General features: G+C 40.0%; 2 protein-coding genes, 1 non-coding gene and 1 pseudogene across 8 annotated transcripts; all 4 read right to left on the reverse strand.

Annotated features, from left to right (window-relative positions):
- Positions 1–19,363: 19,363 nt before the first annotated feature.
- On the reverse strand, positions 19,364–49,021 carry VNN1 (vanin 1). 6 transcript variants are annotated; one of them, XM_041743868.1, is made up of 9 exons: positions 48,883–49,021; positions 48,410–48,464; positions 41,328–41,576; positions 39,733–39,863; positions 29,897–30,089; positions 28,923–29,214; positions 28,126–28,487; positions 22,062–22,232; positions 19,364–21,167 (listed from the first exon to the last, which is right to left on the reverse strand). In XM_041743868.1, exons 2-9 carry the CDS (start codon positions 48,443–48,445, stop codon positions 20,985–20,987), a joined length of 1,617 nt encoding a protein of 538 aa, XP_041599802.1. In that variant the 5' UTR covers positions 48,446–48,464; positions 48,883–49,021; the 3' UTR covers positions 19,364–20,984. The 6 variants fall into 6 exon arrangements, with proteins under 6 accessions (XP_041599802.1, XP_041599807.1, XP_041599805.1 ...); XM_041743873.1 differs by having other exon boundaries at positions 41,328–41,455; positions 48,883–48,964; XM_041743871.1 differs by lacking the exon at positions 48,410–48,464 and having other exon boundaries at positions 48,883–49,020.
- On the reverse strand, positions 37,348–37,451 carry LOC121485909. Its single transcript, XR_005986413.1, has one exon. It is a non-coding gene; the product is annotated as a U6 spliceosomal RNA (small nuclear RNA).
- Positions 46,207–81,894, reverse strand: VNN3 (vanin 3). The gene is given in 6 exon segments (XM_041732204.1): positions 46,207–46,238; positions 48,410–48,464; positions 48,883–49,025; positions 73,167–73,513; positions 81,552–81,806; positions 81,808–81,894. Coding segments are annotated over 3 exon segments (435 nt in total). The 5' UTR covers positions 81,880–81,894; the 3' UTR covers positions 46,207–46,238; positions 48,410–48,464; positions 48,883–49,025; positions 73,167–73,405.
- Positions 81,895–83,111: 1,217 nt separating this feature from the next.
- On the reverse strand, positions 83,112–99,531 carry LOC121477723 (annotated as a pseudogene).
- Positions 99,532–116,508: the final 16,977 nt, after the last annotated feature.

Genomic DNA, 116,508 nt, shown 5'->3' on the forward strand with positions numbered 1-116,508 from the left:
TTAAATTCTCAACTATCTCAGTGACCCCCAATTGTTATCAGGTTGATGAGGGGCTAGCAAGTTAAACTTCTTGACAAGATAACAGGATACATAGCTAATCATTTATTTTGGCAACTTTTCTAGCAGTATTTTTTAAAGTTTTAAATGCCCATGTTGTTCAACCCAGCAGTAATTTTTGTAACAGCAACAGAAGTAAAAACTAAAATAGTCTGAACTTCTATAAGACATATACACTTCAGCAGATATGACATATATTAAATAAGATGTTAAATTAAATGAATTGGTTCTTTTTAATGTCCAACTCCATCGGAATGAAATAAGACACATCTTCACAGCTTTTGACAGGCACAATTGTGGGTATTTAGCTTTGGAAGATTTCAAGAAAGCATTTAGGCTGGTAGTTCCCAACTTATCAGAAAGGACTGTTCTGGATGTATTCAGGACCTATGTGGATTTTTGACAAAGGTCCTCATGATCTCTGAAAGCCCAGAATTATTATGAGCTGGGTGTAGAACTGAGTTGTCCATCAAGAGACCTGGTGTTCTATCCTGGTTTTGTTGCCAGTTGGATACGTAACTTTAGGGAAGCAGATCAAGACTCAGATGGTCTTGTTAGCTTTAAAGACTTTGAATATGCCATGAATCATGGACAAAATGAAGCCTAACTATTGTAAACTGGTTCTGGCAACTTCTGGGGAGACAAGTAGATTGTAATATATATTTAGATGTCAAATTCTGTTCTGCTAGTTATGTAATAACGCTGCATATTTGTGATTAAACTCTCCGTCATGGTTTATTTTTTTTTTAATTTTTTATTTATTTAGGATAGTCACACAGAGAGAGAGAGAAGCAGAGACACAGGCAGAGGGAGAACCAGGCTCCATGCACCGGGAGCCGGAGGTGGGATTTGATCCCGGGTCTCCAGGATCGCGCCCTGGGCCAAAGGCAGACGCCAAACCGCTGCGCCACCCAGGGATCCCTCCGTCATGGTTTAAAAAAAAAATGTGGAGACATAGAAAAATTGTCGTGCCCAAGATTGCAAATCTGGGAAACCACCGAGGAGCCAACACCTATGCAAGTACACGAGGATTTATTAACAAGGTCGAGTTTGGGTCCAAGTTTACCTGACACAGTGGAGCAGGGACATGGACCCCAAAGTGGATTCCAACTTAGTTTTATGGGCTGGTCTAGGGGACCTCCAGAAGAGGTGGAGGAATTTCTCAAGTTCTGTTTACATTCTGATATGGGGCTTTTAAAGGCATTAAACTCTGTTCTTATTCTGATACGGGACTTTCTGCCATGGGCCTTGAGCTCTGTTCTCATTCTAATATGGGACTTTCTAGGGCATTAAGCTGTCCCCCGTCCTCCCCCCACACGGTAACTGAAGTAAGGTAAAGTTCAGCTCTTAGAAAGGAAGACAGAACATAAAGACTTCTAACTCTGGGAAATGAACTAGGGGTGGTGGTGTATGGGTGACGGGCACTGAGGGGGACACTTGACGGGATGAGCACTGGGTGTTATTCTGTATGTTGGTAAATTGAACACCAATAAAAAATTAATTTATTAAAAAAAAAAAGTTCAGCTCTTATTCACAGGGGCCTGAGATGGCTGTACTTATGCTAATGCTGAACTTAAGGTGGAATGGCCTTAATTTTCTTGGCCTCCACAAAAATGTCAAGCACATGTTGTCAAGTAAAGAAAAAACATTTATACAGAGTTTTAAACTACCATATATAGGGACACACATACTAACACACACAAATGCACACAGCCACACACACATATTTGTATAAGCATGGAAAATAGGTATGGAATGGTATACTCCAAATGCTCAACATCATTTATTCAGAGATGTTGAGATTGAAACTAAAAAAAAAATTAAAATTAAACAACAACATAAAAGAAAAGTAATATCAAATTTTAGCAAAAAGTTTTCCTGGCTGATAAAATAACAGGTGAGTTTTACTTTCTTCTCTATTATTTCTACATATTCCAAGTTTTCTACTATGAGAATGTCTCACTTTCATAACTAGAAAAATATTATTTAATAAAATTAAATGAATTGCTCCAAATGAAAGTTTAGTGAAACACAAAAAAAACAGTGATGAATAATTATTTACAAATGATACAATCTGTGCTCTTTGCACTTGCATAATTTTGAGTTATTCATCCATTTTAGCATCATCTTAAAATTAAATTTTTTGCTAAATTTCTGAACTAAACCCATATCCTGTTTTTGTCCAATACAAATTTAGAAATAGAGTTAGAAATAAACTTGATAATAATTGTATTTCAAAAATATGTTTACAGCTGTGTAGTTTATCTTATTAAAATGCTAAAAGTATTTTTGAAAAATACTTATTTTAAAGGAGAGAAAATGTCAAGGGTCAGGCGAAACAATATTTTCAAAAATTTAAGTCCTGAGTCTCAGTGGGGGGACATCACTGGAAGCAATCTGTTTCCATCTTAAAGAAACAGGAAGCCTGGCAAATTCCATTTGTTTGCCTATCCATCAACATGGACTGACAGGAGAAAAAACAATCTCCAGCAATATCATGATAGGTAAATAGACTATACCTGAAAGTTTTTCTGCTGTGTAGACCTGCATAAGATAATATGTGTCAGCTTTAGGTCATCATAACTAAAAGATTTTTAAGTTAGTCTAATATACGGCATATGGATACACACACACACACACATAAAACACAGCCCACGCACTCAGGAGTAGTCACTCGACAATACGCCAGGAGTGTTTAACTTCAAAACCTGTAAAAATCTCCATGAGTATTTTCATAATGTTAAAACCAGTTAACATACACAGAATGAATTTTCTTTTTCATTTACAAGAAAAGAAGATAAAAAATTGTGTTTCAACTTTTCAAGTTTCCTAGGTTTTCATAGGTGAATTTTTAATAAAAGCGAAACATTTTAAAAGCACATGTAAAGCAAGCGATTTAAAAATATGTAACTACTAGTTGACCTCTCTTACTAACACAGGATTTAAGTAACTAAATTACAGAAACTTTGTTACTTTTCTATTAAATAATTGTAAATTTTAATGTAGGAGTAAGTACTAAACCATTGATAACTTTTATGGTCTTCAGCATTCTCTCAATAAAAGATTCCCTAAAGCCCCAGACTAATCGCTGCTTTTTTTTTTTAATCCCTGCTTTTTGATGTGGCTATTGAGTGCCCTCAGACCTACCTTCTTAGGTAAGAGTGAACAGAATGGATGAGCTGGGAACAGAAACACAGCCTTTGGGCGGAAGTCCACTGCACTGTGTCCTGCAGGGCTACTCCTGGCTATAGCCACTGCTGCGCTGTGGTAGGCCACAGTTCACATAGACAAATGACACAGATATTAAAATCTGGAAAAGATAAGCTGATAATCTTTCTGAAGCAAAGTAACAATATATTATTGATACATATAACTGGGAGAGGTATTTATTCCAGCATCAGGAAGCTAGCAGTGAGCAAGCTAAAAAGAGAAGGTAAATAATACCATTACTTTCAAAATAATCTCAAACATGGGCCACCAGTCATGGGTGTTAGCAGCATATATATATAAAAACACATGTCTGTTAAAACTGCCTTAATTGCTGATTGATTTGAAAGAAAAGAACTATTAGACATCATTACAAAGGAAATAACTAGCACTAAAAAACACTTCAGTTTTGAAACAGGTAACTTATACCTGCCAAAGGACTATTTTGAAAAATTAGAATATACTTAAACCCAATAACATCCTATAGATGGAAAATAAGTTAAAATAATGGCTTTCTCAAACTTTGTTTTAACCACAATAGGAAGAAATATATTTTATATCATGACTCAATATACATGTAGGTAAGCATCCATAACAGAAGCAAATGTTTTCACTAAAAAATATGCTTACTTCATTCAACCCATTCTGATATTTTCTATTTTCTTTTTTTAATTACTGGGATTTATATTACAATAATGTTACTAATCACAATTATAGAAGCACTGCTTTAGAGCTTAAATGGTCACATATATGTAGTCCACCAATGTTTTTAATTGTGTAAATGTAAAAGTAAATAAAATGTAAATAATGTAAATAAAATATTATGTAAATAAATTTTCCAAAATAACATTCTTCCACAGGGATCCAGATCCTTCTGACAAAATGACTAGCTTAACAAGTGCAATTTCTCGTCTATGTCTATTTGCTATTCTGCCACAGAAATCATAAGATCATTATGATAGACTATTACTGGTCCTAATTCTTCACTCTCCTAGCATCTACACTTGTGTCTTGTCTTCATTGAGAATGGAAGGTTCTTCCCTATCCTTCAAACTTCAGCTTTCTTTGCCACTTTACTTTTTTGGCCAAAAGAATATAGACAGAAATAAAAGTGTGCCAAGTTCTAAGCCTTGTCATAGGAGGACTTTCATATTCTGAATGCCTTCCATGCCCTTCCACAAGGAGACAATTCCCCAGTGAAGCCCACTGGTCCAAAAAGGATGACATGTGGACCAGATTGGAGTGTAGAGATATGCAGTATAGGGCAGAACAAGCCACCCTAGCTGATTCCACAGATTCATGAACATGTTACTATTATCTTAAGCTGTTGAGTTTTGGGGTGGTTTGTTATACAGCATTTTCATGGCAACAAATTACTGGGTTAATTGTGTTCCTGAAAGAAGCCACTGAGATCTATAACCCCATCCTCCTGCCTTGCAGAAACACTGACAACACATGTTGGGTCACCTGTGATCTATATAGCCATTAACAAAAGCTGCCTTTGCAAAAACAAAACAAAACAAAGCATAAAATGTAGATTACCCTTTACTAAGTGAAGTTGGCATTTTACGGGTTAATATAACTCCTTTTTCAGAAATTTCCAGATATTAAAGGTTGGTTCAAGGAATAACATACAAGTTCACTTTTTATAACAGTAAATAAAAAATTTCATTCATCTATCCAAACAGGAGTTCAGTGTTTGTCTGAATCATACACACATCTGTCATTTTGTGAGTTTCTTTGTAAGCAAGCACAAGGCCTCACCTAGTGGAGATCTCTTGGAAATCAGAGATCTCATCTGCTTTGTTCATTACTGTTTCCCCAGTTACCTGAAACTGTGCCTGCAAATCATTTGCTTAATAAATATTTGTTGCTTGAATGGTAATAAATTATAATTAAGTCAATTATTCATTTTAAAGGTTTTTCAATTAAAGTATTAAGTGAATATGGAATTCTCATAATTTCACTTGTGTTAAATATAAAACTGCTCTGCAAGTTTTCTTTTCATTTTATGTCACATTCTTTATTTTAACCTGAACACTTATTTAGTTGACTGGGTGGTAAGCTTGTGGGATAAAATATAATTATGATTCTTCCTTCCAGGAATATGTAGCTAATGGTGAGTTAGATGGGCAAACGGACACAGTGTGATAGACAAAGTGCTGACTGGAAATAGAAAGGCTGAGTTATGGGAGCACATAAGAGAGATTTGGAAACCACACATGGTAGCTGGGAAAGATTGCCCATGGGAGATCACATAAAAGCTGAATCTGGAAAGGTCTCAGAGAATTTCACAAACAGGCTAAATTTAGAATAGAGAAATATAACAAAAATCTATTATTTAATTTTAATAATATAATCTCATAGTGGACAATTAAAATATTTTAATTGGTAAGAATCATATTTTACATTTTTATTATCTTATTCTAGCATCATTTTTATCAACAAGTGTTTTGACTATGTGCCTTAGGCATTCAAGTTAGTTTCTTTTTCCTTCTTGTTACATACACACACACACACACACACACACACACACACACACACACTTAAAAAAATAGAAACTAAGGACGCCTGGGTAGTGCTGTGGTTGAGTGTCTGCCTTTGGCTCAGGTAGTGATCCTGGAGTTCTGGGATGGAGTCCCACGTCGGGCTCCCTGCATGGAGTTTGCTTCTCCCTCTGCCTGCATCTCTGCCTCTCTCTCTCTCTCTCTCTCTCTCTCTCTCTCTCTGTCTCTCATGAATTAATAAATAAAATCTTAAAAAAAAAAAAGAAACTAGTAAATGGCTTAATTTCCACTATCTAAGCCCAATGAATTACAAATTAATTATTAGCTTTATCTCTCTATCATATTTGCAAAGAACAAAATTGAGGTATCTTTGTATTTGGAATAGCAATATCATTTTTACAAATGGCATGTTTCTGTGGGTACACTGATGTTTTCAAAATACATAGGAATATTTTTAAGGGGATCCCTGAGTGGCGCAGCGGTTTGGCGCCTGCCTTTGGCCCAGGGCACAATCCTGGAGACCCGGGATCGAATCCCATGTCGGGCTCCCGGTGCATGGAGCCTGCTTCTCCCTCTGCCTATGTCTCTGCCTCTCTCTCTCTCTCTCTCTCTCTCTCTGTGTGTGTGTGACTATCATAAAAAAAAAAAAGAAAAGAAATATTTTTAAGGATTTTAAAGTTTATTTTAGAGAGAGAGCATGAGCAGGAGGGGCAGGGAGAGAGTCTCAAGCAAGCAGACTCCAAGCTGAGCATGGAGCTCTACATGAGGCAATTTCATGACCCTGAGATCCTGACCTGAGCCAAAAACAAGAGTTGGACATTTAACTGACTGTACCACCCAAGCAACTCTCAAAATATATTTTTAAAGTTATTTCTACTATATATGAATAATACTAATTGAGAACTAATTATGAATAGAATTAAGTGCTAAAGTAGTATTTTCACTTAATCCTCACAATAACCAGATGGAATAGATATCATTACTCCCACTTTACAGGTTATGATGAGTTTGGGAGAATTTAAGTTGCTTTTCCAATGTCATATTACCAGCAAACAGCAAAGTCAGAAATCAAGTTAATATTTCTTAAACACCTGACCCCATTCTCTTAAGGAAGATTCTACACTGCCTCCAGAGACCACTTTTGTAATATGTATAGCAGTTCATTATTGAAGAAAATATCACACTCTCCTAAAGGATGAAAAATTTTAATGAAACAGACCATGCAAAGACAGGAAAGAGTAAATAGAATATTACTGCTTTCTTTTTATTCACATTTTCTTAGAAATGAAAAAAGATCTTTGAGAGAAATGAAAGTCTCACCACTGACACAGGCTAGAGCATTGGTTCTCAAAGGTGGTAAGATGCCCCCCAGGGAATATTAGGCAATATCCCGAGACATTTTTGATCATCACAACTGGAGGATGTAGAACTGGGAGGGTGCTATGGTCATCTAGCAAGTAGAGGCCCGGGATGCTGCTAAACATCTTATAATGCATGGGGCAGTCCTCACAACAATTATCCAGCCCCAAATGACAATGGTACCAAGGTCAAGACATCCTGGTTTATTTATTTTTTTTATAATAAATTTATTTTTTATTGGTGTTCAATTTGCCAACATACAGAATAACACCCAGTGCTCATCCCATCAAGTGCCCCCCTCAGTGCCCGTCACCCAGTCACCCCCACCCCCCACCCTCCTCCCCTTCCACCACCCCTAGTTCATTTCCCAGAGTTAGGAGTCTTTATGTTCTGTCTCCCTTTCTGATATTTCCTACCCATTTCTTCTCCCTTCCCTTCTATTCCCTTTCACTATTATTTATATTCCCCAAATGAATGAGACCATATAATGTTTGTCCTTCTCCGATTGACTTATTTCACTCAGCATAATACCCTCCAGTTCCATCCACGTCGAAGCAAATGGTGGGTATTTGTCGTTTCTAATGGCTGAGGAATATTCCATTGTATACATAAACCACATCTTCTTTATCCATCATCTTTCGATGGACACCAAGGCTCCTTCCACAGTTTGGCTATTGTGGCCATTGCTGATAGAAACATCGGGGTGCAGGTGTCCTGGTGTTTCATTGCATCTGTATCTTTGGGGTAAATCCCCAACAGTGCAATTGCTGGGTCGTAGGGCAGGTCTTTTTTTAACTCTTTGAGGAACCTGCACACAGTTTTCCAGAGTGGCTGCACCAGTTCACATTCCCACCAACAGTGCAAGAGGGTTCCAGTTCCCGTTTCTCTGCATCCTTTCCAACAATTGTTTCCCGTCTTGTTAATTTTCCCCATTCTCACTGGTGTGAGGTGGTATCTCATTGTGGTTTTGATTTGTATTTCCCTGATGGCAAGTGATGCAGAGCATTTTCTCATGTGCATGTTGGCCATGTCCATGTCTTCCTCTGTGAGATTTCTCTTCATGTCTTTTGCCCATATCATGATTGGATTGTTTGTTTCTTTGGTGTTGAGTTTAATAAGTTCTTTATAGATCTTGGAAACTAGCCCTTTATCTGATACGTCATTTGCAAATATCTTCTCCTATTCCGTAGGTTGTCTTTTAGTTTTGTTGACTGTATCCTTTGCTGTGCAAAAGCTTCTTATCTTGATGAAGTCCCAATAATAAATTTTTGCTTTTGTTTCTTTTGCCTTCGAGGATGTATCTTGCAAGAAGTTACTGTGGCTGAGTTCAAAAAGGGTGTTGCCTGTGTTCTCCTCTAGGATTTTGATGGAATCTTGTCTCACATTTAGATCTTTCATCCATTTTGAGTTTATCTTTGTGTATGGTGAAAGAGAGTGGTCTAGGTTCATTCTTCTGCATGTGGATGTGCAATTTCCCCAGCACCATTTATTGAAGAGACTGTCTTTCTTCCAGTGGATAGTCTTTCCTCCTTTATTGAATATTAGTTGACCATAAAGTTGAGGGTCTACTTCTGGGTTCTCTATTCTGTTCCATCGATCTATGAAGGCATCCTGGTTTAAATGATATTCTCAGTCATTAAAAGAACGAAGACTCTCCTAACTAATTTTTGCAGGAAAAACAATTTAAAATTACACTCTTTGGGAAAAAGGGGGACTTCAGGAAAGCAAAAAGGCACTGCCTGAAAGAATGGGCATATGCTAGGACTAGAAATAAAAGAACAATTATCCACTTCTCAGTTTTACTGAAAACTCTATACATGGGCATGTTGCCAAACTTCTGTGAACAAGAGTTTCCCAATTATAAAAAGAAGGGTTGGTTGTTTATCTGTTCCATCACTGAATGATTTTTGATGATGGCATAATCCATGTCACTGGATATGCTTCCAGTTTGCCTGTTGACCTGGAACTGGAGTGGGACACTCCTGTGGATGTCGTGAATTCGATGAAGACAGAGACCAGATAGGCTTTGTTCACTGCTGTGTTCCCAGGACCTGGCACATAGTATGTGCTCAATAATGACTGGTCAATTGACTCCCTGAAATTTCTAGCAGATTCACTGAATATTTAGGTCTATAGCACAAGAGGAGTCAGAATCTGTGGTGTGATTCAGAAAGCATCATTCTTATGGTAACAATTGAAGCTGTCTGTATTAGAAGACTAAAAAAATCCCAGAGAGAGAGAGAGAAAGAGAGTGAAAGATGGAACTGTGTGAAAGATATTTCTTAAGGGTGGAGAAGAAAAAATAGACCATTATAGTCAAGGGGGAAAGAAGAATGCTCCAGATGGAGTCATAGTGTAAAATACTACAAAGTGACAAAGTAAGGACATGGACCAAGAATAAGCTCAGAGGATAAAGAAATTGTCATTAATGATTTTAGAGCAATGTCAATGCAGCAATATGGGCCATGGAGAGGGGTGAGAAAAAAGCTAGATTCATGAGATAAGGAAGATAATGTGTAGCGAGAAAATAGTGGTAGCCAGATTGAAATTAATTTTTTGAGACATGCGACAGTGAAAGAAAGGTGGAAAATGGAATATTAGTTTGAAGGAATGGGAGGTTCAGAGAAGGACAAATATAAATTAAAAATCAAATACTTAATTCTCCTTGTTGAAAATAAGAGACTCCCCACCGCAACCTGCCCACTCCCTCTTCTTAAAGCATTTACTTTAGAAGACTTGCAAGGTTTTTCCCAGTCTCTTTGAAATGTATGTAAATGTTTTTAAAAGCTTAGTAATCCTCTTGCCAATTTTATGACCCAGGAGTGTCTTGCTCAAGAACCAGAGAATGTCTCTTTGAAACGTAATCATTAAGGAAGATATCTTTATTTCCCAGTTTCTGTGGGATGCGACTTACCTCAGTAGACACCTCTGCAAGACTGCCTCTTATCATAAACGGCTTGTTTTCCCTTTGCTTTAAGTAAAATAGTTAACACAGATGGTCACCTCAACTACCAAGTGAATTTAAGATGAAGTATGTGGGACAAACAATACTGTCAGCACTTTCACTTGAGGACTAGTGATTTTTTATCTTGAGAACATGCATTAGTCAGCGTTCTCCAGAGAAAGAACCAATAGATTGTATATATACATAGAAGAGACTTATTATAGGAAACTGGCTTATGCAATTATGAAGGCTGACCAGGCTCAGGATCTGCAAGGGGATCCAGGCAGTTGGAGACCCAGGAGAGTCAATAGTGTGGTTTCAATCTGAAGGATAGCAGGCTCACGATCCAGAAAAATCCAATGTTTCAGTCTGAGTCCAAGGCAGAAAAAAGCCAATGTCCTGATTCAAAGGCAATCAGGCAAAGAGAACCTTCTCTTCCTCAGGGAGGGTCTGCCTTTTTGTTCTGTTGAGTCCCGCAACAGACTGGATGGAGCCCATCCACATTAGAGAGGACAATATGCTTTACTCAATCTATCGATTTCAAAATTAATCTCATCCAAAAATATCCTTACAGAAACACACAGAATAATGTTTTACCAAATACCTGGGCACCTCATGGCATAGCCAAGGTGACACATAAAATTGGCTGTCACAATGTATGGAATGGGGTCTCTGCTTGACTCTATAAAAGAGTGAGATTTTGTTCTCTTTGCAATTTTGTAGCAGATTGCCCTTGGTGTGCATCACATTCTGGTTCAATGCTTATTCACTAACAAGATGATTTTCTTTCTCTTCTACCTTTGTGGTGTGTTTTTTTGGGTTGAGAGAAGATGGTGTTTTTATCTATATTTCCCCAGCAGTAGCATTCATTAGTTTTATTAGAATATGCATGAAAGAATTTGTCAGCTTCTAGGACAGACCAGAGAAAAAGAAAGAGTAAACACCAAAGGGGAGGAATATGAGGCTCAGGGAGATGGTTGTGATGGGGTCAGAAATATGAGAAATGATGAGCATTAAAAATAAAAGGAACATGTAAAAAAAAAATAAAATAAAATAAAAAAATAAAAAAATAAAAGGAACTCTCCCATCTTGCTCTTTCTCCTCTTTCTAGTAGAATTAGTTTGCTAATTCTTCCATAACAAATATCACAGACTGAGTTCCAACAACAGACATTTGTGTTCTCATAATTTTGAAACTGGAAGTTAAAGGTTACAGTGTAAGTAGGTGTGGTGTCTCCTCTGGCCCATCTCCAGGGCTTACAGTAGACTGCCTTCTCACTGTGTCCTCACAAGGTCTTGCACATCACTGGTGTCTGTGTGTCCAAATTCTTCTTCTTACAAAGACACTGGTTAGATCACATTGGGGCCCACCCTATCAGCATCACTGTAACTTTATCATCATTTTAAAAGCTCTGTTTCCAAATGCAGTCAAATGAGGCTTTGTGTGGGCTAGAGCTTCAACCTAAGAATCTGGAAGGAACACTGTTCAGCCCATAACACCAATGTGTCACATTTTACTCATCTTCCAAAACCCAATTCACGTGTTCTTCTCCCCTTCTCATCCAAATTAATTTCCCTCATCCCTTTTCTTCCTTAGCATTTTATCTTTTATTAATATAACTGCCTTGTAATAGTTATTATTTATATTTGTTAGAGATTTATTTTAAATAGATTAAATAATGCTGTACTGCAAACATTTTCTTACATAAATTATACAAATAAAATTAACTGATTTAATGGTTGTGTGTGTAGAATTGATACCTGATCATGTTGACTTTCCCTGACCTTGGAATTTTTTTTTTTTTAACAATGATTACCTACTATTCAGCTGAACAATCTATTTTTTATTTTTATTTATTTATGATAGTCACAGAGAGAGAGAGAGAGAGAGGCAGAGACACAGGCGGAGGGAGAAGCAGGCTCCATGCACCAGGAGCCCGATGTGGGATTCGATCCCGGGTCTCCAGGATCGCGCCCTGGGCCAAAGGCAGGCACCAAACCGCTGCGCCACCCAGGGATCCCCCTGACCTTGGAATTTTTATCTTTCAGTCCTTGCTCAAAATACTGCCTCTCGGGATCCCTGGGTGGCGCAGCGGTTTGGCGCCTGCCTTTGGCCCAGGGCGCGATCCTGGAGACCCAGGATCGAATCCCACATCAGGCTCCCGATGCATGGAGCCTGCTTCTCCCTCTGCCTATGTCTGCCCCTCTCTCTCTCTCTCTCTGTGACTATCATAAAAAAAAAAAAAAAAAACTAAAGGTAACATTACTAATTATCAACAGGGTGAGGCCTAGAACCCACTTACTGACTCTCAGTTCAATAGAACCTTCCTGACAAATTCTTAATCAAGTTCTCTCTTTCTTAAAAAAAAAAAGAAAAAAAAAAATACTGCCTCTCATCAAACAGCATATCTGGGACTTAGAATTTTTTTTTTTTTTTTTTTTTTTGGGACTTAGAATTTTTATCTGTAAAGTGAACAGATTGACATAGATAATCTTGAAAATAGGGCTCTTTCTTTCTTTCTTTCTTTCTTCTTTCTTTCTTTCTTCTTTTCTTTCTTTCTTTCTTTTCTTTCTTTCTTTCATTTTCTTTCTTTTCTTTCTTCTTCCTTTTTGTTTAGTGAGAGAGAGCACATGCATGTGTGACCAGGTGGAAGGGTAAAGGGACAGAGAAAGAGAATCAAGTAGGCTGCATGCTGAATGCACATAGAGCCCAATGTCATGACCCTGATATCATGACCTGAGTCTATAGCAAAAACTGAGTCAGTTAATTAATGCCCCATACATAGACAATCTTTCAATTTCTTTAATCCCTGATTTTCCATACATTCATTCATTTATTTATTCCTCCACTCAGTAGGAAGCATCCTCTACTCCTACATGGCAGACACAGAGTTCAGTATTTATAATGTAACGAATAAGACCGAGTTCTTACCCTCAAGGTAAAAGAGTTTACATTCTAATCCTGAACTGTCATCAAACCTATTGGTTTGTCTTGATACTCTTGTTTCTCAGCTTCTACATCTATGACTCATTTTGCAAAATCATGCTTCAGTGAGTCTTTTCAGACTACCTTCTCCTATTATAAGTGTGGTCAATTCTCTTTAGTTTTCAGGCTAGATATTCTATAGTCCTCTGGCTTCAACACATCACATAAGGGGTGCCTGGGTGGCTCAGTGGTTGACCATCTGCCTTAGGCTCAGGGCATGATCCCGGTTTGGGGATTGAGTCCCGCATCCGGCTTCCTGCAGGGAGCCTGCTTCTCCTTCTGCCTGTGTCTCCACCTCTTTCTCTATGTTTCTTGTGAATAAATAAATAAAATCTTAAAAAAAAAAAAAACCACATCAAATGAATATAACTATATTACAGCTAAACAATTAGATAGAATGATGGGATATAATTTGAATGCCATAAACCTAATAATCTGCCTAAGCCATCTTGCCCAGTAATGAGCAAGTGTACCTCTCTATAGAAGCTTCTTTGGATTAAGGTGTTCTCTCTGGAAGTTTTGAAACGTAAGTATTATAGTATTTGAAATGTAAGTATTATAGTATTATATTTTCTGTTGTACTTTATTATAATAATTGATTGGAATTGTATCCTTTAATTCACATTTCCCACACTGCCTTTATGTAAACAATGAATGAAATACAGTTCTCAGAAGATTATATCCACTAACATTAATAGACATTCAACACAAATTAGCTTATGAGAACAGTATGGGAAGAAGGGTTTCTGCATAACAGAGAAGGGTTCAGGATAGGTTTGAGGACAGTTCTCACAGGGGGAATCAGGGTATCAACGCTGATAAATTTAAATGCTCTGAACTGGGGCACCTGTGTGACTCAGTCGGTTAAGCATTTGCCTTTGGCTCAGGTCATGATCTTGGGGTCCTGGGATCCAGCTCCCTGCTTAGTGCAGTCTGCCTCTACCTCTGCCTTTCTCTCCCACTCATTGAACTGGAAAGTAGCCCTAGATGTTACATAAATGAATGGGTGTGGTTGTGTCCAGTAAAACTTTATTTGCAAGACACAGTTTACTGACTCCTGATCTAGATTATAGAAGAGATACTATGGGGTTTCATATCACCAACCAAAGCAAAATGATGAGGATTCAAAACCATTTTACTGGTAAGATCCTCCCTTCCATTCTGCTACACAGAAGATACCAAAGGTTTATAAATGTCACGTTCAGTGGGAAAAAAATAAGTTGGTTGAGGCAAAAATAAGGAATAGCAAAGTCTCAACAATTCCACTTGAATTTTACATTTGCAGCTGTTGCCTACTGACATAAAATGAAAGCAACGTTGTCAGAGCAAGAAATCATATAAATAAAACTCTCTGTAGGGTTATCATAGGCATAACTGGTTGTTACTTGGAAACTATTCCAGAGATGTCTTAGACTTAAGGAGAATTCTCTGATATGGAGGGCCTTCTCCTTTCTTTGATTTTTTTTTACTGTAAATACAGCAAAGATTTTATCTGAGGTCTTTCCACTTTTCATTATTCTCTGATGCCCTAATGCTTCTTTCCATTGTAGAGCTCATCTTTTCAGTGAATGGTCATCAATGAGCCCAAGTTTTCAACAGCTAAGCAAATATGGCCATGCCCAGAGATACTTGCCATTGAAAGGACTCAAACAAACCAGATCTTCAATGCATAAAAGAATGTCTCAACTTAAGGAATTTTTAGCAGACAGGAAAAAGGCATTGGTTTAAAGAATGTGACTTCAGGTCCCTGAAATCACAGCATAGCCTAGGCATTGTCTGGGACTAAGCCTTTCCTGCATAGGCCATGCATATGGTCAGTTGGGCAGCACCATTTCTATTGTGAAGAAAACTGATTCAGCAAACTATCATGGCCTCCTGAAAAGTATTCCACAAGAAGATAAATGTCCTTTATTATCATTTTTTAAAGAAATTATTTTATTCATTTTAGAGAGACAGAGGGTGTGTACACACATGGGCATTGGGAAGGAGCAGAGGGAGAGAATCCCCAAGCAGACTCCCAGTGAGCACAGAGCCCAACTCAGGGCTCCATCTCACAACCCATGAGACCATGACCTTAGCAGAAAACCACGAGTCAGTTGCTCAACTGATTGAGTCATTCAGGTGCCCATACTATCATTTTAAAATGATTTTTAGCAAGCAGAGCTATGTGTATTACAAGATTCAACTGTAATGTCAACTGCTGACCCTCCATAGAGTTGAAAATCTATGTATAACTTTTGACTTTCCAGAAACTTAACTATTAATATCCTACCGTTTGACTGGAAGTCTTACCATTAACACAGTCATATAACACATATTTTGCATGTTATATGTATTATATATCATGTTATTACAATAAATAAGCTAGAGAAAAGAAAATGTTATCATGAAAATCATAAAGAAGAAAGATTATCTGCAGTGTATTCATCCAAAATGTGAGTGTAAGCAAACCCACACAGTTCAAACCCATGTTGTTCAGAGGTCAAATGTATTCGGGCTTCCAGGAAGACTTTGTGCTGTGAAAGGTGCTGTTCTGAAATGAGTATCCAACTGGCTGAGTAATAAGCAATCAATCACTTATGGAGTGCCTCCTGTATGCCAGACACTGTGCTATCCTGTCACCTTTGAAAAGATTGATTATCAAGGCAGGTAAGGAATTTGGTCTCAGCAAATGACAAAGCCAGGAATCAAAGGCAGTCTAACTCTAAAGTTGCATTTCTCTCCGCTACCATTTTATTTCTCTCATTATGCAGAGAACTAGAAACACTCTGATTTATAAAACGTCTTTGGTGGAATTTAATTAAAGTGGCTCAATTTCCCAGAGTGGCGCTGAGACATTTCTGGTAGCATTGAGACAACTGAGTGTAGAGCTTGCAGTATAGAGAACCAGACAGGGAACAGAACTCTCTCCCCATCAAAAAAAAAAAAAAAAAAAAAAAAAAAAAAACCCTTTATACAATTTGTCGATTTCTTGGCTGTATTAGCAGACAGGGTATAAGTAGTGGATATGACAACAATGCCTTTTACTAGCCTTGAAAAAGACATGCAGCAATCCTTGGGTGTGGAATCTAGAAGCAAGTCAAGTGACTCTATAGAAATCTTCATACAGTTCTCTACAACAGTGCTAAATATTATATCTCAGGCCACTTATATCTAAGTATCAGCTGAAGCATTTATATTTTATGAGCCTAGCATAGCCCCTGGAATTAAGAAACCCAGTAAATAATAGTTACAGAAACTAATATTGTATGGAGCCCAAAAAGCCAAGTGATACTTCAAAAATTGTGTTCAGTTCAAAGTCCTGAGAACAGACCAAACGCTAGCAGGTCTCATAAATCTCTTAAAACTTTTTTCAGAAAATAGGTTGACTGATAAATAAAATCATCCTGATGACACCAACCCTGAATATTTTCATAACTATTACAGGGAGGAGTTTTAGAGGATTGTCTGTATATCTCTTCTTTGGCCACGACAAATAGAAGAATGGAATAAAGGGGAATTCAGCTTCTACATTTCAGGAAGGATAGTCTTTTTGAACCTATCCTAAGACACTTCACTTTGAATGCTAATTTCTTATTGAACTGGAATCTCTGACCCAGGTTTTGCACGCACTTGGAGCTATAGGGGGCAGCCTTTGGGTATTTATACTCGATTTCTTACTGCCTGCCCCCTCTGCCCAAGGTCCCAGAACAGAGGATGACCCAGTACATCTCTTTTTGTTTGTTTGTTTTCCCATTGGGAGGGGAGAAGAGGGATAAACTAGGGCAACAATTTACAATAGTGAATTTCCCACAGTGTGCTGATTTTCTAGATAATTTTTTCCATATTCATCTTGATATTCAGAACATTTCAATTATTTCAATTTTTTCCACTTCCACTATATTTTTTTATAGATTATTAGAAAAAAAATCCTTGCTGATTAAAAAAAAAAAAAACAGTTAAATATGCTGATGTTCTTAAGACCCTTTTCCCAAGTAGTGTCATTTCATGAATTAATGATCCTGGAATTTATGCCATTTATACTATTTTACTTTTCAGTGTATATTCATTCTCTTATAAAGTAGGATTCTAAGAAGTGAATATAAAAGTGACAGGTATATATCTGGAGAAGATGGTATTGCCACAAATGAGTTAATCCAATCAATTTGAGCATCAGAAGCAGAAATCAATAAATTATTTAATCTTTATTATAGAAAGTAATTGTAGAAAGTTCTTTACCCAATACCTTTCATATATAAATATTAGGAGTATATTTGATCCTTGCCTCTTGATATTCTCACCTTTGTGTGATTCACTCCCACATCATACCACTGTTGGTCTGTGTGACTAATAGCATATGACAGAAATGATATCACTTCCACAGTTAAGCTATAAAAGACTGAAATTTCCATCCTTTCATCTCTGTTTTTCTCTCTCTTTCTACTTCTATTCTGCCTATCTCATCACTCACTCTAGGAGATGCTGGTTGCATTGTTGTGAAAACTTTCAGGCAGCCCACGCATAAGGAACAAAGGCATCAGCCAACTTCCAGCAAGAAACTGAGGCCCAGAGTCTTCAGCTCCAACAGAATTTGAGATGACTGCACCACACTGGGCAGGTTGATGACAACTTTAAGAGAGACCTTAAACTAGAACATCCTGACTCGTAGAAACTGTAAGATAATAAATGTTGTTTTAAGCTGTTACATTGACAGTAATTATCCATGCTACAATGGATAGCTAATATAATTGTCAAAATTGAACAGAAAAAAGCATGCAAAGTTTTTGAAGCTTTACTACTTTGAACTTATCACCACTACAACAATTTTCTTCTTTAAACTGAACTTGTATGATGGTATTAGTGCTTGCCATGATGATTGCTGTTTCTAAATTCCCAGGGGTTTATTTTCTACTAGGTCTTTTTTTGGAAGTCAGTTAATGTCACCCAAAAATCACCAGATGAATTTTACTCATATTTATTGTAGTATTTTTTTAAGAAAAACACCTGCCACAAAAATGTTTATTTCAAAATGCTGTATTGCTGGTATGGATCCCGCTCTCTTTTCCAGAAGGGCATGTTTTGTACAGCAGTGGGCAATTTCAGGGCTATGTGGATTGTCTACCAGTTGAGAGATGCTTTGAATTAAAAAGTGTTCTTCATTTCACTAAATTGTATAATGTCAACAGATTCTGCCCTTACTGAAAAAGAACACTTAAGGTCAGATTAATTACATGATTTCATCAATGTGATTTTCTGATTTCCAAACTGCAGAAGATTTTCAATGTCTGATGGTTTCACTATCAGTTCATCACCAGTGCTTCTCTAAGAGGATCTAGTTGAGTCTTGGGGAACCTGGCTAGCTGGATATCCTTAGCCAGGTAACCATTTTGTATAAGATTCAATTTGTGGTGGAAATACAAAAGAAGGGGTTCGGAATTTGTATTCGTTTGCTAGGGCTGCCATAATAAAGTACCATGGATTAGCTTAAACAACAAAAATTTATTGCTTCAAGATTCTGGAGGCTAGAAATATAAATCAAATTGGTATCAGTGGGTTGATTCTTCTGAGGGCCTCTACCCTTGCCTTGTAGATGTCCATCTTCCTTTGTGTCTTCATATAGTTTCCACTCTGTGCATGTCTATGTCCTAGTCCTCTCTTCTTACAAGAACACCAGTGATATTGGTTTAGGGTCCACCCTAATGCTGTCATTTTACCTCTTTAAAGACCCTATCTTCAGAACTGTCACAGTCTGAGGTATGAAGTTCAACTTCAATATATGAATTTGAGAGGGCACAAAATTCAGTCTATGAGACTTGTTTAGATAAACTAAAAGAGCAAATAAGTAAAATCATTGGAAGACTTAAAGCAGAGCTGAATAAGAGATATGTTACAGTACAAGTGGGAATGGATTCAAATTTATTATTAATATTATCCATTATTATTATAATGGATTCAAATTTATTATTATATATATATGACAATGCTCAGAAATTGTATAAGAAATAATACAAGAATCAGGGGCACCCAGGTGGCTCAGTCAGTTAACTGTCCAATTCTTGATTTCGGCTCAGATCATGATCTCAGGGTCATGAAATTAAGCCCCACATCGGATTCTGCACCAGGTGAGGAGAATGCTTAAGATTCTCTCCCTCTGCCCCTCCCTCCCACTCATGTGCTCTCTCTCAGAAAGAAAGAGAAAGAGAGAGAGAGAGAGAAGGAGAGAGGGGAAGGGAGAAGGGAAAGAGGGAGGGAGGGAGGGAGGGAGGGAGGAAGAAAGGAAGGAAAGAAGGAAAGAAGGATTCAAGAATCAATAGCAACAAAACAGTTAATCATGGAGAATTTCCATGATTCCATGTGTGTATTAAAAGAGCATCATGAATTATGCAGAGGAAATAAAAATTACAGTTAAAAAGCATATCAAAACTATCATAAAATACATACATATGGCTTAAAGAAATCCAGAATGAACAAGTAATCAGAGCTGGGTACAGATGTAGTAAATACCATTTTGAAAAAAATAGATTCACTACTTGTAACATTTAACTTTAAGAAAAATCACTTTAAAACAGGCTAGTAAGTTTGCCACAGGGGAAAATATCAGATAGTATGTTCATATCAGTAGTTCTCAGTTGATTTCCAGGAAAAAATTTGAAAATAAAAACTAATATGCATTCTCTCAGAATTTTAGAACATATTAAATGCAAAAAAAACAAAGACTTTTATGTATCTTATAGTAAATAAATATCAATCATGTTCAAAAATTATCTTCACTTATTTGGGGCATTAATCTACTTAGCACATTTGGTTGTAAGTTAATCAGGGTAATCTTTTGTGTGTATGTGTATCTGTGATGGCATATCATACAAAGCAAATAAAACTATCTTATTCCTCCTTTTATGAAAGAATTACAAGAAAGACACTTAAAGGCAATTTGCCCACTGAGATGTTTTAAAGGTTTTCAATACTAAACTCCATTGTTATTTAACACTTCAGAGCAGGAGTCAACAAACTGTTTCTATTAAAGGCCAGGCAGTAAATATTTGCAGCTTTTCTGGCCATAGGGTCTGTGTCATAACAACCCAACTTCAGCACCATAGCATAGGAACAGCCATCAACAATGCTTAAAGAATGTGGTGTGTTCAATCAAACTTTAGGTATGGAGACTGAAACTTGAATTTCAGATCATTTTCATGTGTCACAAAATATTATTCTTCATTTTGCTCTTCTTTGGTTTTCAACCACTTAGAAACTTTCTTAGCTCACAGGCTTCACAAAATCAAATTCAGTAAGTGCCTGGTTTAGAACCACCCTATTAATATGCTTGTAGGCTGATAAAATAGGCAAAACACTACAGAGACACTGAAAAATGTGCAAAAATGTGAAGACACGCTAATAGATTCCTAGGTGCAAGCCTAGTTGCCTTCTAGAGTACATTATTGCTAGGTATGGAGCCAAAACCAATTAGCTAAGGTTGAGTTCACTGATTTTCTAACTGAAATATGCATGGTGGCTAAGCCATGAGAAAATGTTTACACTTTAGACAATCAGAAGTAATATAACTTTAGCAATAAATATATCACACATGCTTTTATTGTGATAGTCACACAGTTATAATAGCTAGCACACATACCAGACCCAGAAACTTGCCTAAGGACTTTAAATGTATTCAATTATTTAATTCTCACCCCCAAGAAATCCTGTAAAATATGGGTAAAACTGTTACTCTCATTTTTCAGATTTTACTTTCAAAATTATGTCACAGTTTATCTGGCATCTATTATCTGGGGTGGGGGTGTGTGTGTGTGTCTAAAAAACAGTGAACTATATATGTAAATATACTTGTATTTGTTTGTACAAGAGACCATGACCACTGTTATGGTCTTCATTCTTTTCTCATCCATCATTTTTTAAATTACACAAAATAAAAGAGAACGAATGAAAATATTCTACCAACTTAATGAGCACACAATCGGTATTATGACTAAGAGCATTACTCCTGGTACTTGTGACCTGGGATCTGATGAAGCCTTTAATGTCTGGTCCTTCTCATATATTCTCCCAAACAGAGTCACGGTCAAGAGGGGTCCAGAGAGTGGCTTCATGCTAAACAACCGCCCGTCGCTTGACACCTAATTAAAACACAGAGGAGTTGACTGAGTCTCCCTGTAAGTTATACCACCCCACAACAGCTTCTAAAATTCAGTACAACTAGGTGAAGAAACAATAAAAATAATGTTGAAATGGTATAGAGTATAAGAAGAATCAGAGCCATGGAATCAGCACTGATTCATTTATTATTGAAATGACTATAATCAATATCTTACCATTTACTTATTTGAAGAAGTATTCCATGAGTCGACAAGCCTAAAGCAATGGGTTTGGGAGTATCTAAGAGAAATCTGGTCTAGTCCTCTCAGACATAATAGGCTCCTCCAAGTGGACAGAGGGGATTGATTGAGGGGATTTGAGCTGAGCCTCTGTCATCTCTGCCACTCACTCACCACAGTCTCCCAACCTGTTCATTGTCCCTACTGCCCCACAGTACCTGTTCCTACAAGGAAGGGGGAATAAAAGCAGAACCCACAGGAATGTCAAGGGAAGAATATGGCTGGGCAGAGCTTTTATGTTAAGGAAATATTTCTGGACTTTCAAAAAAGTGATAGCTTTCTTGCCTATTTCAGCCATTGTCAGATTATCTCTCCTCAGCTGTTCCTTCTTTCTTTTTCACTCATGAATCACAGAAGGCCTTCCCCGCACAATGAGAGGAATTCTCTTTAACTTTGCTAAGCTATCACTGCCCAAAAGCTGAAGAGTTTCCCTCTGGTGGGGCCAATCCTGAAACCCTGCTTGAATCTTCTTCCTATTCAACAGATCCCAAACAGCTCAGCCTCTTTCCAATAGTCTCCACAATAATATATATATATATATATTGTGATATTTGTAAACACTTAAGAAGGTTTTGTACTCAAGAAGTGTTTCCTCTTACATAAAATGAATTGTCAATATTAAGCAAAAGTTCTTACCTGAAATTCTCCGGGTGCAAGCTGAGTTTCACTTAGCAACACCTCAGGGAAAACATACTGGGTTCCAAAAGTACCACTGAGGGAAAACATTTCAAACCTGGTAGAAGCAGTTTCAACTGCGCCACCACAAGTATGTACATGTGCTGTTTTACACTTCAGCAGAGTACAAATCTAGGAAAGTAAATGCAAACCAGTAAGTCTTAAGCATATACCCTCCAGAACTAGAAATCATATCTATGCCCCTTTGTTTGATAAAATACTTTTTTTCCATTACATTAATCCAGTTCATTGATACATAGCTACTTCAGCTAGTAATAAAAATAAAGGACTTCAGACCCTACCTAGTGCTTTCTGCAACTCACAGTCAAACAGATTAAATTTCTTAAAGAAACGATCAGACACCTCATCTTTAGCCGTGAACAGCTATACCCTCATCATTCTCAAGCTAGCAATGCTTTTATAATCAAATATTCTATTTTTTTAAAGGATACATCTAGACACTATAATCTCTACATTTTTGCCTATTTGACACAATAAGAGAACTTTAAAGTTGTAATGAACCCTAGAGTTGATCTAGAGGCAATCCCTGTGAATTGGAAAAGTCATAGACTTTATATCTAAGCAAGAACTGACACAGTTCTCACTGTACTACATAGTTAAACTAACTACACTGGCCTGCTACATACTTATTGAATGTAAACTTTAAGTATATGAGTCATCTCTCTGTGCAGATGCAAAGTCCTCAAAAGGAAGATCCTATTTATTTAACTCTATCTTGCTGCATCTTCCAAGTCTTATTTCAAACCACCTTCACCTCCTGCCTGACTAAAGCAATAATCTCTAACTGGTCCCCCTGCTTCTACTTTTGAAGTTGGAGAATAAATGCTTTAGAGCAAATGTGTTAAGATGGGATACAATTAGATTTCAGGTTAAGGTAAAATGAATATATGCTCTTATTTTATTTTCTTGACATCTTACTGAAACCAACATTAGGTTTTTGTTTGTTTGCTTGTTTTTTTAAGACATAAACTCACAAGGACAGAATGGGAGGATAGATCATGGTACAATGTTGGAAGCTGGGGTGGTTGATGCAGAAGTAGCAAATGATTTAGCAGACCTAATTGCCAAGTCCTAAACTGGCAATGGGAGAGCCAAGAATCAACCCTATCTACACTGCAGAATACTCAGAAGATTCCATTTCTGGAAGCACTAAGTGCCTCAGGAGCCAGTAAAGTACTGGCTAAAGTAAGGAAAATTTGTAGGAAGTTAAGGATGCCTCAGATACTGAGTCCCCCATCATGGATGTGCAGCTGTCCTTACCTTCTTCCCATAAAAGGTGGAGCATTTATTTCCAGAAAGGGTAAAGCAGATTATGTTTAGTGGAGGTTTTAAATAACCTAGTTGAAGGGGATTTCATGAATGAAACCTAGTAAATGTTGTGACCATCTCCTTCCCCCAGGGCCACATCTGGCAAGGTCATTGCTCCCACCTGGCTCTCTAAATGCTGCCAGCAAATAATTAACCCTTTAGAAATAAAATTGCCAGGGCAGCTCCGGTGGCACAGCGGTTTAGTGCCACCTGCGGCCCAGGGCATGATCCTGGAGACCCGGGATCGAGTCCCACGTCGGGCTCTCTGCATGGAGCCTGCTTCTCCCTCTGCCTGTGTCTCTGCCTCTCTCTCTCTCTCTCTGCATCTCTATGAATAAATAAATAAAGTCTTAAAAATATATTTATAAAAAAAGAAATAAAATTGCCAGATAAATACAGGAAAGGAGTCTTGTTAAATTTGAAGTTTAGATAAACTAAAAATACCAAAAATAGTTTTCAGTTTAAGTATGTCCCAAATATTGCATGGAACATACTTGTATCTTTTAAAATATTTGTTGTTTACCCAAACTTTGAATTTACCAAGCCATCTTGTATTTTAGTTTGCAAAATTAAGCAACACTATTAAGGAAGGGAATTAGAAGAATTTTAAAACCTGAGTAACCTGACCCATCTCAAGAGGAAGTCTCCAAATATACTTAACTCAGGGATTTCTTTAACAAAAGGCCTGGATAGTTATTCTCCAGTGAAGCTTAAAATTGGCAAGTATCACTCCTATGCTCAACTTTTCAGTAAGTTTTTGGTAATGTTAAAGGGTAACCCTATATATGAGGAAAGCTTCTAACATGAAAGGGAGAGCAAAACAAGTAGATAAAGGAAATTTGAGGGGAAAAGAAAGCATTTAAGGGGAAGAAACTCCAAGGAAAAAAAGATTTCCTTAATAGCCTCAGAGAGTTAAATACTGTATCCAGAAAACATCAGCAAAAAAATACAAACAAAAACTCATAAAGCAAAAAAGTAATTCTTCAAAAATAAAAACATGTCAGCAAAAATAAAAGACTCAATGCAAGCCTTGGAAGATCAAGAGGAGAAAAACTCTCAGAAAGCAAATGGAGAAAATGAAAAGAAATAGCAAAGAAAAGTTTAAAAAATTAGAAGACCAATCCAAAAGACACATGTCCCCGATAACAGGAGTTCCAAAAGAAGAAATGGAGGGGAGGAAATTCTAAAAGATTTCTGAGAAACCAGGAGGAATAGGGATACATATACAAAGGATCAGGAATCAAAATAACTCAAGAATTCTCATTGTAGCAATACAATGACCTTGATTTCCATACCTAGGGATATACTCCATTAAATATGAAAAGAAAGGCATTTTCAGTCTTTTAAGTTGAAAACATTTCATCACCCACTCACTCTCTTCCCAGAACTTAGAACAAAGGAAGTGTGTGGTATTGTGATTTATAGTAAGAAATATATATTCGGTCTTTTTCTAGTTCCTGACATAGAAGGCCCTAAAATCCTTGGAATTTCCTTAGTGATAAGAGGGGAGATGTGAAAGGAGGCACTTTTTTTATTCATAATGAGCCTCTTTCCACCACACCTGAGTTCATGTTAATGATGAGATTTTTGGAAAGCCTTTAATAATCACAGAATGGAAATGGTTACCATCTGGTAAGAGAGTTGGAAATGTAAGCCTCATCATTCACACCCCCATCTCTGGGGAGGAGACAGGAGCTGGAGGTTAAATTAATCACCAATGGTCAATGATTGAATCAATTGTGTCCATGAAATTAAGCCTCCATAGGAACTACTAAAGTATGGGGTTTAGAGAGATTTCAGGCTGGCAAACAAGAATGCCATATTTACATGCCAGGAAGGTAGCACAAGCCAAAAACTCCATGGGGACAGAAACTCCTATGCTTGGGACACTTCCAGATCTTGCACTATGTATCATGTCCTCGATTGTTCATATGTATTCTTTAAAATGTCCTCTGTAATAAATTGTTAGTAGTACATAAAGCACTTTCCTGGGTTCTATGAGCCATTCCAGAACATTAGCAAATCCAAGGCAGGGATATGGGAACCCCTGATTTACAGTCAGGTCAGAAAGCACCTAGACTTGCCACTAGTCTCAAGCGGAGAGGGGACCAGACTTGTAAGACCAAGTCCTTACTGTGTGGACTCTGCACTGGCTCCAGGTAGATGGTGTCAGATGTAGGCTGCTCCTTCTCCCACTCTCCCATAACAACTGCTGTAAATCTTTATCCAATATTTTACCATCTTCTACTCTAAAAAATGCTACAAGCACCTTCTTTACCCACGTCCTTAAAATTCACTCTAGAATACTTGGGAAATCTCTGTGGCAAGATGTGGAGTTATTGTATCCTTATTTCCTTTAATTTCTCTTCTCTCAGTTAAGAAATAGATTTTGGTGTTAGAGATTTTTCTAGCATTAATTATCATCACAGTTAGACTATAAAAGATTATGAATATAATACCAAAATCCCTCATCCTCAATCCCAAGATCAGACTTCTCTAAAAATAAAGGCTTTGTAGCCTTCGACATTGTGACCTAATTTGAACTAATATAAGGCTATTATGTTTTTATTTAAGCTATTTAGGGTAAATAGTCCCATGTTTTCCATCAGTCATATTAACATGTTTGATTTGGGGTGCTGCCCCAGATTCTGCTGGTGATATTGGGTACCATGGTTCCAGGTGAATGTTCCAAAAATACTTCAAAACCAACATCCAAAATGATCTGAGCATCTCCCCACTGCCACTCAATCTGCTCCCACTCTAGCATTCTGGTCTGTCAGAGCATTATATTCACCCAGCTACTCTTGCCAGAAACCTGGCACACTCCAGTTGCCTCATTCTGCTTTCCTATTCTGTATCAAATTAACTACTAAGTTAAGTTTTCTAAATATTGCTTGACTCCAAACCCTGCTCTTATTCCAACATAATCTTGGTACAGGTCCTGATAGGACTATTCTAGTAATCTAAGTAGCCTTTTTGCCCTAGTTTCATCATGCCACAGTGATCTACTCAACAGCAGATCTGATAACATCATTCCCTTGCTGAACACCTTCCAACAGAAGACTGTCACCCAGAAAATAAAGTCCAAACTTTAGGAATGACTGGTAAGATTCTGTCAAATGTGATCCTGCCTCTAGGTTCATCTTCCACCAACCCTTGTTTCTTACATTATGCCTTAATAACAATGACCTGCATACCCTACTTCTTGACACATCCACACACTTGCTCAAATTCCATTCTGTCTAGAATTTCTTTCCACTCTTTTCATTTGGATAAAAGCATAAGTCTATATATCATGTCTCTGGAAACTTCCCTGAATCTCCAGATTAGGCCAGGTAGAGCTTGTTAGTATTCCTACAACAAAATGTGGATTCTAAGTTCTATCACATGCCACCTGTATTGACCTTATTTATTCATATGTCTATCCCTGCTACTAAATTCTTCAAGAGAAGGGCCTTTACTTATTCATCTTCATATCCAGTAGCACTGAATATATACCTACTATGCAGTAGGCACTAAAATAAATGTCCAAATGAGCAAGCATTGGTAAAGTGTTTGTCATATAGCAAACAGAATATTGTACAATGGGTTTAGGTCCAGCACTCAATAGTTTTCAGTCTTAAATGAGTATGTGGATAATTTCACATAATTTGTCCCTGATAAAGCTGAGCATAGGATGTCTGAAGTACCTAGACCAGGGAGGGAGGTGGGAATGGTACTACAGAAAGTGCCAGGGCAGCCTTCTTGGTGAAGACAATACTTGAAAAGCACTGTGAATGGTGAATAGTTGGGGCCATCATAGATAAAGGAAACCACCTGTGCACACATGCATAGGGTCTGCAGATGCCCACACAATGGGGAAGAGGAAAGGTCTCAATATGAGAGAAGCCCAGGGCACATGTGAGAGAAGTGAGAGAAGACAATGGAGACTAGGAAATGGCACATGTCAAGAATTTATGAGTATGTTTTGTTAAGGAATTTGATTTGCCCACTAGAAGACAGTGAGGGATTTTAAGCAAGAGAATAAAATAATCAGAAATGGCTTTTAGCAATTTTTGTAACTAGAGTGCAGGAAATGGATTGGATGGGGCTGAAATGTCAACAGGAAGCCTTGAAATAGGATGGGAGCCAGTTTAGGGAAGAGGAGAACAGAATGAGAGGAATATGAAAGTTGTTTGCTCATAGGGGTCACACCTCACCAGGCTATAATAGTTCCCCCTTTAATGTTGAGGGAAGTGAACTATCTACTACATATCTCAGAGGTCAACTGTATATGTCTCCAGGACATACTTAGTGTCAAGCTCTTAATGAAACATGCAATGATAAGCTTTAGTGGACATATCAAAAAAATGGATAAATTTATTCAGGAAGGAAATATGAGAGGTTAACAACCATTAAAGTCATCTGTAACTTAATTATTATATCATTTTAAATACAGATACTGTAAATAAATCTTCTGCCTTTTCTCTAGCCAGTTTCAAATCAGACTGACAACTAGGATTTCAAGTTTTAGCACATAAAAATTCAAGATGCCCAACTAAACTCAAATTTCAAATAAAATTTTTAGTGTACATGTATCCAAAAAATTGAGGCATACTTATAATAAAAATAATTCATTGTTTATCTGCAATTCAAATTCAACTGGGGGTCCTGTATTATATCTGGTTAACTTCCCTGCGACCAAAACAATCATTACCTGTAAATAATACCTCCCTTCGACAACATGTAGTCCATCAAACGCCCCTAGGGCATAAACTTCATCTGTTCTCTTTTCAGACATCTTGTAGCTTAGATGACAGCAGAGTTTTTTCTGACAAACTGTGTAATTTCCTGTGACTCTTGTGAGCTCCAAGAAGGTGAATTCATCAAAAAAAGCAGTACCTGTAAATTCCTGATTTTCTGTTGGGAATGCTTTTATACTACTGGCATAAGAAGTCCAATTCACCATGATACGGTGATGTGTATAAGAATCCAGTTGTGAGAGGAGAAGTTTTCCCTCTTTTGTCTTCATATCATAATGAAATGCTCTTGGAGAATCGGGTGCGTAGATGCCACTTCCTGAAAGTGATGTTGGAAATAGCATTTAAAATAGAAAAGTGAAATGGAATTGCATAGTTGTTATTGTTATTTTAAACTCACATTACCATTTACTCTAAGTTATATACATCATTAATTATAGTAAAATATATTGAAAAGGACAACAAGTGAGAAGAAATCAAACTATGATACTAAGAGGCCAATAAGAGAAACTTTCATGTAAGAAGTGGTGAATTTTTGAAGGGGAAAAAAAAGTATACATATAAATGGAAAAAAAAACTGAATAAATCTACAAAACAATTTGGATTGAGACTGATTCTACAGTATGTCACCAGCTAGATATGCAAAAATTAAGAAAATATTATATTAAGGAGTATACATGTTAGCTAGAAAAAATATTTTTTCTTGTACTTTTTTGATTACAAAAGTTTGTAAATTTTAGAGCTTACACATTACCTGTCATTCTTTTTGAGGGGTGATGTATATTGGATGCAAGGAAGTTGACTCCCATGCCCATTGCCCAAGCTGAGTGGAATTGAATAGCTGATAAATGTGGCAAAACATTCATCCATGCTGTCGGGAAGACTATGGTATCCACATGGAAATCTTTCACCAGAGTAACAGCAGGATCATAGAAGAGTATATCAAAGCATGTGAAAATGCCAAATCTTCCAAAGTTGGTGTCAAAAGTCACAACTTCAGGTTTCTTGGGTACATCGAATTGATTTTCACCCATGAAAAGGTTGTGCTGTAAGAAGCGGAAGATGAAGTGGGTAAAAGTCTCTTTTCAGAAGTTGGCCTGGGTGTTACTGTGCCTGAAAAGGTGCAAGCCAACATCTCTTAGTGCCAATTTAATCCATGACCACTGTCTTCACAGGGAAAAAGTGTGAGAGAATCAGAGATTACTACAACTGATAGGAGCCTTTGGTTCAATATCCACATTTTATAGATATGTAGAAGGAAATCCTTAATTATTGAGGCCCTCTTGAATCTTAGAAAGACATAGGAGTGAAATAGATAACTTCTATTTGCCAAGAACACTTAACTCTTTTCTGTGGAGAAAGAACTTTCTTTGCTTCTTTCTCTTCAAAACCAAGTCTATCTGGTAGGTAGTTTTTCCTTCTAGTCTTGACCCAATGCCAAGGCATGTCTTTAAAAGGACAAAGTCTAAAAGGCAACATTATATGTCAATGCAGGTACCTCCTGCTGATTTTCATACACTTCCACAGATATATTCCTGTGTTCCTAAATGCATAGGAAGCCTCCTGAGCCTCTTCATAGGAGCTTACCACACCTAATCATTACTTACTATGCTTTGTCTCTAGTCCGCTTCTGAAGTATACTTTTTACCAACACTAATTATTTTTCTTTCTTGTCCACTTTATTTTGTTAAATACTTAGTAACTGAACTGTTTGCAAATTAATTTTACCTTATGGTAGCGTGCCACCAGTTTTCCCTGAGAATCAAACACCACATCAGTGTTGTATTGATAACGACCATCGAGGGGACACTGAGAGTCACTGGCATTGCATGGCTTCTTATCTCCAATATTAGCTACAATGTAGATAGAGTTGTCCTTGGCCAGGCAGCTGAGTCTTTCTTGCATTGGGGTGTAGCCAAACCTGATATGTGTTTATTGGAAAAAGAAAACAAAAATGAAGCTTTTCTTTTAATAAAATTCAGAATTATGTTGTCTAAACCTATTATGTTATATACGTGAAAATAAATTCTAAATAAAATCATAGAAGGGAAGGATTAAAACAAGAATAGATTTCAGAGGAAGTACATGCTTGTGAGAATTTGGTTGTAGGAAACTCTTCTAGGACAAGATTATAGGCCAGGTATTTTTTTCATCAGAGCATTTGTCATCATATATAATAATCATGTATTCTTTATGTGTTTGTCTTAAGATGTGTGTCACATCTCATGGATATTTGGGAGCAATGATACACATCTTCTGTTCACTAACCCTGGCAGAAAAGAGGAATAAAAAAATATTTCAAGTGAAAGAATGAAAACTTAGAATTACAATTCCAGATGGCAGAGTAGGAAGGACCAGGAATACATCCCTCCACCTAGATAATATTTGTATCGGCAGAATCTAACCTATGCAACTATTTTGAAATTCTGAAGTCTATCCCAAGGCTTGTAAATTCCAAGGGAAGGCTTGGAAGGCAAATTGTAGTCAATTGCAGTCAATTTCAGCTCTTAGCTCAGCAAGGGCTACCCATGCTTTACCCCACATCCATGCAGGTGCCTGGAGCACCATGCAGGCAGCTTATTGGGACCAGGTTGGACAATAAAAACCCTGTCCTCCAAATATCAGGGATCTGTGTTCTGATCACTGATAAGTGCTTCTGATCATAGAGGTGCAGACACAAGGGTAGGCAGCCATTTTTGTACCCCATTACCACCACAACTACCATATTATTGCAAGTCCTTCCCCTACTAGCTGAAGTAATTTCTAGAGGATTTAAAGAGTCATGGTTGTCTTCTCTCTCCCTTCCTTAATTTTCTCCATTTTCTCTTTTGGGAGTCAGACATTTAAAGACTAGGACATAAAAAAGCAATAATATACATAGGAGAATTTAGAAAGTCAACACATGTGGTCAGGGAAAGACACAGGCTAAGAAAAGCCCTCAAAAGATCTTAATTTTAAGATCTTAATTAAGATCTTAAGATCTTAATTTTTCCTCAAGCTTATGCCTAGAACAGAAACAGCCTACAGGAATCAAAACAACCAAACAAACAAAAGGCACTAAACCCTGAGGAAGGGGAAGAATTTGATTTCCAGAATGATCACATTTAAGATTCAAATATCAATTTATCAACAAAAAAATCACAGGCATGCAAATAAACAACAAAGTATGGCTCATTCAAAGGAAAAAAAAAAAAAGAATAAACTAATAAACCTACAGAAATCATCCTACGGAAAGACCACATGGCAAACCTCCTGGACAAAGACTAAAACAACTGTCTTAAAGATGCTCAAGAATTAAAAGCAAGTGTAGAAAAAGTCAAGAAGATAACATATTAACAAAATGGAAATATAAGTAGGGAGATGGAAAACCTAAGAGGAACCAAAAAGAAATTCTGGAGCTGAAAATTACAATGACTAAAATAAAAAATTTACAAATGGTATTCAAAGATGAATTTTAGCTGAAAGAATCAATAAATTTAAAGGTAAGCCAACTGAAATAATCAAGTCAAAATAATGGAAAAACAAAAAGATTGAAGTGAACAAGGCCTAAGGGAGCTGTGGGACACCACAAAGTGGACTAATACACAGATTATATGAGTCCAAGAAGAGTGAGATAAAGAGACAGAGAGATTATTTGAAGAAATCATATCTAAGAACTTCCCAAATTTAATTAAAGACATGAATATAAATAACCAAGAAGTTCAATGATCTCCAGGAGGAATGAACTCAAAGACACCCATACCAAGACATGTTGTAATCAATTGTCAGAAGCCAAACACAAAATAAGGATTTTGAAAGCCACAAGAGATAAGTGATTCATAACATACAAGGAATCCCCAATGAAATTATCAGCAGTTTTTGATCAGACACTTTAGAGACCAGAAAGCAGTGGGCCAATATATTTAAAGTGCTGGAAGAAAAAAAATATCAACTAAGAATCTGGTATCCAGCAATACTGTTCTAATGTGAGGGAAAAATTAAGACACTCTATGCTAGTATCTTGCAAAATAGATTTTAAATTAAAAAAAAGATTACAAGAGACAAAGAAGGACAATTTATATTAATATTCACAATACAAGAGAACTCTTAAAATTCAACAACAATCTGATTTAAAAATGGGCAAAAGACTTGAATAGTCTTTTCTTAAAAAAACAAAAACAAAAACAAACAAAAAAGAACCAGCCATGCAAATGGCCTATAAGCATGTGAAAAGATGCTCAACCTCACTAATCACTAGGAAAATGCAAATCAAAACCACAATGAAATGTCACCTCACACCCTTTAGAATGTCTACTATTTAGAAAAAAAAAAAGGAAAATAACAAGGGTTTCTGAGGATGTGGAGAAATTGGAACACAAAGGCGCTGTTGGTGAAAATGTAAAAATGACATGATTAGGAAAAGAACTGCCAGGAAACCAGTTTGGTAGTCCCTCAAAAAATTAAAAATGGAACCAGCATATGATTTAGCAGTTACACTTCAGGATATATTTCCAAAAAATTGAGAGCAGGGTCTTTTTTTTTTTTTTTTTTTTTTTTTTATTTATTTATGATAGTCACAGAGAGAGAGAGAGAGAGGCAGAGACATAGGCAGAGGGAGAAGCAGGCTCCATGCACCGGGAGCCTGATGTGGGATTCGATCCTGGGTCTCCAGGATCGCGCCCTGGGCCAAAGGCAGGCGCCAAACCGCTGCACCACCCAGGGATCCCGAGAGCAGGGTCTTGAAGATACATCTGTATACTTATGTTCATGGCAACATTATTCACAATACCTAAAGGTGGAAGTAACTCAAGTGTCCATCAATGGATGAAAGGTAGTAAAATGTGGTATACATACACAGAATATTATTCAGCCTAAAAAGGAAGGAAATTTTGACACATGCTATAACATGAATGAACTTTGAAAACATTGTGCTAAGTGAAATAAGTCAGTCACAAAAAGGTAATATATAGGTAGCTAGCATAGTCAAGAGTAGCCAAATTCATCAATATAGAAAGTAAAGTGATGACTGCCAGGGGCTACAGAGATGGGGAAATAGGGAGTTATTGTGTTCTTTCTCCAGCTTTACTGAAATACAGTTGATATTTAACATTGTGTGAGATCAAAATATAAAATGTGATTTGATACATGTATATATTAATGTTTACCACAATTAGGTTAACACATTCTTTAGTATAATTACTGTTTTATTGTTAATACGGTGAGAGCATTTAATATTCACTCCCATTGCAACTTTCAAGCAAACAATAGAGTATTGTTAACTATAGTCACCATGATATACATTAGATCTCTGGAACTTACTCCCTCTTATAACTAGAAGTTTGTATCCTTTGCCTAACTTTTGTCTCATTTCCCCCACCAACTATTATTCTCTCTGCTTCTATAAGTTTGGCATTTTTAGACTCTACTTATAAGGGAGATCATGCAGTTTTTGTCCTCTGCCTGGCTTAGTTCACTTAGCATAATGTTCTCAGGGTTCGTCCATGTTGTTGCAAATGGCAATATTGCTTTTTCATGGATGAATAATATTCCATTGAATATATGTATATAACACATTTCTTTATCCATTCATCTGTTAAAGGTCACTTCATTGTTTCTATGTCTTGGCTATTGTAGAAAATGCTGCAATAAACATAGAGGTGCAGATATCTTTTGGAAATAATGATTTCACTTCCTTGTGGATCATACGGTAGTTCTATCTTGAGGAAACTCCATACTGTTTTCGACAGTGACTGCACCCCTTTATATCCCCACCAACAGTAGAAAGGGTTTTCTTTGTATTCTCTTCAGCATTTGTTATCCCTTATCTTTTTGATAATTCCAGGAGATTTCCAGTGGGCGTGAGATATCATACAGTGGGTTTGATTTGCTTTTTCTTGCATTTACTTGATTAGTGATGTTTGGGGAAATGTCTATTTAGATCCATCGTCCCTTTCTCTCCCTTTTTAACTATTGAGTTGTGTGAATTCCTTACATATCTTTGGATATTAAGCCCTTATCAGATATAAGATTTGCAAATATTTTCTTCATTCTATAGGTTGCCCTTTCATTTTGTTTCCTTGGCTGTGCTGAGCTTTTTACCTTGAGGTAGTTCTACTTGTTGATCTTTGCTTTTTTTGTTTATGCTTCTGGTGTCATATCTAAAAAGTCCTTACCAACTCCAATGTCAAGATATTTCCCCGTTTTCTTCGACCGTTTTACAGCTTCAGGTCTTATGTTTAAATCTTTAATACATTTGAGTTAATTTTTGTGAATGGTGTAAGATAAAGGTTCAATTTTGCTCTTTTGCATATGAATATACAGTTTTCCCAACACCAGTTATTGAGGAGACTATCCTCTTTCCACTGAGTATTCAAGGCTGCTTTGTCAAATATTAGTTGACTATATACACATGATTTATTACTGGGCTTTGGAGTCTGTTCTACTGGTCTATGTGTTTGTTTTTATGCCAATAAAATAGCACAGTAAGTTTTGATTACTATAGCTTTCTAATATAGTGTGAAATCCGGAAGTGTGATGCTTCTGGCTTTGTTCTTTCTCAAGATTGCTTTGGCTATTTGGAATCTTCAGTAGCTCCATACAAATTTTAGGATCTATTTTTTTCTATTTCTATGAAGATACAATTTTAATTTTGATAAGCATAGCACTGAATCTGTAGATGGTTTTGGGTAGTATGAATATTTCAACTCTATTAACTCTTCCAATCCAAGAACACAGGATCTTTTCATTTATTTATGTTTTCTTCAATTTCTTCCCTTAATGTCTTATTATTTTTGGTGTACAGATCTTTCCCTTCCCTACTTTTATTAAATTTATTCCTAAGTATTTTATTATTTTTGGTACTTTGTAAATGAGATTATTTTTTAAATCATCATTAGTATACAGAAATAGAACTGACTTTTATATATTGATTTTGTATCCTGCAACTTTACTGAATTCACTTTTTTTTTCCAATTTTTATTTGAATTCTAATTAATTGGCTCCAGGTGTAGATTTAGTGATTTATCATTTACAATAATATCTACTGCCCATCATAGTAAGTGCTGTCATTAATATTCATTATTCATCTAGCCCATTTCCCCACCCATCTCCCTCCATCAATCTTTGTTCTATAGAGAACTCTAGCTATAGAGTTAAGAGTCTCTTATGGTTTGCCTCCCTCTTTTTTTTTCCTTCCCATATATTCATCTGTTTTGTTTCTTAAATTCCACATATGACTGAAATCATATGGTATTTGTCTTTCTCTGACTTATTTCACTTAGCATAATATACTCTAGCTCCATCCATGTTGTTGCACATGGCAAGAGCTCATCCTTTTTGATAGCTGAGTAACATTCCGTGTGTGTGTATGTGTGTACACTACATCTTCTTTAAAAATTTATTTGTCAGAAGAGAGAGAGCATGAGTAGGGAGGGGGGAAGGACAGAGAAAGAGGGAGAGGGAGAAGCAGACTTCCCACTGAGCAGAGAGCCCAATGTGGAGCTCAATCCCAGGACCTCAAAATCATGACCTGAGCTGAAGGCAGATGCTTAACCAACTGAGCCACCCAAGTATCCCTATACTACACCTTTATCAATTAGTGAATGGACATTTAAGCTCTTTGCATAGCTTAGCTATTGTTGATAATGCTGTTATAAATATCGGGATGGATGTGCCCTTTCAAATCTGTATTTTTGTATCCTGTGGGTAAGTACCTACTAGTATACATCCTGAGTTATAAGGTAGTTTTATTTTTAGCTTTTTGAGGAATTTCCATACCGTTTTCTAGAGTGGCTATACCAGTTTGCATTCTTACCAACTGTGTAAGAGGGTTCCCCTGTCTCCACATCCTCACCAACATCTGTTGCTTCCTGTGTTATTTTTAGCCATTCTGACAGGTGTGAGGTGGTGGTATCTCACCATGATTTTGATTTGTATTTCCCTGATGATGAGTGATGTTGAGCATTTTTTCATGTGTCTGTTAGCCATCTGAATGTCTTCTGTGGAGTAATGTCTATTCATATCTTCTGCCCATTTCTTAACTGGGTTATTTAGCTTTGGGTTTCATAGTTTTTTGGTGAAGTCCTTAGGATTTTCTTTATACAAGACACAGCAGCAGCAGCAAATGGAAACAATTTTAGTTCTTCCTTTCCAATTTGGATGCCATTTATTTCTTTGCTTGACTAATTGCTCTGGCTAAGACTTCTAGTAGTACATTGAATAGGAGTATGGAGAGTGGACACCCTTGTCTTTTCCCTGATCTTAGAGGGATTCTTCAAATTTCTATCAGTATGCTTTTAGCTGCAGGCTTGCCATATATGGCCTTCATTATGTTGAGATATGTCCCTTTTATATTGACTTTATTCATAGTTTCTATAATGAAAGTATGTGGAATTTTGTCAAATGCTTTTTCTGCATCTATTGAAGTGATTTTATGATTTTCATATTTCATTCTATTAATATGGTGTATCACATTTTTGTATTACTTATGTTGAAAAATTCTTGCATGCCAGGGCAAATTCCATTTAATCATGGTCTCTTATCCTTTTAATATGCTATTGAATTTGGTTTGCTAGTATTTTGTTAAGAACTTCTATGTCTGTATTCATCAGGGATATTGGCCTGTAGTGGTTGTTTTTTTCCCTTGTGGTATCCTTATTTAACTAGCATCAAGGTAACCCTAGCTCCATTAAATGAATTTGGGAATGTTCCCTCCTCTTAAATATTTTGGATGAGTTTAAGAGGGATTGGCATTGGGATCCCTGGGTGGCGCAGCAGTTTGGCACCTGCCTTTGGCCCAGGGCGCGATCCTGGAGACCCGGGATCGAATCCCACGTCGGGCTCCCGGTGTATGGAGCCTGCTTCTCCCTCTGCCTATGTCTCTGCCTCTCTCTCTCTCTCTCTGTGTGACTATCATAAATACATTTAAAAAAAAAAAAAAAGAGGGATTGGCATTAACTCTTCCTTAAATATTTGTAGAATTTATCTGTAATTCATCTGGTTCAAGCTTTCCTTTGCTGGGAATTTTTTGATTACTGATCCAATCTCCTTAATCATTATTGGTCTTGGTAGGTTCCCTATTTCTAGAAATCCATGGATTTATCTTACGTTGTCCAATTTGTTGTCATATACTTATTCATAGTAGCCTCTCATAATCTTTTGTATTTCTGTGGTATCACTATAATGTCTCCTCTTTCTTTTCTAAAAATATGGAGTGCTTCAGGAATTTGCATGTCATCCTTGTGCAAGAGCCATGCTAATATTCTCTGTATTGCTCCAATTTTAGTATAGGTGCTGCCAAAATGACCGCAAGCAAAATTATTGTTTAATGGGTGTAGAGTTTGAGTTTTGCTAGATAAAAAGGGTTCTGGAGGTGGGTGATAGTGATGGTGGAATAACAATATGAATATACTTAATACTACTGACTGTACATTTTAAATGGTTAAGATAGTAAACCTTATGTTCTATATATTTTACCATAATAAAAAAAATTAGGAAAAAAGAGACCCTTGGAGGTTAAGAAAAGGGAAATCTTGTTCAGGGAACTAGTCAATCTGGTTGGAGCAGAGGCATCATTAGGGACAGAAAAGGGAAAGGGGAATTTTAAAAGATGCATTTGGGATCATAAAAGAGCTCAGCACAAAAAGCTAAAAACTTACTTCAAATTTAATAGGCAAAAGGTTTTGAGGACAGAAGTCACATGATCTGAATTTTCCTTAAGATAATAGGCCATTAGGGTATAGAATGTACTAGAATGATAAGAGACTAAATACAGGGAATCATTAGAAAGCTGTTGCAATAGCTCAGATTAAAGGAAACAAGGATTGGCCTAGGGCACTACCAGACAGTATGGAAAAATGGAAATACTGGAATGCTTGTTAATGTTTTCTTTATTCTTTTTTTTTTTTTTTTAAGATTTCATTTACTCATTTGAGAGAGAAACAGAGAGAGAGAGAGAACACACACGAGCAGGGTGGAGAGGAATAGGGAGAAGCAGACACCCCTATGAGCAGGGAGCTTGGGGCTCGATTCCAAGACTCTGGGATCATGACCTGAGTGGAAGGCAGACAGATGTTTAAGCATCTGAGCCACCCAGGTGCCCCTGATTTCTTTATTTTTTATCAGGTTACCAGTAGTTGTCCCAGTAAGTAATTTAAAAGGCAATCTTCAAAAGTGAGACCCTACTACATGTAACATGTAGCCATATTTATTCTCTCTTGGCACAATCTTTAAATAATAGATGGTTAATAGGAGGTAGGTTATTGAAGAAGAGCTGAGAAGTGTAAAATAACAGTTTAATGAATGGAAATTTAGTGCTATCTGCTGGCAATAGTAATAAAGGCTTTCTTTGAGTATCAAACCGAGACCATTAGATAGATCTACAAATTGGTACAATTAATATAAGCAAAACCATACCAATTATCAACAAAAACATATCCTTGAAAAAGACCAAGAAGGATGAGAAACCACATCTAAAAAATTATTTTAATGCATTATATATAAAGAATAAGTATTTGACAATTCTTCTCTATCATTTGCTTCCATTAATGTCTGAAATACCTAGGTATTAAACACAATACATCACATCACTTGAAACATTTAGCCCAAGTCTTTTCAGATCACCACAACTGGTAGAAGAAGTACATTAAATAGAATTCTGGTGTTTGGGATTTTTTAAACAGTCCTGATAACATATTTCCCTTCTGTCTCTATTAATCTTGAAAGTCCATCATATATCCAAATATATGCACATTTAAACTATATCTTTCAGACCGTTTGCTATATCCAATAAAGACTACAAAATGCTTTGTTAGAACACACACCCTAAAATCTTAAAAAAAAAGGAACACCTGGGTGGCTCAGGTTTAGCGCCTGCCTTCAGCCCAGGGTGTGATCCCAGGATCCTGGGATCAAGTCCCACATCGGACTCCCTGCGTGGAGCCTGCTTCTCCCTCTGCCTGTGTCTCTGCCTCTCTCTCTGTGTCTCTCATTAATAAATAAATACGATCTTAAAAATAAAGTCTAGACCTGGCTTAAACCACTTCCGCAGTTCTGCTACATCAACAATCACTTTAAGCTCTTAGGACTTCATACACATTAACCTCATTTAGCTATCTTATTGACGTAAAAAGGAAAATTTTAAATCCTAAACTAACACGTGGCTCTATTTTGCGATTTTCTCACACAGTTTCCAAATTATGGAAACACGGGACAACAATTTTCTGTTCACTGGTAAGAAGTCAGAAAACTAAAGTTTGATTGTTTAGTCACCTTTAGTCATCTTTGACTCACCACTACCCTTGTATCCCTAAGCAAGTTATGCTATTCTCTCTCCAGGTTCCTTTTCCCAGTGGAAATATATTCACATTGAATTTGATGATTTCTGTGTTACCTTCCTGGACTGATTTCTGTGATTTCACAACTCATATTCACTTTCCTAATAAATGTATCCACAGGAGATGAAAAATAATAAAATGGTCTTGAACTTAGAGTTGACAGTGGATCTTACACAGTGATCTTCTACAAAGTCCTTCCAGATAAAGTAAGTTCATGTTCATGATTGAATTGTCCACCACCTATTTCCTTACCTTTTAGGATTATTACAAGGGATCCAGTTTACTCCAGGGTCTGGGATATCCTCCAAGTATGGGTAGATAGTTTCCCTGCTAAAGTTCCAGCCATAAATACCATCTTCTGGAGTCACAATAATATGTGCACCCTGTTAAAAATGTAGCTCAATTAAAATATTTCTCAGGTAAGAAAACAATCCAAGAGAGGGTCTGAGAAACTGAATGGATTAGCAACAGCCATCTAGGCCTTTTCTTTCTTTCAATCTTAATGTTTTGTGTTCTGTATTTTTATATATTTTTTTCACAATTGCATAGTCTAATCCCACCACCACCTTTTCTCTATAACATTTTCATTCTTTCATAAACATCAATAGCTTATTGAAAGGTTTGTTATCCACTGCGGCTGTTAAGCATAAAACCAATTCTCAAAATCGCTCCCCCCTTCCCCCACCCCACTTCAGTCAAGTGTTGTATTACAGGATTGATTTATACTCAAATTCTCCATTTTACTTCCTCCTCTGCTCCAACCTTCCCTGCTCTCCAAATCACTCTGTAAAAGTGATTCTGGCTTCTCAGGAGAGCACTCAGACACGGATTCCCAAAAGAGTGCCAAGCCCAGAGGTACACCATGAGCTCACTGGGGCCCCTTCAGATGGGAGAGTCACCCTGAAAGCTGCTGCAGCTTTTAAGAAAATAGTTGGACTAAGGATGAAAAAGGACCTCAGAATTCTTCATAGTATTTAAAATGTTTGTATTATATAAGAATGTATATTGGTAGATAGGAGTTATATGTATGTATTCATGACTCATCACACTTCATATAATCTTCCTCTATACCTGACCTACAAATACCTTGTTTAAATCATATCCATTCAGGGACGCCTGGGTGGCTCAGTGGTTGAGCATCTGCCTTCAGCTCAGGGCGTGATCCTGGGATCTGGGATTGAGTACCCCATCGGGGTCCCTGCATGGAGCCTGCTTCTCCCTCTACCTGTCTCTCTCTCTCTCTCTCTCTGTCTCTCATGATTAAATAAATCTTTAAAAAAAAAATCATATCCATTCAAACCAGACCTTTATACTTAACCCTTCATTCAACCCAAGAACTCACTACACATTAACATATATAGTTTATCTTGTAATTAGAATGAAATATGAAGTACATAATACATATTGTTAAGTAATTTGCAACTTAACTTTATTTTGGTGTTATGAACTAATCCAAAAACCCACACAAGGCTAAGAGCACAAACGTATACCAAGGCTACTAATACTCACTGCACAGTACCTGGTCCTGATCCTCTTATCCTCCACTCTCTACGTATAGTGAAAGAGAGCAGCAGAGCTGTTGAGCGTATAGCAAGTTCCTCAAAGATCTCCTGCCCCTTAATGATGATGAAGCTATTATTTTCTTAATTTTATCTCACAATTAGGGAAGTAGAACAGTATCCTTGCTGTAACAATTTTGAGAAGGAGGTAAGAGGTAGGAGTACAACAAAGTTGTTGGCTACCTAACATACATGTTTTCCAAAAGTATAATTGAACTTGACAGGGACCCTGTCTCCTAAGACCCCATCTTTCTCTTGGTGGAATCCAGAGTGCTTGAGAGAAGGTACCTGGTTTGCTGCTGAAGTGATTGCTGCCTCCAACAGGTCCAGATTTTGGTTCATTAATGCCAATGCTTCTTCATGGGACACTGGTACTAGGGTGGCATTAGGCAATTTCACTGCATGTTCATAAACAGCTGCAATAAATGTATCCCGGGAGCTGACTTTTAAGACACAGAGAACCAAAACTGCCACATAAACCAGTAACTGAGAGGTAATCATGCTGAAGTCAGATGACTGCTGATAAAGATAGCAAGTCTTGATATGTAGAGAGAGAAAACACAATTAATCATGTGATTCCCAAGAGTTAGTACCTTAAAATAAATTATTAAATCTACTCAAAGCAAGCCTTATAGTTTTGCACTATAGACATAGATGTAAACAAATCTTATATAACAAAGGACCCTTATTGCAGGGATTTATGAGGATCTAAAAAGGAAATGTATGTTTTAGTTTGCTAGGGTTGTCATCCCAAAGTACCCCAAACTGGGCAGTTTAAACAACAGAAATTTATTATCTCACAGTTCTCGAGGCAAGAAGTTTCAGAGGAAAGTGTCGGCAAAGTCGTTCCTCCTGAGGGACTGCAAGGGAAGGATCTTTTCAAGCCCCCTCTCTCTGCATAGATCTCTGTCTTCTCCCTGTGTCTGCAAATGGTGTTCTCACTGTGTGCATATCTGAGTCCAAATTCCCCCTTCTTACAAGGACACCAGTCATTGGATTTACTGCCTATCTTCCTCCAGAATGACCTCATTTTAACTTCTATCTGAAACAATCTTATTTCCAAGTGAGGTCACATTCTAAAGGTACAGGTGTGGTTGGAACCAGAATAGGTATGATCATATTAACTGTCATTAACTAATTGCCAAGACACTCTGTGTGGACAAGCTTAAGAGTTAAAATCTTAGGGAGGTCCTAGTGTCAGAGAGGCCCTCAGACTTTTGTGAGATTTCCCTCTAGGAACCCTACCAGATCCTCTGGGAGAACAATGGAGACAAAAATCCCTCTGCCTCATACTTCCTACAGTGGGAAGAAAAATATTCCCAACTTTGAAATAAGCCCAGAGCATTTTGTTCTCCTCAACCAAAGGCTGTCCTCAAGGGAACCCATTTACCAAAGCATAATTAGCCTGGGCAAAGGGAAAACTGCAACTGTAGCCCTCCAAGCCTTCCTGTTTCAACTTAGGGGAAAAGAAAAAAGTTGAGAAACCCTAGCAAAGGTTACAGCACAGGGGCCCAGGCTCAAGACAAGATAGAAACTTAATCACTGGACTTTATAACCCTTCTCCTGTCCTCACATGTTACCATCTCATCAGTCTGTAATTGTGGCCTACTTAGCATGTACTAGTCAAGAGAAGGTCTTCAGATGAACACCTGCAAGATTTGAGGTAGAATGCCATTGGTTGAAACTGCGACTGGACGGGGACCAACAGCTTCCACTCTGGTGCCTGAGCAGCGTCCTCTGATCACTACTGTCACTACATTAGCTTTGCTAAGCCACCAACTGAGTGCCAAGCTACCCAAATGTAGCCTTTCTGCTCATACAAAGGAGAAAACATGGGGAAATTGTCTCTGGGGGAAGAAACAATTTACTTCTACCCTTTCAACATCTTCCGGCTGGTATGGAGATTAAATTGACATGAGACATACTAACAGGAGAAAAAAATAAACTTTTATTGAGTGTGCACGGAAGCCCAAAAATGAAATTGAGACCTAAAGAAACAACCAAGGCAGGCATTTTCAGACAACAACAAGGTTCAGACTACTTTTTAGGTAAAGAGACAATAAATCTGGGATGAATTGACAAGACAAATGGACAGGGCCATCCAGGTGCCCCAGCTTATGTATTTTCAAAGTTAAGCCTATGGTTCAATTAATCATGCAATAAATAAGAGGTATTTTTATGAAAACAAAAGAAAAGCAATGGTTAAGATTAGATAAATTATAAAACTGGTTTCTGAGTTCTGAGAGTAGCTAGTTTAGAAGATTTTTAGTTATCAGGCTAAAAGCATCTTCAAATAGGGTGAGGGCAGGCAGTGGCAATCCGGCAGACTCTTTTGGTTTGTAGGTCAAGTCTGTCTGGTGACCTGAGTGACAACAGGCATGAGGATGATCTATATATGAGTTGTTACGGTGATTTCTCTCAAGTTTACATAAAGCTGTGTATATTTAGTTTGCAGAGCTCCAAGAAAAGAGGAATTTTTACTTATGAAGTGATTCCATGTCAAAATTACAGGAAAAAATTAGAAATGTTAATTAGGAGTTGTGACCAGACATTGAAGGAAACTAGAAAAAAACAGGATCTAGTCTCATCAGATCTAGAATCTGATATCCATAAAGGTACATAAAGGTATGTTACTTAAATATAATTTTTCTCTTTATAAACACTCTCACTTTATTACCAAAGGTAGCCAAATTAAGACTGATTCATTTATAAAATAAATATGGCGGGGGTGGGGGGAGCAACCTTGGCCTGATTATATATAGAAGTTCAGCAAGAATAGCAATTGATCATTTTAGACTCTTAAATCTGCTTTGTTGGAACTTTTTATAAGGAATCTCTACATTGAACTTTTAACAGCCTCTTGAGGCCAGAAGCCAAGCCAAATATTTGCCACCAGACTGCATGTAATACTTATATATTTGGGTTAGTTCCTCTCTTGTTGAGGTCTGCAAAACATTCTGAGTTTCCCACACCTGCCAAGAAGTGGCATTCTTTACCTGGAATGTTTAGTATTACTTATTTGACAATACTTCCCATGTAACAAGTCCAATTAGTTTAATGTCTCTGTTTTATGATGAGAAACAAAATCATTGAAATGTTAGACTATAGTCAAAAGATGTTATTTTAGAATTTTATTTTGGGGGGCACTTGGCTGGCTCTGTCAGACTGACTCTTGATCTTGAGGTGATGAATTCAAGCCCCGTGTTGGGTATAGAGATTACTTAAACATAAAATCTTAAAATAATAATAATAATTTGATTTTGGGAAATTTGTCAAAAAATATCAAAAGCTTCAAGCATTTAATTAAAGAAGGATCACAGATCATTATAAAACTATGTAATGATTTAGAGAAAGTGACAATAAAAGATTTTAAAGGTAAGTAGAGAAGGTTACATAATTGTAAACAAATCTTAGCTCTTTTAATATTAAGGAATATCTTCTTGAATGAGCAAAGATTTGATGAAAACAGAGCATAAAATCTTTTTCTAGGCAGATTACATAAGAAAATTTTGTTTATGATTTCTAATAAAAAGCAAACCAATCATCTAAGAAAGCTTTTTTAACAGAGAAAAATCAAATTCTAATTTTCCAACAATATTCTTTTGATACTAAAACTAACTCTTCAATATACTTATCCTAACCTTAGCTAAATATAAAATTTTTTTCGAAGGAGTTTTTTTTCATAAATCATGTTGTAATATTTATTTTTTATTTTTTACACTTGGTTTTTAAGTTTTCCCTTTCTAAATAACTAGATTCACTTCAGGAAGAATTATTTTTGCCCTCAACAAAAATGTATTGCCATTCGTCATACTGTTTCTTACCAAAAACATATACCTCACAGGGTTGTTTCCCTTATAATTTTTAGCAGCTTTAGTCAAATATGTTAATTATAACTTTTAATCCTTAGAAACTTTAATTTCTAGTGAAAACTAAGTAGTAAGCAACAGTGAATTGTCTGTTTTCCCAGCATTTTTTAGATTGGCAAATTTATGACTATATTTCATAATTTCTAGAAACAGGTGTTTCTTCATAGTACAATCTTTTATTAAAAAAGAACAGAACATCTTTACTAGCAGACCCAAATTTTTAGTTTCTCTAGAGTAATAAGGAAACCACAAGTAGATAAATGTATGTTCAGCATTTAATGTTTATTATTTCATGTTATTTGAAAATGACCTAGATATTCAGTGAACTTAACCTTATCACTTATCACTTAGCAAACCTTCAAGGTTTCAAGTTGCCAAAAAGATTTGGGGAAACTATTTTAAACGTTTACCTAAAAATCTTTTTAAAATTATATCTATTCAATTTACTTCTTAACAATTAGGCTTAGATTACCAAAAACTATATGAGACAGCAAAGGCAGTTATCCTCCCAAGCTAATTATATATTTTTTAAAAACAGAGATAGTATCAGCTTGACTTTTAAAGATGTGCCTATTTTAATGAAACCAACCACCTTAAATTCACTTAAACACTGAGTATTTTCCCAGATCATGGGAACTTGAAAATAAGCGCTCGCTTTTAAACCAAGTAAACATAAACAGGGCTCTTTTACAAATTAATTTTAGTAATACCATCCAGATGTATAAAAATATCTCACACTTACAACATGTATATTGTTAAAGAAGAAAACCACAGGCCCAATATGGCATTACTTTGGTTAAGACTCCAAGCCAATAAACCAAGACTTAGTACCTAAACTAACTGCTGTTTCAACTCCCCAAGAATGTAACCTTTAGTCTGGCAACACAAAAAGTGTTGAAATTTCCTGGTCAACACAAAAAGTTTATTGATAGACCCCTTCCATTTCCCTTAGAAGGGCAAACTGCCTACAACAATGGATTCCTTGCTAATAACTGTCTTTTTCCACTCCATCTCTACCTTTAAAAACAGTTCCTTTTCTGTAGCCCTTTGGGAGTTCCTTTCTAATTGATAGAGGAGATGCTGCCCACTTCATAAATTGATTAATAAAGCCAATTAGATCTTTAAAATTTACTCTGTTGGATTTTTGTTATTTAACAATGTGAACATACATACAAACATACTCACAGATGTAAACAAAGATCTTACAGCTTTTGTTTTGTGGAGAGAACATTATAGGCCTGATTTTTATAGACCTTTTCTTCCTCTCTTTTTTCCTTCTGGTGAAAAACGTTTTTTTGAAGTTTATATTTCAAAGAATGGCCCTTAGGTCCTAGGGAAGAGGGGGGAGAAAATTGATACCACAAAGGCACAAAGAAAGTACCCAAGTTTTCTCCAATTTGTACTTTTGGGACATATTGTCCTCTTAGCAGAGATACTAGAGCCTGGGCATAAAAGTCCTTTTAGCAACTTATATCTTTTTATTAAGTAAGTTCCTTGCCCTGTGTGGAGCCCATCTCAGGGCTTGAACTCCCAACCCTGAGATCCAGACCTGAGCTGAGATCAAGAGTCCAAAGCTGACCCTGAGATCCAGACCTAAGCTGAGGATCAAGAGTCTGGAAGCTAGCTAAAAGCAATTTATATTTTTAAAAGGCCTCTTCTCCTCCCTTTTTTCTTCAGTCTTAAGCAATTGTGGATTGTGTTTACATGTCAAAGACATGATGAAACTTATAACTCTAAAGGACAGAGAAAGCGTGCAAGTTGTTTTTTGTTTTTTGTTTTAAGAAATTTGGGATAATTGCTATTTTAAAAAATATTTATTTTCTTAGGTACAGAACAATTTTGTTCCAATATCCTGATCTTTTATGTCTATAAAGCATTGAGCGGAATAGGCAAGATTTTGAGATCAGTAAAGTAGGTGGGTTTTGACTTGTTTTTAGAGTTGCATTTCTAGTTGTATAGAGAATTGTAACACAAAGTCAATTCTCTTTAATTCCCCCAAAGATTTGGATTGTAGCCTGAATATCAAGGGATTGACCTGCCTTTTTTACTAATATATATATATATATATATATATATATATATATATATATATATATCAGGGAGATGTTTAACTAAAATGGAGATCAAAAGTCTTATGCCTTCGTAAACTCTGTATAAAGCATTTTAGTAAAAGTTTCTTTTCTAAGTACGTAATTTAACCTTGGGCTTTTTATTATTATTAGGCCCTGAGAATCATCCTTCCACTGATTAATTGCAGGAGGGCTTAGGAGAAATTTTGGTGATCTGTTTCCTCTGTGAAGGGGGGCTGGGCTCCAGGGGGCCTTCTGGTTTGCCTAATAATCATAATATAATCAGGAGCTGAAAGAAACTTTCCTTAGCAGCCAGTCAAGTTCTCTGTGATTGGGGTTTCGAACAGCCATTAACATTTCTAAATCCTCTAAATTTGGTAGGATCTTTTGAAAGTGGAGGAAAAGGGGCTTTATAATTTAAAAGATCTGTTCCTGTTCAAGAGACAAGATGAATTCTGTGTGTGTGTGTGTGTGTGTGTGTGTGTGTGTGTGTGTGTGTGTGTGTTGGGGGGCGGGCGGGGAGGTGGGTGGGGAGATGCGCAGTTCTAAGATCCATCTGCCAAGGTCATTGCATAGAAATGCCTAAAGCTGGCAGAGCCGGATTACAGCAAAGCAAGCCCTACTCCCTGTCCCAGGTACTTCTGCTAAATTTACTTCTTGGCTTCCAGCATTTAGAAGAATAGCCTGTATACTTTGAGCTTGAGATTAAGCTGGACTGCTGTCTAAAATAAATCTTATAAGGAAAGGGAAGTTAAAACTGACAGATCGGGTCAGATTTTAAGAAGGGAAATTTGCAATGGATATAGACATTAATTTTTGCCTTAAGTCTAATTTCTGTTCTTTATCTTGTCAAAGGAGTCCTTTTAAAGCTAGCCTTATACTAATAAAACAATTAAAAGTTCACCATAAAGACTTTTTTTTTTAATTTAGCCAATTCATCTTTCGGCCATTGATCTTACTATTTAATTATTAATTAATAGTAACTCAAACCAATAAACCTTTTTATGCTTTGACCAAAGATACAAGAGGGCATCCCTAGAGAGGGATCTAGTTTGATGAAAACCCCATGATCCAAAAGTCTACTCCCAAGAATAGTCCAAGAAAGCAAAGACCTTCAGGGCCAGGTGGGAAGAATGATGTGGTGTATCAGGTGTCTCCAGTCTCCCATAAAAGGGTGAAGCTTCCAGTCCCAGACCCGCCAATCTGTGACAGTGGGCAGGTGCTACTGGAATGGGATTTTTCGAGCACTAACAAGCAATGAAGGCTGAGATGACAAAGGCTCCTACAGTCTAGGAGCTCTTAGGACAAACTCCCCTGAGAGCTGGCACAACTGGACAAAGAAAATGCTGCTTATAAATGGATGTCTCCGATCCCCAGTCTATTCAACTGGCTACCGAAGTGCACCCCAGTAAATGCACCCAAGTAAACATACCCTCCAGATGGCAGAAACCAGAGAGAATATCCTCATTGGTCACAAAGCCAAGTTCCTAGGACATAGAACAAGATAAAAAGAAAAACTTCATCCAGTTTTTACAAGGGACCCACAGCAAAGTATGTCTAAACAGACACTGCCTGATGAGAAGCATGAACCCAGCACTGTGTGAGGCCCACTTGAACAGCTGCGAGGGCCTATGCCTGCCTTCTGATTTATGGTAATCCCCTTTAAGACAAACAACACAAAAGACACCACAAAGGAAAACAAAAGCCATCTTCTGGGAGGAAATGGATCACTAACCAAACAGTACTCTACCAAATTTTTACCAAGAGTCGCTAAACTAAAGGAATTAGTTCTACAAATATTTTCTCCTGCTAATTTGAGAGAAAGAGAAAAAAAATGTCATCACTCTCCCTCCACCAGACCCCACAGACAGAGATTCCAGGAGGCTGAGAGGGTGAGAATCTTACCTTCTGCTGGCTGGCTGTATGTCAGATCTCCCGAGATCTCAAAGCTGCAGACTCTTCAGAGCAAATATCCAGCGGAAGCTGCTCCAGCTGGCGGGGCCAACTGCAGGGGAGGAACCACTTCCTCTGCTGTCAAGGATCTCCAGCTGATAGAAGAATGAAAGGGACAGGAGACAGATGAATGCGGGGGGAAGAAATAAAGAAATGACCACAGGCAGGCAGTTTCTATACTTCTTAGACAAGGAGGCAATAAATCTGAAGAATTGACAGGACAAAGAAAACGACTTGGAGAGCTTCAATTAGTAAGGGATTCTGGACAGAATTGGGGCCTGGTGGTAAATCCATAAAAAGTAACAAGGGTTGTTTATACAGCCTTTTTGACGATAAATTTCCCAAGCCTGACAAGAAGAATCTCTTTACCTCCTGGTGCAGAGAGGCCACCTTTTACAGAAGATATTTATTTCTTGTCTTCTGAAGACAAGGAGAAGTCACTGTTTTTTTGCACTGGCTGCTTCTTAAGGAACTTTTATTTAAAATAATCAATATGCCGGGATCCCTGGGTGGCGCAGCGGTTTGGCGCCTGCCTTTGGCCCAGGGTGCGATCCTGGAGAGCCGGGATCGAATCCCACGTCCGGCTCCCGGTGCATGGAGCCTGCTTCTCCCTCTGCCTATGTCTCTGCCTCTCTCTCTCTCTCTGTGTATGACTATCATAGATAAATAAAAATTTAAAAAAATATATTTAAAAATAAAATAAAATAATCAATATGCCAAAGTGGCACAGTTCGGAGTGGCCTGCCCTGGAACCCAACAAAACTGTTCTGTGGAAAGGAGCCTTGATTAATACCACCAGACTCTGCAAGGATGCAGAGGATTCCTCTCTAGAGGGAGACGGGGACATCCCACTGCCGGGGTAGGAAAGAAACCCACCGTGTTGGGACACTCACTGATAGCACCCCAGAGGTAGCAGGCCCCCGAAGGAACTCGACAGGGAGTTGTGCCCCACCCCCAGGGGAAAGATCCAGAGATAGGGAAGAACAAAGACTAAATAGGGTGGGTGCTGCCTCTTGCACTTCTCTGACCCTAGTACCTAGCAGAGTGCCTGGTACTCAAAGGACCCAAGGCATCACTTAAGGAATTTTGCCTAGGACTGCCACTTGTGGGACCCCGGAAATTTAACAAAAACCCCCCACCCCTGGACAGGCAGAGCAGGACCGATTCCACTTTGGGCTGCCCCCGCCACCTCCCCTATGACCCCACATGACCTGCTTATGGCTTAAGGCCCTGCCCCGCCCTGGTCGGGCCGCGGGGCGCACCCTAATCGGAAATGGGCTCCTAACAACGTGACCCTGCGCTGTGCCCCCAAAACTGTGCACCGCTTCTGACACAGTACCCGGCCAGCCCAGGTGGGTGCTGCAGGGCGAGGTGTGATTCCATCGGCCACCTGCGCGTGCACCGACACGCCTGTGCGACTTTCTGCGTATCCCACGGGCCACCGGCCCCATAAAGCTGCGCCTCTAGGTCTCGGTCCGAGCCCCTGCTCCGCTGTGTCGGGCGCGCTTGGACCCAGGCTCGAGCTGGTAATCAACCCTCGTGTGTCTGCATCGGGGTCGGCTCCTCGGGGGTTTCTCGGATTTGAAGTCTTGGGCACAACACCACTCACTTGCCAGAGGACTTTGGAGACTTTACTTCCCTTATGCCCTCAGTCATCCAGCTAACCCAGTTGATCCAGTTGATGCTCTCTGATTCAAGGGAAGTCAGTGCCAGAAAACCAATCATGGAATTACAGGGTTGGAATTTCAGTCCCAACCCTGACTTCAGGGGAGGAGACAGGGCCTGGAAATTGAATGAAGAGCCAATGGCTGATAACTCAATCAAGTGTGCCTATATGATGAAGGGGTTGGGAGTACTTCTGAGTTGGCGAACAAGTGGATATCTGGGGAGAGTGGTGCGCTTGGAGAGGGCATGGGGCTCCGGACCCCTTCCCTTGCCCTGTGCATCCCTTCCATCTGACTGGTCCTGAGTTATATTCTTTTTAATTAAAATGATGTTAAGAAGAAAACTATAGGCCCATGATAACATCACTTAGGGCCCCAAGTCAGTAAAGGGCCCCAAGATTTCATGCCTCACCTGTCTGTAATTTCAACACCCCAAGAATTCACCACCAATCAACACAAATTCCTGGTCAAGGGCAGCCCGGGTGGCTGAGTGGTTTAAGCGCAACCTTCAGCCCAGGGCGGGATCCTGGAGACCCGTTATGGAGTCCCGCGTTGGGCTCCCTGCATGGGGCCTGTTTGTGTCTCTGCCTCTCTCTCTCTCTGTCTCTCATGAAAAAATAAATAAAATCTTAAAAAAAAAAAAAAAAAGAAAGAAAGAAAGAAATTCCTGGTCAATTCTAGAAAATTTACTGGTAGGTAACCTTGCCTAAACAATGCATCCTCGCTAATAAATTCCTTTTTTCGTTTTTTTTTTTAATGCCATATCTCTGCCTTTAAAAACTGTCACCAGCTATGCCCCAGGACCTCACCTTTATTGCTCACCTGCTTGTATTCACCAACCTTTGTCCCACATTCTTCCTTAAGCTCTTCTTTCCACCTTATCTTAACTCAGGCAAATAGAAACCAAAACTACCCCTCAGGCAATAGTGACTGCCCTGGAAAGATCTCCAGCCAGCCCAGACCAACAAGACGGGTTAGAACCTAATCCCTGACTCACAGCTACACAGACCCAGACTCAATGGACCACCAACTACCTTTGCTCATTATAATACTAAAATCTCAAGGAGCAGCACAAACCTCATTTACATAACAGGTAATGTATGGATAGGCATGTTTCCTTAAGGCACATGTGCGACCTTATGCCCACTTTTACATAAGATGAATAGGCCTCCTACTCTAAATATTCATTTTAACCCTAAGTAAGGAGAATCCATTCACCTTTTGCTCAGAGAGTCACAGCTTTGGAAGCCATCCCTCATCATCTCCTTATTTGCTGGAAACCTTTCTTTGTGTGACATTTCAACCTGGTGCAGTTTCTAACTCACCAAGGCACAAACCTGCAGTGGTTCACTTAGAAAACCTGTCTCTTACTTAGCTCAGGGGAGCTCCCCTCTATTTGCTAGATGAGATGCTGCCTGATTTGTGAATCATTTAATAAAGCCAATGAGACCTTCAAGTTTACTTGGGTACTTTTCTTTCATTTCATTTTTAACCGATTTCATGGCAGCATCAGTGTCTGAAGCAAGATTCTGACTGCATTTGGAAACAGGGAGAAACACAAGTGCGCTGCTCTGTGACCACCTAAGTTCACTGTCTTTATGGCTGTTTCTGAAGGCCATTGGCAAGTCACTCAGTTAAACTCTGCTCTTTTTTTGCATTCCAGCTCCTGACCTAATTGGCTTTCTAGGCCAGGGTTAACATATCAGTCTACACTAACAGGAGATTCTAAGGGAGCGCCACTCCTTAGCCCTTGGCTCAGTCCACAATTCAATGCTGGAATTTCTTCTTCATTTCCAACCTGTGGTCCCCATTCAGTGTGGTTTGCAGGTTTACCCCTTTCCCCAGTTCTAGTCTGCAGTCTCCGTAGTGGATTTTGCTGGTTTGGCCCACACTGGGAATTGCTGGTATTGGGCACAGCCTTCTCTTGGCCAGTCCACAGTGACAACTTGTGGTTACTGCTGTTGCATTGAGATGCCAATGCTTGTCTTGTTTTGAGTAAACAAAGGCTCAGCTAATGGGATCCTTAAAATCAGAAGTCAAGTGTAACCACCTTCTGGCACACTTGCTTTTTCATATCTAAAAACAAAACTGCCAGGAGCTGTGCCAGGAGCTGTGATGGTCTACAGAAATGGTAAAAATTTTACTAAAAAACACAGAATTATCATGGCCATAATGGAGAATGTTTCAGTTAGATAAGGTCCTCTAAGGAATGCACTTGAAAGCAAGGGTTGCCAAGGTAAATGAAATGGGATACCTGTTTTAATTGGCAAGCAGAAGCTTCCAAAAAGCTTCAGAATTCCAAAACATTTTCTTTGAAAGATCCATTGCAAAAAGCTAATGCAAAATTAAATATATATATGAGGTACTTGTAGGGACCAAGGGCAGGCTGCCCTGAAATGCACCACTTTGGCATGAACATTATTTTGACTTAAGAGCAATCAAAACCCAGCAGATCCAAACTCTCCCCCTCCTTCCTCAACTGCCTCCCTCTACTATGAAAACAGGTATTAATGGAGATTTCTCTTTACCTAATAAATCTATCTGCATAAAACGGCAAGTGTTGTTTTCCAAGCATCTCAACTTCCTGCTGATGATCCCTCTCCCTTTTGTATCTTCAGGCCCCTCCTCCTCTTCTTAGCTCCCAGAAGCTTCACGTAAGTCTTTGGAATTTCAGGACCCTGTGGATCCCTGTACTTATGAAATTAAATTGGATTTTCACCTGTTCATCTGTCTCATGTCAATTTCATTCTTAGTCCAGCTAGAAGGACTTGAACAGCAGAAGAAATTCTCCTCCTCAACACACCTTTGTAAATATTAGATTTTAATGCTGGAATATTAAAAGTTGGAATAGATCCTGAGTTCTTCTAGTGTCCTCCAACGGCTGGCTACAACTCTCCAAATTAGCATTGTTAAATTGTTCTCTCACTTTTCTGACTTGGAATCGTTTAAAAACAAAAACTTCCCTTTCTCCTGAAGCTCTACAAACTGAATATAAACAACTTGATATAAGTTTCGGAGAAATCACAGCAGCTCAGGTGTAAACCATCTTTGTGCCTCTTGCTCTGTGGGTCACTCCGTAAGGTAGCTGTTGGGCCGGTGGGATCAAGGGGGATCAGCAGGCACCAACAAAAGGGTGGCGGACCCCCCACCTTGTTGCCCCCACCTCAGAACTTTCCCATCACTAGCAGACCTCCCAAGGACCGTCATCAGGGGGAGCCTGGACCTAGGCAGGAAACCTGAACGGTACTTTACCCAGACCCCATAGAAGGGCATGGGCAGTTATTGCCCCCAGGCCTATTTCACCAGGAATAAGCCTAATACCTGCCACCCCATACAGACACCCAAGCCCTTACTCCTCCCCTCTTTAAAAGCCCGTTTGCCCTCCCCTGCGCCCTTGACTTGCCCACTCTCTCCCTCCCCTGCAGGCCGCAGAACCTCTCCGGAGAGCCCATCCCATTAAAAATCTGTTTCGACCAACTTTTGCCTGGTCTATTTCATTTCACTACCGATCAGATTAAACCTGACAATAGCCTGACATATAGAAATCTTCTCTACTGGCTACCCTTAAAACTCAAAAATTGGTTTATAATTTGATCTAATCATTAACATTGCTTTTCTTCTGTTTCCATAAAAATGTCTCTTATTTACTACCTGATTGCTTGATCCATAGGCCTACCCTTGAGAACACACCTGCATCACTGCCTCTAGAAATGAGTTTAACTAAACTGACCGATTGTGAGGACTAAGAGACTGGTACTACAAGATGAAACAATCTACCAACTCAATTTTAGTGTGTGGAACTTCAGAGAAGTTTCAGAGGAAGGAACTGTAGGGGCAAAAGGCTGGCTGCCCCAGGATGGGCCACTTGGCAGGAAGGTTAGTTTGAGTTAAAAAAAGTAATCAAGTCAGCAGATTCAGTAACAGCTCTTTACCTCGCCCAAAACTGCCTAAGGAGAATTTAGATAGAGGATCTGCTCCAGGAAGAGAGCTATCACCATAGATAACTAGGACTTTGTCAAGACTTGAACAAGGTGTGGCAGCAGAGAGGAATCTCACAAGACCTGTTTGATCAAAGTCCCCCAGGGCCCCTTCTCACCCCCTCCCAGTGGCCTAGTAAACATTTGTTTACTTTTTTCTGTGAATTACATTCTTTTCCTTTGAAGTCCCAGATCCCTTACCCTCCTCTTCTTACTTCAGAATGACATATGTACCTCATTTTTGCCTGCCTTTGGAATTTCCATATGCATGTGAGTTCCCCATATGTATGAAATTAAATTTGATTTCTCCTTAACTTCTCAGATCAATTTGATTCCCAATCCGCCTAGATGGGCCTTGAAAGGGACAGGGAAGTCTTGCTCCCCATCATACCTACAACAAAAGATTATTAGATTGATGTAGCTCCTACAATTCATCTCTAATTTCCTTTGAGTACTCGTTCTATTAATTGTCTATCTGAATTGTTCTTCCACTCTGAAAAGGCTACATCATTGTAAGCAAAAGTCTGCTAAGTTAATGGTTTTACAGACACTCCCATATCTACCTTCAAAGAAAGGTACCCAGAGAGGGCCCCCTCCCAGAGTTGCAAGTGAGGAGTTTTCTGGTAAACTGCTACATTATTCCCTTAAATAGCTACGGGAAAACTCTGGTGGATACCAGAGTTTGTGTGTGGGATCCTGGATAAACTGTCAAAAGCCAGTGAAGAATGAAAATTCTTACCAGAATCAGTTCTTCTGAACCTCTGTCTGTGGTGCTCTGTCTGGAAAGGAAAATATAATCTCACTGTTGTCCCTTCATTTCCAAATTCAAACCCATTGTGGATTCTTCTTTTCTCTCCTAGGTATAGCAACTGCCTTTTTGCTTGTCTTGTTTTGGATAACTAGGCCTGGCTTTCAGCCTGCCTGGTATATGCAAATTGTTTCTTTCAGCTGCCTATGGGAGTGACTTTAGATTTGTGGAATACAGTATCCTTTGGACCGTCTTTGGCAACCTGTCAGACATCCAAGGTGTTACACAACGCTGCCAGAAATACTTGAAACTATGTACCCATGCAGCATTATTTACAATAGCCAAATTATGGAAGTAACCTGTGTCTGTCAATAGATGAATTGACAAAAAAGTTATATATGTATATATACAATAAATGTTGCTCGCCCATAAAAACGAATGTAATCTTGACATTTGCAGCAAATGGATAAAACTAGAGAGTATAACGCTAAGTGAAATAAGCCAGTCAGAGAAAGACAAATACAATGTGATTTCACTCATGTGGAATTTAAGAAACAAAACAAATGAACAAAGAAAAAAAGAGACAAAAAAACCCCACTCTTAAATATAGAGTATAAACTGATGGTTATCAGAGGGGAGGTGGGTGGGAGGATGGGTGAAATAGGTGAAAGGGATTAAGAGCACACTTAAATCATGATAAGCACCAAGCAACTATACAATTGCTGAATCACCATACTGCATACCGGAAACTAATATAACATTGTATGCTAATTATACTGGAATTAAAAAACCAAAAAAACTAGGTACCCAGAGGGAAAGCAACAAATTGAGGATAATGTAGTAGGATAGGTGAATGAACATATGATGTCGTTTAAGTTATTGTCCAATTCTTTGAGGAATTAAAAACAGTATCCTTATTTTACAAAACAAAAATCAGTATACCAGTAATTCAATATTTACCTATTCTTTTACCAAATGAACTTCCGTTGTTTATCTGAAAAGCCCTGTAAATTATTGGCCTTAGAAAATCAAAGTCCTTCTTGGAAGAACTTACTTTTTTTTCTTCCCCTTAAAGTTACACACTTTATCATGCCTCTGAGGTGTAAACACAGCTCACAATTACCAGAGACTGAAGGGGGAGAAAGAGAAGTATTTTTAAAATAAACTGCTAAAAAAATAAATAAATAAATAAATAAATAAATAAATAAATAAATAAATAAAATAAAATAAACTGCTAAAGGGCTCATGCCCAGACTCTAGCACAGCTTTCAACTCTACGGACAAGTTCAAATCTTAAAAATCTTCACAAGTATTGGTAACTACACAGTCTTTGCACACATGTGTTTGTGGGTATGTTATAAATACCTCTGGATGGCATCACTAAAATTAATTTCCAAAGGAGCCCTAGTTAGGTGGTTTGAAGACAAGTGCAAATAAGGATTGATCATTCTAAACCTATCAAAAAGATAGAAACTAACCAAAATGTCTTTTTCAAGTTCATGTCCACATGAGAGCTTGTTTAAGATTGTTGGTTTGATTAAAATAGACATGTCTTTAGAGATATCAGCAACAAAATTAAGACTTGTAGGCTACTGGGGTTTACTTAAAGTCAGATAGGTCAATGTTATCTCTGTTGCAGAATATTTAAAAGAAAGTAGCTTGCAAGAATGAGTGACTTTTTTTTTAATAATAAATTTATTTTTTATTGGTGTTCAATTTGCCAGCATACAGAATAACACCCAGTGCTCATCCCATCAAGTGCCCCCCTCAGTGCCCGCCACCCAGTCACCCCAACACCCCCCCCCCCCGCCCTCCTCCCCTTCCACCACCCCTAGTTCGTTTCCCAGAGTTAGGAGTCTTCCATGTTCTGTCTCCCTTTCTGATATTTCCTACCCATTTCTTCTCCCTTCCCCTCTACTCCCTTATAATGTTTGTCCGTCTGCGATTGACTTATTTCACTCAGCATAATACCCTCCAGTTCCATCCACGTTGAAGCAAATGGTATTTGTCATTTCTAATGGCTGATGAATATTCCATTGTATACATAAACCACATCTTCTTTATCCATCGAAAGATGAATGGAATGAGTGACTTTGATGCCTCACAAAGTTTTTATGAGTGATCTAAACATAATTATTAAGAACAAGTAAATTAAATAGACCTAAATAAAATGAAAAATTTTAGGTAAGTGTTTAAATTGTTTTCCCGAATCTTGTTGGTAACCTAAAACCTAAAGTTTTGCCGAGTTAGATCAAATGATGAATTAAGTTAAATCTGTTAAATATTTAGATTACTTCCAAGTAAAACAAAATACTAAAACATTAATTACCAAGTATAGGTTTATTTTTGGCTTCTAATTACAGAGAAGCTAAAAGATATCTGGATCTGTTCATGCTTCACTGGAAAATTCAAAAACACATAAACTTCTAAAAATCATGAGAAATATTTATGAATTTGCAAATCTAAAGAATTGTAGTAAAAGAGACAGCTCACTATTATTTAATTTTCACTAGAAACTAAGATTTCTAAGGCTTAAAAATTCCAATAAATTTAATATATTAGGCCACTGGAAATAATAAGGGAAAATATATTTTCTATGTCTATGCTTCTATAATATTTCTATTTCTAAACTAAAGGAAAATGCATGCTTTTGGTAAGAAAAAATTATGAGGAATAAAGACACATTTTTGTTGAGGAAAAATAAAGTAATTTCATCCTAAAATAAGGCTGGTTATTTAAAAAGGGAAAACTTGGGGATCCCTGGGTGGCTCAGTGGTTTGGTGCCTGCCTTCGGCCCAGGGTGTTATCCTGGAATCCCAGGATCGAGTCCCATATCAGGCTTGGAGCAGGCAGCATGGAGCCTGCTTCTCCCTCTGCCTGTCTCTCTGCCTCTCTTTCTCTCTGTGTCTTTCATAAATAAATAAATAAAATCTTTTGAAAAATAAAAATAAAAAGGGAAAACTTAGGACAAAATCTGAGTGTAAAAAGAAAGTTGTAGAAGGTTTGTGTAAAAGGAATCTTGGGGAAAAACTTTGAATATATTAAATTTATTAGAATTTTTAAATCTTAGAAATCTTAGTTCCTCCATCACTGGAGATTATAGAAGGTATGCTATGCAAAGGCAACAGAAACAGAATCTATAATGATTGTAACACACCTGGATGAGGTCCATTCTGCTTCCTCAAAAAATGGGCTCCTAATTGCCAGGCTTTTGCCATCCTCACGTCCTTATAACATGGCAACAGTTTGCTCTTGAATCAGAGAAATTGAGATGAATAAACAATAGCTATAAATTAAGTAAATAGTCGGGGCTATGAGAAACCTGAGATGGCTGCTTGCTTTTTCCCAGCTCCTTGATAAACCCCATTTTCTGATTTTTGCATTCCTTCCTCTAATGCATTTAAGATGACTGGAGGGATCCCTGGGTGGTGCAGCAGTTTAGCGCCTGACTTTGGCCCAGGGCACGATCTTGGAGACCCGGGATTGAATCCCACGTCGGGCTCCCGGTGCATGGAGCCTGCTTCTCCCTCTGCCTATGTCTCTGCCTTTCTCTCTCTCTCTCTCTCTCTCTCTCCCTCTCTCTCTCTGTGACTATCATAAATAAATAAAAATTAAAAAAAAATAAGATGACTGGAGTTATAAATAAACATTAGTGGAGAAACTTCTATAAAATTGCAAAAACGGTCTACCAATAACATCTAACTGGTCAGACCCATAACCCTAAAAAATTTATTTTGTCTCTAATGTCCTCAGACCTCCTTCCTACAGACCCTTTGAACACTTGCAGTTAGACTTCATTCAATTATCACTTAGTATGGGTTATCAATATGTCCTCGTTATTGTATGCATGTTTTCCAAATGGGTTGAAGCCTTTCTCCACCATAAGACTATGCTCTCACAGTGGGAGGGACATGCTAAAAAATGTGTCTCCCACTTAAAATATACCTTCTATAATCTCCAGTGATCAAGGCACCCACTTCACTGAATCATATGAGCCTTAATGAAAACCTTGCAGAGTTGGAATTCTATCAATATATAACCTCCTGTTGATCCCTGTCTCATGCTAGTATGATCACTACTAGTAGGTCTCTAATGCGTTATGCTCAAGCCTGTCATCAACAGGTTAAAGAAGCCTTCCTGGGGCCCAATTCAAAGGCTCCTCTTGGTCACAGTTTAGGGCCTGGTGATCAAGTATCTGAAAGCATCATCAGAGGAAGACCTCAAGCCCCACTGGAAAGAACCTTACCAAGTGTTCCTGACTACTGACACTAACTTAAAGATATTAAGTCTTGGATAAACATCACACAGGTAAAGAAGACTCCACCTGATAATCTGGTCCTATGCAGACACTGGAGACCTCTGAATCAAACTGACAGGGAAGAGAAGTAGCTGATGTTGAGGTAGACTGCTTCTACCCAAGAGGCCAGATCAAGACTTCCTACTCTAAGTGAACATGAAACCACTTCTCCTTTTCCCTTCCTTCACTCTGCCATTGGTCTGGAAAGACCATCTCATCTTTATCTCATAAATACCCTCATCTTTCCTCCCAGGCCATTGCTAAGATGAGTAACCTCTGGAATTTAGAGCAACCTTTTTTTCAGGCTTGGAACCTGAAATCTAGCTACATCTCACTGGTTGACTCCCCTGTATAAATTTACATAATCAAGTTAGAAAAGGTCTACCAGGAGGCTCTCATGATTCAGGATTCACTCCTTTTGGCAGGCTCCTACTTCTGGGCATGGATAAATATGAATCAAGCTGGGATCAGGAACTTCTCCTTAAATCTTGAAATTGTTGTAGAATTCATTGCAAAAGCAATAGCTGCCCACCAAAGATCCTTAGACACTCTGGCCAAAGGTGTTCTTGATAATAGAATAGCCCTCAATTATCTGTTGACTGCAATAGATAATTGGATTACCACTTCTGGTGAAGTTAAAACTCAATTACATAAAATCACAAAACAAGCCATTTGGCTTAAAAAGATGACTTCTTCCATGGGGGTCTTTATTATTTGATTGCATTGGATTGGATTGGATCCTGGGGACTGATAAGGAGAAGAAAGGTAGGGGAAATGCAGATAAAATTAAATTTTCTTATAACTTACCCATTTATAAATACCTGAGATATGCAGAGACTGACATTCCTCAACGAACTTACAGCTGCCTTAGTATTAATGCTTTGCCGGAGATTAAAAGCAACCTTAGCATCAAACTGAACACCAATAAAAAATAAATTTATTATTTAAAAAAAAAAGCAACCTTAGCATGACAACAGCCAGACCTCCAGGATTCTGTAAGTCTTCTTTAACATACAGAAAACCCTTTAGAGATTTCTAGTTATCTCTATACCTGACCCTCCCTTCCCCCAGTCAACTCCAAAATATATAATCGGTCCCACTTCACAGTCACAAGTGCATTCTTTCTGCCCATGGGCCCTGTCCCCATGCTTTAATAAAGCACATTTTTGCATCGAAAGCACCTCAAGAATTTTTTGTTGATCTTTGCACTCAATGACCCCACATCATAATTTTGATCACCTAGGTGTGTGGGGATCTGCATCTTCCTTCATCCGGACTTTGAACCTTGGTGCAAACTTGGTGAGTTACTCCCTTTTCACCTCTTACATTCATTTCAGGGACATTTTCAGTAAGGTCTAATTGGATTACTTTCACATCAATTGCTCAGACTGCAGTCATCTAGCCTGTGGCTGCTGTTCAGGAAAGAACAAAAGTCTGACTTATGACTGGAAGCTAGTAACTTAGCAGGAATAGTAATAAGACTCAGAAAGAAACTTGATGCCCTCCCTCTCTTTAGTCCTATTCTTGTACAAAGCTTTCTTGGGCACGGGACTGCCACCTAAGTCACTAAGACAGTTGCCCATTTTAAGACTCCCATGTAAGTTTTCCTCCTCATTGGTCCAGTATGATCCCCTCCACATCTCTGACCTAGCCACTTTTGGTCAAAATATCTCTTCTTGGAGGTGGCTGAAACCAGTAACTGACTGAATTTAGGTATTGTTTCTAAACCAGGGACTGTTTCCTGGAGACTGTTCCCTGGGGAAGTCAGATTTAAAGACTACATGGTTGTAATGTTCCTTAGACCATGATGGATTTCTATCTTCATTATTCTTCATCTATGTCCCCTACTGACTACTTAAAGTAGAGGGGAGATACCTCCTGCAAATTCTTAACGACTTCATGGGTTAAAATGACAAGCTCTCTTGGTCTACCAGCATCTATTGTGTCCAAGGAAAAACCACAGGGAAGCAAAGGGACATCACTATCACTCCAGTAAATAAGTCTGTGTTCAAAATGCCTCTGGTTGTATTGAACTAGGAACCCTTGACATTCTCCTACATGGGACACCACCCAGGAGTTGGGGGAGGGGGAATTACGGTAATGGGCTTTTCCATTTTTATAGGAACATGAGATATTTCTCTTAAGTCCCCAAGGACTCCCCCTTGGGCACCTCTTAACCCATTGGAAACAATTTGGATTTCAAGATTTGAAAAAGAAAAGACTCATCTTCTACAATTATGCATGGTCTCAATACTCCTTAGGAGACAGGAAAAATGGCCCAATGATGGAATAATAAACTTCAATATTATATACTAATTATATCTTTTCTGCAGGAAATAAGGCAAATTGACTAAAGTGCCCTATGCCCAGGCCTTCTTGGCCTTAAATCAAGATCTTGACCTAAGGGTTTCTTGCAGAATGTGCCTAGCCACCCCCCATGTTAATAAAGCCCCTCTTGACATATTGGACACTGATTGTCTAAATAGGTCCCCTCCTCCTAACAAACCTGGACTACCAGAGGAATCACTGGCCAATTCAAACGAAGGGGATATTGGCTCTGTTACTATATCCATCCTTCTTACAAACCTCAAGACCCACTATCTTCTGGGAACTCCCCCTAAATCTCAAATACATCCCCTTAAGGAGGATGCTAATGGAGAAATGGGCACTGTTAGAGTCCATGTCTCCTTCTCTACGGCAGACTTAACTTAGATAAAACATCAATTTGGATGATATTCTGAAAACCCTTCTCAATTTATTCAGGGTTTTCAACAATGATCCATTATGTTCGATTTCATCTGGCAAGGTATGTGTGTGTGTATAGATAAATAGATATATAGAGATAGATAGATAGATAGATAGATAGATAGATAGATAGATAGATAGATTATATTAACCCGTGGTTGTACCCCTGAGTAAAAAACCTTATCTGGGCAGAGAGGCTCAAGAATTTGCTGATGAACTAGAGCCAGAGATAGATTGTTATAAGGTAGGGATCGCTGCTGTCCCAAATACTAACTGCACTGAAATTATCAAGAGGGTAGGCAGGGAAGGAAAACTCAAAACCATATGATCACTTATTTAATAGTAGGAATGCAAAAAGGATTCTCTAAAGCTTTGTTAAAATTCAGGAAATTACTCAGGGAGCTGATGAAAATCCAGTTCTACTTCGGGGTCATTTGGTAGAAGCTACCCCTGAGCATATAAATCTGGATCCAGCCTCACCTGAGGGAACAGCTATATTAAACATGCATTTTATAAATCAGTCGGCACCTTAAATCTGCTGAAAATTGACTAAAACAACTTTAGATCCTCAACCCGCCATCCAGTGCCTACTAGAGGTAGTAGCTACTGGAGTTTTTAAAAGAGATGGTTTTAAGACAAGAAAAGACATGGAGAGCTAAATTACAGGCTCAAATATTGGTTGCTGCCATTGTGGATTCACCTCAATGCCAGACTAACTTGGTGCTAAAGAAAAAGCCAGTAAGGGGGAAGGGGGGCAAGATGGCAGAAGAGTAGAGTCCCCAAGTCACCTGTCTCCACCAACTTACCTAGGTAACTTTCAAATCATCCTGAAAACCTATGAATTCGGCCTGAGCTTTAAAGAGAACAGCTGGAATGCTGCAGAGAGAAGAGTTCCTGCTTCTAACAAGGTAGGAAGACGGGAAAAAATTAAATAAAAAAGAATCCAGTGGTGGAGGGGCCGCACGAGGAGCTGGGCTCAGGCCAGGCGGGGAGAGCCTCCAGGACAGGAAAGCCCAGTCCCGGAGAAGCAGGAACTTTAAAAATCTTCCTGGATGGAAAGGTGCTCGCAGGGAACTTGGGCAGGATCCCGGGAAGGGCAGTGGAGCCTCCAGGTTTCCAGGGTCACTAACAGAGGAGGTGCATTCCAGGGACAGCGCTCCACAGACTGTGGGCCTAGTGTGGTAAAGGGCTGGAGTGCGGCCGGAGGGGGCTGCATGGCCCCAGGAGCCTGATTCCAGCGGCAGGGTGCCCTAGGGTACATAGCCCAGGATCCTGTGCTCCCCCAGGACAGGCAGAGCCCAGGAGGGCACAGGACAGCAAGACTCTCCTGCTACAGAGCGCCCCTGAGCTGTGCAGGTCAGCGCCCCCGCCCCTGGAGCATCCAGGCCAGTGCAGACTGGGAGACTGCGGGAGTTACTGTGGGAGCTGACTCCAGGGCTGGAGAGCTGGGCGCCGCCAGTATTGTTGTTCCTCCTGGTGTCACCCTGTGCCTGGGAGGGGTGGGGCCGCCAGAGAACAGGGGCCTCACCAGCTCCCACTGAGATGGACACCTGGCAGCTATACACTAAGAAATTAGGCAATCTAGAAGAAATGGACGAACTTCTGGAAAACCACAAACTACCAAAACTGGAACAGGAAGAAATAGAAAACCTGAACAGGCCAATAACCAGGGAGGAAATTGAAGCAGTCATCAAAAACCTCCCAAGACACAAAAGTCCAGGGCCAGATGGCTTCCCAGGGGAATTCTATCAAATGTTTTTTTTTTAAATTATTTATGATAGTCACACAGAGAGAGAGAGAGAGAGGCAGAGACATAGGCAGAGGGAGAAGCAGGCTCCATGCACCGGGAGCCCGACGTGGGATTCGATCCCGGGTCTCCAGGATTGCGCCCTGGGCCAAAGGCAGGTGCTAAACCACTGCACCACCCAGGGATCCCTATCAAATGTTTAAAGAAGAAATAATATCTATTCTACTAAAGCTGTTCCAAAAGATAGAAAGAGACAGAATACTTCCAAACTCGTTTTATGAGGCCAGCATCACCTTAATTCCAAAACCAGACAAAGACTCTACCAAAAAGGAGAATTATAGACCAATATACCTGATGAACACAGATGCAAAAATTCTCAACAAGATGCTAGCCATTAGGACCCAACAGTACATTACAAAGATTATTCCCATGACCAAGTGGGATTTATCCCCAGGATGCAAGGTTGGTTCAACACTTGTAAAACAATCTAAGTGATAGATCATAGCAACAAGAGAAAAAACAAGAACCATATGATCCTCTCAATAGATGCAGAGAAAGCATCATTTCCCACTTTTTGGCTAAGATCAAGTGTAGATGCAGAGAAAGCATATGACAAAATATAGCATCCATTTCTGATGAAAACTCTTCAGAGTGTAGGGATAGAGGGAACATTCCTCAGCATCTTAAAAGCCATCTATGAAAATCCCACAGCAAATATCATTCTCAATGGGGAAACACTGGGAGCCTTTCCCCTAAGATCAGGAAGAAGACAGGGGTGTCCACTCTCGATACTGCTATTCAACATGCACTAGAAGTCCTAACCTCAGCAATCAGACAACAAAAAGAAATAAAAGGCATTCAAATTGGCAAAGAAGAAGTCAAACTCTCCCTCTTCCCAGATGATATGATACTCTACATAGAAAACCCCAAAGACTCCACCCCAAGATTGCTAGAACTCATACAGCAATTTCGCAGTGTGGCAGGATACAAAATCAATGCCCAGAGGTCAGTGGCTTTTCTATACACTAACAATGAGACTGAAGAAAGAGAAATTAAGGAGTCAATCCCATTTACAATTGCACCCAAAAGCATAAGATACCTAGGAATAAACCTAACCAAAGAGGTAAAGGATCTATACCCTAACAACTACAGAACACTTCTGAAAGAAATTGAGGAAGACACAAAGAGATGGAAAAATATTCCATGCTCATGGATTGGAAGAATTAATATCGTGAAAATGTCAATGTTACCCAGGGCAATTTACATATTTAATGCAATCCCTATCAAAATACCATGGACTGCTCTCTTCCTCCTCGGAGGCGGAGAGCCCGTTTGCGCAAACGTCCAATAAACCCTCTTGCTAATTGCATCTGCCTGTCTGGGGTCTGAGTCTCTGGGGCGTCCGCCGGGACATGTTGGCACCCGTGAGCGAGGGTCCAACATTTGGGGGCTCGTCCGGGATCCGAGACACCCCAGGCTCAATCCTAAGACCGGTAGGAGGTGAAGGCCCCGGTCTTTCAGCCAGGACCCCATGGGCACCCTGATCAGCTCCTGCAGATTCTCCTCACCACGGAGGAGAGACAGCGCGTCTACAGAAAAACGTCCCCGGGGCGGATGGGAGGCCGCCCCAGCTGCCTAATGAAATCGAGGATGTTTTCCCCTTGGTTGGCCCGACCTGGGACTACGACACTGCTGCTGGGAGGGAGCGGCTCCGTCTCTATCGCCAGGACAGGCTAAAGACGCTCCAGATCATCCAGCGCCAGATCTGGAAACCCCTTGCGGCTGTCTACCGCTCCGGAGACACAACCGACCCACACCCGTTCCAGATCGGTGGCTCCGTCTACGTCAGGAGACATCAGTCCAGGACGCTTGAGCCCCGCTGGAAGGGCCCATACACTGTACTACTGACCACCCCAACCGCCTTAAAGGTAGACGGCATTGCTGCTTGGGTCCACGCCTCACACGTCAAGCGCGCCCCATCAACGAGCACCGCTGATGCCAGCCAGGACGGACCCGGCGAGCCACCCCAATGGAAGCTCCACCGCACCCAAAACCCGCTCAAGATAAGACTTTCAAAAATTGTTCAATGACAGTTGTTATATTCCTACCTCTCCTAGTGCTCTTCACCTCCACCAAAGGTGACCCTCATGCCCTCAAAAGGTTAACCTGGCAGGTACTAACGTCTGGGGGTGACGAGGTCTGGTCTATAACTAAGACCGCCCCCGTGGGAACCTGGTGGCCTAACCTATATCCTGACCTATGCAAGCTAACCATAGGGGCCCTTAGCCCATGGGACCTAGAGGGATACTTCGACACCTCTAGAGCCCCTAACCGAGAAAGCCCTCCAGGGCGACTGGGATTAGACCCATGGGGAGCATGTGGCACGCCTGACAGAAGGGCCATGCTAAGCACTCTTCCCTTTTATGTCTGTCCCGGGTACCACAGAGATCGCAGGCTAAATCCCACCTGTGGAGGAGGGGAATACTTCTATTGTAAAAATTGGGGGTGCGAGACTACGGGGGACACAGGATGGGAGGCCCTCCTCCTCCTGGGATTACATCACTGTCAAGGCTAACTATACTCACCCGCGGTTACCAGGACCTCTGCAACACTACCGCCCCGATTTTAGGGACTGACTCTTACCTGGAGCCCCAGCCGGGAACTTGGTGGGCATGCAACAAAGGCCTCACCCCCTGTGTGTCAGCTAAGGTTCTAAATAGCTCAAACGACTTCTGTGTCATGGTGCAGATCATACCCAGGGTGTTCTATCACCCTGCTGAAACTCTAGAAAATCAGTATGATGAACATCCCACCCGTTTTCGGCGCGAACCTGTCTCCCTAACCCTAGCCGTTATGTTGGGACTAGGGGTCGCTACTGGGGTGGGTACTGGCGCAGCTGCTCTGATCCAGGGCTCACGACGTCATATAGAACTCCAGGCAGCTGTAGATGAGGATCTACGGGCACTAGAGGAGTCCGTTTCTAAGTTAGAACAGTCCCTCACCTCACTTTCAGAAGTAGGACTTCAAAACAGGAGAGGCTTGGATTTACTACTCCTGAAAGAGGGAGGCCTGTGTGCGGCCCTGGGAGAGGAATGCTGTTTCTATGCAGGCCATTCTGGAGTCATCAGAGACTCCATGGCCAAACTCAGGGATAGGCTAAATAAAAGACAAAGGGACCGGGAGGCCCAGCAGGGCTGGTTTAAAAGCTGGTTTAACCAGTCTCCCTGGATGACCACCCTAAGCTCTACCATTATGGGCCCTCTAGTTATCCTGCTCCTGCTGCTAACTTTCGGCCCCTGAATCCTTAACCAGCTGCTCCAGTTCATCCGAGAAAAAAATTGTCTATTACCCAAGCTCTGGTATTAACTCAACAATGTCGGGCCCTCCTAACTGAAAAAAATAAATGTTCCCTAAGATTTTAAGATTAAAATCAGCCCAAACAAGAGGAGGGAATAAAGAAACCTCCCCCCTTGTAAATAGGGCCAACCCTAATCCAGAGGCAGCCCATCCAGGCGCCTTCCTGAAATTTTAGCAACTAAAAGCATTCTGTTTACAATAAGAAAACCATTTCCCCCCACACCCTGATTGGAATGTCCCTGAATAGGTTCATGTTGACCCTCTGTGAAATCAATAACCTGAATGCTATGCGACTCCCGAGGTCCTTTTGTCTTTAAGCGGTTTTTTTGTTCCTTTTGCCTTTAAAAGATACCTGTAATTGCTAATCGGGGCTCTCTTCCTCCTTGGAGGCGGAGAGCCCGTTTGCTCAAACGTCCAATAAACCCTCTTGCTAATTGCAAAAAAAAAAAACAAAAAAACAAAATACCATGGACTTTCTTCAGAGAGTTGGAACAAATCATCTTAAGATTTGTGTGGAATCAAAAAATACCCTGAATACCCAGGGAAATATTAAAAAGAAAACCAGAGCCGGGGGCATCACAATGCCAGATTTCAGGTTGTACTACAAAGCTGTGGTCATCAAGACAGTGTGGTACTGGCACAAAAACAGACGCATAGATCAATGGAACAGAAGAGAGAATCCAGAAGTGGACCCTCAACTCTATGGTCAACTAATCTTCGACAAAGCAGGAAAGACTATCCACTGGAAAAAGGACAGTCTTCAATAAATGGTGCTGGGAAAATTGGACGGCCACGTGCAGAAGAATGAAACTAGCCCATTCTCTTACATCAGACACAAAGATAAAACTCAAAATGGAGAAAGATCTAAACTATATTTTTTTTATATTATTTATTTATGATAGTCATACAGAGAGACAGAGGCAGAGACAAGGCAGAGACACAGGCAGAGGGAGAAGCAGGCTCCATGCACCGGGAGCCTGACGTGGGATTCGATCCCGGGTCTCCAGGATCGCGCCCTGGGCCAAAGGCAGGCGCCAAACCGCTGCGCCACCCAGGGATCCCCTGGAGAAAGATCTAAATGTGAGACAAGAATCCATTAAAATCCTAGAGGAGAACACAGGCAACACCCTTTTTGAACTTGGCCACAGCAACCTCTTGCGAGATACATCTATGAAGGCAAAGCAAATAAAAGCAAAAATGAATCATTGGGACTTCATCAAGATATAAAGCTTCTGCACAGCAAAAGAAACAGTCAACAAAACTAAAAGACAACCTACAGAATGGGAGAAGATATTTGCAAATGACGTATCAGATAAAGGGCTAGTATCCAAGATCTATAAAGAACTTATTAAACTCAACAGCAAAGAAACAAACAACCCAATCATGAAATGGGCAAAAGACATGAACAGAAACTTCACAGAGGAAGACATAGACATGGCCAACAAGCACATGAGAAAATGCTCTGCATCACTTGCCATCAGGAAAATACAAATAAAAAACAAAAAACAAAAAACAAAAACAAAAACAAAAGGAAAATACAAATCAAAACCACAATGAGATACCACCTCACACCAGTGAGAATGGGGAAAATTAACAAGGCAGGAAACCACAAGTGTTGGAGAGGATGTGGAGAAAAGGGGAACCCTCTTACACTGTTGGTGGGAATGTGAACTGGTGCAGCCACTCTGGAAAACTGTGTGGAGGTTCCTCAAAGAGTTAAAAATAGAACTGCCCTATGACCCAGCAATTAAGATGCAGATGAAGTGAAACGCCAGAACACCTGCACCCCGATGTTTCTAGCAGCAATGTCCACAATAGCCCAACTGTGGAAGGAGCCTCGGTGTCCATCGAAAGATGATGGATCAAGAAGATGTGGTCTATGTATACAATGGAATATTCCTCAGCCATAGAAACGACAAGTACCCACCATTTGCTTCAATGTGGATGGAACTGGAGGATATCATGCTGAGTGAAGTAAGTCAGTTGGAGAAGGACAAACATTATATGGTCTCAGTCATTTGGGGAATATAAAAAGTAGTGAAAGGGAATAAAGGGGAAAGAGAAAATTAGTGGGACATATCAGAAAGGGAGACAGAACATGAAAGACTCTAACTCTGGGTAATGAACAAGGGGTGGTGGAAAGGGAGGTGGGCAGGGGGTGGGGGTTACTGGGTGACGGGCATTGAGGGGGGCACTTGATGGGATGAGCACTGGGTGATATGCTATAGGTTGGCAAATTGAACTCCAATTTAAAAAAATAATTAATTTTTTTAAAATGAATTAAATAAATAAATAAATATTAAAAACAATAAAAAAAAAAAAAGGAAAAAGCCAGTATCAGATAAAGGGCCACATAAGACCCCATGCCATAGGTTTGGCCAGATCAGACATTGGAGCAAGGAATGTCCAAATAAATGCTCTCTACAAGGACCATGTCCAGTCTGTGAGAAAGGTCATTGGAAGAGAGACTGTCTTCATCTCCAGAAAAAAAGGAAGAGAGGAACTTACTTCCCCAACTGAGAGCAGGAATCTGAGGAACTGATATGGCAGGCCCTAGGCTGGTCCAGCTGCCTTTGATATCAAGATGACTGAGCCCCAAGATACCCTGGATGTGCAAGGTAAGTTTATCAATTTCCTTATTGATACAGGAACCACTAACTCTGTTTTTTTTTTTTTAAGATTTTATTTATTTATTCATAAGAGACACAGAGGGGGAGGGCAGAGACACAGGCAGAGGGAGAAGCAGGCTCAATGCAGGAAGCCCGACGTGGGACTGAATCCCAGGTCTCCAGGATCAGGCCCTGGGCCGAAGGCGGCGCTAAACCGCTGAGCCACCCGGGCTGCCCAACACTTTACTCTGTTCTTAGCACTCAGGCCCTTCTTGTCTTTCTAACCATAACATTGTTGTCATAGAGGGGAAACTAAAACATGCTCTCAGACAGTGCCTCTAACTTGTAAACACAAAAGTCATTTGGTGGGGATGCCTAGGTGGCTCAGTAGGCTGGGCATCTGGTTTTGGCTTAGGTCATGATCTCAGGGTCCTAGGATTGAGTTCTGTGTCAGTCTCCCTCCTCAGTGGGGAGCCTGCTTCTACTTTTCTCCTGCCTCATGCTACCTCTCTCATTATCTCTGTCTCCCTCTCTCAAATAGATAAAATATTTTTTTAAAAAATCATTTGGTCACTCTTGTTTTTCTAGTCCCTTCATCGTGTCCCACCCCATTACTTGAATGAGACTTAATGTATAAACTAGGGAGCAGATTTGCTCTTACCAAAGCGAAGAATGGCTTATTTGCTTTAACACTTGGAGAATTAAAACCGTACCCTGATATCCTTTCCAAAATCTGGAAGGAAGTAAAACCAAAGGACTGGGATTGCAATGTCCCTGGAGGGGCTCTTAAGGCTCAGCCAGTTAAAGTGACTTTAAAGGACCCAACCCATATACTTCAAAAAAACAATATCCCTTAAAACCAGAGGCAAACACTAGGTTAATAATCATGTATTGATAAAATGTCTCAAGAATTCTTTTTTGACTGCTGTGCTCAATGATCCTGCATCAGGGGCTTCAAAGTGCACTTCAAATATTGGGAATTATCCCACTTATAGTAATCATAACTACCTCCCTGATGCATTATATTCTTTCAAAAGCTTTAAGTGCACCAGAACACCAGAAAAGGAACCAAGGATGACTGAGTTAAAGAATGTACATCTGAATTCATAACCCATAAATGTCACAGAGACAAAGGGAAATAATCGTGACCTATGAATGCCACGCAAGGGATCAACAAAAGCTTCAAGAACTTCAGAGCAGTAGCTGACAGTGGTGTTCATGCCTTACATTTTGATCATATCTCTCAGTTAAGATAAAAGTCTGACCAAAAGGAGGGAATTTTTTTTTTAATGTTTTACTTATTTATTCTTCAGAGGCACAGAGAGAGGCAGAGACATGGGCAGAGGAAGAAGCAGACTCCCTACTGAGCAGGAGTGTGATGTGGAACTCGATACCAGGACCCCAGGATCACAAACTGAGCTGAAGGCAGATGCTAAACCACTGAGCCACCCAGGCATCCCAAAGGAGAGGATTCTTAAAAAGAAAACTACAGGCCCCAAATGGCATAATTTAGGTTAACATCCCAAATTAGTAGACCCAAGTTAATATCTAACCTAACTGCAGTTCCAATACCCAGAAATGTGACGTTTAACCAGTCAACATCAAATTTCCTGGTCAATTCTAGAAACTTGAATGATAGTCCCTACTACTCCACTTATTTATTTATTTATTTATTTATTTATTTGCCATAGGACATAATAAACTTTTATTTTTTTAATATTGCCCCTAACCATTACTCTGTGGCTTGAACTAGCTCCCATAAAAAGAAAGTTACTTCTGCTCACCTGTGAAATACGAGTTGAAGCCAGAATAATGACTTCCCTCTCCAAAGAAAGACTGCAGATGAGGAAGACACTGAGGATTGCATCTGTCAGAGCTCCTCATTTGTTAAGTCATGGTAAATAAAATTAGAAGGCTGGGGGAGACAGACGGGTGGGCAAGAGATAAAAGAGGTCAAAGAAATAAAAAAGTATATAGTATTAAAAGATAAGGATCAAAACAGCTTCCAGAGAAACAGCTTGATTGTTTAGTCATGGTGACTAGTTACTGAGAAGCCCACAGGACCAGATGATTGTGTAGTTCCTGGTGCTAGAGAGAGGTTGTTTACATAGGATACGAGGTGATGAGGGATGGTGAGGAGGTTGAGGCCACCAGGGACTGATGCAGTCACCAGAAAACTGTCTAAGAGAGAGAGGAAAGAAGCCTAGAAAGAACCAGCATGAGACCATTAGGACTGGAGGTGCCCATGTCCCATACAAAGAGAGGAGTCTGCAGCACTGTTATGATCTTTGGATCTGAGTGTCATAGCCCTTACAGAATCCAGACATGATCGCAGCACAGATAAGGGTACTGTCTGCTGCCCAGATTATCTCCAGCCTCTGGGAACTGTGTTGAATTAAATGGAATGGAGATAAACACCTGGGAGAAGTCTAAGAGAGGAATTGTCATATCTTTTGTGAGAAAAAGGTGTCCTCAATTCAGAGCTATCCTCAGCCACTTCCACATGAACCAGAGATCACCCCTGCTTTCATGTGTGTGTCTTCTCAGAGTTAATCGGTGACCAACAGAGAGAAAAAGAGCAAAGGGCCCCAGAGCTGAGAGACCAACGGTGACTAGGGGAAAGATGACAAGGTGGCCCTTTCTAAGGAAGCTCTCAGCACAGACTGCAACAGATCTAAGTATCCAAGGGCCTTAACCATGGCTTGGATAAATTTTGCACAGAATAATTTCAGAAGGAAACAGGATGTGGTCTGAAGGAGATTTTTTTTTCTTTTTTATTCCCATTCTAAGTATCTAATTTCCATACAAATAGAACCTAAGAGTAGAATAAAGAGATAATGGAACAATTCTAAGTAGTTGAAAAGTCATTCCTAATTTTTAAAAAAATTGTTCATAATTACTTTGTTTTAACTTCATGTATCTTAACCAACTAGGATCAACTACCTTCTGCATAGTACTTTCACCCTGTGTATTTCCAAATGACAGAAAAACATTTGTACACATTAGAGTAGTTAACACAGAATGAATTTTCTAACCCCCCCTCCATTTAAATACATGCTCTACTCTACATACCCATACTTACACATACTTACATTGCATCTACATGGAGAATAAATGCAGGTCCCACAAATCAGGTTCTGCTATCTCAAATACGTAAAATGTAAGACATGTAAAACACATCTACTGTTTTTCAAATCTTAAGTTTGTTGTTGCAGCCAATTTGTGACATCTCTTCTAAACAGACATGAAGCATATTTTTTTTCTCCCTTTCTTGCCGCAGCAATCCCGGAACTGTGCCAGTGGTAGGGGATCATTATGATCTCCCAGGTCTTTACCCTAAATGCAGAGGGTCCTTCTCAAACACTCTTCCATACAGGGCCATAACTAAGACAGGCAGAGAGGCTCTGCTCTCGCTCCTCAGACTGCCATCTCTTGAAACCTGATCAAAGAAAGGAAAGGATTAACTGCAGTGCAGAGCTTTGCTTTCCAGCCCAGAGGCCTTCTCTGACAACCTCGCTCTAAAATAGTAACATGTGTACAGGATTTGGTGTCAGAAGATCCATGTGTCAGATCTAAAGGTCGAATAGGAGAGACATTTGGGTGAGACTGCAGTGAGTAAACTATGGCACAGGTGGGTAAAAAAAATGATGTATAAAAACTTCTTTTAACTCATGAAATATTATCATTATTGGTCTTGTCATAACAACTTCTTAAAATAACATACCCACAAAATAAGCTGTAGATGTTTTATTTAATATGTTTAATTTAATGTGTTCTACACCATGTAAATAAAGAGAACATCAGTTGCCATCATCCACAATCAGTATTTCTTCTTTAATTTTCCATAACCCTACAGTGGCTGATGAAGATAGTTGGAAGACAGGCAGACAAGGCCCCCCTCCCCAAGAGGAAACCACCCTAAAAAGGAATTTACAGCACCCTGGAAAGAGCCCTCCACCCCTTCCCATGCCATAGATAGATTGCAAAAAGCAGACTGGGTGGCAGGCACACAGAGGATTAATCAGATTATTTTATTTATTTATTTATTTATTTATTTATTTATTTATTTATTTTATTGGAGTTCAATTTGCCAACCTATAGCATAACACCCAGTGCTCATCCCACCCAGTGCCCCCCTCAGTGCCTGTCACACAGTCCCCTCCACCCACCACCCACCTCCCTTTCTACCACCCATTGTTCGTTTCCCAGAGTTAGGGGTCTCTCAAGTACTGTCTCCCTTTCTGATATTTCCCACTCATTTTTTCTCCTTTCCCTTTTATTCCCTTTCACTATTTTTTATATTCCCCAAATGAATGAGACCGTATAATGTTTGTCCTTCTCTGATTGACTTATTTCACTCAGCGTAATACCCTCCAGTTCCAACCATGTTGAAGCAAATGGTGGGTATTTGTCATTTCTGATGGCTGAGGAATATTCCATTGTATACATAGACCACAGCTTCTTTATCCATCATCTTTCGATGGACACCGAGGCTCCTTCCACAGTTTGGCTTCTGTGGACATTGCTGCTAGAAACATCGGGGTGCAGGTGTCCCGGCGTTTCATTGCATCTGAATCTTTGGGGTAAATCCCCAGCAGTGCAATTGCTGGGTCATAGGGCAGGTCTATTTTTAACTCTTTGAGGAACCTCCACACAGTTTTCCAGAGTGGCTGCACCAGTTCACATTCCCACCAACAGTACAAGAGGGTTCCCTTTCTCCGCATCCTCTCCAACATTTGTGGTTTCCTGCCTTGTTAATTTTCCCCATTCTCACTGGTGTCAGGTGGTATCTCATTGTGGTTTTGATTTGTATTTCCCTGATTGCAAGTGATACGGAGCATTTTCTCATGTGCTCGTTGGCCATGTCCATGTCTTCCTCTGTGAGATTTCTCTTCATGTCTTTTGCCCATTTCATGGTTGGATTGTTTGTTTCTTTGGTGTTGAGTTAATAAGTTCTTTATAGATCTTGGAAACTAGCCCTTTATCTGATAGGTCATTGGCAAATATCCTCTCCCATCCTGTAGGTTGTCTTTTAGTTTTGTTGACTGTATCCTTTGCTGTGCAAAAGCTTCTTATCTTGATGAAGTCCCAATAATAAATTTTTGCTTTTGTTTCTTTTGCCTTCGTGGATGTATCTTGCAAGAAGTTACTGTGGCTGAGTTCAAAAACGGTGTTGCCTGTGTTCTCCTCTAGGATTTTGATGGAATCTTGTCTCACATTTAGATCTTTCATCCATTTTGAGTTTATCTTTGTGTATGGTGCAAGAGAGTGGTCTAGTTTCATTCTTCTGCATGTGGATGTCCAATTTTCCCAGCACCATTTATTGAAGTGACTGTCTTTCTTCCAGCGGATAGTCTTTCCTCCTTTGTCGAATATTACTTGGCCATAAAGTTCAGGGTCCACTTCTGGATTCTCTATTCTGTTCCATTAATCTATGTGTTTGTTTTTGTGCCAGTACCACACTGTCTTGATGACCACAGCTTTGTAGTACAACCTGAAATCTGGCATTGTGATGCCCCGGCTCTGGTTTTCTTTTTTAAAATTCCCCTGGCTATTCGGGGTCTTTTCTGATTCCACACAAATCTTAAAATAATTTGTTCTAACTCTCTGAAGAAAGTCCATGGTATTGTGATAGGGATTGCATTAAACGTGTACATTGCCCTGGGTAACATTGACATTTTCACAATATTAATTCTGCCAATCCATGAGCATGGAATATTTCTCCATCTCTTTGCGTCTTCCTCAATTTCTTTCAGAAGTGTTCTATAGTATTTAGGGTATAGATCCTTTACCTCTTTGGTTAGTTTTATTCCTAGGGATCTTATGCTTTTGGGTGCAATTGTAAATGGGATTGACTCCTGGATTTCTCTTTCTTGAGTCTCATTGTTAGTGTATAGAAATGCCACTGATTTCTGGGCATTGATTTTGTATCCTGCCACGCTACCAAATTGCTGTATGAGTTCTAGCAATCTTGGGGTGGAGGCTTTTGGGTTTTCTATGTAGAGTTTCATCTCATCGGCGAAGAGGGAGAGTTTGACTTCTGCTTTACCAATTTGAATGCCTTTTATGTCTTTTTGTTGTCTGATTGCTGAGGCGAGGACTTCCAGTACTATGTTGAATAGCAGTGGTGAGAGTGGACATCCCTGTCTTGTTCCTGATCTTAGGGGAAAGGCTCCCAGTGCTTCCCCATTGAGAATGATATTTGCTGTGGGCTTTTTGTAGATGGCTTTTAAGATGTTGAGGAATGTTCCCTCTATCCCTACACTCCGAAGAGTTTTGATCAGGAATGGATGCTGTATTTTGTCAAATGCTTTCTCTGCATCTAATGAGAGGATCATATGGTTCTTGGTTTTTCTCTTGCTGATATGATGAATCACATTTGATTGTTTTACAACTGTTGAACCAGCCTTGTGTCCCGGGTATAAATCCTACTTGGTCATGGTGAATAATTTTCTTAATGTGTGGTTGGATCCTCTTGGCTAGTATCTTGTTGAGAATTTCTGCAGCCATGTTCATCAGGGATATTGGTCTGTAATTCTCCTTTTTGGTGGGGTCTTTGTCTGGTTTGGGAATTAAGGTGATGCTGGCCTCATAGAACAAATTTGGAAGTACTCCATCTCTTTCTATCTTTCCAAACAGCTTTAGTAGAATAGGTATGGTTTCTTCTTTAAACGTTTGATAGAATTCCCCTGGGAAGCCATCTGGCCCTGGACTCTTGTGTCTTGGGCGGTTTTTGATGACTGCTTCAATTTCCTCCCTGGTTATTGGCCTGTTCAGGTTTTCTATTTCTTCCTGTTCCAGTTTTGGTAGTTTGTGGCTTTCCAGGAATGTGTCCATTTCTTCTAGATTGCCTAATTTATTGGCGTAGAGCTGTTCATAATATGTTTTTAAAATCGTTTGTATTTCCTTGGTGTTGGTAGAGATCTCTCCTTTCTCATTCATGATTTTATTAATTTGAGTCTGCTCTCTCTTCTTTTTAATAAGGCTGGCTAATGGTTTATCCATCTTATTAATTCCTTCAAAGAACCAACTCCTGGTTCTGTTGATCTGTTCCACAGTTCTTCTGGTCTCGATTTCGTTGAGTTCTGCTCAAACCTTTATTTTTTTAAAATTTTTTTTTAATTTATTATTTATGATGGTCACACAGAGAGAGAGAGAGAGAGGCAGAGACATAGGCAGAGGGAGAAGCAGGCTCCATGCACCGGGAGCCCGATGTGGGATTCGATCCCGGGTCTCCAGGATCACGCCCTGGGCCAAAGGCAGGCGCCAAATCGCTGCGCCACCCAGGGATCCCTGCTCAAACCTTTATTAACTCTCTTCTTCTGCTGGGCGTAGGGTCCATTTGCTGTTTTTTCTGTAGCTCCTTTATGTGTAAGGTTAGCTTTTGTATTTGAGTTCTTTCCAGTTTTTGAATGGATGCTTGTATTGCAGTGTATTTCCCCCTCACGACTGTTTTCCTGCATCCCAAAGATTTTGAACGGTTGTATCTTCATTCTCATTAGTTTCCATGAATCTAATTCTTCCTTAATTTCCTGGTTCACCCTTTCATCTTTTAGCAGGATGGTCCTTAACCTCCACGTGTTTGAGGTCCTTCCAAACTTCTTGTTGTCATTTAGTTCTAATTTCAAGGCATTATGGTCAGAGAATATGCAGGGGACGATCCCAATCTTTTGGTATCGGTTCAGACCCAATATGTGACCCAGTATGTCGTCTATTCTGGGGAAAGTTGCATGTGCCCTTCAGAAGAATGTGTATTCAGTTGAGTTTTTGGATTTAAAGTTCTGTAGATATCTGTGAAATCCATCTGGTCCAGTGTATCGTTTAAAGCTCTCGTTTCTTTGGAGATGTTGTGCTTAGAAGACCTATCAAGGGTAGAAGGAGCTAGATTGAAGTCACCAAGTATAAGTGTATTATTATCAAAGTATTTCTTCAGTTTGGTTATTAATTGGTTTAAATATTTGGCAGCTCCCACATTCAGGGCATATATATTGAGGATTGTTAAGTCCTCTTGTTGGATAGATCCTTTGAGAATGATATAGTGTCCCTCTTCATCTCTCACTACAGTCTTCAGGGTAAATTTTAGTTTATCTGATATAAGGATGGCTACCCCTGATTTCTTTTGAGGACCATTTGAATGGTGAATGGTTCTCCAACCTTTTATTTTCAGGCTGTAGGTGTCCTTCTGTCTAAAATGAGTCTCTTGTAGACAGCAAATAGATGGGTCCTGCTTTTTTATCCAGTCTGAAACCCTGTGCCTTTTGATGGGGTCATTAAGCCTGTTCACGTTCATAGTTAGTATTGAAAGATATGAGTTTAGTGTCACCATGATATCAATTCAGTCCTTGTTTTTGTGGATTGTTCCACTGAACTTCTTCTTAAAGGGGAATTTTAAGAGTCCCCCTTAAAATTTCTTGCAGAGCTGGTTTGGAGGTCACATATTCTTTCAGTTCCTGCCTGTCTTGGAAGCTCTTTATCTCTCCTTCCATTTTGAATGAGAGCCTTGCTGGATAAAGTATTCTCGGTTGCATGTTCTTCTCATTTAGGACCCTGAATATATCCTGCCAGCCCTGTCCGGCCTGCCAGGTCTCTGTGGAGAGGTCTGCTGTTACCCTAATACTCCTCGCCATAGAAGTCAGGGATTTCTTGTCTCTTGCTGCTTTAAGGATCTTCTCTTTATCTTTGGAATTTGCAAGCTTCACTATTAAATAGCTTCACTATTAAATGTGGAGGTGTTGAATGGTTTTTATTGATTTTAGGGGGGGATCTCTCTATTTCCTGGATCTGAATGCCTGCTTCCCTTCCCAGATTAGGAAAGTTTTCAGCTATGATTTGTTCAAATACATATTCTGGCCCTCTGTCCCTTTTGACACCCTCGGGAACCCCAATTAAACGTAGTCTTTTCTTCCTCAGGCTGTCGTTTATTTCCCTTAATCTATCTTCATGGTCTTTTAGTTGTTTGTGTCTTTTTCCTCAGTTTCCCTCTTTGCCATCAACTTGTCTTCTATGTCACTCACTCATTCTTCCACCTCGTTAACCCTCGTCGTTAGGACTTCTAGTTTGGATTGCATCTCATTCAATTGATTTTTCATTTCTGCCTGATTGGATCTAAATTCTGCAGTCGAGAAGTCTCTTGAGTCCTTTATGCTTTTTTCTAGAGCCACCAGTAGCTATATAATAGTGCTTCTGAATTGGCTTTCTGACATTGAATTGTAATCCAGATTTTGTAACTCTGTGGGAGAGAGGACTGTTTCTGATTCTTTCTTTTGAGGTGAGGTTTTCCTTCTAGTCATTTTGCTCAGTGCAGAGTGGCCAAAAACAAGTTGTTTTGGGGAAAAGAGAAAAAGAGAGAGAAAGAAGGAAAGAAAAGAGAAAAAGAAAAAAGGAAGGAGAAAGGAAAGAAGAGAAGAAAAAGAAAAAGAAAAAGAAAGGGGGAAAAAAGGGTGGGGTAAGCAATCAAAAATCAAAAAGAAAAGAAAAACACGGGGGAGTATCTTCTGATTCTATATACTCTAAGTCCCTTGACTTCCCTTGGAACTGGTCCGTCCAGCTGGTCTTCTGGGGGAGGGGCCTGCGGTGCTGATTTTCAGGTGTTAGCACTTGGGGGAGCTGCTCCGCCCCTGCCTGGTGCAGGGCTCAGTGGGGGTTGTTCACCCCGTGAGGCCCCAGGAGGAACAGCCCTAGTGGCGGGGCCAGCTCTGCAGCCCTGGAGTCAGCTCCCGCAGTAGCTCCGGGGCTCTCCGTCTGCAGGGCCTGGAGGCTCCGGGGCGGGCCGCTGATCTGCTCAGCTCGGGGCAGGAGCCTCCTTGCTGTCCTGGGCCCTCCCGGCCTCTGCCTGTCCTGGGGGGAGGCCGGATCCTGGGCTGTGTCCCGGCGCCCTGTGCTCCGGGGCCTGCGCTGTTGGATTCGCGCTCCCGCCCCGCAGCCCCATCCGCGGAGCCTCCCCCAAGCCCCTCCGAGCTGCTCCAGGCCCCGCGGTGCGGGCTGCAGCCCTTAGGGAGCTCGGGGCATCTCCCGGGGCGCAGGTGCCTGTTAGTGTCCCCAGGAGCCCGAGGGCATCCCCGCCCTCCTGGGTCCTGCTCCACCTCCCTGCGAGCCCCTTTCCGCCCGGGAAGGTTGGTGCAGCTCCTGCTCCTCCGGGACGGGGCTCTCCTGTCCTGGGGACACTCTCCCCGGCCTCAGTTCGGCTCCTCGCGGGGCGCCTCCCCCTTGGAGGCCTTTTTTTCTTTATTTCTTTTTCCCCGTCTTCCTACCTGATAGAAGGGCGAACTCTTCTCACTGTAGCGTTCCAGCTGGTCTCTCTTTAAACCTCAGGCCGAATTCGTAGATTTTCAGGGTGATTCGAAGGTTATGTAGGTAATTTGGTGGGGACAGTTGATTTGGGGACCCTCCTCTTCTGCCATATCGCCCCTCCTCCTCAGTCATGCATCTTGATTGCACTGCATTATGATGTGAAATGAACTTTTTACTCTGGACTCCAGTTGAAGACAGTTTGAAACAAGTTGCTCTAAAGTAACCTGACACAAAACAAGAATGCATGGAAGTTGCAGTCTTTTAAAATTGACTCTGGCTGGCTGAGAACAAATCAATCCAGTTTATATTTTATTTTGCAGCCAAGAAAGCGGATTCTGATCTTGCTAAGACTAAACAAATAAAGCATTCTGGGGGAAATACTTCAGTGATAAATGAAGTGATAAATGAGGCTTTGGAATATTGGTGAGGTCTATAGCTGATGAGCAAGAAAAAATGCTGCTGCTCTCCCGGGCTTTAAGGGATGGCTGATTATATACCTGGGAAGTGGAAGGGTTTTGAGGATAGTGTACTCTCTAAGGAATTTTGGAAGCAAGGTTTCCAGAACTCTAAGGGGGCTGGCTATTATTGGGAAAGGGTCACTTATTACCATCTAATAAAACCTGAGTATTGCGACCTTTCAGATGTGTATCAGTGGGCCAGGTGCTTGGGGGATGATTGCCAACATGTATCTTGGGGGTTTAAAGATAAAGGAAATTTTTAAAGGAATTTTTATATTTTAAAGTAGACTCACAGGGTCCTGGGGGTTGGACTAATATTGTCTTCTGCCCTTAGCAAAGTATGAACATCGAGGTGGTTGAGTCCTTAGAGGAAGGTCCCTCTGCCTGTTTCAAGGACTTGTCAATGGGCTTTGTCTTCAGCTGGTGCTCTGTTCCCCCATAATTAATGTTATACCAACTAACTGAATCCAGCACAATTTTTAAAGAAATGCAGTAATGGGGCACCTGGGTAGCTCATGTCATGATCCCAGGATCCTGGGATGGAGCCCTGCATTGGCTCGCTGCTCAGCTGAAAGCCTGCTTCTCCCTCTCCTACTGCCTCTGCTTGTGCACTCTCTCTCTTTCTCAAATAAAATCTTTATAAAAAATAAAAATAAATGTAGTGATGATCTAGTAAAAAAAAAAAAACTAAGAAAAACATCCATTCTAATAAATTGAAGCATTTTTTACCTGTATGTAATATTGATATTCTACTGTGTGCAGTACATCAAAAGCACCTAGGGCATACACTTGATCTGTTCGCTTCTCAGACATCTTGTAAGTTAAGTGACCACATAGATCTTTCTGGCAAACTGCATAATTTCCTGTGTTTCTCTTAAGCTCAATGAAGGAGAGTTCATCAAAATAAAGCATTCCCAGAAAATTTGACTGCTCAGACAAGGATGGCTTGACACTGCTGGCATAAGCACTCCAATCAACAACCACAAGGATAGGTGGGTTCTCTTCGAGGCTGGGACTTCAATTCTGAGAGCATGAGCTGGCCACTCTCTGATTTCATGTCATAGTGATACACTTTGACCACTTCTAGAGTGCAGATTCCACTCCCTATGGAAGTTAACACAAAGTAACACAAGTATCGGTTCCAAATTTCGCATGATCATAAAACGATGGAATCCCATTAGAAATCCCATTCCCATAAAAAATGAAATATAACTTTATCAAAGCATAAGCACTTTCAGCACAATGAAGGAGATAGCTTGTTATACTGACATGGTTCCAACTTGACTCTGTGTCCTCCATAAGGTACTTGGACTGAAATTAGCAATTGACTTAGGCAGCTTCTCTTTTTTTATATAAGCTCCCCCCTTTTTTAAGGCAACTTAACAACAATGAGAAAATTCCCCAACACAAAGAATAATTTTAGCTCTCTACTGACCTGTCTAATTTATTTGTGCTTAAGTTTCCTCATCTGGATCAATGAATAATCAAGCAGTCAGGAGGAGAGCCTACATGAGCTTGACCATGGATGCTAGGAAGGATAAATTCTAAAGATCTGCTTAAGTCTCAAATGATTTTATCACCTCAACAACAAGCTGTATTTTACTAATGGACATTGGCTGCAAATTCTTTACATCTGGCTTTGGTTTTTGGTGAATTTGTTTTTGTTTATGTGACTTGACTTCTCTTTACCTCCGATTTCCCTCCTGTGAAGTTGAGATAAAAATGTTTTGTGGAGGCCGAGAAAATTAGGGCCATTCAAGTTTAAGATTGGCACAAGACAGCCATTTTAGCTTTGGCAGCCATCTCAGGCCATCTGACCAGGCCACGGTGACGAGGTACTGAACCTTACCCCGGCTACAGAAAAAAACACAAAGCGTGCCCTTATCGGAATAAGGAAGCAAGATCTTGTGAGACCTCTTTATTGGAGCTTCTCACACCCCCACCCTTACTGAAAAACCCCACCTTACCCCTAGACCAGCCCATGAAAACCCAATTGTAACCCCCCTCGGGGTCCAAGTCCCTGCTCCGCTGTGTCGGGTATACTTGGACTCAAGCTCAAGTTTGTTAATACACCCTCATGGACTTGCATCGGTGTCAGCTCCTTGGTGGTTTTCTCGGATTCGCAATCTTGGGCACAACATTTAGGGGCTCTTCCGGGATCCGAGAGGCCCCCAGGACCCCATCCAGAGGGTTCCAGGCCTGGTGAGTACTGAACTGTTTCCGCCTTTTGCGCGCATATTCTCTGAGATCTCTAAACTGTATTTTTACTTGTAGGAATTCCAATCTGTATTAGGTTGACATTGGCTTAGGCGGACGCGCTGGCGGGCCATCGACGGGGGTCTTGGGAGACGGCCCTTGCTCCCGCCTGGAGGACAGGGTCCTCATCTGTAAGGAGGCCGACTGCCAGCCCTTCGGGTTACTTTGTTTTGTCTCTGTGGCTGCACTGGAACGTTTGTCTGTGTTACTGTCTTTGTTAAGTGTCATAACTGTCTGTGCCTTGGTATGAACTGGGGACACAATGGGGCAGACACAAACCACCCCCCTGTCTCTTATGTTCTCCCACTTCTCGGATGTCACAATCTGAACACGACATAAGGAGAGTGAAATTTCAGACTTACTGCAAGGCACAATGGCCAACCTTTGACGCAGGATGGCCCCGAGAAAGAACTTTCCACCTACCTATTATCTTACAGGTTAAGGCCATGATCTTCATGGATAAACCAGATGGCCCCCCTGACCAGGTGCCCTACATCCTGGCCTGGCAGGACATGACCGAGAATCCCCCTCCTTGGCTAAAACCATTTTAGCCCCCAAAGCAGGACCTACCAAGACTCTAGCCCTGCCAAAGGCTGAGAAGGAGACTGACTCTAAGACATTTTTTTTTTTCCCCAAAAAGCCCCTTTATCCGGTCTTGCAGGATTCCTCCCCGGAGGACCTGATTCTCCCACCGCCCTACTGGACACCCCCTCGCCCTCTGGGGCTGCAGAAGGGGCGCCACCCCTCCCTGCCGAGGGAGTCCCTGTGCACGGTGGCAGCGGGGACACGCGGGCGGCCCCACCGGGCGGCCCCACCCCCTAATGCGGGGCCAGCCAACTCCACCGACCGTCCCCTCCGCCCCATGGGACCCCGAGGGGAGCGGCGGACAGCCAATGTTATATCGGCCGTTCTCCACCAGTGATTTATATCATTGGAAAACCCAGAATGCAAAGTTCTCTGATAACCCGACAGATCTAATCAGGCTTTTAGATACTGTTCTCCTTACCCACCAACCCACAGCTCTTGCAGGTTCTCTCCACCCCGGAGGAGAGAGAAGGAATTCAGGTGGAAGCCCGAGGTCTCCGGGAGAGGACAGACGCCGACTCCAAACCCAGACCTCCTAAACGCTGCCTTCCCCTTATCCCGGCCCCTGGGACCACAACTCGGCTGGGGGTAAGGAGAGGCCCCGGGTCCACCGCCAGACTCTAGGGGCAGGTCTCCGGCTGCCGGGCACAAGCCGACCGATCTGGCCAAGGTCTATGATGTGAGGGAGGGTGAGGATGAGAGTCCAGCAGCCTTCGTAGAGTCATAGAGGCTTTTAGGCGGTGCCCCCCTATGACCCCAGAAGCCCCGGAAACAAAGGCCGCAATTATCATGGCTTTTGTTAACCAGGCCGCTCCAGACATCGAAAGAAAACAAATGGGATTAAATTCTTTGGACATCTAGGTCTTTTCCAAACAGGAAAAAGTGCTGAAAAGTGCATTTGAATCTGTCGGTGAACATGCTTTGTCCTTAACTATTTCATAAATTTGCCATCTAAAGAATTCTGCTGTGACAGTTCAAAATCGGTTACTCCTTAGTTTTCACTGGAGACTAAGGTTTCTAAGAATGAGAAACTCTGCTAAAATAGACTGATGACTGATAAAGGAAGCAACTCTGTATGTAGGACAGGACATGTGTAAGAAAGATATAAGGAATGGGAATATATTTTTGTTCAAGGCAAAAGAAAGTAATTTTGTCCTAAATAAGACTGACTGAAAGAAATGGCTTGAGACAAATTCTGAATGCGAAGGAAGGTGTAGAAGGTTTGTGAAGTGAAATCCTTGGAAAGGAATTTTAGATATGGTCAGGACAGACTATCAGATATGCGGGGGCAGCCGTCACCACGGAAAGGGAGACCATCTGGGCAGAGCCGTTGGCAGCCGGAACATTGGCTCAATGGGCAGAACTGATTGCACTGGCCAAGGCGCTGACCATGGGAGAAGGTAAACAAATAAACATCTACCCCGACAGTAGGTCCGCCTTCGCCACGGCTCACATCCACGGAGCCCTTTACAGGGAGAGGGGACTCCTGACAGCAGAGGGAAAGACTGTTAAAAACAAAACGGAGATCCTTGGGGAACCCTGGGTGGCGCAGCGGTTTAGCGCCTGCCTTTGGCCCAGGGCGTGATCCTGGGGACCCGGGATCGAATCCCATATCGGGCTCCCGGTGCATGGAGCCTGCTTCTCCCTCTGCCTGTGTCTCTGCCTCTCTCTCTCTCTCTCTGTGTGACTATCATAAAAAAAAAAAAGAGAGAGAGAGAGATCCTTGAACTCCTGAGGGCCCTCTGGCTGCCCAAGGCACCAGCTATCATCCATTGTCCAGGACACCAAAAGGCAGACACACCAGTAGCCAGGGGAAACCGGCTAGCTGATTTAAAAGCAAAGGAGGTGGCCCTTTCAGTGACTCAGGTCTTAGCAACCACGCTACCTGATCCGGGGGCACCGACCCTGCCTGACACCCCCAACTATACTGATGCTGACTTACACTGGATCAAACGCTTGCCTATGACCCAGTGCTTGCATGGCTGGTGGAGGGCCGCCAGAGGAACTAGGACGACGAGTCCTATCCAAAATGCATCGGGGTACTCACATGGGAACAAGGAAGATGGAAGACCGCATACGACCTGCAAAGATCACTGTTAAAGACTCTCGAGCAAAGATCAAGCAGATCGTGGCAAGCTGCCGTGCATGGCAATTAACTAATGCCACTGCCCATGGATCTAACCCGGGTACCCAGCTCTGGGGGGACCGCCCAGGAGCCTACTGGGAAGTGGACTTCACCGAAGTAAAACCTGGAAAATCCGGATACAGGTATTTACTAGTGTTTGTAGATACATTTTCAGGATGGACAGAGGCATTTCCCACCAGGTATGAAACAGCACAGACTGTGACCAAGAAACTGCTGGAAGACATCTTACCGAGGTATGGTTTTCCTGTTAGAACTGGATCAGACAGGGGATCCCTGGGTGGCGCAGCGGTTTGGCACCTGCCTCTGGCCCAGGGCGCGATCCCGGAGACCCGGGATCAAATCCCACGTCGGGCTCCCGGTGCATGAAGCCTGCTTCTCCCTCTGCCTGTGTCTCTGCCTCTCTCTCTCTCTCTCTCTGTGTGTGTGACTATCATAAATAAAGGAAAATTTAAAAATATATATATTTAAAAAAAAAAAAAAAGAACTGGATCAGACAACGGCCCAGGATTGGTCTCTAAGGTAACACGGGGAGTGGCACTAGTACTTGGGGCAGATTGGAAATTACATTGTGCCTATAGGCCCCAATGCTCAGGACAGGTAGAGAGGATGAACAGAACATTAAAGGAGACCTTAACTAAATTAGCCCTGGAGACTGGCGGGGACTGGGTGACTCTCCTCCCCTTCGCCCTTTATAGGGTATGAAACTCCCCATATGGGGGAGGTGCAAGATGGTGGAAGAGTAGGGTCCCCAAATCACCTATCCCCATGAAATTACCTAGATAACTTTTGAATCATCCTGAAAATCTACGAATTCGGCCTGAGATTTAAAGAGAGACCAGCTGGAATGCTGCAGTGAGAAGAGTTCGCGCTTCTATCAGGTAGGAAGACGGGGAAAACGAAATAAAGACACAAAAGGCCTCCAAGGGGGAGGGGCCCGCGAGGAGCCTGGATGAGGCTGGGGCGAGTGTCCCCAGGACAGGAGAGCCCTGTCCCGGAGAAGCAGGAGCTGCACCAACCTTCCCGGGCGGAAAGGGGCCCGCAGGGAGTTAGAGCAGGACCCAGGAGGGCGGGGATGCCCTCGGGCTCCCCGGGACACTAACAGGCACCTGCGCCCCGGGAGATGCCCCGAGCTCCCTAAGGGCTGCAGCGCCCGGCGGGACCCGGAGCAGCTCGGAGGGGCTCGGGCAGCGGCTCTGCGGAGGGGGCTGCGGGGTGGGAGCGAATCCAACAGCGCAGGCCCCGGAGCACAGGGCGCCGGGACACAGCCCAGGATCCGGCCTCCCCCCCGGGGCAGGCAGAGGCCGGGAGGGCCCAGGACAGCGAGGACGCTCCTGCCCCAGCTGAGCAGATCAGCGGCCCCGCCCCGGAGCCTCCAGGCCCTGCAGACGGAGAGCCCCGGAGCTACTGCGGGAGCTGACTCCAGGGCTGCAGAGCTGGCCCCGCCACTGCGGTTGTTCCTCCTGGGGCCTCACAGGGTGAACAACCCCCACTGAGCCCTGCACCAGGCAGGGGCAGAGCAGCTCCCCCAAGTGCTAACACCTGAAAATCAGCACAGCAGGCCCCTCCCCCAGAAGACCAGCTAGATGGACAAGTGCCAGGGGAAGTCCAGGGACTTAAAGTATACAGAATCAGAAGACACTCCCCCGTGTTTTTTCTTTTTTCTTTTTTATTTCTGATTGCTTCCCCCACCCTTTTTTCCCCTTTCTTTCTTTTTCTTTCTCTTTTTCTCCTCTTTTTTCCTTTTTTTCTTCCTTTTATCTTTTTTCTTTTTCTCTTTTCTTTCCTTTTATCTCTCTCTCTTTTTCTCCTTTACCCAATTCAACTTGTTTTTGGCCACTCTGCACTGAGCAAAATGACTAGAAGGAAAACCTCACCTCAAAAGAAAGAATCAGAAAAGCCCTCTCTCCCACAGAGTTACAAAATCTGGATTACAATTCAATGTCAGAAAGCCAATTCAGAAGCACTATTATATAGCTACTGTGGCTCTAGAAAAAAGCATAAAGGACTCAAGAGACTTCATGACTGCAGAATTTAAATCCAATCAGGCAGAAACTAAAAATCAATTGAATGAGATGCAATCCAAACTAGAAGTCCTAACGACCAGGCTTAACGAGGTGGAAGAACGAGTGAGTGACAGACAAGACAAGTTGATGGCAAAGAGGGAAACTAGGGAAAAACACACAAACAACTAAAAGACCATGAAGATAGATTAAGGGAAATAAACGACAGCCTGAGGAAGAAAAACCTACGTTTAACTGGGGTTCCCGAGGGTGCCAAAAGGGCCAGAGGGCCAGAATATGTATTTGAACAAATCATAGCTGAAAACTTTCCTAATCTGGGAAGGGAGATAGGCATTCAGATCCAGGAAATAGAGAGATCCCCCCCTAAAATCAATAAAAACCGTTCAACACCTCGACATTTAATAGTGAAGCTTGCAAATTCCAAAGATAAAGAGAAGATCCTTAAAGCAGCAAGAGACAAGAAATCACTGACTTCTATGGCAAGGAGTATTAGGGTAACAGCAGACCTCTCCGCAGAGACCTGGCAGGCCAGACAGGGCTGGCAGGATATATTCAGGGTCCTAAATGAGAAGAACATGCAACCGAGAATACTTTATCCAGCAAGGCTCTCATTCAAAATGGAAGGAGAGATAAAGAGCTTCCAAGACAGGCAGGAACTGAAAGAATATGTGACCTCCAAACCAGCTCTGCAAGAAATTTTAAGGGGGACTCTTAAAATTCCCCTTTAAGAAGAAGTTCAGTGGAACAATCCACAAAAACAAGGACTGAATAGATACCATGATGACAAAAAACTCATATCTGTCAATAGTAAGTCTGAACGTGAACAGGCTTAATGACCCCATCAAAAGGCACAGGGTTTCAGACTGGATAAAAAAGCAGGACCCATCTATTTGCTGTCTACAAGAGACTCATTTTAGACAGAAGGACACCTACAGCCTGAAAATAAAAGGTTGGAGAACCATTCACCATTCAAATGGTCCTCAAAACAAAGCAGGGGTTGCCATCCTTATATCAGATAAACTAAAATTTACCCTGAAGACTGTAGTGAGAGATGAAGAGGGACACTATATCATTCTCAAAGGATCTATCCAACAAGAGGACTTAACAATCCTCAATATATATGCCCTGAATGTGGGAGCTGCCAAATATTTAAATCAATTAATAACCAAAGTGAAGAAATACTTAGATAATAATACACTTATACTTGGTGACTTCAATCTAGCTCCTTCTAACCTTGATAGGTCTTCTAAGCACAATATCTCCAAAGAAACGAGAGCTTTAAACGATACACTGGACCAGATGGATTTCACAGGTATCTACAGAACTTTACATCCAAAAACTCAACTGAATACACATTCTTCTGAAGGGCACATGCAACTTTCTCCAGAATAGACCACATACTGTGTCACAAATCAGGTCTGAACCGATACCAAAAGATTGGGATCGTCCCCTGCATATTCTCAGACCATAATGCCTTGAATTTAGAACTAAATCACAACAAGAAGTTTGGAAGGACCTCAAAAACATGGAGGTTAAGGACCATCCTGCTAAAAGATGAAAGGGTGAACCAGGAAATTAAGGAAGAAATAAAAAGATTCATGGAAACTAATGAGAATGAAGATACAACCGTTCAAAATCTTTGGGATGCAGCAAAAGCAGTCGTGAGGGGGAAATGCATCACAATACAAGCATCCATTCAAAAATTGGAAAGAACTCAAATACAAAAGCTCACCTTACACATAAAGGAGCTACAGAAAAAACAGCAAATGGACCCTACGCCCAGCAGAAGAAGAGAGTTAATAAAGATTTGAGCAGAACTCAACGAAATCGAGACCAGAAGAACTGTGGAACAGATCAACAGAACCAGGAGTTGGTTCTTTGAAGGAATTAATAAGATAGATAAACCATTAGCCAGCCTTATTAAAAAGAAGAGAGAGCAGACTCAAATTAATAAAATCATGAATGAGAAAGGAGAGATCACTACCAACACCAAGGAAATACAAACGATTTTAAAAACATATTATGAATATGTTTTTCATATTCTACGCCAATAAATTAGGCAATCTAGAAGAAATGGACGCATTCCTGGAAAGCCACAAACTACCAAAACTGGAACAGGAAGAAATAGAAAACCTGAACAGGCCAATAACCAGGGAGGAAATTGAAGCAGTCATCAAAACCTCCCAAGACACAAGAGTCCAGGGCCAGATGGCTTCCCAGGGGAATTCTATCAAACGTTTAAAGAAGAAATCATACCTATTCTACTAAAGCTGTTTGGAAAGATAGAAAGAGATGGAGTACTTCCAAACTTGTTCTATGAGGCCAGCATCACCTTAATTCCAAAACCAGACAAAGACCCCACCAGAAAGGAGAATTTCAGACCAATATCCCTGATGAACATGGATGCAGAAATTCTCAACAAGATACTAGCCAATAGGATCCAACAACACATTAAGAAAATTATTCACCATGACCAAGTAGGATTTATACCCGGGACACAAGGCTGGTTCAACAGTTGTAAAACAATCAATGTGATTCATCATATCAGCAAGAGAAAAACCAAGAACCATATGATCCTCTCATTAGATGCAGAGAAAGCATTTGACAAAATACAGCATCCATTCCTGATCAAAACCCTTCAGAGTGTAGGGATAGAGGGAACTTTCCTCAACATCTTAAACGCCATCTAAGAAAAGCCCACAGCAAATATCATTCTCAATGGGGAAGCACTGGGAGCCTTTCCCCTAAGATCAGGAACAAGACAGGGATGTCCACTCCCACCACTGCTACTCAACATAGTACTGGAAGTCCTCGCCTCAGCAATCAGACAACAACAAGACATAAAAGGCATTCAAATTGGCAAAGCAGAAGTCAAACTCTCCCTCTTCGCCGATGAGATGAAACTCTACATAGAAAACCCAAAAGCCTCCACCCCAAGATTGCTAGAACTCATACAGCAATTTGGTAGCGTGGCAGGATACAAAATCAATGCCCAGAAATCAGTGGCATTTCTATACACTAACAATGAGACTCAAGAAAGAGAAATCCAGGAGTCAATCCCATTTACAATTGCACCCAAAAGCATAAGATACCTAGGAATAAACCTAACCAAAGAGGTAAAGGATCTATACCCTAAATACTATAGAACACTTCTGAAAGAAATTGAGGAAGACACAAAGAGATGGAGAAATATTCCATGCTCATGGATTGGCAGAATTAATATTGTGAAAATGTCAATGTTACCCAGGGCAATGTACACGTTTAATGCAATCCCTATCACAATACCATGGACTTTCTTCAGAGAGTTAGAACAAATTATTTTAAGATTTGTGTGGAATCAGAAAAGACCCCGAATAGCCAGGGGAATTTTAAAAAGGAAAGCCATAGCTGGGGGCATCACAATGCCAGATTTCAGGTTGTACTACAAAGCTGTGGTCATCAAGACAGTGTGGTACTGGCACAAAAACAGACACATAGATCAATGGAACAGAATAGAGAACCCAGAAGTGGACCCTCAACTTCATGGTCAACTAATATTCGATAATGGAGGAAAGACTATCCATTGGAAGGAAGACAGTCTCTTCAATAAATGGTGCTGGGAAAATTGGACATCCACATGCAGAAGAATGAAACTGGACCACTCTCTTGCACCAGACACAAAGATAAACTCAAAATGGATGAAAGATCTAAATGTGAGACAAGATTCCATCAAAATCCTAGAGGAGAACACAGGCAACACCCTTTTTGAACTCGGCCACAGTAACTTCTTGCAAGATACATCCACGAAGGCAAAAGAAACAAAAGCAAAAAATGAACTATTGGGATTTCATCAAGATAAGAAACTTTTGCACAGCAAAGGATACAGTCAGCAAAACTAAAAGGCAACCTACAGAATGGGAGAAGATATTTGCAGATGACGTATCAGATAAAGGGCTAGTTTCCAAGATCTATAAGGAACTTATTAAACTCAACAGCACAGAAACAAACAATCCAGTCATGAAATGGGCAAAAGACATGAAGAGAAATCTCACAGAGGAAGACATGGACATGGCCAACACGCACATGAGAAAATGCTCCGCATCACTTGCCATCAGGGAAATACAAATCAAAACCACAATGAGATACCACCTCACACCAGTGAGAATGGGGAAAATTAACAAGGCAGGAAACCACAAATGTTGGAGAGGATGCGGAGAGAGGGGAACCCTCTTGCACTGTTGGTGGGAATGTGAACTGGTGCAGCCACTCTGGAAAACTGTGTGCAGGTTCCTCAAAGAGTTAAAAATAGACCTGCCCTACGACCCAGCAATTGGACTGCTGGGGATTTACCCCAAAGATACAGATGCAGTGAAATGCTAGGACACTTGCACCCCAATGTTTCTAGCAGCAATGTCCACCATAGCCAAACTGTGGAAGGAGCCTCGGTGTCTATCGAAAGATGAATGAATAAAGAAGATGTGGTCTATGTATACAATGGAATATTCCTCAGCCATTAGAAACGACAAATACCCACCATTTGCTTCGACTTGGATGGAACTGGAAGGTATTATGCTGAGTGAAGTAAGTCAATCGGAGAAGGACATACATTGTATGTTCTCATTCATTTGGGGAATATAAATAATAGTGAAAGGGAATATAAAGGAAGGGAGAAAAATGTGTGGGAAATATCAGGAAGGGAGACAGAACATAAAGACTCCTAACTCTGGGAAACGAACTAGGGGTGGTGGTGGGGAGGAGAGTGGGTTGTGGGGGTGAATGGGTGACAGGCACTGAGGGGGGCAGTTGAGGGGATGAGCACTAGGTGTTATTCTCTATGTTGGTAAATTGAACACCAATAAAAAATAAATTTATTAAAAAAAAGAAAAAGAAACTCCCCACATAAGATGGGACTGACCCCCTACGAGTTCATGTTCAGTCTTTCTCCACCTATTATCCCCAATTTAAAACCTGAGGTGCTTGCTTAGTTTGATGATCACCAACTCCTTTTCTCCCTCCAAATGTTACAATGAGGGCAGCCCAGGTGGCTCAGCTGTTTAGCATCTGCCTTCAGCCTAGGGCGTGATCCTGGAGACCCAGGATCAAGTCCCACATTGGGCTACCTGCATGGAGCCTGCTTCTCCCTCTGCCTGTGTCTCTGCCTCTCTCTCTCTCTCTCTCTCTCTGTGTGTGTGTGTGTGTGTGACTATCATAAATAAATAAATAAATAAAATAAAATAAACCGCTGAGCCATCCAGGCTGCCCACACTGAATTCTTTAATATCAACAGCACTGCCGGTATGAACAATAACACATTAAGAAAACTAACTTTGCCATATCTCCCTATGATACTGCTAGGTCTATATAAATTAAGTATATTTAAAGTGAATTTAGACAATGTAATAACTAAACCTTGTTAATCTGTAAGCCGTTAATGATTTTTCCAGTTGGATTATTGCTTCCAAACTCCACTTCGCCTGGGCTCAGGAGTACTTGCTCAGGTTTTTATTAGGCTTAATGTGTACCTATGTGTATTCTAGCAAGACCTCCTCCCCTTCAGTGAAAATCACTTGCTCCTCCACACCCTAATCTCAGATGGTAGCTTATCCTTTCTCCTGCAGTGAGCAACTCAAGGAATGCAAGTAGCCTAAGTGGCCTCAAGATGATGAGGCTTTCCTAGGAGTAAAAACTGCACTCTTCCTTTGGATTTTGCTGCTATAGAATGAGAGCTTTATGTTGGGCATTACGTGGCCTCTAAAAGGACAATCTGAGTAAAAGCAGGAACAAGATCTAAGAGAAGTAGAGGAATGGCTGACATCTTTAAAGCCTCTGAGGGATAGAACTACATCTGAAACTAGACCTACTCTTCCTGTGATTTATAGGTTTTCAGATACATAAGGAAATTCCATGGGGGAGGTGTTAAGTAGATTTCATTTGGGGTTTTCCACCATTGCAATCAAAACAATTCTAATGGAGAGTGCGTGGCTGGCTCAGTTAGTAAAACATGCAATTCTTGATCTCAGGGTCATGAGTTCAAGTCCCATGTTGGGCATAGAGCTTACTTAAATTAAAAAAAAAAAAAAAAGACAAGTCTTGATAGAATGAATGACTAAACTTAGTATAAAATGTTAATGGGGCAGCCGGGGTGGCTCAGTGGTTGAGCGCCTGCCTTCAGCTCAGGGCATGACCCTGGGGTCCTAGGATCGAGTCCCACATCTATCTCCCCACAAAGAGCCTGCTTATCCCTCTGCCTGTGTCTCTGCTTCTCTCTCTCTCTCTCTCTCCCTCTGTCTCTCATGGATAAATAAATAAAATCCTAAAATAAATAAATAAATAAATAAATAAATAAATAAATAAATAAATAAATAAATAAAATGTTAGTGAATTGAGCCAAAAAATTAACCCTGCTATTAAATCATGGATAAAATAGCATTTCACCTTCTTTCTCAGAGACTGTTAAAATCTTTGTGAGGCTGTTATCACATTGTTTCAATATTCTGCCATATTCTATTTTACGATTAATTCAAACTCAGATTCCTTATATATGACCAAAGTAAATGAAACCCCCTTTTCAACTAAAACATAATAATTAAGAAATGCAAGAGCACCTGGGTGGCTCAGTCAGGTACACATCTGCCTTTGGCTCATGTCATGATCCCAGGGTCCTGGGATCGAGTCCTGCTCAATGGGGAGCCTGCTTCTCCCTCTCCCTCTGTCCTTTCCCCCAGCTCATTTTGTCCCTCTCTGTCTCAAATAAATACAAGTTTTTTTAAAAAATGAAATAATTAAGAAATACACTCATAACAACAAATGAGTGTACATACTTATCACAAACAAATGAAGAAACTCTCACCTTATGGTAGCTTGCCATCAGCCTACCCTTAGAATCAGATACCACACCAGAGTTGTCTTGGTAATGACCACTGGGGTGGGGGGGACTCTGAGGGTCACTGGCATTGCATGGCTTCTTGTCCCCAATATTCGCCACAATGTAGATAGAGTTGTCCTTGGCCAGGCAGCGGAATCTTTTTTGCACCACAGTGTAGCCAAATGTAGCTTAATAGACATTGCCTCAAACTTACTATATTCCAGTGATTTCTAATCTTCCAAAATGATACTTTATTTGTCAATTACTTAGAACACAAGATCTAGGTTAAGAATCAAATCAGAAAAGATTTAAATTTCACACGCAATATAATCTTCATCTTTCTCAAAGTAGTGCCAAACCCATCCACATTGCGAGCATTATCCCAGAAATAAGAAGGGATTGAGGTGATGAGATAGGTGGAATGATAGTTGGTTTCAAATATCTGAAAGGCTCTAATGTGAAGGTGGTGAGTCATACATATGAATATATAATAAAGGCAGTACAAAGACTAAAGTTATAGAGAGACAGCAGAAAAGATAAAAATCTTAGCAACCAGAATATTTTCAAAGGAGTAGATTCACCATCACTGGTAATTTCAATTATAATATGGTGCATCCAGGTATTGAGACTATTCAGTTAGCAAGGCTCAAATGGAAATTAAATGTCTATGTTTGAATTCCTGCCATGCTAATAACCAATATGAAACCTTAAGCCTCCTTTTTCCCCTGATATTTAAAATGTAAATAGTTATACCTACTATACTCATAAATTGAATGAGATAATATGTATACTGTACCAGGCACAGTTCCTCGAACCAAGTAGATGCTCAATAAAGAAATAATGGCCAATACGGATTTTGTAGCTACAAGAAGACAACCCAAGAAATTGATGGATTTACTGCTTTTAGAGGCCATTGGATTCTCTCCATCATCTCTCAGCTCCTTTACCACTGATGAGCTAATCTTTGATTAGAAAGAACAGATTTATGACTATTGCTTCAAAACCTTTGTGGTAATATTTTGCCCTCAGGAAAAATAGGGCAATATTGTTAACACTGATATTCAATTCACTAAGACCTTCAGTAAAACTATCACATATTTTCTTTTCTTTCTCTCTCTTATTTTTTTCTAAATAATTAATGTATTATAATGTCTTCTGTTAGTTCTTCATGGATAAAACCCAAGGAAATATGGGATGTGTTATATTCTAAATGATAGTATTTAAATACATAGGGATGATCATGTAGCCCTCTTTTATCCCCTTTAGGGATAAATATTACTAGGGAAGAAATGCTGGTTCTCTTTTAAACCAATATTGCCATTATATTAAATATTGGATCTCTCCTTTTATAACTCAGAGCTGAAAGCTTACCATTTGAATAAATTCAAGACTCCAATAAGCTAAAATTTCATTGGTCACCTACCTTCCCGGTTTAAAATAATTCATCTGAGATTGATGATTATCAGGCTTCAGGACACATTTCCCCTAAGAAAATCAGTTTTATCAGCCCAGACAAATAGAGTAAATTTTAGTATCAGCCTCTTGAATTATTGCAAATTTGAGTCCTTCCTGCCCTGGAAAAAAACCCTTAATCAAGTAAACATTGAATTATAGTTATGTGGTTACTGTAAACATAGACCATGCAAAACTCAGACAATATTGTTTTTAAGGTGAAAATCCTGGGGTGGGACTGACTCACATCCTAGGTTGCAGCGTTGGACTCGACTAACCAATCAATTTCAAATGTCAAAATGATTAAAGGTATTCCCTTTTTTTTGTGCAATATAGTTCTGAACAGATGCATGTAAGTTTTAATTTAGCAAAATAAATTACTTTTTAATGCATAGATTTTGCCTTTTAAAGGAACTACATATAAACTATTTTAAAAAGTAAATACACCTAAAATAACTTCATAAACCTTTCCTAAGTTTTATCCAGATTTTCCCCTAAGAAAGCTATGATTGAACTACAGCTAATTAATTATTACTTAAATTTCTCAGACAAGAAAACAAGGAAGTCAGATTCAGTTTTAAAAAGTAATAGTGATAGCACAATGGTGTTTAGATTCTACGTGTATTACTTCACTTGAAATTCTTATCTACTGTGTAAAGAAAGTAGGAGAGTAAATTTTATTATCTCTGTTTTATGGATTAAGAAACAGAGATGTCAAGCATATAGGTTATCTGCCACATGATACTCAGCTAGGAGGTAGTAGGCTGTGCTCTCAGAAATAACACTTTCAAATCTCACACAATTTCCATTCACCATAATGATCACAATGCAAATGATAGTGATGTCAAAGCTCTTTGGAAACAGAAGTTTAAAAAAAAAAAAAGAAACAGAAGTTCATTTATCTTTTTTACTGTTCCTACAAAGGAAGTAGGTATTCACGAGTGGGCTTCCTTTATGTGGGAACGGAGGTACCAGATATTACAACTTTTTCGCTTCGTTGAAACCCAATTAAGCATATTTATTGTAAAAACTATATATACACATACCATTCATTAATGAAAACTACGATAAATAACCAACCAAGCATCATCAGCTCAAGTCATGCCAGATGGTACATGTTATGAGGCATTAGAGGCTTGTGAGTCCAGAACAGTAGATTGGTTGCCAGCAAGAATACTAGGCAAGTTTAATGGATTTGCTATTTGTATTTTACAGTATCACAGTTTTTTGTTCAGAAATCAAAGGGTAGGGCAGCCTGGGTGGCTCAGCAGTTTAGCGTCACCTTCAGCCCAGGACCAGTTCCTGGAGACCTGGGATCAAGTCCATGTCAGGCTCCCTGCATGGAGCCTGTTCTCCCTCTGTGTCTCTGCATCTCTCTCTCACTGTGTGTGTCTCTCATGAATGAATGAATGAATGAATAAATAAATAAATAAATAAATCTAAAAAAAAGAAAAAAGAGAAATCAAAGGGTAATGACATTACCTCTGTGGATCTCTACATGAAATCCAGTTTGCATCAGGGTCTGGGATATCTTCCAGATAAGGGCAAATGGTCTCCCTTGTGAAGACCCAGCCATAAATTCCATCTTCTGGGGTAACAATGATATGTGTGCCCTGTTCAAAATAAATGGGTGCAAAAAAGTTTTTCATAAATTCTAAATACCCACATTCTTTCCAAGTTTCAAATTTCCTTTACAGTATCCCAGCCAGCATAAGAAAGCTCAATACCTGCCCGGCAGCAGTTTATCGGCTTTCTCCAAAACACCTATGCTCTTATTCACCAGGAGCAAAGCTTCTTCTTTTGGGACTGGTGTTTCTGTTCTCTTTGATAATATAATAAATAGCATGTTCATATACTGCAGCAATAAAAGTGTCCAGGGCACTGACACTCAGAACAAAGAGGGCAAATATTGTCACATTTTGGAAAATACAACATAATCACCACTAAAATTTAGTGATCTTCGATAAATTCAGTCTTGTATCTGGTATCCCTGGAAAAACTGTTATGATAAGGCCTTGCTTGCTACCAGCTATTTATATTTTCTCACAAATACATTACACAACACATTTAGAAAGGATGTTGTGCAAGAAAATGAACAGCCAAAAGTACATAATTAGATTGACTCAGGTATGCAATGCTCTTGTTGACGCTGGTTCAGAGGTTTATTCAACACTAAAAGTGAAATTAATGAACTGATCATATGAGTCCACCCCAATCCAAAAATCTCTTGGGCTCTTTTTCTAAATAAAATCTATTTTCCTGGTAATTCGATGTTTCCATTAATAGAGCCAATACTCAACTCTTCTAGAAGGCAGCCATCATAACATTGATTTGTTGTGAACTTATGTATGTGGCTGCAACAGAAACAGAACAGAGTGTCAGGTGAGCTCCGGCTTTAACAGAGTTCACAAAATGCTGAGGGAGAATAAATATACGTGCTTATTATTGAGTTCACTTGTTGATGACCAGTGGCCCTCAACTTTTGTATTATAAAGGATTTCAGCAGGAACCACAGTTGCTGGTCTCTCTTGGAAAGGACTGTCAAATAGTCTGAAATGTGGGAACTTTTTCTGAACATTTTGTAAAACACAGATTTTAACATGGTCAGTAATAATGAGTGTCCACTGAGCTGAGTCTCTGGGCCTGTCCAGCACTTGGCTGATGCTGTAGGGTTCATGTGCTAAAAACCAAGAAGCTAGGCTTTGGGTCATACAGTTTCTTCATCTTTATAAAACCTGCCCATTTTTTTTTAATTAATTTTTATTGGTGTTCAATTTACCAACATACAGAAAAACACCCAGTGCTCATCCCGTCAAGTGCCCCCCTCAGTGCCCGTCACCCATTCCCCCGGCCCTCCGCCCTCCTCCCCTTCCACCACCCCTAGTTCGTTTCCCAGAGTTAGGAGTCTTTATGTTCTGTCTCCCTTCCTGATATTTCCCAACATTTCTTTTCCCTTCCTTTATATTCCCTTTCACTATTATTTATATTCCCCAAATGAATGAGAACATACACTGTCCTTCTCCGATTGACTTCACTCAGCATAATACCCTCCAGTTCCATCCACGTTGAAGCAAATGGTGGGTATTTGTCGTTTCTAATAAACCTGCCCATTTTTTAAGTGAAGTCCTCTTCCCTAAATTCTTGTATTAATACATCATGCAAAATCTCATTTTTAGGAGATGGTTTCCCTGTGCCTCTAAAAAACTAAACATTTTAAAGATATAGAGTTGTCATTTATTTAACTCGAGTCTCTGACATGGTCCTCTGCTTTTCTCCCACATCTAATGTATCATAAAGTTTCTTTTAAACATCTCTTCCTGTTCTCATTTATTATGCTAAGCCAGATTCTGCCTTTTAATTCATCTCCCTACCTGCCACATGCCCAAAGTTGTTCACTCCATCCATAGCCATCAGAGGAATTTTCTCTGAAGTCTTAGCTTTTGTTATGTCACTTAGACTCCAAAGGAGTCAGGGTTTTTCTATTCTTTAAAACAGTAATTCTACAGATGTGGTCCTTACTTCATGAGGGATAAGCAAGTTGATTTTGCAAGATATACTGATAAATACTTTTGATAGTTACAGATTGGGGCACCTGGGTGGCTCAGGCAGTTAGGCTTCCAACTCTTGATTTTGGTTTAGGTCAGGATCCCAGCCTCATGAGATTCAGCCTTGTTGGGCTCATGCTCAGCACAGGGTCTGCTCTGCTCCTCCCCCTGCTCATTCTCTGTTTCTCTCTCAATCCCTCTCTCTCTCTCTCTAAAATAATAAATAAAATAAAATATATTTTAAAAATAGTTACAGACTACCGTGTTTATTAGAAAATTTATGATTCATAAATCAAATCTTTAAAAAACAATAAAAAGAGGGCACCTCAGTGGCTCAGTTAGTTAAGTCTCTGCCTTCAGCTCAGGTCATAATCTCAGGATCCTGGGAACCACTCCTGCTTCCGGTTCCTGCTCACTGGGAGTCTGCTTCTCCTTCTGCTCCCCCCCTCCTCATGCTCTCTCCCTCTCTCTCAAACAAATAAATAAAATATTTTTTAAAAGAAAATTTATGACTCATAAACCCATAGACAAGTAGAGGTTAGGATGAGGCAACATGAAAAATGTCCATCAATCTCAAAAGAATACTAAGTAATAGATGGTGTATAGTTAATGCAAAAATCATGAAAATAATGGCATAATGACAGGATTAGCTGAAATTTGGGAAAAGATGGCATTGTTCAAGTTCTACAACCTGGATATATTTCTACAACTTGATTATATGAACTCTTCATTCAGTGATGTCAAATCATTCCCTGAACTCTGAATACTGCATGCACTATTCTACTTAGATGATTCTATGTCTATTTCTCCCTGAAATGTCCTTGCCCACCATCTAAGTTCCAAACCCATGCAGAATTCTCTCAAACCATCCCCAGTCCTAATATTTCTAAAGTCTCAGAGCATATTTTTCTTGTCCTGGTGAATGTCTGTCACTGTTTACTATTGTCCTGACCTTTAATTTAAATGTAATACTGAGTGATGCCTGGGTGGCCCAGTGGTTGAGTTTCTGCCTTTGGCTCAAGTCATGATCCTGGGATCACAGGATCAAGTCCCACATCAGCTCCCCACAGGGAGCCTGCTTCTCCCACTGCCTGTGTCTCTGCCTCTCTCTGTGTCTCTCATGAATACATAAATAAAATCTTTAAAAATAAATAAATAAATTTAATATTGATATTTTGTTTTGTATATGTATGTCTTGTCTTCTTAAATATACTAAAAACTAATTTTGATGTATCTTTTCAGAGCATCCATGTCAAATAATTATCTAGATATAATGCATCCCAAGGTTGTGACCCCTGAAGGGTAAGAAAGTGTCTTGCTGACTGCTAAACCTCATCATGCCATCACATATGTGACTGGTGAGGGAGCTCAATACATGGATGAATCTTGAATGAGGTCTTCTACCCAAAAATCCATGTTTGCACATTGCAGATTTTTTGAAAACTCTTGTATTGAGATGGGGTTTACTTCATTTATCTTCTACAGTTCAGAAGGGTAAATCCAACTCTGATTCTTGCTTCCTGCCTCCAGACTATTAGTTAATTCAATGAGAGTTCTAAATTCTCTCTTAATTCTTATATTTTTCTGATGCATCATCCTCATAAATTCCTTAAGAATAGGGGTCATGTTATGATTCTCTCTGCTGCTTTTGTAGAGTTTTGTACCATGCTAAGCTCCGTAAATGTTTTCTGATTTGTTAAATTCAATTTCCTGGCCTAGATTTGGAATAGACCCCCTTGTTTGAATGTGAGTTCATTTAAAACATAGAGTTTCTTTTAAGGTTTACCTCTCTCATTCTAGAGTCATTAATACTAGTGCCATCTTATTTGGGATCCTTTCTAATCCTCACCTGGCATAGGGAAACCAGTAGGTTTGGAAATTGGAGATTTATATCTTCGATTTGGTTGATTTGGTTCTAGAATTTAAAACCCTTCTATTCCAATAAACGTTTTCCATATCTGAATATTCCTTGCTTCTCCCAGCCACCCCTCTACCCCCCACCTTTGCTGGCCATGTGGCCTTATGCCCTGAAATAATGTCCTTCAGATACAAATTAATTTCAGAAAAAATTATCTGAGGGTGACATAGAAATTGTAAAACTGCTAGATCGTTTAGTAATGAGAAGAAGGAAACTATTTTCGTATTTCAGGTTGAAATTCTCAGTCTTGTCTTGGTTCACCTGACTGTGTGAATAGAATCAAAAGAAAATATGGAAATTCTCCTCTACTCTCCCAGTTACCAATTCCAGGAAATGTACCAAGTTTTTATTATGTTGAAATCCACAGAGACCTGGATTAAGTGTTACTAAATGTGATTAGTAATGCCTTTGCCTCATATGTGTCTAAGGAATAAGGATTGTGGGTGTAAGTTATTTAAGCAAGGTATTTGTACATGATCTGAATGACAGTTTGAAATTATTGTGAGGTTAAGGAGAGTTTTGTATTAAATATAATTCTGCTTTAAAATATGCAAGACATATTCCCATCTTTTAAAGAGGAAAGCACTTTAGAATAAAATCTCTAAGAATTTGTTGGCCCTCCCCAAGTCTTTATTTCCAATATCCATTGTTAATCCTCCTCTCCATTTGTGTTATCAAGGTCCTGACTCTGGCCAAGAACTCCTTTTATAGGCTCTCCATCAGTCTCCTGATTCCACTCCTAACACCTTAACCTTCAATCAATACGGTAAACCATTAAAGTTCCCTTAACCATTGCTCTCATTGACTTCCCGTATATATATCAAATGCTTCCCATAAAAATCAAGGCAATCAAGGCAATCAGAGCTTTCTTCCACTTTCTCCCATTTTCGTTCTCCTGTTCTTAGCTTAGACTACTCAGATTACTATACTTTAATATATTCACTACTGCTCTGATCCTGGAATGATTTCTCAATAAATCCTGTTCCTTTACCTCAAGTCTTTCCAGTCTTTCTTGCTCTTCTCTTCTCTGAACTTTTAAATGTACTTATGTCAGTAGCCGTATTGTTGATAAGATATGGTATTTTCATTCCTTATTTTACTGTTTCTCCCCCCCACAGATGTATTTTCTGCTTCAAACCTTTCAGCTACCTGCTATGAACTGATAACTACATGTCTCTATCTTTAGCTCAAACTTCTCTCCTGAACTCCAGGGCTGTTTATTCAACTAGAAAGAGACTTTTGCAAGCTTCCAGCAGCATCAACCCACTTGCCAGCATCCGTGCCTATCAATTCTGCTTCCCCTCCTCTCTCTTTAAATGACTGCCATGTCCCTCTCTACCCTTGTACCCTGGATCCCAAAGACATTGCTGTAAGGATTCTGCTCTCTTACTCCATAAATTTTTGTCTATTGGATTATTATCATCAGCACACAAATATCGTATTATATCTCCTATCTTAAAAAGAAATTGTCTTGATCTGACACCCCCTTGCAGTTCCTGCTCCATTTCTCTGCTCCATTTTACAAAACTCCTTTTATAGGGTTATGTACATTCTCTGTTTTAATTCCTTTCTTCCCATCAAGATTTTGCCCCCACGATTTCACTCTTATCAAGGGCACTGTTGATATCCACCTGACTAAATCCACTGGTTAATTTTCAATCTTGTCTTCCTTGACATGTTGGCACAGCTGTACCTCATTCTCAATTGTTTTCTTCCCCTGCAATCTCCTTGTTTTTCTCCTTCCTCCTTCTTGGTTTCTGTACTTGTTTATTTTCGATTTCTTTCTTTTTTTTTTTTTTTATGGGCTCCTTCTTATCATCTCTGACCTCTTAACATTACTGTATCCCGGATCTCAATTTTTGGAAATCTTTTGTTCCAAACTGCACTCACTACCTGGGTGATCTCATTCATTTCATGGCCGTAAATATCATCTCTATGGTAGTGACTCACAGCTTTATGTTTGTAGCTCAGACCTCTTCCCTGAACTCCAGATGCCTGTGTCCAACAAGGTCTCCTTAAAACCTGCATTCGGCTCAATAAAGACATATCAGATCAACATAATCAAAACTGAGCTTTTAACCTTCCCCTCCCAACACTTCTGCAGTCTTTCAGATCTCAATTAATGGCTTTTAGTCCTCTAGTTTTTCAGGCCAAAGCCCTTGGAGTTATCCTACTTCTTCCTTTGTCTCTCCCTCTACATACTTTCAATCAGAAGATCTTTTTGCTACTGCAATCCCAGGCCAAGCCACCATCATCTCTGGCCTGAATTACCCCAATTCCCTCCTACTTGGCTTTGGTACCACTATTTCTACTTTTGCCCAACAGCAATCAGAAGGATCCTATTAAAATATAAAACTAACTGTGTCACTCCTTTGCTCAAAATCCTTCAATGGCATACCTTTCAATGAGTAAAAAGCCATGTTGTTGAAATGCCTGCAAGTCTCACTATGATCCAGCCTCCCGTTACTTCTAACATCAACTCCTAGTAATTTCCCCCATGTTCATGTGGCTCCAGTTGTACTGGTCTCCTTAGGGTTGCTCAAGCATGTCCTCGGGGGCATTTCTGCCACCACTATCCTCAAGAGTACTGTCTCCTATATGGCCACTCTGCACTTGGAATTTCCCTTTCTACTCCCATCTGCTCCATCCTCCAAAACACTAAAGTTATTTTTTTAAAGTTATTTTAAAAAACTATTTAATTCATGGTAATATTCTACTCTAAACTCCTTCAATGCATCCTTCTGTTACTTTCAGGATAAAGTCTAGACATCCTTTGTGCTTCAATGATCTGGCCCTCACCTCCTATTTTTATTGTTTCTCCTTCCTCTTCCTGCTTTCCTTCTCCCCTGCCCTTATCTACTGGACTCTTTACAACATGCCATTCTTCCGTGTCTTTGCACACATGACAAAGTCTACCTAGAATGCCCTGACTGGTTTGCCCCAGCTGGCCTTTGAGATCTTTGTTGTCTTCCAAGGTAAAATGGACCCACTCCTGGCCCTTATACTTATCACAGCATTATCATTCTATGACTTTTATTATACTGTTAAATGAGATGCTTGAAAATGCTTAGCACAGTGTGAGACATTTTCTAAGTGTTCAAATTTGATTACTATGGTTATGAATAATGGTGATGATAGTGATTCTCTGTCATCTCTTCTAGACTGGGATCCTTAAGAAGCAGAACTTTCATGCTCTTCCTTATCACCATCCTGCACAAGGCCTGCCTGACATCTAGTAGACATCCAAGAAGTTCTTTGACTTAAGATCAGAAAGACGTCTTCAAGGATGTTCAGAGAAACACCCTTTATTTATAATAGGAATTAGTAGTAATAATAATTGTAATAAATAAATAATCAAAAATTAGAAATCCTAAGCATCTGTTGAACAGGCTAAACCACAGAAACAGGTCCAGGGACAAAGACAGTTGAAAATGATGACTCCGAGTCAGCTAATGTTGCTTCTTTGTTCAGCTCTGTAGTGAGAAATCATATGGACACCTGCTTACATGTGGGCACAAAGCCTGTATTGTGACAGATGTGCATCCAAAGTTCATGGTTCCCACAATCCTTGTGAAGTAAAGAATATGGCAGGTCAGAGGAAGTCAGACAATGGGCCTTTTGCTTTTCTGCTGTTAGTGGTAAGGAGAGACCCTGACAGCATGCCTGGGACCACCGTGCCTCACCTCTCCACATTTTGTTTAGGACTACATCATGGCGTTTACCCAGGATTTCAGGGCAGCCAGCCTGGCCATGCTCACCATATTCATCAAGAGGAGAGAGGACACACAAATATTGTCTTCACCAATATACCAGATGAGATGCAACCAGGAAAACAGAATCCACATCAATTATTTCAAGATAATTTAAAAGAGGGATTTGGTTAAAGAGATATTTGATGAATGAAGGACATGGAAGGAACTGTTGGCTAACAAAGAGGGCAACTGCAGAAAGCAGCTATCACTCCTGGTGTTGGTAAACAGAGGGAAGAGGGGGTGCTAGGTGCTAGAAGCTTCCCAGAGGAGCCTGTGGAGATGAGGCTCCGACCCTGAAGGAGGGTGTGCCCTCTAGCTGGAGCTGAGGAGCTAGGTCCTGAGAGGAGGGCCTCCAGGGAGCTGTAGGACTCAAATCTCTGGAGGAGGCAATGGCTGGTGATGGGAGTTTTTGAAGAAAGGCAATGACCCTGGGTCTTTAAGAATGGGAAAGAACTGAAAATTAGAAGCATCTCCTACCTGAGCAAACTCCAGCTGCCAGGTGGATGGGACAATTCTGATTAGGTAGATGAACAGAAAGTCTTGCCCTCCCCCCTTCCAACCTTCTGTATTCCTCTAGGCTCCCTCCAGGCCCTCTATCATCAGAGTCTAAGAGGGAGCCAGGTGGCAAAAGAGAAATAGGTTTGCCTAGTCCTACCTAGCACACCATCACGAATAATGTAGAAAGGTGGGTTTGGAGCTGAGCGACAATAGCTTAATAACTAGTACATGCATATAACTGCACACCATCCAGCAGTGAAAAATGTGTGAAATTAGAGCGGTGCTTATTTACCTGGATTAAGCTCACAATTTCTTATATAGAAATAAGAAACACAATGTGTTTTTATGTGATAAATATGCATATACGCAAAGTTCAAAAAGATCCAAACAATAATAAGGAGGAATATATGCATATTTAATAAAATACCAAGAAGTCATGGGAATGATCTAGAAAAATCTTAGGATAGCGATTTCCTCCAGAGAAGTGACCAGGGAAAGGAGGAGAATGTGATTGGAAGGGGATACAGGGGGAATCTGCTTCATTTCATAAACTGGCCAGTGGGTACACAGGTGATTGTTATGCAGTCCTTTATAATTTCTGTGTATCTGAAATATTTTCATAATAATTTTTTTGAGAGAGAGAATGCTCACCTGCATGAGAAAGCAGTGTGGGGAGTGTGGGGGCAGAGGGAAAGGGAGAGAGAGAATCTTAGCAGACTCGCCTCTGAGTGCAGAGCGCTGGATCCTGCAACCTTGAACTGAAATCAAGAGTCAGAAGCTTGGGATCCCTGGGTGGCTCAGCTGTTTAGTGACTGCCTTCTGCACGGGGTGTGATCCTGCAGTCCCGGGATCGAGTCCCACAGCGGGCTCCCTGCATGAAGTCTGCTTCTCCCTATGCCTGTGTCTCTGCCTCGATCTCTCTCTGTGTCTCTCATGAATAAATAAATAAAATCTTAAAAAAAAAAAAAAGAGTCAGAGGCTTAACCCACTGAGCCACCCCCATGCCCCATAGTAATTTTTTAAATAACTTGGAATATGCATTTGTTTTTTAATAAGTGAATGTATCATAAGGAAATTCAAACAGGGCTTTGATATTTCTAAGTTCCAAGTAGGCTCTTTAGCCCAGTGTGGCTTCCTGTCTCTCTTATCTTCCACAGGACTAAAGCCAAACACTGTCTTCTATGGAGCTCCTGCTACCCACTGTGTTTTGAGGTTATTATATCCAAGACCAGCAGAAGAATAGTTCCATTGCACAGGGCTTTTGCATTTAGAGGTTTTGCATAACTCATTATGCAGAGTTAACGTCACAAAAATTAGTTGATAGTAATCCAATTGATTAGATTATCTGATCCAGTTGATAGTAATCCAAGTCCAAACACTGAACAAAAAAGAAGAGACACTATTTGGCTCACGTACTGGCAGGTCTAGTGGAATATTGGTTTCACCCGGCTGCATGGCTCGATACAGGTGCTTAAATGATGTCTTCATAGTTCTATGGTTTAGCTCTTCCTTGTCCTCATCCTTGGAAATGTTCTTCATTTGCAGAGAAGATGGTTCCCAGGTTCATATGTTCTTTGTGCCCCTGATCATGGAAGAGAGTGCTTCCTTTCCAGCCATTCTATCAAAAGTCCTAGGGACCACACTCATAATCCTGGCTTTAATCATGTGCTCAGCCCTATGTAGCCTCCTAGTGCAGTGGATTGAGTCTGTGACTGTCTAGGCCTGGGTGATATACTGTACACCTTGGAGCTAAGGTAATCTCCAACCCAAACTACATGTAAAAAGTTCCTTTTAAAAAAACAAACAGGGAAGAAAAAAAACCACAAACAACAATAATCACAACAAAACCAGGGGAGACATGATGTCTGACAGAAATATTCACCCTAGGAAACAAAAAACTTCTGAGGATAATGCCTGATTCCCTTGATTATGTTGGGCTCCTCTCTCTGGGTGAATCCAAGCCTCAGACTGCAATGAAAGCAGAACAAGTGGCACTTCTGAAGGCCCACAAGCTCCCTGGCATCTATTTCACTTATGCCTTTTTCATTCCTTCTTAGACATTTTATCCTCCCACTGGACTTCTTACACTATCACTTTGTCATCATTTCCAATACATTTGGATTCCTTTCAAATCCGTGAGATGTTCAAATGACGAATAGTCTCCTAGCCATGAGGCACGAGTTAGGACTTGACAGCAAGGCATACTGCTGCTCTCCAACCTCATGCTTCCTGCTGGTATTTTCACTAGTTGAGGGGATATTTATATCACCTGCCTCCTCACCTGTCAATTATAAGCAATTGCTTTTACGTCATCTCCAATGATGGTGCACTCACTAATTCACTAATATGTTCATTACATTGCTAAAATACTTAAATCTCAACTCAGATATGGCTGTATTGGAGGTGTGATCTGATCCATGAAATATTTTCATTAGGATCCATAGATCAATTGGGTCCCAAATACAGAGAATTGTGGGCATTCATTCTCTCTGTTCTTAGAGATTTTGCAATTCATTCAGCTTCTTTGTTCTAGGCACTGTGCTACAGTAGAAATACATACGGGATGAGTAAGCATGATTTCTGTCCTGAGAAGCTCATTTTAGTGGTAAGTATATCAAATGTGATGGTTTTTATAATATGAGGTGGTATTCCACAGGAGTAAAAAGTTAGCTGTTTTCCACTTTTCTGTAAGCAGTACTTTGTCTTGGATAAGGGTCAAGTTTTTGAGTCAGCTGGACTGGGGGCAAATAATTAGCTAATCGGGAGTTCTCTGTTAATTGTATCAACTTTGAAGAACTTATCTAACTCCTGAACTTCTGTGTCCCTATCTGTAAAATGACATTATTATACTTACCAATATCATAAGGGCTATAAGAACTTATAATGGATATAAATAAAGTCTTGTAGGTATAAACAATTTTAGGTCTCACATTCTTTTCTTTAAAATTTATCACTTCCAAAAGGAGGATATTTCCCAGCTCTGTTTCCATATCATAAGGGTAAATTTTGGGAGAGTGTGGTGCATAGATACTGCTGCCAGTGAATAGAAGTCTTTTAAAAATAAAACCAAAACCAGCACTGCCATTTTCCCAACAGAATTGAGTATGTGGTTATGTCACCATATTAGTCACATTGAGAAAGTAGCTAAGCTTCTAATTACACTGAACACTTAAGTACTTTTCCTATGCTTTTCTGGAGAAAATTAAAACAGATGTTTAATGGTCTCATTTCAAATAAACTGAATATAATAGAATTATTTGTTAGCATTATGAATAACTAAACAAAATACAAAAATCTTTATATTTGGTAGTTCTTGAAAAGTAGGCTGACATGATTTTTATTGGACACATTCCTACAGCCCAAGCCAAATGAATTCAATAGATTTCAAAAGGAACAAGCCGTTTATCGAGCTATGGAAAACAGTATGGTATCCACATGAAAATTTTCCACCAGAGTCACAGCAGAATCATGGAAGAGTATATTAAGGCATGTGAAAATACCAACCTGCCAAAGACAGTTTTGAAAGTCAGTAACTCTGGCTTTTCAGGGGCATTCATCAAACTGAGGTTCAGAACAGAGGTGGTACTGTAACAAATGCTTAGGATAAAATCAGAAAAGTTTTGTTTATTGAAGACATAACTCATAGAAGCCCTCCAAAGTTAGTAGTAGATTTGGCTGTAGTTAACAGCAGGAACTCTACAGGAAGTATATGAATCTGGTAATTGGAAGTAAATTTCCAAGGAAAACATGGAATAATGTTGGATGTCTAAAGGGCAGCTTACACTTAAGATGCACAAAATTGGTTTCCTAATTTGCATCCCAGACTCGCTATTCCTTCAGTGCTCTCTGCAATTTGATGTCTCCAGCTGCTCAGGCCAAAAACAGGAGTCAGTCCTGATGCTTGTCTTTCTCTCATACTCCCACAATCTGGCAACAAATCTTGTCACCTTGACATCTAAAACATATCTATTCGGATCACCGTACAACATTCTATATAAGTGAGTTTATTTACCTCTATCTTCTCTCACTAAATATTCATAAGCCATGGGGGGGTGCATAAACTTCATTTTATTGAGCACTATAATCTCCTATTTCTAGAATAGTATCTGGCACATTATAGGTGCTTAATAAATAATGGCTGAATGAATGAAAAGGTAAGTGAATTAAATGTGACTATCTTGGGTGATGATATAAGTTTATTTTCTGTCAAAATTCATTCCTTTTACTATAGGACTGTGACGGAGCTCTTTACTAACCATATGTAAAAACCTGTCCCTAGGGCAGCGCAGGTGGCTCAGTGGTTTGGCACCACCTTCAGCCCAGCCTGATCCTGTAGACCTGGGATCCAGTCCCACATCGGGCTCCTGGCATGTAGCCTGCTTCTCCCTCTGCCTGTGTCTTTGCCTTCTGTGTCTTTCATGAATAAATAAATAAAATCTTAAAAAAAAAAAAACCTGTCCCTCAACCTTCACTAGTTTCCATAGCTACTGTGACCTTTCACTAGTCCATAAATTTATAACATATGTTGTTTTTAATCAGAAATTCAGAACTTAATCCTACCATAAGTTGAAAAACAAATGAGTTGTCCCAATTCTCAAAACTTCTATGAGGAAGACTATCCAGCTATTGACCTCTTTTCTGGCACAAAAGAAAATTTACAAACACCATAGAAAGCATCAACTCGGGACAGGAACGATGGGAAAATTAGCTGTCTACTATCACATCACCCAATGTTTTCCTCTTTGTGTCTCTCCAGAGCTAAGAAAAGCTGTTTTCTGATAACCCTTATATAAATGTCAGAATAACCAGGTATGCCATAAAAAATATGGTATTCATAGTCCTCTAACAAAACAGAAAGAACATGGTAAAAGAGTGAGAGAAAGTATGAGAGAGTAAGAAAGGATTTGACAGTAGAGAGAGCATGCCGATGTGCACTTAATATATTAAATATTTTGTATTAGAAAGTTTCTAGATTATTTTTCCTCAGGAAAATTACTTTTACAAGCCAAGGAAGACAGAAAATTTCAAAGCATGAGGTCTTATGCTTTACAAGAATGTCTTTCTCCCTAGGAGGTAGATTCTGGAACAGAGAGACTCCATGAGGTTGAAATGTTGTACCATCAGTGGAAACCTTGGAATATTTTCCAGACACAACTCACTGTCCATCCACTTCAGAAATTAATTTATTACTTAACTCCATGAGATTCTCTTCTCCTTAGCTTCTAATCCTAGCCTCACATATCTTGTTCACATATGTTCTCCAAATTTAATAAAAATTTTCAATTATAAATTATTGTTAAATGGTATCAAAGCAAAAATCTTTTCAACAAATGCCAAATATATATAACAATATTACATGCCGCATATGAGATAATTCAGTTTTCATCATCTTGCTGTGGTGAACATGCACATTTTATAGAACTATAGCATTTTTGAACAAACAACAAGGATAGTTAACATATCTGTGAGGTCCCGACATGGAATACAATTCACCTGAGGGTCTGGGATATCCTCCAGATTAGGAAAAAGGATTTGTTTCCCTGGTAAATTTCCATCCATAAAGTACATCTTCCAGAATCACAATAATTTGAGCATTCTATTCAAAACAAGTGAAATCAAAATTATTTCTTCATATGTAACATAGACAATAGATTCCATATTTCTGCTAGTTCTCCTTTCCATCCCATAAATTATGATTAGCAGAAAAAAAAAGAATACCTGTCAAGCTACCTGCTTAATCACTCTCTTTAGAAATCTATATTCTTTGGGACACCTGAGTGGCTCAGCGGTTTAGCATCTGCCTTTGGGTCAGGGCGTGGTCCCAGGGTCCTGGGATCCAGTCCCACTTCAGGCTCCTTGCAGGCAGCCTGCTTCTCCCTCTGCCTGTGTCTCTGCCTCTCTCTATGTGTCTCTCATGAATACATAAATAAAATCTTAAAAAAAAAAAAAGGAAATCCATATTCTTCTTTATAAAGAGCAGGAAATTGTCCTGAAAAAGAAGTGTTTCTGTGTTGTTGTTTAGATTTTATTTGTTTATTTAGAGAGAGAGGGAGAGTGTGTGCACAGCAGGACAGATAGTTTGCAGAGGCAGAGGGAGAGAGAGAATCTCAAGCAGATTCCCCACTCAGCACGCAGCCCAAGGCAGGGCTCCATCTCAAGATCTGAGCCAAAATTAAGAGTCAGACACTCAACCGACTGAAGCACCCAAGCACCCCATAAGTGTTTCTGTTTTATTTGGCAATATAACAGCATGTTCATATACTGCAGCCATAAAAGTATCCAGAGCACTGACGTGCAGAGTGATTAGGGCAAAATTTGGCCCAAAGATTTGGAGAGAGAAAGTGATCATGGCCAATGTCTGAATTCTGAAAGTGAACGTACATTAATTTAGTATTTCTAGAGCAGGAAGCATTTATATAACATAAAACTAGCTGCCAGCCAACAGGCTTTTATTTTATGATCTTATGAATATTATGTCCGAGCACTGTTGTGGAAAAGAATGTTGCAGTTCAATGAATACAATCAGAAAGTATTACGAGGATTGTACTACATGTACTATTGATAAGATTTGATCAAATTCCAAAAAAAAACCAAAAATTCAAATATGATGCAATTGTACCCTTCTACGGATAGAAAGAAAATAAATTAACTCTGAGGAACATCATAATACAATAAGCATTTCATTTATTAAGTTACCATAACTAAGTAACACATTTTTTTCTGTTCTATTAAATGATTTACATCATGTTTATTTTTAGAAGAGAACGATTTTATAATATTTGCTAGTAGGAAAATACACTACAATATAATATCCGGAACAAAATTCACCCAAATTGATGCTCCAACTTAGCTAATAAAGACTAAGAACATGTGCTCCATAGAAGCATGATTTTGTGTTTAGTTTATTCACTGCTGAATCCTTAGCACGCAACGCACAGATTGTGCAGGTGCTGCTCTCTGGTGGTAGGCCACAGGAGGCATCAAGGCCGTGGCTTAGCCAGCCCCAGCCCTCAGGCAACTGGACTACTTCTTCCTCCTTACCTCCCGCCCCTCCCCGCAAGCCTGCCTTTCTTTCTCTTCTTTCTTTCCCAAGCAGATACAAGGGAGAAGTATGTCAGGCTAATGATCATAAAGATAACCTCTGTTATAACCCAGATAAGATATAATTTTCATTTTGTTAAAGGCAAATTCATCACATAAAACTGTTTGAAGAATACACATACATTATGTGACCTCAGATACCTTCCTAGGACATCCATATTGTCCCTTCCCTGATCCCAATCCTACAATGGAAGAGATTTTTCTAGTTGCTTTTTAGGTTGTGGGTTGTTGTTGTTTTTGTTGTTGTTGTTGTTTTAATTTGGGCCTTTTAGTAAAAGTCATTCAAATACTTTTTAGAGAGCACAGTAGAGTAGCAACAAGTAAATAAAATTATTCCGTGCTTTCCGTCACACTGAGATAAAGTTTTTGGTAAAGGTAAGGATTATAAACAGGTCTACTCATATTTTCTGCTTTGACTAGGATTTTCCATTTAAGAAATAACTTCTTACCTCTATAATATAGAACAGTAAAAATAATTTTGAGGAAAATGGTCAAGCCCTTTAGTGAAAAACATAAGGGAATAGGTATTTTTATGAATTTTTAGCAGAGGGTACAATAGATTATTAGTATGTGATTATATATTATATATAGTTATTATATTAAAATAGGTCATTGGTATAATCTATTCCTATATAGCAGATTATGAATGCCTTTAGAGTTTAGAGAGCATATAAATAAGATGCCCACACTTTATAAGACAGGAACCTGAGGTAATTAGAGAATGGTGTGCAACTTCACACTCCTGATTCCAGAATCTCTCCTTTATATCCAAGCTATCATGCATGTGTCTGTGCTCTGATTCAATGTCTGCATCCAAGTGTCTGGATGTGGGAGTCTTTTAAAGAACACAATTTACAGTGACCACCTTAGGGCACCTGGGTGGCTCAGTCAGTTAATCATTGGACTCTTGATTTTAGCTCAGGGTCATGGGATAGAGTTGGGCTTCATATTCACTAGGGAGTCTGCTTGATATTCTCTCTTTCCTTCTCTCTCTGCTCCCTTTCCCCCCAAAATACATAAACATATCTTTAAAAAAATAAAGTAAAATGACCACCCTAAGGACTCTCAAGTTCTTCCATCTCTCCAAACATTATTTGGATCATGACCTACTTCCATGTGACTTAACACATCAATTAATAATACTTCTTGGAACACTGCTTGGAAACAGTCAGGTAAGATGGTGAAGATGAGCTACAGTCTTTTCTTTTTGAAGGTAGGAGCAGAAACAGTCATATTTGTCTTTCATGTCTTAGCATTCCCAAATTTCCTGGATGATTTTCCTCTCTTTGTGGCTATAAAAGAGAGAAATGATGTTAAATAGGGTTTTTTGGCCGCAGGGAGAAAAAGGCAATGGCTTTTGATGTGAAGTCAAGATGATGACCCAGCTCCCTTTCTTCTCTGCAGCATTTCAAAATTGTCTCATTGAAATTGAGACATGAGTAACAAAAATAAAGGCATGGAAAACAGTAACTTAAATATAGAAATATCCTTGAAATATAAAGATAAAGGGAATCATCTTTACAAACATTTGCTATAGAGGCAGTTGAGAGTGTTTTAAATCTTTAGAAGTAAAAGATTCAATTCAAGACCTAGAACTTCCAGACAGCTGTTCCTTCCATGGGTCCTGTCCCAGTGCTTTTTTTCTTTGCACAAAAACAAAAAAACAACCTTAGAACTTCCAGAGTTTACATTTTCATGTTCATAAAAGTGGTTGAGTAAGTAAGCGTTAACTGCTTTAGTTTAGCTCGGTTATAAAACATTGCCTTGTCACAAGGAACATTGATTAATCATAATTCACTGCAAATAGTGCCTACTTTCTAGTTTACCATTTTGTGGGGTTTTTTTAAAATTTTTTTTAATTTATTTATGATAGTCACAGAGAGAGAGAGAGGCAGAGACACAGGCGGAGGGAGAAGCAGGCTCCATGCACTGGGAGCCCGACGTGGGATTCGATCCCGGGTCTCCAGGATCGCGCCCTGGGCCAAAGGCAGGCGCCAAACCGCTGAGCCACCCAGGGATCCCCCCATTTTGTGGTTAAGGGATTTTGTTACGAGGGTGAAACTTACAAATGATTGATAATTATTTGGTCAAATATTCACTATAAAAAATGGTCATACCTCAAATATTGATGCATCTGATGGTCTCTTAGAACAGTGTTCAACTGGGATAGGTTTTACCTCAGTAATAAGGGAGAAGAGAAGGGTTGTTTTTGCCTTGCACTCTCCTTCTTTGAGCCCCGATTTCTCACCTAAGAGCTCAGGTAATCATGCCTGTTCTATCGCCTTCACAAAGTTACTCTGAAAGGCAAAGACAAATCAAAGTCCTCGGTAAGATTATGATGGGATCACAGTAGTTACACAAAGGGACAGCAACTGAGTAATGTAATGATCCTGACTGCTTAATGTTACTTGATAAGCTCGCAAAACCACTCTTGTTCGGTTAGACAAACCTAGTCCGCTTGGGGTACTGTGCTGGAGAACTGATGGGGAAGGAATGGACCGGATGGCATGCCAAGCCCCCCGGCAGGTGCACATTCACGAGCCGGTGGAGGTACAGCAAAGGTACAGCAAAGGAACTCAGCCACAGGAAGGCAAGGAGCAGCTCCAGGCTCTGACACAAGCTACAGGACCTCTGCGTCTGGTCTCTCTCCCAGGTACGAAATGATAATAAAAGAGTTAAGAAATAAAGTGTTAGAAATAGCATGTATGCTTATTGCCAGCATTTCCTCATAGGCAGTAAGGATGACCTGTCAAAATAAAAAGAAGAAACAGAAAAATCAGGCCCTTCTGTTTGTTTGTTTTTTAAGATTTATTTATTTATTTATTCATGATAGATATAAAGCGAGAAAGAGGCAGAGAGAGGCAGAGACACAGGCAGAGGGAGAAGCAGGCTCCACGCACGGAGCCCGATGCAGGACTCGATCCCGGGACCCCAGAATCACACCCTGGGCCAAAGGCAGGCGCCATACCGCTGAGCCACCCAGAGATCTCCAGGCCCTTCTTTTAAAACTGTTTCTCTTGATACTGTGTGCCAGAAAAAAAGAAGATACTGTACCCCCAAACAAGGGCATGGCGATAAAGAACGTTTCTGTCCTGCACCCACACCAGATTTTTGCAGGTGTCCTTTTGCAAGCCTCTGGGAAAGGAAATGTCTGTGTGAGCAGAGCAGGTCTGAACTTCAACCAGTGCATCTCTGGCTCTGGACGTGTGTGAGCATTCACCTTCTTCAGAGCGATAATGCAACCGAAGTCAAGAGAGGATCAGATCATAATGACCCATGTTGGCCCAGGGCTCCTCGAATGCCTGCTGGACGGACAGAGCTATGCCGCAGGAAGTTGCTACTAGCTAGCTGCTTTGGGCCACTTCATGTGGCTCAATCTGCCCTGGTGCTTCCTGCTCTCAGAAGTTCAGGCCCATGGGATGCTGCTGCACTGCCGGGAGCAGGGAGCATGCTCCCACACCACGGGCCCCCACTTGTGCAAAGGAAAAGCAGAAATGGGCTCTCTTATTGATTTCATCTGCAAATTGTTAACTTTCATTCTGATCCAACTCTGCCAAAAATTCATTGC

This window comes from Vulpes lagopus, chromosome 2 (genome assembly GCF_018345385.1).
Source record: "Vulpes lagopus strain Blue_001 chromosome 2, ASM1834538v1, whole genome shotgun sequence".
Taxonomy (NCBI): domain Eukaryota; kingdom Metazoa; phylum Chordata; class Mammalia; order Carnivora; family Canidae; genus Vulpes; species Vulpes lagopus.

What these genes read in the sequence shown, in the direction of transcription:
- VNN1 (XM_041743868.1), bottom strand. Translation starts at nt 48,445, where the DNA reads ATGAGGATATTCTCTCTGGTTTCTGCCATCTGGAGG. An exon ending in AAGGGAGGTATTATTTACAG is followed by an intron (nt 22,233 to 28,125) that starts GTAATGATTGTT and finishes TTACTTTCCTAG; the next exon opens with ATTTGTACTCTGCTGAAGTG. An exon ending in TTGCACCCGGAGAATTTCAG is followed by an intron (nt 21,168 to 22,061) that starts GTAAGAACTTTT and finishes TGTTTTAATTAG; the next exon opens with GTGTCAAGCGACGGGCGGTT.